Source organism: Taurulus bubalis (genome assembly GCF_910589615.1).
Source record: "Taurulus bubalis genome assembly, chromosome: 11".
In the NCBI taxonomy this organism is placed as follows: domain Eukaryota; kingdom Metazoa; phylum Chordata; class Actinopteri; order Perciformes; family Cottidae; genus Taurulus; species Taurulus bubalis.
In genome coordinates this window covers 11,607,685-11,728,426 of record NC_136599.1, presented here as the reverse complement: position 1 = coordinate 11,728,426, position 120,742 = coordinate 11,607,685, and the positions used below count along the sequence as shown (strand labels likewise).

At 40.3% G+C, this 120,742-nt stretch overlaps 2 protein-coding genes across 2 annotated transcripts; both read left to right on the top strand.

Annotated features, from left to right (window-relative positions):
* Positions 1-2,603: 2,603 nt before the first annotated feature.
* sox18 (SRY-box transcription factor 18) lies at positions 2,604-6,719 on the top strand (the record flags this gene model as incomplete). Its single annotated transcript, XM_079226544.1, has 2 exons — positions 2,604-3,009; positions 5,395-6,719. 2 exons carry the CDS (start codon positions 2,604-2,606, stop codon positions 6,717-6,719), a joined length of 1,731 nt encoding a protein of 576 aa, XP_079082670.1.
* Positions 6,720-51,133: 44,414 nt separating this feature from the next.
* Positions 51,134-111,941, top strand: xkr7b (XK, Kell blood group complex subunit-related family, member 7b; the record flags this gene model as incomplete). Its single annotated transcript, XM_079226743.1, has 4 exons — positions 51,134-51,753; positions 105,465-105,664; positions 110,230-110,449; positions 111,134-111,941. The coding sequence occupies 4 exons, from the start codon at positions 51,134-51,136 to the stop codon at positions 111,939-111,941; spliced, it is 1,848 nt and encodes a 615-aa protein (XP_079082869.1).
* Positions 111,942-120,742: the final 8,801 nt, after the last annotated feature.

The window sequence follows — 120,742 nt, the reverse complement described above, 5'->3', positions numbered from 1 at the left end:
CTAAAAGCAGAAGTTGAGATTCTCAGCTGCTCAACTATGAACTTAAATGTGTATTGTTTAGCCGTACATATACACACACCTTGACACATTTACTATTCTTACAAACAATTACATAAAAATGCAGCAGGAACACAGACACACACACACACACACACACACACACACACACACACACACACACACACACACACACACACACACACAAGGAGCCTGGGACAGCAGTGATAAGTGGGAGTAGTTCCTGGTTGGTAGAGCAGGAGGCTCTGAGACGCCGCAGCAGTCTCCCCTGGAGCTGGGCGTGGGGAGGAAAGTCTGTGTGTGTGTGTGTGTGTGTGTGTGTGTGTGTGTGTGTGTGTGTGTGTGTGTGTGTGTGTGTGTGTGTGTGTGGTGTGCAGGGGGTCATTATATTGTGGTGGAGGGAGGGGTTTGGGGGGCATGTCCTTGGCAGACAGGCAAACACACCACAATATTCATCTTAAGGTTGTTTAGTTGAGGGAAGAGGTTGAAAATAGCGTACACCATTAAAGCAACGTTTTACTTTCATATTCACTTAGTAGACAGTAGTTGTATCAGTTGTATCAAGTGTGGCAACAACACAGTCAATTCCACAAGCTGTCCAAATCCAATAAACCTTTCATTAATTTTCTCACATCTCAACACATGCCTATTTACAGATTATGTAAACCAGCAAATAAAAAGCTCTCCGTATCGACTTTTTCTTCTTCTCCCTAAACATTAAAAGAGTGACTTTGAACAATAATCTAACTGTGATAGCGATTTTTGTAACTTTTTTAGAGACTGGGTTTAGGCCACACAACTACTTTGTTCCGGGTTTGGGCTAATAAGGTAAGTTTTCTGACATAACTTCTTTTCCGTAGCCAACGTTGTTTATGTGTCATAAGATAAAAGTGACACGACGTGTGTTTGTTTGAGCCGACTCTCCGCCCTGTTCTCCTCCCGACTACTCGGTTGATCTTTAGACTCTGTTGCCTGACTTCATGAGAAGATGCTCTGAGCGTCTCATTTATTGCAGATGGGTTTACATTTGGTTATTGAAAGCCCGGTGCGTCTCGTGCAGATGCTCAGAGTTCATGATGCTTTGGTATCAGATGCCAAAGGCTCTAACAAAATGTCGGTATTTGGCGCCTTGGGAGTGACACTGAGCTGCTTCATTAATGCAGGTCTGGTCCATGGCACACCTTAAGTTCTTATTGCGAATCGAAGAAAAGTGATAACTGAAACAAGATAATGCTTGAATCCTTCAAATTATTGATCTAATATCGATATCAATTGTTTTTGCCATTTAACAATTTTAAAATGAATCAACCAATTGTTGTTGTTGTTGTTGTTCCCAATTCGTCTTCTTCTTCTTCTTCTTCTTCTTCTTCTTCTTCTTCTTCTTCTCTCTCTCTCTCTCTCTCTCTCTCTCTCTCTCTCTCCCTCTTTCTCTCTCTCTTAGTTGTTGTTAAACTCAGCCACTAATCGCTTTGGTTGGGACTGTGGTTTACTATGTTACCGCTGCCCTGCCCTCAAGCATACACACACACATACTCACACACACATATACTATCTGTGTGCATTTGCATGTTTTGTCTCTCATTTGTGTGCAAATGTATATATAAATGTGTCATCTTGGTCTTATTTGATGCGTGCGCTTGTTTCAAGCATGTGTGTTAGAGAGTGTATCTGCCGATGTGTATGCAGGTGTGTGTGTGTGTGTGTGTGTGTGTGTGTGTGTGTGTGTGTGTGTGTGTGTGTGTGTGTGTGTTATAGTTTTTCATGCATGTGGGCCTTGAATGAGTGTGTGAGAAGCTTCATTCTCAGTTGGGCCGAAACAATGGAACCTCTATGATTACATCTCCCTGTACAGGCGGACAGGGTGTGTGTGTGTGTGTGTGTGTGTGTGTGTGTGTGTGTGTGTGTGTGTGTGTGTGTGTGTGTGTGTGTGTGTGTGTGTGTGTGTGTGTGTTTTGAAGCTTCATGGGGGAGAAAAGGGTGGTGGTCGTGGCGGAGGAAAGAGGGGGAGGCAACGCTTGAACCTGCCCCCCTCCCTTCCTTGCTATCCCACACACACTGGTCTCTTCCTCTTGTGCCCGCCTGGCCTCTCATTGGTTAAGTCCCCTGGCTATATATTTATGTGATTGGTCAGGGCGGGGTATATATACTCAGCATGGGTCGGTTAAATCTGGCCACAAGTTTACACACTTTCAAACAGGGCAGACAGACAGAGAGACAGCGAGTCGGACGGAGGAGAATCGAGCTTTGGACAAACCACTGCACCACACACTCTAAACAAGAACTGTTGTCTTTTGAGAGGGAAAAAAACGAGTGAAGAAAAGAGAGGCAGACTCATTGTGGCTCCTTTCCAGGGGGAATATCCTGCACCACAACTTGTTTGTTTTCTCTTTTCCGACTCCTCTCAGATCTCGATGCTTTACTTTGGGATTTGTGCTCCAAACCCATCAAATTCCTCTCTTGATCTTTCTCGTTGTCATTTGAAACATTTTGAGCAAAATCTTTTTTTCCAGAACTTTGCTACCCAAAAAACTGAGACAGACGTTTGCTCACTTGGACTAAAAGTTGAATCCAAGCCCTGTTCTGGAATGAATCTAGCCAAGACCAGCTTGTCTAGAGAGACTCTTCTGCATGCCAGCCGGATGGCTCTTGGGGGCCCCTGGGCGTCGGGGACCCCGAGCCCTGCTTCTGATTCCGAGCTGGGTTTTGAGCAGAACGCCTCCGGGGACTGCAGTTCTCCTGATGACTTTGGAAGCGGGAACATGAGGAGAACAGAACCGAGGCTTTCTCTGACACCTAGTTCAGGGGGACAGAGTCCAGACCTGACGCAGGCAGGAGTTGTTTCGCCAGACACAGCTGACGGGAAGGCTGTGGGGGGTGAGCAGAGGATCCGCAGGCCGATGAACGCCTTCATGGTCTGGGCCAAAGACGAGAGGAAACGACTGGCCGTGCAAAACCCTGACCTGCACAACGCTGTGCTCAGCAAGATGCTAGGTAAGACGGGGAACACAAACCCCAATCAGGCCAAAATGAAACTGTAATTGAAACTTTATGAAGGGCACCAAAACGTTCCAGTGAAACCAGACTGGTAAAATCTAGTTAGTGTTGGCAACTTTTTTTAAAGTTCAATAGAGAGAATTATGAGAATCATCTGATTATGATTAATTCATTTCTTGGCATTTATTTGAACTTTTTTTGGGGCATGAAATTGACCACATCAGGAGGCAGTTTCCTAAAAGCATCTCAAGATAGTCTTTCTACGATCAAAGTTGTTGGTTTGGGGAAACTGCACCCTGACCAGTTGCCTAAACTAACAATTCAACCTACAGTTTTGACTTCCAGTATGTATGTAATTGCAAGTCAATATTTGAGCAGTTTTTCTTTTCCTAGTATTTATAGCTCAGTTTGAAAACCCCACCCTTTGAGTCATTTTACTCTCAATACCAATATATAAAGAGCACTATTTAATAATGATGGTCAAAGTGTCTGACTGACAAATATACACATTTATGATTACACAAAATTAATATTGCATTTTTCTTTTGACAAAACTGTCAAAACTCATCCATCATTTAAATATGACTTAATAGTGATACAGATTTGAATGTTTAGTATATTAAGAGAGCAAATCAAAAGTTTAATATGTTTAACTAGATCTCCACATTGGAGTGGAAAACTCAAACCACTCCTCCAGCATTAATTTGTTATGTATCAAACTCCATTCTTTAGTCAAAATATGGAATCAACCGCTGATCTCCACTGAAACTAAAAACTTTTATGACCACTTTTTAACTGCGCACTAGGTGAGGATTTGATGAAAATAAGGGATTAAATGAAAATAAATAAATACTCCACTCTAAAATCTTTACTTACAGGTAGTATAATTGAGAATCAATGTAAGAGGAAGCAGCCACAGTCAGGGGTTACAGTGCATTATTGATGTTGCCATTGTGTCAGGACTTTCGCAATCTAACTAACTTATTTTAATGCATTTTCATTTTGTTATAAAGTGAGCAAAATAGACTGAATCATTTTTTATTTCCATTTGAAAAGGTTTTGGCATTGAACCTTTTAACTAGTATACTGCAATTCTTCATGTTGATGTCAGGAATAGCACAACACATTACGAAGATTGCATTTAGCAGTTTTTACCGACTTGCTTTTCTCTTACTATAGAGCGCAACATGCTCTTTTTTTCATATTACCTGCCCTCAAATTCATACAATGTCTTATATTCACACTTATCAGTGAAATTAAAGTCTGCTGAGTTCATTTGCAGCTTGAGATTTTAGAGCATCTGAGATTCAAAGCAGAAAGTGTCTGGAGGGAAGCATGTGTCTCAAACCCCTCGGCTGCTGGAAAGAGAAACAAACTGGGAACATCAGCATTGAACCTCTAAGCTGTTAGTACATCAGATAGATGGCGATTCACGCCAGTTGAGGTGTCAAGAATAGTGACAATAATAACCACCTCACAATTAAGCTGTTTGGAACATCTTATCGACTTTAATGTTGCAAAGGCTGATGTCATTCTGAGAGATTTGTTTACATTTTCATCACTGCTGTTGATTTAAATTAGACCCGACACCATCTCCAGGACGCACTAGCATTTATTACAAATACGTTTAGGCTTAATTCTAACACAACATAATGTGAATGCCAACAACAATAATATTTTAAGAATAGTAATACACATGTTTCCCTCTTATTATATTAGTAGGCCAAACAACTGGTAATTAAGAAAATAATCAATATTAAAATATTTTTTACTCACAGGCCTAGAATCTGCCGTTTGACCAATTTAGTGCCCGAGGCAAGATGCTAACTGATGCCCATTGCATCGCATCCAATTCCAGCACCAATCATTTGGGTTCATACACTGACACAGAAACTGCTTAACATTATGTCTTTAAGGTTCTTAATGGTCAATAGGTTCTAGGTTATTCCTCAAACATCGGAATAGTTTTTACAACTATTCCTCATGGAATTAAGTTTGGAGCAACTGATGTTAACTTTAGCTATTTATTACTTTCAACCAAAGTAAGCAAGTATAGCACTCTGCTACAAGGGTAACTACATTGCAATATAACTATTCTCAAAATCTTGAGGCGTAGGTATGTTGTTGTGGGATTTTTTGGGCAATGTTTCAAAAATAATAGTGTTAAAAGATTGTATTAGTAAAAATAATCTCATCTCGTCCCAAGCATTCGCCAATAGTGACGGCTCTGCTGATGAAGATGATGTTAATAAGGACTTTGATTTAGATAATGATAATCAGTGAGATTAATTGCAGTTCTTTTCTTGAGAAACTCATTTATCTGCTCAAGGTGCTAAAATGATGAAAATAGTGGTTATTATTTGTATTTTTTTTTTACCTCAGGTCAGGCATGGAAGGCCCTGAGTGCAACAGACAAGCGACCGTTTGTGGAGGAAGCAGAACGTCTCCGTGTCCAGCACCTCCAGGATCACCCGAACTACAAGTACAGGCCTCGCCGTAAAAAGACCACCAAAAAACTCAAGCGGGTTGAACCGGGTCTTCTGCTGCACAGTTTAGCCCAGGTAGGGGCACCAAGCCTCGGAATAGGACCTGGTATCGGCCCCTTGGGTGCAGAAGGTGTCTCTGGAGGTTCTGCTTATGGGCATCATCATCACTCCCACCACCTGCTGCATTCTCTTGGGCACTTCAGGGACTTCCAGGTGTCGGGACACCTAGACCTGGAGAGCTATGGCCTGCCCACTCCAGAGATGTCCCCTCTGGATGTTCTGGAAGACGGAGCTGGGGAATCTGTGTTTTTCCCCCAACATATGCAAGAGGAGACAGGGATGGGTGGCTGGAGTGGTTATCACCAGCACCTTCACCATCAAAACCAACATTACAGCCACAATTACAACAACCACAGTCACCACAACTCCATAAATGGTGCAGCAACACACAGTCAGGCTCCAGGAATGAGTGGCAGTTTAAGGACCAGTTTGAGTCCAAGTAGAGATTCCAGAGTTGATCCTAGAATGAGTTCTGGTGAGTCAAATATAACCTTGAGTATGAACTCTAGGTTAAATAACATCTCTAGTCACCACATTGCCCTACGAAGTACTATAAAGTGCCCACCAGCTCTTTCCGACTCTTCCTCCCCTGTTCTCTACTCCCAGCCCTCCATCAGCCTTCCTGAGCTAGTAAAATCCCACCAAATGCCACTTCAGCCCACTGCTCCTGTCAGCTACTTCAGTCAAATGTATGGGAACAGCGCTCCAAATGCAGCACATTACATGCCTTCTCACCTGGGGCAGCTGTCACCTCCCCCTGAAACGTCTCCTTCCTGCCCTTCCTCTTCTATCCCCACATCAACCTTTCCTCCTCCTTTGCACTTAGAGTCTTCAAATCCTGAGTCCTCTTGCAATTTGGGGTCTTCTTCTGCTGAGTTTTGGTCGGAGGTGGACAGGCATGAATTTGACCAGTATGTGAATGTTGGAAGGAGTAGAGAGGAGGTCTACGGACATGACGGGGGCTGTGGTGGTGGGTCCAAAGTCCTGAGTGGGCGCAGTAGCAGTGATGTAGGTAGTAGCATGAATAGCAGTTTAATTAACAGGGATGTCAGTAGCATTTTGAGTGGTGCTGGTGGATGTGAGGAAGGGAACAGCCCTCTTATATCTGCTCTTTCTGATGCCAGCAGTGCTGTCTATTACAGTGCCTGTATTACTGGATAAATACTCCATGATCTCATCCCTTAGATGTAACTCACACTTTGGTTTGTTTCATTTTAACCATTGTTACATGATCGGGAGAAGGCATTTGCGAAGGTATAGTTTGAGCTCATATTCTTAGTCATTGCCATGCCTTGCTTATTACTCATGGATTCCAACTGTAAATGTTAAATGTTTTTTTCTAAATAGATATGGGAAGTGAGAAGTGTTTATATTTTAATTTGCTTACTGAAAAAAGCAAATGTATAAAATGCTTAGTTTTAAATTAATGCATTCATGAACATGATCTTGAACAATTGACTGCCTAGCTAAGCAGCTTTCCGTGATAGCTACAGGCTAGTGTGGCTAGATTAGACTTGCTAGCATGGCTAATTTATGACCCATGGGATTGTTTGCAGGATTTGTGGGAAATGCACAAATGACTAGCTCATGGCACCTTTAAGGCAGAAGGTTTTGGCTTTAGCTGAGCAATCGCAAAATCAGCTACTGTCAGTATAGCTAGCATAGCAGATGGAACTCCATTTCTGTTGCATTACTCCAAGCGTGATGCCTTTTATCAAGAGATTGCCTTTGGATCCAAATGAATTGTAAAGAAAAGAAACAGGCTAAACTAGTGCATTGTCCAGAGGTTATATTTTCACTTTAGCCACTCAAGTAGCTTCTTAGAAAAAGAAAAATACTGTAAATGTTGGGCAGATAAAATAAAGGACAGCTGGAGAGCACCTTAAATTAGCATTGCGTTTTTACTTATCAAAGATGCTAGGTCTCTGTGTTAGCACATTTATGACCTACATGTTTTTCTGGCGGCTACATCTAGGGGTTGTAGGATATCAACAAGCGCTTGCCTTAGTTGAGGTGCCTACCTGCTCGATCCTGCTCCACATGTTTTGTTTCTCTGCACTATGAAAAATCCACAACTACAACAAATTGGAATTATAAATATCATCTCATCTCATTTTTGACATCTCATCTCAGGATCAAGCAAATACTCATCTCCACTGAACTTCATACATTTAATTTTGTTTATTAAATGGGGACTTGAAAGACAAAGAAGGAGAAACTCTGTAGATAGACGAGAAAAAGAATGGATGGCAGAGGCTCGATCCAGCCGACACAAACCTCTGTGTTGTCGGGAAAGCCTTGGCCACAGACCCAGAGTAGACCACTGATGTCTCCCACAAACTATCAGGATGTTTTACAAGCCGTGTTTTTTCTGACCATGATACATGCCTTTCCTTTTCTGTCTGAGGGCCTCATGTCAAACTTCATGCCAAAATCTGGATGTTTTAAATTGCTTTGCTTTCTGGCAAACACAGACGTGTTGTTGATTAACAGGTCATCATGTTCAACCAGAAAGCCTCTGTGGTATAACAAGCCTATCACTTGTTGAAACAAAAATGTATTTTTCAAAAGAGTAATTTAGTTTTACAAATAACAAAATATTGGCTTCTACAAATGAAGCGCCATTGGAGCATGTCCTATTTGATATATGAGAACAGCTACACTTCTATCATATCTGGTCTGCATATTTGTAGCTTCATACAAAGCAACATAAATAATGATGAGCTGTATTACAACTCTAATTACACATTTAAACATTTAAACATTCAAGGATGATTTTTGTTTAAAAGTAGCCTTTTAATATATATATATATATATCATAGATGCTGTCTATTGGCATGTAAAGGATAAATTGAGACTATGAAATGGTCTCTTTGCACTGGGTTTCATGTAATAGCGGTATAGAAGCAACACTACTTATTAAAAATCAAATGCCCATAATTTTGAATATGTTTTTGTACAGAAAGGACTGTGTGTATTTTGTTGTGTTGTATATTTTGTTTTATACTTTTCATTTCTTAAAGGAATAGCTCAATATTTTATGAAATTATTTACTCTTTTGCTGAGAGTTAGATCACTGGAGCTTGGGGGGTATTTAGCATAGTTTAGCAGAAAGACAGGAATCAGCTTTTTTTTTACTTCCAAATTACAAAGATTTCCCATCAGGTCTAATACATACTAATTCATTTTCTGCATCTTGTTTGTTTAATCTGAACACAAATAGTTACACCATGTTACTCCCAGTAGAACTGTAACTTCTAGGTTGTTCTGCCCAATTTGTGTACTAATTAACATTTAAGGTGTTAATTAAAAATTGTGACTCATCCAGGCCGGCTGTCTAAACAAGGCTTCTGGTTCCAGTTCCCTACTAGTGCCACAGACATGACCGTGATAATGATATTCACACTCTCAGCAAGAAAATATTGAACCATTCATTTAAAAAAATGTGAATATAAAAGCATTGGAGTAGTGAATTTTCACTTGCCATCCAAAATGTTGTTTATTGTGAGTGTATAAACAATGCCTTCAAAATAAAATCTTGAATTGTAAAGGTCTCTTGTGGCTCTATATGATTCTTTAATGGGTTACATGTTACACTTTGATCCATCAGTTACACCAGCAAGAAAGAAATGTTCCCTCCCACGCCAATGTTATGCCCTTTATAAGATGAAAATGAAAATTTGTTTGTCGACATTTGTGTATCTATCCTGTAATATGTGTGTTTACAGTGGGAGCAAATAACAGAAGTCTCTTTAAGGATGTATCCTGCATCTGTTCTGCATTAGTCCAGCAGACAATACTTTTTTTGTACATGAAACAGTAGAACAAAATCGTCTATCTTGTATAGTGAAACCAGTTATATTTACCACACCGTTCCTTGTGGCCACCATTGGTTGAAAACAGAGCAATAGTAGATTTTTCCTAGCATTTTCTCTGGCGGATGGAGCCGCAGAGAACCAGTTCAAACAAAATATTCAACAAATACTTCTACATCTGCATTTGACATTCTTTTCTGTTGACACCAGCAGAGTCTTGTTTCCATTTTAATTTACTGTGGCACACAAAGAACATCAGAGAGACAGGCGTTTTTTGGAGTACAATAACTCTGAGGCTTTTGGTAATAATTATCTAAAGAAAAAAACAAAAAGAAACACCCAAGATTTGGGGATTAAAAGAAAAGGACATTTTCTCAGCAGTCGTATAAAGACAAATTAAAACCAGGACTTTCCCAGTGACTGCGATGCTTCTAAATCTGTCTGACAGGGAGGATTTTTTAATTTACTTCATAAAATGGTTTTGTTTGTGTCTTTAAATTCTGTTTAATAAATCAATGTTACAAAATGAACTGACTTGAAACAATTTCGGCTGAATAAAATAAAATCCACATTTTGTTATGTTTTTGATCCAAAAAGAGTTTAATCTCAACATCTGAGAGCTGGCCATAAAAACAAATACATATTATTATTACATAATAGGAGTTAGTTTATTATAGATTGTGGCACACGTTACAGAATATGACGCAGTGAGGGAACATGTGGTAATTAAATAAAGAATCATTAATCATTCATAAATAACAACATTTGGTTCGGTTTAGGTTATTGCAAATACATCTTCTTAAAATTGGCAGATTAGGTGATTTCTAAACTGTTAGATTGGATGAATAGGAAATACTGATAGTAGTCTTGTTGTGAGTGAAGGCTTGAACATGGGGGATTATTTCCTATGTGCCAAATTACCTCCTGTTTACTGTCAGAGCTCCAATTTTGCAACATTGGTGGAGATCCAAGAGCTTCAAAATAAAGCAGGCTGAACTTTGAGGATATGTGCATAATCCGGTACACAATGTATCCAGAATAAGTTAATTCTATGTTCAATAAGTATACAGTATATATATATACTTAAACTGATATGAATTGGTTTAATTCTGGGTCCCGCCACTACCCCAAAGCTGGTCCGAGAGCTGCTGAACAGCCGTCATTGGAGGAGATCTGCAGCCCCAAAAGATTGTGGTTTGGGTCAAAATAAGTACATTTGTTGCATACAATGAGTATGCTTGTTACGTAACTCACTTACGCAGCATTAGATAAGTGCATAAGTTACAAAACAGAAGTAAGGTTAAAGTCAATGTTGACTTGGTTTTACTTCAGCTGACTGTCTACTTTTTCATTCCTGTTCATGTCTGTTGCTCTGACCATCTAATAATGCTTCAGATAGGTTTACATTGGAGTTGAAGTCCCGTTGCGACTCGTAAAGACGCTAAGGTCAGATGACGAGAGGCACTGGCCAAGCATCGGTATTTGATGAGGGAGTAAGAACGGCTTGTGGTAGCTTTGCTAGGTTTTTGCTAGACTTCTAGGAGCGCTTAAAATTCTATACTTTGTCTTTCTCATTCACGCTTGTTACACTTTTTCTGTGGCGTCGTCCAGAACAAACAAAGTAATTGCAGTGTACACATGTTGTATTTCTCAATGTCCACTGTGAAAGCTGTTGATGTCAGTTCTCATGTCTCCTGGTCTCCTGATGGAAACGAGGAAGACAAGAAGAAGGAAGGGTGGGAGTAGGAGAAAAAGAGGAGAATCCAGGGGGGAGACAGAAAGACAATCACCTCAGTGTTTGGGCAGTGCGGTAATCCTCTGTGATCTGCTCTGATTCTGTCCTCTCCAGCCTCAGATCCGACGCTAAACGAGTTTGGCTCGGCGGGACAGTTTTCCCCTCAACTAACCGCTGACAGACGCAAAAGAAAGCATTTGTAACAAGTAAAATCTGTTGTCTCTGTTTTCTTCCTTTTTTGTGTGTCAGTTTTCGGCCTTGTATCCTTCTCAGCCCCTCAGTCACTTATAATGTCCTCTTCTTTTTCTTCTGTCTCCCATGAGTTTAATTCCTGCCTCTTGTTTTGTTCTGTCTTTGTAATCTTCTCCATCTCTTTCTGCCACCTTTGTTTTTGTCATCCCTTCTTACTCTCTCTGTCCTTTCATCTCACCTTTTTCCTATTCTCGCCATAACATTATTTTTCCACTTTCTTCTTCTTCCCCATCATTGTGATACGTTCCCTTTCCTCAATGTTTATATTTCTCCTACTTTTTTGGTTACTCTTTGTTGTTCTCTTTCACCCCATCTTTCTCTCTGTTATCAACCTCTTTTTTTCTACCGCTCCTCTTTTATCGTCACTTTTTGCACGCTTTATATTCCATTTTTCATCAATTGCTCTTTTATCTATTCACCTCATCTAAGCTCGGAATTTCCTCCCAAAATAGAATTTATAAGAACTGAGTTTGTGGGTTTTCATGAATGGTTGCACACCCTTGCGGAACATTCTTGTGGGTGGAAGATATTAGGACAAACTTTCATTTTAGAACATTTTGGCCTCCATAAATATGTGTTTGACCAATAAAATCCTTTGTTCCAACTGATTGCTACCAGTCTACATTATAATTATGTGTTATTATGTGCTTTTTTTTAAACAAGGAGATTGTTTATTTTCGGCGTGATGGGCATTTGTGTACTAGGTATTGGACAATCGGACCAGTAGACTTTTTTCAGTCAAGTAAGAAAATGTTTCCACTATTAGTGTGTCTGATTCTAGACGATGGGTAGTTCCTTTCTCAACACCCAATAATGTACAACAAACATAGCAACAACTATCTCAACAAACCACATAAAGGGCAATATATGGCTTGAGATTGCCGAGCAGGTGGATGGAGGAGGATGGATTGGTCAAACAACCACAGGACGTACAACCAGCATTACATTTTGCGATTCATTCACAATTATTACAATCGTGAAGTTTGTGGCATGTTTTACATACTTTTGTTTACATTTTACTTTATTTACGAGAGTATTTCAAGTCCAACCATGAGGTTTTTCCTAAATCTAACTAAGTGACGTTGTTGCCTAAACGTAACTGTGGCCGTGAGCGATGCGGAAAGCCGTCACACTAAGTTCACCCCGTGGTGTATAATTTATAATGCCATGTTAAAATCTTAAAATGCCTTCTAATGACACGCAGAAAGGTCAGTAAATGTCGGGCCTTTTATACGCCTTCTCATGAGATCGGGTTGGTATCTTTCTGTCCTCCTCATATTTTCTTCTGATCTTCCTCTCATTTTCACCATGCGTCTTATATTTGACCACATTTACTCTGTTTCACCCCATTCAACCCCTTTTCACCTCAGTCCCCTGCTCACTCTCGCACAAGCTGTCTGGCACTTTTTTAGTCTGAATTACAACTTTTTTTAATAACATTTCCATACGATTCAATTATCTTTTGTTTGGAGAAGAGAAGGTTGTACGCGATTTAACTGGGCTGTAAAAACTAAACTGTGGATTGCGTGTGATGTGGAGAGTGTATGTGTCATTTTTTCTACTCAGTGTGTGTGTGAGGGATTTTAACAGTGTGTGTGTGTGTGTGTGTGTGTGTGTGTGTGTGTGTGTGTGTGTGTGTGTGTGTGTGTGTGTGTGTTACTGAGGTAATGACAGGAATGTGAGCAACGAGAAGGAAACTCTTGTGGAAGTTTGGGATGTTCGGAAAGGGTGTGTGTGTGTGTGTGTGTGTGTGTGTGTGTGTGTGTGTGTGTGTGTGTGTGTGAGTGTGTGTGTGTGTGTGTGTGTGTGTGTGTGTGTGTGTGTGTGTGTGTGTGTGTGTGTGTGTGTGTGTGTGTGTGGAGAGAGAGAGAGAGGAAAAGGTGTATATTTTTGTGGGAACACCTCAGCCCGCTGCTCATTACCCTGACTGGAAAAGATAACACAAGGCTGGATTCCCCTTCTACAGCTGCAAATGAACACACACAAGTGAGCTTCCAATGTGTGTATAGTGTGTATGTATGTGTGTGTGTGTGTGTGTGTGTGTGTGTGTGTGTGTGTGTGTGTGTGTGTGTGTGTGTGTGTGTGTGTGTGTGTGTGTGCATTGGTTATTCTTTTGCCATTTTGTGATATAAGGCTGAGAAAAGAGATTGATCTTGAGGCCCTGTGTTCTTAAGGAAAGTCCCCGCGTTAAGATCTGGTTTTGTGCTTTTATGTTTCATTTTAGTTATTGTGCTTAATCATATGACCAGAAAGCACACCTAGGACCAGGTAGTATCTTAAATCAAAACTATACATGTTGCTCAGAGAGTGGGAGGAATGGGAGGGTAATATGGCCCCAGTGTCTAATTTTTGCCTTGAGGCCCCTTAGAAAGTTAATCTTCCCACATCTCCGTAGAGAATGAGTACATGATTGGTGATTTGATTGTTCACAGTGTGAAGGCAGAGTGAGTGACACCCAGAGACAGACATTTAAAATGCATATGGAGATATACACTTGGCAAAATAAATGGGGAGAGAATGGAATTTGTACATCCATGTGAGAGAGAGAGAGAGAGAGAGAGAGAGAGAGAGAGAGAGAGAGAGAGAGAGAGAGAGAGAGAGAGAGAGAGAGAGAGAGAGAGAGAGAGAGAGAGAGAGAGAGAGAGCTGGCTCTTTCCGTCTCTTTTTGTCTCTGTGGTGTTTTATTGGCCACATGTGGTTAGGATGTCAAATCAGTCACCACAACTACACACTGACTGACTCTGTGTGTGTGTGTGTGTGTGTGTGTGTGTGTGTGTGTGTGTGTGTGTGTGTGTGTGTGTGTGTGTGTGTGTGTGTGTGTCTGCGGTCGTCCATGTGTGCGTGATTTCATAGACTGATGTGAGATGACAGCTGGTTTACACTGAACATGTGTTTGTTTGTGAGTTTCTGCAACTTACAACTTATTTGTGTGTACCGTGTGTGTTTCTGTTATGTGTATGTGTGTCCAGTATTTGCATGCATGTGTGACTGTGTGTAATTATACTGTGCGTGTGTGTGTAAATTTACCAAAACTTTCTATTTTATGTCCATATGGTTTTGAATTTCCAGTCTGACCATGAAATAATGATGTGTGTGCGTGTGTGTGTGTGTGTGTGTGTGTGTGTGTGTGTGTGTGTGTGTGTGTGTGTGTGTGTGTGTGTGTGTGTGTGTATGTCCTACAAGCTGTCGCATATGAAAAAGGAATTGATGACGGATACAGCCGAGACTCAAAGTCTTTCCTTGGGATTTTGTGTGCCGATATGTGACTTGTCTCTGGATGTCTTTTGATATATACATATTTTTTGTATCTTTAAATATATATATACATACACATCTGTATCCATCTGACCATCTGTTTATGGGTGATATTTGAAAGAATGATTGAACTATTTTGATGAAGGCTCTTGAATGATGAAATCATTTGGTAATCTTCATATTAATATAAAACAGAAGATCCTTTGGTTGCAGAGTTGTGAGTCTCCCAGCCTGCCTAATGGCTCTGGGTGGACTAGATGATGTCATGGGGGGGTTCTCTCTCTCCCTCCCTGCCGCAGGATATCAGCCTCCCCTCCATAGCCCCACTGCTTCCTGTTTCCTGTCTCTGTAGGAAGTAGCTCTGTGTTCACTTCCTGTCAGAGGGGCTGTTGGGGACAGGAAATTGAGAGGACTTTTAACAGCATGTAATAATGTTGACCGTAGCAGGTCACAGAAAGACTCTTTGTCTTATTAAATAATACATAAATAACTTTTCGTAGGAACTGTAAAGCATGAAAGTGGTTCCTAAGGTTTGAAAAATAACCTTTCAAGTAATAGAAGTGCAGAACATAAAACCAAAACATCAAACATGAGGTCAAGGTAAGTGACTACAATATTATTCCAGCCACTGTGTTGGATTAAAATGTTCCCGTTTGGGATCGACTGTAACCTGGTGACAGTTGGTCTATTTCCACAGCTCTCAGGAAAAAGAGAATGACCCCTGACCCTGCCTTTACTTTTAATAGACAACAGGGCCTGACACTCACTGAACTTCCCTCCTCCCCATGTATCTTTCTCTCCACCTCCCTCTCATATCTTCTTCTTTGATTGTCTTGTCTTCTCTCTCTGTGTCACTTAATCCTTCGGTCTGTCCTCGTCCTTTCTTCCACTTTTGATGGCAATAGTTATAGATAGATAGACGGCAGGGTCCGGACCCGGGATGAGTGACAATTGTTCTTATCTTAACATGACCATGACCAATTTCTGATCAATTAATTAGAATGGAGTGTTGCTTTTTGGTTATATGTTGCAGATTCCGCCAATCCAATTAATACAGCAATATATTCACTGAGTGAGTGAGTAAGCTTTCTGAAAATTAATAAAATCAAGTATCGTTCCAGCCTCATCCAATGAGCACGTTCGTGAGAGTGGCACCAACTCCATTCAAGCCAACATTCAAACTACAGGCAGGCAGTCACAGATTTTTTTAACCGAAAGAGGGCGACTGTGGTGCAGTGGTGAGAAGGTTAGCAGCTTCAATCTGAGGATCGGCGGTTCGATCCCCGGCTCCCATGTCGATGTGTGCTCGGGAAAGACACTAAACCCCAATAACTCCCATATTGCTCCCGTAGCTGTGTCTATTGTGTGTGGATTTGTTGTAAGTCGCTTTGGATAAAAGTGAGCTAAATGTAATGTAACAAATTATTATTCTAGGTAAGAGAGAGCGAGCGTCCCGCTCTCACTAATTAGCATCTGTTCTTTTTGCATGAGATCACCTTTCTTGTTTTTTTGCGTCAGCTTGGTGAATCTGCTACGCTTTGAACATGTGAGTAAGACCATTTATGGTGGGAGGAGGTGGATGGATCAAACTAACAGAGAACTTGCAACCAGCAGACCAGTAGAGGTCCTCCTTAAACCCTCCTCTTCTTTCTTCACCCTTCCTTCCCCATCTCCCCCTTTCTCCCTCCCCCTCTTGTCAGCTGGAGCCAAGGTGTGGGTGTTAAACCTCTGAGGTCTGCTGGTTTGGTGGCCTTGGCTTTGAAGGGCGTGTGGTTTGTGGGTTCAGATCCCGGTCAGGTCTGACCGCCAACCTTGACTAGTGGAACCCATCCTTCACCATGGAAAAAGTCAAAGCAGTCAATCAGGGAGCCAGAATCTGAGTCAGCGGGAATCCAGAGAAACAGTTCAGTTGTATTTTATTCTAGTTCATCATTTATCTGTGTCATGGATCCATTTCAACTGTTTTGCTCATTATTTAATCTCTTCTTCAGAATTTGTTAATGTAATTTGGAAAGTGTGACAGAATGTGATGTAGAGAAAATGTGACAATGAGGCAAGCAAAAAAAACACATAACAAATTAAGAAAGAAGCATGAATAATAAAGTAAAAAAACATGAATGCTGGCATGAAATAAACATGTCAAAAGTGAAGAAATATTAAAAGAGACGTATTGATAATATAGATTGAAAAGAGACAGCCTAAAAGTTTATAAATATATTGAATGTAGAAATTATAATAAGTGAGAAGATGTGAAATGGACCAAACATTGGGAGATGCAAAGATACTAAATAGAATGTCAAAGTTGAAATATGTTGTTTAAGGTTAGATTGAGATTTATTAAATGTGTTTTTTACAATGTTTGGAAGCACTGTTATTAATTAACTACATTTTACAGTAGAGTTGTTTTGTGTCGCTGTTTTCGAATCAAATAGCTTCTCAGTAGTTTAACTCTTTTATTGATCAATGTTTGTACATTTTATAATTTTGTGCTCATATCCCTCTTGCTCCTCTTCTTTCTCATATTTCCTTTAGTTGTATTTCACTTTTTTGAATATTCTATTGCCCTCCCTTTCTCCCCGTAGTCCTCTTGTGTCCTATCCTTACATTTCCAAGCATATCACAACACAAAAAAAAGAAAAGCACGGGAAAAGCGACACAAACAGAGACAAACACGATCCAAATGAAAGACAACAGTCTCTGTGAGTATATACTGTTTGAGGACTTTTTTTTTTAGATATCAGTCTCTCTGTGGTCTCAAACATCCATATTTAAACCAGAAAAGTACCCGTGCTATTTGGGGTTGAGTGGATCCAAAACATTCTGTTATAATTCAGTCTATTTATCTTTCTGGCTCCCCTGGTCTCCCTAAACCTACATGCATGTCTAAACACTGGGTTTATGAGAGCAGTGCTGATGTGGAAATCTTCTAAAATTAAATGGAATTTCAGCCCTCTTTTATATATTTGTCTGTTGTTGGTTTTGTCCGCTGCGTTGTCACTATAACAGGCACTGACGCCGCGTGGGAGTGTGTGTGTGTGTGTGCGTGTGTGTGTGTGTGTGTGTGTTTGTGTGGCGTGGTGACCCAGCATGACGCCGTAGTAAGCATCGCACATGGCTGCCAGCAGACAGAGAGAAAAGCAGTGTGGGAAATTGCAAGAAAAAGACAAAAAGAGGGAGGGTGAGGGTGAAAAAAGAGAGGAGGAAAGGAAGATACAAAAATGAAGAAGAGGACAAATAAAAAGCAATGAAAACAGGGAGATGCAAAGAACAAGAATCACTGATGTTGAGAAAAAAAGGCTTTGAAGCTATGCATTTTTATAAATGTTGACATTGCAGATGAATGGGGTAAAAATATTTAACTCATAGACATCACCATGAAACTTCCCTCGTTCATTACTTACATTACAACTATTACAAATGTACAAGAACATTTGCTAATGAGGCGTTATCTAATGCTAACTTTTATTAAATGTAGGGGAAATCTACAGCCCAAACTCTCAAAATGTATCAATGCATGAAAAAAAAAGGTTTTGGGCTGCATTATGTCGCCTACAGTTTTCGGTTTGATTGATGCCTGTTGGTGCATGTATTGTATTCCCTGCACTTCCTGTTAGAGAAAATCTAAACATAACAATCAACACTAGTACATACATATGTGATAGAGTTAGGCGACAGTGTGGACTGTAAATAAGACAGGGTCACAAACAAGAAGTATAAAAAATCCCTCCGTCAACCTTTTAATGTTTTACTTCTGTCATTTTTCCCCTTCTCAGGTTTCTCCCTCACTATGTTTCCCAACATATCATTGGTCTCAGTGTGTGTGTGTGTGTGTGTGTGTGTGTGTGTGTGTGTGTGTGTGTGTGTGTGTGTGTGTGTGTGTGTGTGTGTGTGTGTGTCTGGAGCCATGGGATGAAATGTGTGGTAACCCACTGGTGTGACCAGGGACACAAGGGCACCTCGCTCTGTCTGCCTCCCTCTCTCTCTCTCTCTTTCTCTCTCTCTCTCTCTCTCTCTCTCTCTCTCTCTCTCTCTCTCTCTCGCTCATGTTCTGCTGCCTCGACCTTCTCCATATGTGATCTGTAATATCGACGAAGGTCATGTGTAATCTGAAACCTGCAAAAACTGCTGTGTCCGAAATCTGGAAAGAAATTACCTGTAAGAAAATATGTCAAACATTTGACACTGGACACTAGATTATATTATTTCAACATCTACAAGTCATCAGCAGCTCCTGCATACACTTTTCCACATGTTCCCAGTTGGTATCAGGATTCGAACAAACAACCTTCCAAGAACAAGCATCCCTTCCTGAGCTCCCAAACTCTCAGACCCCATCTGAACCTCTTACTCGCCATGTCTGAAGCCAGGACAACCACCAGCCCCAAAAGCTGGAATCCTATCTCCTCCCAAGAGATATGTGGCTCCAAGAAGGTTCCACGTTTCTGGACAGTGACATTTTATCATATGACTGATTTCTGCTGCGGCAGCCAAGGCCAGTAAAGTAAGTAAGTAAGTACAATAATGTAAATGGGTGAAAAGGCAATTGTGTCACCCAGATCCTATCAGTGTTTGCAAACTATAATCGTCATTCTGTTTCCCGAGTGTTATTTTTGTCTGCTCTGCAAGAATGACACATCAGGTGTTGGGCTTTATACATTACATTGACTTGACTCAATACTAAGTAAAAAAGAAAATCTGAATAAAAAAAGAAACCAAATCTTCAGTCATCAGTATTACATTCCTTATAACTTGACAAATGAAATGAGGAAAAATAAACCCAATATTCTAATTCTAGGAGCCTTGTATAGATATTTTTAAACAAAAGACTAAGGATCAAAACATGTGATGAGCATTGAAAAACAAAGATCCATCTGTAAGCTAAAGATCGTCTTGCAATGGGATCACCTCAACTGCCATGCCGCTTACTTCTGGTGCCTTTAGTCAGGCCACACCCATATTTGATCTTGGCCTTCATTTATATCTAAACTAGAGCCTACAGTGTCCTTACATGGAGACTGTTTTAATTGTGAGATTTACTGTCACAATAAACAACAATGATGAACCAGAGTTGAAATAGAAAAAAAGAGAAGTATCAAAATGTACACATATTTTACACAGCTTTCGCAGAAAAATCACTTGAGTTTCTTTGGCTATGAGTCCCAAACTCATATTTTGTGTTAATGTGTGTGTTCATATTGTAGATGATGTAATTTCCTGTTTTCCTCTGAGCTGTCATGTCCCCATACAGTTACACACACACACACACACACACACACACGCACACACACCCACACACACACACACACACACACACACACACGCAGTAGGAGGAAGCAGCAGTAAGCAGCAGTGACGTCAGGTTGATGTGAGATCCGGATGTGAGCCGGATGAGAAGACAAGTCATGGATAAGGTCAAGGTGTCCCTCACACACACACACACACACACACACACACACACACACACACACACACACACACACACACACACACACACACACACACACACACACACACAAACATACACACACACACCATGGATGCTGGAACAGAGCTGAGTATGGTGCTGCAGATCCAGCTTCCCTCCAGAGGAAAGAGAAGGAAAAGGAAGAATGAGGGAAGGAAGAAAGACATTTTTTTTCATCTTTGTTGAACAATCATAGTCTAATTGTCTTGCTATTTCCAGAGTCCTGGCTAAAATGGCAGCACATTATACACATAAAAACTATATAAAATATATAACGTTTTCCATTTTCTTGACATGATAATGTTCTGGGCTGAACAGCCAATCAGAGTGATGTATCTCACTGAAGGGCTTCACCGCTGACTCAACTCAATCCACCATTTAGGCAGTGCTGCTTTAGTTAGATAGGCGTTTTGTTTTGCTTGTATTTGCTTTGGCTTTTGCCAAATGGCTGTTAACTTAAGTTAGACCAGTAGAGATTGTTTGATGCCATTTGCTTTCATTTTCTTTATGTGCCAGCCTCAGTTTATTATTTTTGCGATTGTGAAGTTTGTGAAGTTATCTGTCAGATTTCTCATAAAGTTTGTCATGACTGGCGTTACGTGTGCCCCAGGTGCTGCACTCATGAATGCACAGAGTTGTGAAGTGCAGCAACCTTCCTGACATTAGGTCTGACGTGAAAATCGTTAACTTTGTTTTGAAGGCGCACAGACTCTCAACCAAATCAGCGATAGACTTTTCCCGCCCCTGAACTTCCAGATTCAAAGTGTTCAAGTGTCCAAAAATGTCACAAAGAAAGTGGATTCTGCCATAAACTGTTCATCCAACATGCGCTCCAAGAAGTGTGCTGCCCGTTTGTGTTTACACGTGCGAAGGAAAGACAAAATCTCCTGGCGGAGTTCACAGAAACGTTCCAAAACCTTTCCTTTGCTGAGCCACCTGACATCACTATGAACCAGCAAGTCAGTGTGCTCTGCAGATGCAACAGCAAGGAACATACGGAAGAGGCGATGTTGAAGGCTGGAGGTTGAGCGGATGAAATTCACAATGTTCATAACGGTGTCCATGTTGTTCTTCAGATCGCCGCTGAGCTTTGCGCACAGTACAGCCTGATGAATGATGCAGTGTAAAAACTGCATATGCGGGGCTATGGCTGCCAACCTGACCACCAGCCCTTTCACTCTACCAGTCATAGCAGGAGCTCCATCCGTAACCAACAAGCAGACTTTTTGTAAATCCAGTTCATGCTTATTAAAAAACGTGACAATCTTTTGAAAAATCACTTCACCTGTAGTGTGTCCCTCTTGCGGAACGAGCCCCTGAAGTTCCTCCCGAACACGCACTCCATCATAAAACCTCACATATATGCACAGCTGGGCCATGTCGGTACAGTCAGTCGATTCATCCACAGCAATAGACTTAAACTCTGCTTTTCGAAGGTTTTCCAAAAGCTTCCCTTCGACATCCGTTGCCAGTACCTCCAGTCTGCGGAGAATTGATGTGTCCGAGAGAGGCACTTTTTTATTGGATGAAGTGACGCTTGCCTTCACTTTTTCGTCAACAATCATTTCATCAATAACTGCAAGCATGCAGTCTTTAACAGTCTCCGACTCGGTGAAGGGCCTCTTCTGTCTGGCTAGTGTCCAGGCTACGCGTAGAGATGCTATCATGGCTCTCTCTTGTTCCGTGCAAAAGCGACTAAGGGCACACTGACCTCGTTGAAAACATGCTAACAGTCTGTTTACTTTCCTCCTCAGTTCATCAGAGCCCTCGGAAAAACTGTTCGCTCTTCACATTGTATTCTTTCATCACAGCAATGGATTCGCTGTACAATAAACACATTGGTTTGTTGCTCATTAAATAACATATCAACATAACTCACTTGTTGTCTTACGTCACTTGCTCTGACTGAATGTAAAATGTATCAAGTGGTCGAACAATGGCAACATTTATTCTGGGTAAAGGGCTGGAGTAAAACCATTACGTTCCCTCACATAATAGTATCTTTAACACAGACAGTGTTGTGTCCCAAAACCAAATCCAGTTGTCTGTGTGCCTATACTTAACAGAATCTTAACCATGATGTCAAATCATTAATTTGATTAATTTTTCAACCGTGATTTGTAACAATGTGTCATTCTGGAAGGCAGTTACAAACAGCACTGCTTGTTGTTTAATTTCTAGGAGTCGTTAGACATTTTCTTTATAATATCTGCAAGTGTTGTCTATGAAGTCAAATACAGGTCTTAAACTTTGTTTTACAAGACCTAAACAAGTAATTAATCACCCTTTACAACTTGTATGCCAACTTATATACAAGCAGTAAAGTAGATTTGTAGATATAAATACATTTGTGTTTCAAATAAACTTTATAAAATGTCAAATCAAATGGTGTATCTTGCTGTGTAATTCCTGGCACACAAAACAATTTATTTGTATCTTCTCACTTCAATGTTTTGCCATCTGCTGTGCAGTGTTTTTGTCCACCGACATATAACAATAATAATCCGAGGTATCATCTGTTGCCTCTTTGCTGGTCTGCACTGCCAAATAATGTGCAGACCAGCAGACTGTCTACTGTTGAATGGATTCCAAGCAATCCGTTACCAGGAAAATAAATACCGGATTCACAGCATGCTGCTTTAAGTAAGTAATGTTAATCTTTGGGCTGTAGGAGGATATCTAGTCTGTCCTTGAGTCTGACTTGAGTTCTTGAGACTCAAGTCATTAATCAGTTGCAAATCAAAAACTATAGTTTTGAGCGCTGAACACGTCAGTGTGCACTCATGTCTGACTCAAGTCCAAGTGAGGCTTGAGTCCACTACTCTGATTGTTAGTGTAACATCAGCAGCACCTATAAAACAGTTACAAAGAGTAAAAGTAAATGAAACCGCGATGTCCATAATGTTTGAAGCCACAAGAGACAAAAAAAACCACAAGGAAGAGGCTTCAGCCTTTCTTTAGATTGTAGATCATCTCCAGTGATGTTTAACATGTCATCCCTCACAACCAGATGACTTAAACACTATTTTGTTTGGACAGCAGACAGTAAGAAATAAAGTCTAAGTAATTAAAGTTATTTCAACTTTTCAGGTTTGGTCCCATTTGAATCCCTGTGTTTGGAGCCATAAGAGCTTCTAGAAAGATCCAGTTTTGTATTGCTACTTTGCTGAAGCCAAGACGTCCAACCAAACCACAGACTTGTGACCTGGAGACTTGGCAGTGGTATGTTTTTATATTTTAAAACTGTACAGCATGTGAGACTATGGATGGACTCATTTAGGGCTCTTGTGCAATCATACAGTTATAAAATACAACACATCACACTTAGTATATCACTTAGTACATAATAGTATATCAACCGTTGTCCCTGGTATTTTCACAACCTCAAACAAGATATAATAAGCAATACTTAGGAGTTAAACCACTAATTAACACAGTCAATATTTACTTTTCCGACAGAGATTCAGCTTCAATTCGCATAACATATCCATTAAAGGGATAGTTAAGATGTTTTGAAGTGGGGTTGTATGAGATACTTGTCAATGTATTCCTGGCGATTGACAGGCCCCCAGTTTAGAGGAAAAACAGGAGAACCAGCAAGCAGGAAATACATTTGAGTACCTAAATAAAAGGCCAACCTGTATAAATCAATATCAGTTTAAGTGTTTGCTATAGAAAGAATGTTTTCATAGCATCACCTTGTAATCAGACAGACCTTTTTGACGGGAAACTGACTCCACTGGAGTTGGAGTCTGACGGCTTATAAGAGAGAATAAGTGGCTACAACAGCTTCACTTCCCTGTTGGAAAAGGCTGTCTAATGGTAAAGCAATGAAAATATTCTGAATTTTGTATGCACTTTTTTATTTATGCATTTTCATCTGGCATTTTTTTAGGTGGCTTAAATATATGTTGCTGTTGCCTTGTCCACAGCAGTACATTGCTTTGCTCTTGTGCCTGTTTCTCCAAACTAGGGGCATGCTGACCACCATATAGTGTTGGTAATACACTGATTACTAGCTGACAACCCCACTTCTAAAATCCAAACTATTCCATTATGCTGTTTTAGGCATATAGTGCTGAGTACTGCAGATGAGTCTACAGTCAACTTAATATTGTAAGGCTTTGTGATAGACTTAGGGTGCTTTTAACTAAATAATAATGGCAGCATGCTAACATACTCACACTTACAATGCTAACACACTGAGGTTGAGCAGGCTTAATATGTCCATTATGTATCTAACATAAGCTTACAATGGCCTTTGGAAAGTAAAGCGATCAACCAGAGTTATTCGGTGTGGCTTAGCCAGCAAGGAGCCCTGCTGGCAAGCACACTGTATGTTCTCCTGCGGGCTTCATAATAATAATCATAGTCCCACAAAACTTTGGCAAGTATCTCCTCCAGCGGCGTTGCCAGCACATGCGTCCAAATACATCGAAACGTGCGGCTTGCATCGGGAATTGTGTGCTATGGCTTTTCTAAGAGATTCGACCGGCCATTTCCCCCGAAAAACGGCGAGAAATTGTTCCATTCACTTGAATGGGGTTTTGCCGTGATATATTGCAACTTCTTACGGCAGTAGTCGCAACACCATAAAAATTTCTTCAGAAATTTTTCTAGTATTCTATAGTATTGCCAAAATTGTCCCCTATGCTTTAATACCCCACGGCAGGGCACCCAGAACAATAATCTCAGTGATGTACTGTGTATATTTGAAAATCAAGACTTTATTTGATGTAACCTAAAGTTACAAATGAGTGCAGCATTGCTTTTGTTCTCTGCAGACCCTAAAAAGCAAACCTTTTAAATGTCTTGCATTAAAAAAAAACTTTTTAGGAATTTTAGATTTTCTTAAATTCTAAATTACAACAATGAATCATATATAAATATAATTGTTTTTTCTTATTACATTTTCGTCCATATCAGTATTTTCACAATGCTGACGCATCTGGAATGTGGGAAGAAAAGTTATGTAAATCTGAAAAAGTAAATCACTTACTCTTTCAGTGAAATAATAATTCACACAACCTTCTGTTATTTAAATTGTGTGAGGAAACCAGAGAAAACTCACAAAATAGAAGCTATATATAATAAAAGTCTTGTAAATGAGTCTGATATCTGAAACAGTAAATCACTTGTCAATTTGTCTTTTTGAGATGAATTAAATTACTTACTCTTTAAGTGACATGCTAATTTACATAACCTTCTATTAACATGTTGCGAGAAAACCAGGAAAAACTCACAAAATATATAAATAAAACAAAGTTTTGTAAATTAGTCTGACATCTGAAACAGTAAAGCACTTACTCTTTCAGTGACAGACTAATTTACATAACTGTCTCTTATTTATTACCTGGACCCCTGGGAGGAAATGTGTTAATTAATCTGACATCTGAAACAGTAAATCACTTACTCTTTCAGTGTCATAATAATTCACATAACCTTCTGTTAATAAAATTGTGAGGAAACCCGAGAAAACTCACAACATATATAAATAAAATGTTTTTTGTAAATTGGCCTGACATCTGAAACAGTAAATCACTTACTCTTTCAGTGACAGACTAATTTACATAACCTTCTCTTATTTATAACCTGGACCACCCAGAGAAAAAGGATCAGCCAAATCCTCCGGGGGGGAGACGGCCTTCACCTTATCGGCAGCTTGCACATGATAGCTGAAGTCCATGTGGTCAATCGGGTGGAACGTTGTCACAAAATTATGTCGGGGGACTTGCCCCGGTGTCAATCTCATCTCTGCACCTAACCCTTTCTTTTTAACACGAAAGGGTTTGTGTGATGTTGGAGGATCACAGTTGTGGTACCCTCTGGGGTCTGTGTCCTCGTATCTGGAGTGTGTAGTGGATTCCATGTCAATTTGTAAATCCCTTAGAGCATTGTCGTCTTCATTGGAAATCATATCGGAGGGCTTGGGCGGGTGAGTATCTCATCTCAGCATCTGGAGAGAGCAACCATTCAAGAATATGTGAAAACGACATTGTGTCTTCACATTCAATAAAGTCTGTTGGACTTGAGTGGGACTTTATTGCTTCTTTCAAGCCTCCGACTGTGTCAAAACACCACTTTTCAAATTTACACACTTGGCAACTTTGCCAAAGCATCCTTCTCCAATGAACTCCAACACAAGATACTCTGTCAACTTGTTGCAGAGAACGTCTTCCTTTTTAACTTGAAAGGGTACAAGCGCTGAGGAAGTCATGTCAACTAGCAAATGTTTCCAAAAGGAATCCAAGTTGAGGAGAGTAACTGGTTGAGAGGTTGTTGTGGGAGAACATAGAGAAATTTAAAACTTTAACAAAAGTCTGGAGTTTATTTGCCCAATTGAGCATTTTTTGATAGCTAGCACAGTTTTCATGTAATTATTGTTCAAGTTTAAGAAATTTTTCTGACCATTTCAGAGTTTACAATTGGTGTGTATGGCGCAGGTTAGAGTGGTGATGTCATCGTTAGAGCATGGAGGAGCTTCCGACTCTTGCAAAACAAATATTTGTATTTTTCCATTCACTCCGCAATTTTTCTCTTCAGGCATAATTTATACATATAAATGTAGGAAATCATGTTTTTTGTCGTAAACTTGGATCAATTTAATCCACAGATTCACACATTTGTTTGAATCCGCCTGATTGTGGGAGGAAGTCCACCTCGCTCCTCCATTAAGCCCCATGTTAAATCTGACCACAATTTTCTCCCATGAAGCAAACGTGGGCACTTTCTGAACTGAAATTACGCTCTCATTTATAAATCTCTACAAATATTTAAGTACACGGAAATGTTCACAAAAGTCTTGTGCTTCTCCTGATCCTGTTATTGTTGTGATAGGAGTTACGGTTTTCTGTCAATACTATAGTTTGTATCCATTAGTCAGCCACTCAGTGACACAGGTGCTTCAAATTAGCTAATCAGGGCAGTCTCACACACACATTCTGATATATGCAGGCATAGAGAGACATATACATATACTTATTTTAGATACATAGGGAGACATACAAGTCTTAAGATCTGGTTTGCCCTTCACCCTGGTGCCCCGGTCACCATGGTAACCAGTGACTTGTGTCTATTAAGCAATAGCTGCTCTCAAGTACATCACGAATACAGAAATGACTCCTCAATAACCTCAACAACACATCTCTCTACCGGTAATATATATATATATATATATATATATATATATATATATATATATATATATATATATATATATATATATATATATATACATATATATATATATATATATATATATATATATATATATATATATATATTGCAACTTATTACGGCAGTAGTCGTCACACCATCAAAACAATGTGAAATGTTCTAGTTATTATTATCAATGCGTTCCAAATTTCAAAGCAATCCATCAAATACATATTTCATATCAGGGTCTGCTAAGCCTTCTCTGCTGGTCTAAACAGAATCACAAAGTTGTAGCTATTTTATAATATTTTAATAATTATTAAAAGTTATATATATTTTGTAATTGTAGTTGATATAGCCTCATGGTGGCACTCGAGGAAAGGTCAGGTGACCATGTTCTTCATCCTCTGGAGACAATGGATGTCTCAACAAAATGTCATGGAAAACCAACCAGTTGTCATTGAGATATTTCAGTATAGACAATTGGAACCATTCCCACCCCGAGAGCCCAATATTAACCTCCTTATTTCTAAGATTTCCTTCACCTTTTTTTTTTTTTTTGCTTTTGCTTTTGATATTGTTTCATGTTAATTAGCATTTCAATATATTCATGAAATATGCCAAAGTGTCCCTCTCGTGTTTTTTTATTTGACTCATTCTGTCCCTGTCTTACTTTTCCAGGCCTCTGCAATGCCATTCTTAGCCCTCCACCAGATGCCCTCGCAATTCCCAACCTGTCCCAGTCAGCTGATTCCTTCACCGAGCTGTTTCCACATCCCCTCATCAGCTCTGCAGTGAATAAATGGCCCGTTTCCACACTTCCCTGTTTGATTGTCAATGTTTCTTTAAGCCTTTGTTTTCCAGGCCCTCTAGTCCCGAACCCCATCCCTGTAATCTTCACCTGAACCTTTACTGGTATCTTTACCTGCCTTTCTGTCTGATGGACTTCTCACCGGATCTATGAACTGATACCACGTAGGGTAAGTTTGCCTTTGTCTATCACTGTCTTTTCTGAATCAGGTCTGTGTCTACATGTGATTTTTGCTTTTGGGTTAAAGCCTGTTGTTTTTCTGAGCCAGGGAAAAATGTCCATGAGACTTTAGGCTCATCTTCCAGCACGGTGATACTGAAAGAGGGGCTTTTCAGAAAAAGAACAGCAAACTTCAGAGGGAAATTGTACTTGAGAACACCGTTTGATTTGTAGCAGTGCAAACAGATCAATGTTTCTAAGATATTACTTTTGTCTCTAAACGCTGATAGATTTTCTGCTTTCTGAAAGAATTTTGTTCACTCACTTTCACACACGTCTTCCAGTGTGAAAACCCCATAATGACAGCAAGCGGTTCTTTAGTTCTCATCCAAACCAAACAGAGCATGATGACTGTGTCTGACTCATCTTCAGCTGGATGGACATAATTAACTTTGACAACACTGAAGCTGAGGTTTATTTATACATCAAAGTGACAGTTACAAAATAAAAAGGCTCAAAGTAAAACAACAAAGGAAAAATCCCATTAAGGGACAAAAAAACTGAAGTTCAGGTAAAGACACACTAACATTCTGCTTGTCTATGCTGTATTGTGAAAACAATCCTGGGATTGTTCTGTCAGTGTCAGAGGTCAGATATTGTTGACATAGTCGATGGGATGGGGTGAGCACAATAGAGAAAGGAGAAGGAAATGGAGAAAATGGTTGAGTGAGATTTCAGACCTCCTGTTCTCAGCTCTAAACATCCGACTGGGAAAGCCCCCTGTGCTTTATGACAGGTGTTGTACTTGCTTCACACAATAATACTAATAAGTGAACACATGTTAATTACCACAATTTCCTTTTAGTCCTGCATCATAAATATTTTCTTCTCATGGAGGTCACTCCAAACCAACCCACTCGGATTCTAATAATAAAGTGTGTGATTTTCAACTAACTCCAATGTCAACCCACCCACGTCATTAATAGATGGCCCACTGGAATTTTAAGGTTCTGGGTTTGGGGTTATGCATTTAGTTGCGAGGGGTCAGGAAGGCATTATTTCCTCAGTAAAAAGTTGTTTGTGTGTAAAATGTTTTTAGATAAATATAAAACGTAAATTAAATGAATCACTGTTTGTGAATGTCCTTGCAAATATGAAATGCCAGAATACATTTTATGTTCAAATGAGCAGATTTTAGGTTTAAAAGAGAAGGAAATGCACTTCTACACTCGCCCTGTCAGCAGAGAAACTTAACTAAAAACAGCCCTTGATTTGCCTTAATAAAAACAATGTAAAATACACCAACACAACTATTGATTTATAATAATCATAATACATAACATACTTTTTACAAGGCGATGGGCCTCCATTACTCATAAATCATGTTCATCTGGAGTATCTAAACAAACAAAACAAACATAGAGTTATTGGATCTAACCCAGATTGCATCAACCGCAATGAATACTGGACCTGATATTTATGTGCCTAATTTACAGTGGCACTGGTTACAACAAGCCTGGACCCCCTTGCACGCCCTAATTGCATTATATCCTTGTGCAACAGCTCAGGATCCATGCTAACCACATAGACAGTGAACGCACAAGAGCCACACAACGTTAACAGTTAAAACATGCCATTTCTTTACTGCAAAGAGCTCACAACAATCCAATTGATGCATCCGTGCCTGTTAGTATGAATGACGTGTGTGTGTGTGTGTGTGTGTGTGTGTGTGTGTGTGTGTGTGTGTGTGTGTGTGTGTGTGTGTGTGTGTGTGTGTGTGTGTGTGTGTGTGTGTGCTGGTTTGTTTCGGTTGTAAGTACAAGGAATAGCCAGCAGATGGCAGCAGAACATCTGTCTCATCGAGCCGACACTCACAGTCTGAACACAGAAGTAAAAAGGATAGACAAGACACATAACACAGTGTCCTTCCAGTCTTTTTATTTCTAAATTCACTTGTAAGGGACAACAAAGTTGCCGTGTTAGAGGACTGCAATGCACTTGTGTTATTGTGAAATGCCTTGGTTCAAATGACATCATCCTCCCTCAGAAAAATGCAATGCAGACAAAAGGTGTGAACAAAGCATATGTATCACTGGGTTCCAAAGCTCTTGCAAGATACTCTTCAACCTCGGCAGGGTGTAAAATAATGTTCTAAAGCATGTGTTTTGTCTCTGGATTACGTGGATAATGGGGTGACTTTGAATGCTCAGATTTTTTTACTCAGTATTGGTGTGTTCGCAAAGGCACCGTTTGTATTAATTACAGATTCCTTTCAGAGTTTGAGATCTTTTAATACGGTGGTATTTTGAGCAGGTGTGAGCTGCAGTATCAGCAGAAACATGTTTGCTCTACCTGCTCGGTTTCTGTGTCAGACGTTACCTCACCAATCTGCTGTGATGTCATCCCTTCTCTCTCTCTCTCCCTGATGCCTCGCTCAATCTGTCGTCATTTTCCCTCTCTGTTTGGCTTCGTCTCTATACCTCACCTCTGCTTCTCCTTTCTCCATCTTGCTCTCTTTTTGTCCTCATTCTGTCTGTATCTCTCACCCGATGGTCACAGTGCAGTGCCGGGCATTTTAAGATATGTGATAGCAAGCCTGCATACAGCATTTTCACACAAACACATTCTGCATGTACATGTCAATTCATATTGAAATACATACACAAAATGCTACTTGAAGTCATCTCTACATTCAGAGTGAATATGGCAAAGTTAGGAAGACATAAAGGGACGCAAACAGCAAGGACATCGTTGTCTTTGATCTTTGAAAGACAGCTCCTGGGAACTGCTGAAGATGCAACAACTAACAGTCTTCTCCAATGAGTGTGAAGTGTTCCTAATGGGATCCTCTGGGGAGAACACTGCATATGCTATATGTAAACCCTTTGGCACTTAACATGACATGCAGATGAGCAGTGTGCTGTGAAATAAGCCTGGTACAGTAGCTGTGATTCTGATTGACAGAAATGTTGGTCCACTTTAAAACATATGCCAGAGACAATAAATGGAAATAAAGGAATAAAATTGGTTCAAATTAAAAATATATTTGAGTAAATACGACAAAATACAAGTGAATGTTGCTGAGAAGGAAAGTTTCTTGTTTGTATAAATTGTTCTCTGATGCACACTAATATCTTTCTAGTAAGACCAATTTAAATCCATAGACAGATTGTACATATTATCAGTACAGGTTTTAGGAGCTACATGAACTCTCAGACAATTAATGTATATTTCTATATATGTATATGTGTGTGTATGTAGGTACATACTGAATGAGTGCCGTAAAGGCTAGTTGCAGTGGTTAAAATAAAAAGAGCTTTATTCAAATGAAATAATTCTCAGTTATCTATTGGTTTTAGGTCCGGTCCGAATATAATGGCATCTGGGTCGGGAACCGGACCGCAGCCCACCTAGTGACCTTTGGGCTTTAGGATATGTAGTTAATACTTTGAAACACTGTAGCAAAGTTCTGTGAAAATAAACTTAGTATAGTGACAATGTTTGACTAATAACATCTTGGGAAATTCAGAAACAGCAGTGACCCTCTATCGCAGCAAAGATGGAGCCAAAATAGCACACCTGACATTACCACATTCAATGCAAATAAAAGAAGGTGCACTGCAAATACTTAAATCGGTGCACTGTAAATACTTATTCGGGAAAGAAAAAAAACATCTCTCTTCTTTATTGATTGTGGACTCGGGCTTATGCTCTCCCTGAATCGCCCATATCATTATGCTTTGCTCCCGGATTATTGGTTTTTATGGCATAAGACTCCAAGGGGAGACGTGTTTAGCTTATTGCTTTGGCGGCATGAAGCAGAGCTGGCTTATTGCTGGAGTCTGAAGGTCCGAGCTGTTTCAGCAGCAGAGGTACACAGATATCGGTATTGTTGTAGACACCAGGGTAACCAGTGTGAGGTACAACAGACAGTACCAGTCGCCAAGGAAACTCAAAACACTGAAAGATTGCAGTCAGTAGTATGCACAGACTGCATTAGGATCAGGGGGCGCGTGAAAGCTAAATGCACATCACAATTTCATAAAGCTAAAGATGACAGTTTGAAATGTCTTGTTTTGTGTCAAAATATAATAATTCATAATGATATAAAACAGAGAAAGGAAATGGACTTATTGATAATGTCACAACATTTGCCATTGTGTCTTTCCCTTCAGGCACATCTTCCTTCTTTCTGTGACGTGTCCAACAGCTGCCCTCAGACCTTTCCAGCTTGCTTCTGTTTAGTTTTCTTTCCATGCCAGAAAGCTTCTGTATCTTCTTCTTTAGTTAATAAATCACTTAACTTTTCCTGCCTTACTGGACTACCTTAATTTGGGTTCCACCCTTCTTGCCTTAAGACAAGCCCCCAGTCCCCCCAAAAATATACTTTAAAGCCAGTGTCTGGCCTTGAAGTAAATTTGGCCAAACTGCTGTTTGGAATTCCAACTTTTGGGGCCGTCAAATGAAGCAGGGTGAAAGGGAACGCTAATGAGCTTGCTCTATGGGTCCATCGATGTGGAAGAGATTACCAGAAGATCTGGGTAATTTTATCATTTAGGTTCTTTTAGCTGTGCCATTTTGTCTTTATGCATGAGTAACTTTCATTGGAATGAACGTATCCAGCTCTTTATGTCCTGCCCTGCAACACTTATGGAGAGCCATTGGGCTAGAATTGCATTGCCTGTGTCTCAAAGATAATCTTTTGAATATTGTTTTAATTTAAAGCATTATCAATGCTTTCATGTGGGTTTTGTGGCCTCTGTTATTGTCTTTATGTGTGATACCCTTAGGATGGTAAGGTAGTTCAACCACAAAGGCAGTCTGCTCAGTAGGAATGAGAATTTTAAAGTGCATCCTAAATGCTACAGGGTACTAGTGAAGAGATCTGAGTATGGAAGTGATGTGAGACTGTCTATTTGACCTAGTGAGTTGTCTCAAGGCAGCATTCTGGATTGCCTGCAGAAGACCAAGAGCAGACAGACTAAAGAGAAAAGTGGGTTACAGTAGTCAATGCAAAAAGAGATAAATACATGTTGAAGCATCTCTACTTCAAGTATTGATATAACAGATTTTCAGATTACATTAGTTTACTAATATGTCTTCGGTGGAAATACGATTTAGTCAACTGCTTAACATGGGTGTCATGATCATGGATTTATCAAATATTAGCCCTACGCAGGTTGGAGTGGGCAGAAGATGAAAGTGGCCCAATACCTGAACATTGAGCAGTAAAAATGTCCTGCCGTCAAGTCTTTAAGAGAGTCTAGGAGCCTAAAGCCTCACTAAAAGCCTCACTACGTTTGAACAAAAAGTGGATTTGAATATCATCAGAATTTTCTTGATATACAATATTTGATCTGTTTATGATCCCTTATTCATCAGCTCACTCTCTTTGGTCGAACATGTTCCATTCTCTGTCTGTTCCACTCACCCGCCATACAAATCATGGTTATTGAGATTTGGTTTCTTTCTAACCAAAGCTGGTCTGCACTTGTATGTATGTATTGTGTATTTGATTGTGTGTTGTTTCACTATGTATTGGGTTTTTAGTTTTACACTTCTTAGAAACACTTGGTCCGTGTGGTCACATCATCTTTGATGACATCTTTGATGTATGTTGCAATGCCCTTGTTTAGCACTTTGAGATTTGTGTTTATAAAAATGACTGTATGCATACATCTTACATTGTTACTTTTATTTATTGTTTTTTAGCATCATTTCAGAAATAATGTCTCACTAACACGCCTGAAAACTTATATCATATGGCCGTTTGCCGTTCACTCTCAGTGCTCTCATTAGCCTCGTTTCCAGCAGAGACAGGCCTCAGTTTTCAGCAACAAAAGAAAAGAAATAACACTGTTTCCTTCCTGCCAAAGACCAGACTGCAGACGGACAAAGTTGTGAAGAATGTGGAACATCTAAAGTCAGGTGTTTTTTTCAGGAGTTGCAGCTTGTTGTGCTTGCCACAAATGAGCAAAAACAAGGAGTGCTATTTTAACTATGAGGTGTTTCATCATTTTGTGTTTTTATGCTTCACATGTCAAAATTTAATTTAATAGATGATCTTTCTTCATTGCATTTGTATGAATGGTTGGTAAAGTCAGCATTAATGGGCATGCTGCAAAGTGTATTCTGATTCATAATTTAATGCAAGTAAATCCATCTGAAGGAGATTTTGCACAGTATCATTATCAAAACAAATATAATCACATGAGAGCGTTACATCTAATTTAGTATGTTATTCTACTAGCTGTAGTCTCAAACCAACCAGCATTTTTTAATTGATTTAAGATTCTGTGATTATAATGATAATCATCCACTCAGCATGTGATTACGCTAAACTTTGGAAGCCTCATAATGCCTCTTTCCTTTTTTTCCTTTTGCCTTTTTCCTTTGTCAAAATACAATTGTCTTTTCACGCCCCGATTTCACCTCACTTTCATTCCCCCTCTCACTTTTTTCCCCCTTAAATTTTCCCTCACTCCATTTGCCTCCTCTGTCTCAAGCCCCTCCATCAGTGATTACACATAACCCTGAAGTAATTAAACTAAGAACACAAACGGGGATGCAGGTCATAAATAAACAACTGTAAGTGATATTAAACCATCGGAGAGAGCGTTGGCAAAGAGAAACACATCGTCAGGAGTTTTTCAATGAACTCAGCTGACTTTCCACAGATTGTCTCTGTGGCAAACGTCAGTGTTAGAAAGCCTTGGTCATATAAAGCTGAGGATTATCAAGCCTTAGATGATATAGAGTACTTTGCATCATTACTATCTTACTGGTTTTATGCTTAATATTTTCAAGAAGAACATACATATAACCACATGCATGACTTACATATGCCAACTTCTAAAAGACAAAAAAAGGGAGCTTTAAAATTGACCTTTCTGTAAGATCTAGATTAACAGCATTATCATTTATTCAGACACATACAAAAAACATGAACTTATTATGCCTGCTAACCAGTAATATGTTGCTGTAAGTTAATTGCAGACCAATCTAAGTCGCAAAGGCAGAAGATATGTGATTATAGCAATGTTTTAAAGGATTACTTTGCCAATTTTCACCTAACTTTGTACCTTTCTTTTGCACATACTACCCATATTGCAACGGTACGAAGCCGGTTGAAAATATGCAAACAATCCTTTTAAGGAGAGGTAGGATTGAATGGTTGGGTCAACCAAGCATGTGACTAATAGTTAAGACCAAGCTTGAAAATGCACCCATGACGAGTTTTCGGACAACACTTGAAGCTGTGGGCCTGTTCATAATTGAGGGGCGGGTTTATAGTATTACTTCAGGTCATCAGTACTGGGTCATGTCACGAAACTCAAATAAAGCCAAAACAAAGCATGGCTACAGATACCACTATTGATAAATGGGAACTGTGTTTTTGTGAATAATGGAGTGATTTTGTGTCAGGTGCACCAATGGTATTATGTCATGGAGCAGGTTAGTCTCACCCAGCAAAATTAATCACTGCGTCATAAATCGCAGGTAATCCACAACATTATTTTGTATGTTATCTACTTAATCATAAATGAACAAATGGCAATCTTTCAGGTGGGAGGCCACTTTTCTTTCTTCACGTGAAATGAGAAGTCAATGTTTATTTATTTGTCGCATAACTAGTGTACTTCAGTATTGGCACATTTCCTAAATCTAACTATGTAGTTTTGTTACCTAAAATAAGTATTTCACAACCTTTTCCTAAAGCTATCTAAGCAGTTGTGTTGCCTAAAACCAAAATGAGTTGTTTCCTGTGAAGACAAAGGTTTTGTTTTTTTCAAACAGCCTATGTAAAGGTGGAAATTGACACGTGTGAAAATGCACGAAAATATCCGTAAGATATCATACCAACTGTTGTATGTGGATATGTTGCCTAACCTTTGAAAAAGACTTTACTCTGATATAATCATTTTATTTGTCATTTTAGTAGAGTATTGTTCCAAATTGTGGATTTGAACCTAGACAGCTGATGAGAAAATTTCCAAAGAAAAAAAAATCTATTACCAAAAATAGCAAAGCATATGTGACAGTAAAAATAGCCTTCCACTCGCCCAGTTTTCCATCATCTTCCTCTTCTCTCTCATCCTTCTATTAGAGGGTCCATTAAAATCATAATGAGACTGTTGCCGTTTTTGGAGACTGAGATTGGGAGAACAATTCATCCTATTCGCTGAAAGCTAAATAATTGAAAGGATGAGGGAGTTTTGGGAAGGAGGTGTTGGTTGGTGTTTGGGCTTCAGATGTTCAGATGTACAGTTCTATATCTTGAGAGAGGACAATTAGAGTCATTCAAAACAGACACTCATGTCAAAATCACAATCTCTTAGCTCAAGTGTGCCAACACTTTCTCATAAAGTTTTGCAGATGGTTTCGGAAAATAATGATATAAAGATGATGTTCCCAAGGGTGTAAATCTAATTTCTGAATTATCACGGAAATAGCTCAGATCATGACAGATAGACTTCCCTAAGGTTATTGTAATTTTACTTGAGTTGAAATAGATTGTGGTCACTGTCCAGTACTGGATGAACCAGTTATCTTATAATATGGACAGACAATCCTAGAAACAGCTACAGTTCTTCAGAGGGACCAAAGAAAAAAGAAAGAAACCTGCTTTGAGAAAAAAAACAGATACAAGTTTAAGAGGGTGAAACTAGCAGAGGAGGTGGTCCATCTCCTCCATTATACTTTTCTTTATTGTGTCTTTGACACATATCAGGTGTGAAGTGGATGTGAGTTGCAGTGGGATTCACCATAGCCAGGTTTTCAGACTGATTACACTGAAAGATGATGTACATTTTAACATCCTTGCTTTAAGACTGTAGCGTCAATGGCAGCATCTTTCTACCTAAATAAGCTTGCTCAGTCTCAAGCTTCCCCAGGGAAGACAAACTAATACAGTGTTATAGACCATATAAAGGTACATGAGTCTGAAACCAAGTAGCTCCTCTTCTTTAACCGCGAGCAGTCATCAACCTGTTAAAGTGTCCATGCATCAATCAGGCGGAACAGCACAAGTTTGAATGCGATTTGCTCTCAGACTTCTTCTCTTTCTCTGTTTAAGTCACTGAAACTAAACACTTGGTAACCTGGCAAAGATATGCTAACAGTGACTGAACCCGAACCATAACCATCTAATTTAACTCTATATCATCTTTGGAATGGTGTGATCTCTAGAGTAGCACGCGTTCCACGTCTAGCCGGGGTCTTTTATTAGGTGTTGTTCTTTTGGAAAACAGAACAAGACCTCCATGCTGGCCTCAGTCTTGCACAATTGATTTTATGCAACTGTGTGTTGTGTTTAGAGCTGACACTGTTGCATTCGGTCTTGTCTCATCATTCCCTCTCTTTTCATACATCTCATTTCATTTTAAGGAGTACATGAAGTGCTGTTGATAAAGGAGCGGGACCTAAATTATTTATAGTGCAGCACAACAGAGTGTAATATGGGATCAGTGCTGTGAGCAGTGGTGGCTCTCAATCACAGAGCACCCGGTGGAATATCAATCAGCCCTCAGACAGTGAGTGATGGATTTACTGAGAGTTTAGACTGTTTAGACAGACAAGCCAGGGCCAGATTTATGGAGCAATGTGACAAAAAGTTGCAAAGAAGGAATATACTAGAATTTTACCCTCTTTCACTTCAGTTGAATTTGTGAAGCATCAACATCAGAAGACTGGCGTTTGTGGACAAATGAGATTTGTAACGAAATGGGTAAGAGCACACTATTTATCCCCATTTCTATCTCTTACAAATGCAGAGGGATGGGAAAATGATACTGAAGCTCCGGAGCTTGTTTTTCACTTTTGTGAAGTGCATTGTTTCAATAAAATGTGTCGGAGCTTGTGTCAAATTACAATACAAAGAATAATGTTTTTTTTTACTGTTGTGGACACTATTTCCACAAACATAGCCAATCAGGAAGAAACATTGTTTTAATTCATGAAATTAAGGAAGATTAGAACTTCTTCAACTCACACATGTATTATAATATTGAGGTTCTGTGTTTACAGTCTGCAAAGTAAAACTGGCAGTAGTTGGATTAGAGGGGAAGCAATTTTTGTCTCCAGCTAATTGTCAACAGCATCTGATCCGGTTCTAAATACACCCTCAGACAGAAAACAGCTGCATTGGTGTGGGCGTGCTGTTCCAGGTGCCAGTGAGATGATGAATAAATCCAGGTCGTCCGGTTTGAGCAACAGTCGAAAACTTAACACCAGGCAAAAAAAACAATCAGAGGTTTATTATACATAATTACATAATTCAACGAAAACTTGCAAAGTCATCAGACAAGAAGCCATGTGAGCCAATCAGATATGTGCAATCACACATTCCCAGTAGATTCCTTTGAAACATGAACAGCGAACTTCTGTTTACCTGCAGATGGCCACGATGGAGGACAATATAATTGTTGTTGCGGTACCTTGAGTTGTAATCTTCCCGAGAAGGAAACCGCTCTGAAGTGTTTTGGTGGCCGATAAGCCCTCAAATCTACGGAGCTGTGTGTCAATCCGGCTTCTGTGGATTGTATTTCATCATCTCACCGGTACCTGAAGAAGCATGTTCACAGAAATGCAGCCACTTGCATTTTTAAACTTACTTTTGGTCTGATTGCCCAGAAAATACACATATTCAAAACCTAGTCGAATACGAGCCATATCTGGCTTAAGTCAGCCACAATGTAGCAAACTCAACGGAGATAATTACTAGCTCATTTGGTTTTTATACTGTTCTTCTTTGGGAGAATACAAATGTCAGCACAAAAGACCTGCAATCTGGCATGCAGTCTGTCACTGTAGAGTATTGAGTAGAGTAGCTGCTGTGTATTTTAATGTTGCATGAACATGTTTAGTTACAGATCAATTTAGATTTATATAGCTCTTATTTTCCAACTGCTCTGTTTCACTTAAAAACAAATACTTTTCTTTAATAAGTCTACACACCCGTATCCTTTCCCTTATGTCATTTGGCATGCACAAGGTATATAGGCATAAATGCCTGCGTGCTAGAAAATGTAAAAAGAAATCCAAAATTCCCTAAGTGTGTTGTAAACATAGCAGTTGTTTTGTTTGTGTGGATGGTTGCGGCTCTGCTTCTCAGTCCTCTCAGCCCTCCAGTGAGTCTCAGGAAGAACAAAATCCGAATGAAGGGTTAAGTAATTACTACTCTTTATATAAACGTTATAATGGGATTAATAACACATACTCACAAACACACACACACACCCCCAACACACCCCTCTAGACTCCCATGCAGCCGTACTATTCTCTAAAAAATCTCTTTCTCTCTCTCCCTCTGCATGTCTCTCTACCTCGCTCGATCCTCTGTGTTCATTATTTATTTCAGGCTGTCTTTATGAATCAATTGTTGAGACAGTGAGCTCTCGAGGGCCAGTCAGCTGGACAATATACTGTGTGTGTGTGTGTGTGTGTGTGTGTGTGTGTGTGCGTGCGTGTGTGCGTGTGTGCGTGCTTGCGTGCGTATGTGCATGTGTGCACGTGTGTGTCTGTGTGTGTGTACACTTGTACCCAACAATATGTGTAGTTTGTACAGTAGGTGATTGTACTTGAACGTTTCTTCTCTTTTTTCTGTGCGTGTATGTATGTTTGTGTGTGTGTGTGCGTGTGTGTGTGCATGCTTGCGTGTCTGTGTGTGCGTGTGTGTGTGCGTGCGTGTGCGTGCGTGTATGTGCGTGCGCGTGCGTGTGTGAGTGCGCACTGTGAACAGCATGTGACTAAACAACAGAAAGTGAACATGGCAGCTGCCATGCTGCACAAACTCTCCTCAGATGAACCACATGCACACACACACACACACACACACACACACACACACACACACACACACACACGCACACGCACACACTCAGTTAGGCTGCTATACTTATGAGGACCTTCTTTTGCATAATACAGCGCTATCCCCCGTACACTCAACATTAACCAAAACCTAATTCCAGCAAGGGCCCTTATTAATCAATAAATATATCAACCCCAAAAATTATTGAACAATTAGAAGAATTGATTTACTGGTTTCAGACATTTTCTATTTAAAATCCCAAAGAGAAATAATAATTAATTGGACTGTAATTCAATAATATGAGTTAACTTTGGCTTCGTGAAAATTTTATTTAATAGATTTTTTTACAATTTGTGAACATTTTGTCAACAACATATATATATATATATATATATATATATATATATATATATATATATATATATGTATATATATATATATATATATTATGATTAATATGAAAATAAATAAGTAAACCAGATGAATAGAACATGTATTACACATTTATTGTCTTTTCAAAACAAAATGAGTAATTAAAAGAAACTATGATGGGTATTTTTTAAAGCAATTAATTTGCACATCAAACATTGTTTGATCTGCTTATTGAGTTATTTCACATGGAAAGTGAATATTGCGCTCCGAAAACAGCAGCATAACTGTTTTGGGAACCTTTTCGACTTCGTTCTAACACCTCACCTGGTCATCCTGGACCCACCTTGTAGCAGCTTGTATCTGGTGAGGGCAGACGCTGAACACGCTGGAGAGATCACATCTCGTCCGACCTGTAAAACATTACTGGGGAGAGGGACGTCTGGAATACCCCTTAACGTGTCCCTGGACCAGCTGAAGGTAATTTGCATTGCTACCGGTTTGAATAGTTTAGATGCTGAATATGTTCATGTTGTTTATACATCGCCGAGTGTGTAAAGGTCTTTAATCTTCAAAGAGCTTTGAATAACTGAGGACTGGACCAAATGCCTTTCTAAAACTGAACTTCAAAACAAACTAAAACATGTCCTCACAAAGATGGAAATACATCAATGCACACCGACCCAAGCATTCAGAGGCTTGTAGCAACACTATCTTGTGAGGACATTGCTGTTCTGCACAGTCAGATTGCCTCACCCAGCATGTCTAACCTTAACATTAACACTGTGCTACTGGCCTTTCTGTTCTCCTCTCATCTCCAGCCGAGTATAATGAGCAGTGAAAGACTGCAGTTGTCATTTTACACATAAAACAACAGAAACAGGAACAGGAACCGGAGAGAGACGTCTCTTCTGTAGACATCTCCCCAGTTCTGGTGGTTAATCTGGTCATTGCTTTCATGAAAAATAACTTTCTGGTGAAACAGCCCTGCCAAAATATCTTGCTTTCTTTTATTCCCATTGGATGTGTTCTGAGAAGAACAACTTTAATTGTTTATCATTTTTTAGATGCGTTTAAAAAGAAAATGGCAAGAGAAGCAAGTTACTTAGTAATGGTTTGCTCAAACCAGTTTATTTTAAATTATCAGGATCATAGGGCTTAAGGAACGGACCAGGTGGAATGTAGACATGCTCCAGTTTAGCTAAACTCATTCTAAACTGAAGCTAAACTATTATTAAGTTTGGAGGAAAATAATGTAAAATTATACAGAAAACATCTAAAAGTATGTCAAGTAGACAATATTTCTGTCTCTGTCCAGCCAGACACAAATATCTGTGATAACTAGAAGAGTCTGCTAGCAAGTGTGAGCAGAGGAGCGGCGCTGATTTAAAGACTCATTTAAGTTGGAGCGTAGCTTTATCTCCTGCTTCAATTTACCATCGTAAAAGAACCACTTTCTCACTGCAGTCAAAAAAACTGCTTGCTCTCCCACTCAGAGCGTATACTTAGGAAATACCTGTATTAAAGAGGAAGTCTAACAGCACTTAAACAAAATGTACACGTTAAATGAGACATTTTATTTCATAAGAAAAAACTAGATAATTTAATCTGATGAATCACTTTCTTCAAATTAATGTCATCTGAAAATATGATGACAGGCAATAAAAGCTTCTCACCTCAATAGAAGCATCAAATATCTAATTTAAATAAGACTCAGCTTGTTTCTTTTTTTGGAGCGAGACAGTGATTTGAGCGAGGAGCGATATTGATATTGAGCAGAGCGGCTATAAGTCAGGGAGTGGAGAAAACATCTCAGAGAGCAAGTTGTGAAGATTCTCATATCTTCACTCTGCTTAATTACCCTCTCTCCAAAGATGTATTACTTTTTTGTGAATATTCATGGTCCCCAGAAGATGAATTCTTCTGTTTTGGTGACCTCAAATGTTAATAAAACCTTTAATTATACCTCTTGGTTCTTCATAAGGAATTAAAAAAGAAGAAGCAATGATTTGATTACAACACAAATTGAATGTGCAAGTATTATTTTCTGCCACAATCTTGAGAAAAACATTTACTTCAACACTTTAATATTGTGGTGTTTAATCACCATAGCAGCTTTTAGAGAGGCTTAAGACTCATAATTCACACTAAAATCTTGAAATACATACATGTTGGAATGACTTTCAAACAATACAAGCTAACGATCATGAAAACTGAAATAAGAATCTCTCATATCAGAAATACATTTGCTGTAATTAAAACCAGATGTTTTACAATTGTAGTCAACAAGTACCACCGGGGAACTCGTCTCAAAGGCTTCTTTTGCATTTTGATAATGCAAGTCTTAAACAAAAGGCTTATTGAATACTTCAGGTTTTATTTTTGCTCAAATGGATTATTCAGTTTGTTTAATTAACAGTGGCAGCAGGTGGTGAACACCAATTGGGATTGAGCACATTCCTGAAATCCATCTGTGTTCCCAGTACTAAGAGAAAACAATCACAGAATTGTCTGTCTGTCTGTCTGTAGTACGTGTGTGTGTGTGTGTGTGTGTGTGTGTCCAATCTATATATCCTACCTATCCTATATCCTGTCTCTCTATCTATCTATCTATCTATCTATCTATCTATCTATCTATCTTCTGCATCTCATCTCATCTGTCCTATGTTATATAACCATCTCACAGATCTTCTCACTGCTGTTTGCTGTGTTGATTTATCCACCTCCAGCCCTCTGCTGTGAGGAATCATAATTAAGTTAAAAATGTAACAACAGTCTCTACTGCGTGTCCGTGTGCATGAGTGTGCTTGTCTAATTGCAATCCTGCAGCTTCCATGTTCATATTTACAATTGTACTCCCCTTTAAATTGAAATATATACAGTACATCGTTGCATATGCTTTACACCAAGCGGGAACCTCCGTAGAAGAGAAATGAAGCAAACACAAAGTACCAAAATCTGCAGTTCTTTGAATGGCCACATGACGCTGGCTCCAGAAGGGAGTCAATAAACTGAGCTTTAAAACGGCTTCTCAGAAACGTATGGGTGGCATCATGAAGAGTGTACATACATCATGTACAGTCTTTGGTTTACACATATCCTTGGCTGTTATCTTTTTTTTATATACTTGATATTTTATTGAGGTATTTTTACAGTTTAACAGGAAATACAACCTTCAAAAGTAAGAAAGAATATAAGAAATGAGCCACGATCTGACCAAATAGGGCCAGAAAGAAAGAAAACAAAAATAAAAAAAGTTTACATACAGATATATAGCAAAAATAGAGTTCTATTCACAGGGTTTCTTAAACTTAGTTTTAAACAGGAGATGATGTATATATATATATATATATATATATATATATATATATATATATATATATATATATATATATATATATATATATATACATCATCTCCTGTTATTTATTCTGGTAGATCACCCAAATAAAGTGATTTGCATGTAAATGTAATCTGCTGCCCCAGAATATGTTGCATAATTGTCCAAGTGCTCTCCCAGAATATTTGTATTTTAGGGCAGCTCCAGAAGATATGATGGTGGTTCGCTGTCCCCTTCCCACAATTTCTCCAGCATTTATGGTTTGTTGTAGTTAAGTAGGACTTAATTTTAGGGGTAATAAAGAAAGGTTCTTCCAGCTGAATTCACGCCAGTACATAGAACAGGAAGTAGAGAACACGGTTTCACACAAATTTTATCATTGCTGACTGGGTATTTCATCTTCTAGTTCTTTCTCCCATCTCTCCTTGATGTATGTTGTGGTAGCTCCTCTGCTCTTTGTAATTCCCTGGTAAACCTTTGAAATGACTGATTCAGAGCTACTAGTGTATGCATGTACTGCTAATTGTATTATTTCATTATGTTCTATGGTTACTTTCAAATTAAATTTTCCTTCAATGTCTGAAAATTTGCAATGTGTTTTTCTCCATTATTGTGCAGAAAGCTGCAATACCTTGGTTTGTCCTTGGCTGTTATCTACAGGAATGTGTGCACTCTTAATACAGGTTTGAAAAGTGTTTCTGTTTGCTTTCTTTCACTTTGCACGACAATATAACACATTTCAAGAGTTTTCGTTTGATTCAGGAATTATATTTGATTGTCCCCACAAACTTTTTTTGTCAACATGCAACAAAACATTTGTAGACATCTGCTTACTGCAGAAAAGTTAACTTCCAATTCCTCTTGCCCAAAATCAACATGAGACCATTCTTCAGAACATCTTAAAACATTGATCACATTCACTCCCCCTGGATGAGCTCCATACGTTGACCTTGTGAACTACAGGTGTCAATCTGAGTGTGGTGTGGCCAGTGTTGGTACATTGAGAAGGTAACTTCTGTCCCGTCAACACTCAGGAAACTAAAGCCTGTCTACCTGTCTACTTGACATTTGGCAAATAGGTAACTGAACATGACTTGATTTTTGCAAAAAAAAAGAGAGGAGACCAAAAAAAACAACACTCAATTTTACTTGGGTTTAGCAAAAAAAAAAAAACTTACTGCATGTGTTTGTTAGACCAATTTAATAACCTAAAAGCTATAAGAAGGAGCCTGCAGCCTGCTTAGCCTGGATGTTCACTGATGAGGAGGCAGAACAGTCTGCGGGATGGATTTATCAGGGTGAAGGGGCCGTAATGAACTAAGCTTGCTGATGGGGCCGAGCGAATGGACAGCTCTCCATTCAGCAGTTTATATTCCGTTCACATGCAGCTGTCATCTGGAGCCCACATAACTACACAAGAGTTTGGCTGCTGGGGAAACAAAGACTGATTGGTTATCACTTCATTAAATATTTGATAAGTAAATGTGGACATTAATTCAATGTTCATTCACATTCCGTTAAAATGTGATTGCTTATCTAAATCAATTAAAGAAATATCCCTGACAGCGGCATCATTGTGTGTAATATATTGTTTAGTTTAACAGTTTGGATCTATGAGCCACATGGTGAAAAACAAAACAAAAAACTAGCCACTTTAAAAGGCCAGTTAATGTTGATAATGTTTAATTTAGTAGAACCGTGGAGCCCGAATGGACCCAAGAGTAACCGTAGTGTCTTTATTATCCAGGTAAATATCAGGAAATCTACATTTGCCCTGATTATTAGGGTTATTTGTCTCTGTCTAGAGATATGATTTGCTCTGATTTGATCACATTTAAAAGGTTCCTACAGACCCTTCATACATTTAAACACTTCAAGATGATAATGGGATTTTTAGCCATTCCTGCTTAGAAATACAAAGTGAAGCAGTTTGTGAGAAAGCTGACATTGTGGGATACTAAGAGCCCTCTCAGATCCGTGCAGGCTCCATGTGATTTTCCATGCTATGAATTACTTTAAAGAACTGACTTTTATGGACTTGCTTTCCTATAACGACTCTGTGGGAGTTTCTTTTTCCTCATAATCCTCTGACTGGTGCTGAAAGTGAAAGATTCAGGATCTTCGTTTTTTTTATTTGACTACAGAAAGTCATATTGGCTAATCAGCATTTGTGCTAAATTAATTAATGAATTTGTGTCCTCCATCTGCTTTTGGTTCAATCATTAGTTCAGTGTTTTTAACAAGCCAACTTTCAGGTTTCTGTCTGAATTTTCCAATTCCTTTTAGCTTTCTGTTGAGCTGTGTTTACGATTTACATTTCTCATGCTTTCTTCTCCATCAAAATATAAAGATTTAATTGAAGAATTCTTCTCGCTTAATCTTTTGGGCTTCCTTCTCAACGTCCTGGCATTATATGTGTGATATGTATTTACGTATCTTTCAGTTTGTAGTTTCCTTAAAATAAAGGTCAGTGACTGTATTGTAAAAACACTTTTATTTACAATGTTTTTCACAACATTTATTTATTGTTCCTGTGGAGGTTAAAAGCACTTACTGATATGTGCTTTGGACAAAGTGTCCAATTAGCCTTGTTCCCTAAAAATTAAGTTCCCATGCAACACAATTGCATTGTTAATTGGGTTTTCAGGAAAATGTTTTAAAAAAAACACAGGACTTTCACCCAGGAAACCAAAAGTCAGCATTGATTCATGTTAATTCATATCCTTAGACTTAAATATCATAACAAGAATAATTATTTTGAGTCAAAATTACTATTTTTTGTTTTGTTTTGTTACAATGTTAGCCATGTGTTTAAACCTGCAACAGTAATCCATGACAACGTATTGCAGTTTAGTTAATAATAATAATAATAATTTATGGACAAAAAAAAGGTTTTAAAAATAAATGTATTTGAGACTTTCCTGCTTTATTGGCATAAATAAGACATATATATATATATATATATATATATATATATATATATATATATATATATATATATATATATATATATATATATATATATATATTATAATAACAATACTAATGTTGGCCACTCCACATGAGGGACATTTGTCTGCAGCATCCTGGGAGCTTAACAGACTCCAACTGTATGGATGCACAAAGTTGCGCATTCATTATGCAACTCCCATCTTTTCTGTCACTCTCCACTGGAAGTTACCGAGCATTTAACAAAAATGAAAATCATTATTTTAGAAATAGTAGTGGACTGGTGCAGATGTTTTGAGAGTCGCTCTGCAGCTCGGAGTCGGTGTGTACTCACCAAAGTGTATCACAGCAGCCACAGCACTGATCTGAGACCTCTAATTAGCTCCCTGTGCTCTCAAACTCATAATGACCCTCATTTGTCAGGGAATGTGCAGCTTGTGAGCGATACAACAGAGTGTGTGTTGAGGTGAAGCAGAAGGAGGAGAACTGCGACTCCCGAGGGAACGCAGTGGATGTGCACTCCCTGGTCTGATGGGGGAGCTCTAATTAAAGGCCAACATTTAATTTAAACATGATATCTCCAACACAACAGGTGTAAGTGAGGAATTGTGATGCAATTTACCTCTGAGGTTTGATGGTTGAGCACATTACAGTAATTAAACAGATCAGTGTAAAGATATAAATAAATGAGTTGTTCTGCCGATACATTACTCTTATTCTACAAAATAGGCTGCAAATGTTTTTTCATTTAAAAAAAATGTTTTTCCTTTCAACATGGAAGTTTATTTTTAAGAGACACTTTGTAAAAAGCCTTAACTGACCCTAAAACATTCAAAACTGGCACTAGAGCGTATTGAACATATTTTGATAATGATATAATATTGCTTTAGGTTATAGAGACATTTATTGTTTTTGTATTTTTCTAGTCTTACTCTACATGTTTAGCTTGAGTGGCTCCAGTGGTATTCATCCCCTATAACCCTGAAAACTTCTACAATTGCGGTAAGAATGTGACATAATTTTCTACCCAACGAAGAAACTCTGCTCTGTTTTTCTAAAGTGCGTCAGAGTTGGAGCTGTGATGATCTGGGGTGTTTAATTAGCTCCCCTCTGTCTCAAGATCTTAATGGGTAATGTTTATTAAAAAAAATATTCAGACAAATCTGTGTATTTTTGATATATAATGTCAAACAAACAAACAAACAAATTTGCAGCTTTGAATTAAACAGCACTGAGCAGTTATAATTCATTGAGGGGCGTAATTTTAGTCTTTATTTTTAGTGTTGTTCAGACCGTTTCAATGTCTGAAATATGTGGGTGTACAGATTTGATAAATTGCTGATATCGAAAGAGATTGTTTGAAATTGAGGCTTAACTCTTTTCAAAATGTCAGCTTCATCCTTATTCTGAGAGCACAAACCTCCTCCTAACTATTAAAGTTAAAACTGTAGCCTATCACTCAAATCTCAGATGATGTCAAATTTAAAATTCAGTCCATGAATGACATTTTCAGGACAAGATCGGACAGGATATGCAGAGTTATAAAGTTCCTGTAACACGGCCTCTTGTCGTTATTCCGGGGCCTATCAGGGCTCTTCATGCAGCCTCACCCATTTGCCAAATCTTGTTAATGTCCACACCAGAGCCAAACCGGGCCAGCACCCAAAACACACTGTTGTGTGATTGCTGCTGAGGTGGTTCACGAGTGTGGCGATAGCTTCCGATTAACAAACTGGGCTTCGTATCTTGTCACACAGATATTTGGGATTGAGCACTGTTCAGATAAGCCCTGCTTTGCACCAATGTAGAAACACAGTGACTGATTGGTTTATTGAAGGCATTGAAGCAGAGCCGTAATTCACCAAAGAGTTGTATTGCCTATTCTGCTCAGAGTTTATGGAATCTTTTCAATTAGTTCGGTCACTGCTGTAAACAGACCGGTTGTTGGGTCTCTTGTCAGCTTTATGCATCGCTGCCTCGTTACAATCAGAGAGATTTAGGGACTGATACAACAATGGAGTCAGACTGTTAGGTTAGAAAGCTGCTGGTCTGGGACCAGTTGAGGAAGAGGAGACCATACTAAGGAATACATTTCCCTCTAGAGTTCAATGTTAAGTGTGGTATTCTATTCTTGTCTTAATTATTAATCCCATGAAAAGACCAAACGACAATGAAGAAATCCAACTAATGTGTATGGTGTATAAGCTGCTATTGCTGTCTATAGAAGTGATTAAAAAGACATTAATGAGACACAGTGTTGCACTCTGGGTAACATGTTCCTTCATTACTAAGAACAAACAAACTGTGGTTTATTTAGACACAATCCAATAAACACTGTTCTGCTGCTGGAAATAATAACCAACAAAAGCACTATTTCTACAATGTCACCTTTCTTCTTTTTAACTACATTGTCAAGCTGTTTTAGCAATTTACTACTTTTTTAATCCAATTGTATTAATGAAATATTTATTTTTAGATTTATTTATTTTGAATGTATTTTTGGGGACCTGGTTGTTAAGTCATAACAACGTCCCTAGTTTCCATAATTGTTCCGCTGTCTGTAATGAATTCGCAAAAGTTACTACAGAGTACTTTTTCTTTAGTAATTACGTAGGGAAGTTGAAAAGTTGAAAGAGACAGACAAAAATGCTGTTGGTTTTGATCCCATAATGAGCTAGTGAGAAACTTTCAGAGACTGAAAATTGCAAGTAGAAAATCAAACGGTTTTGGTCTGGATATGAATGATTATATCGGTCATTTAGCCCAAAATAGGCCTTACAGATTACTTTGTCTGCTTTGTTCAAAATGTACTCTATGGCTGGCCTCTCTTGTGCTCAGGGACGGTTTTGGGCATGGGCGAACTTTTCATGTCACGTGGGGGGCGGCACGACAACTTAAAAATGTTTTTCCGCGGACCGGCCTTCACAGTGTGGGCGAAAAATATGACGTAATAAATATGACTAATACAACCGGCATAAAGACAATTATAAAGTGCATAAAGATACATCTCAACATTACACTGCATTAGTGGAGCCCTGAGCTTGTTTCTCTGCTACGAGCCGGTCCCGTCTCGGGGTGACGGGAGAAAAAGACCGAGCCCCGACGTCTGTTGTTTATGTCCAGTCTACTGACTCTACTCCGTAACTTAAACCTTTATGTGCTTCACAAAGACAGGATGTTGAAATGGAGGCACGGTTTCAGAGTTTTTTTGGCGATCTCAGTAACTCTGCCTTGATTTTAATCCAGAACACTGAGTTGTAACAGACTTTTAAATTTCACTTTTGGGGTAATATATCACGTAACCTCTTGACATGTATCAACAGGTTACGTTTGAGGCTACGCACAGATGTATCCGGTCTTTTTTCAAAATAAAACATTTTTCCGACTTTTTTTTAATACATACACTTTGTTAGTAAGAGCACCTGACCCCCTTGGGCCCCGGGGGCGACCCGTTAGGCAATCCATCTGTTTGCCGGATGACATGTAGCTTCAATGTTTTTTTAAAGACTTTTCATCCGGAGGTAATGCAGCACCATTACTGACATTTTCCAATATGTATTGTGATAGATTATCTCTCTATATGTACTAAAAAGCATCAGCATGCAGACAGAAGCTAAATTAGTGATATCTACAAGTATGCTGTAAATGCAGAGAGAAGAACCCAGGGAGGGACACCACTGTGGTATCCCGCTTTAACCTTTCTGTTCCACTGAGGCAGCAGCTGGTTTTACTGGAGAGCTTATCCGAATTTATACTGTCAGAATGTGAAGCCGGAAAAAATCCTAAGCAAACCCTTTCTGGTGATAAATTAAACCAAAAAAAAACGTTGCTGTGAGTTACTTTCAAAAAGACTGCTGAGTGCTTTGTCTCGCAATCTCCCATCGATTAGAGGAGGGTCTTAAGTCAATGCACAGCACGTTTATTGTCTGGAGGGAGATTCATCCTGCAGGAGCAGCACAGTGCACATCGGACAGGATGTTCATAACATTCTTACTAAACATAACGAGTCCCCTCAGTGACGGTGCCAAGTCAGAAACTGATACTCCGTCTTATTAACCGCTTTATGAGTATTAACAACCGTGTTAATACTCATGTGCAGCAGAGTGCTGCTGCTGCTGCAGAGACAGCGCAATGTAACTGGGAGAGATGTTAATGACAGCAACGCAAACTAAAAACCCTGCAGGTCATACATGTTTGCAAAACGCTGAATGTCCTGAAAACATCGCCCGGTGCCAGGGTGTTAAACGCGCTGTTAGTAATGATGCCTTGCAATTAATTGGCTGATGATGAGGCTAGTTATGATGTAATCTCTCTCACTCTCTCTCTCTCCCCTGCACACAGCCAGCCCCCTCCTCTCTCTCTCTCTCTCTCTCTCTCTCTCTCTCTCTCTCTCTCTCTCTCTCTCTCTCTCTCTAACGTATCCCCACCTCTTTCTCTGTCTTTCTCTCCTATCCTAACCAACATGGCCGCTAAGTCGGATGGAGCAGCGGTGTCTGTGGAAGATGACAACACGCCCAGGAGCCTCTCGGAGCCGGGGAACCCCGCCGCCCGGCCCCGCTTCAGCGCCGCCGGCGGGAAACCCTACACCCTGCTGGACTGCTGCTGGGTGCTCTGCGCCCTGCTCGTCTTTTTCTCCGACGGCGCGACCGACCTGTGGCTGGCCGCCGACTACTACCTGAGAGGTGACTACTGGTGGTTCGGCTTGACGCTCGTCTTCGTCGTGGTGCCCTCCGCTGTCGTCCAGGTATTGAGTTTCAGGTGGTTCGTGTATGACTACTCGGATTTGAGCTGCGGGGATGGAGCAGCGAGCGGCAACGGCAGCGGCACCGGCGCGGCGGCGGCGGAGGCAGGCGCGGCATGCGGAGCCGCCACGGTGGGCGACCACACTTTAAGCTCCAAGGACAGCATCCAACGCGGTGGGAGCGCGGCGGCGGGCAACGCCGCGAATGCCACCCCGGTTTGCACGTCCTCTGCCCTGCCTGCGACGGCGGGGACGGTCGGAGCCCCCCGGAGGTGCTGCACCGTCTGCATGTGGGTCTTTCAAACCGTGCTTCACGTCCTGCAGCTGGGGCAAGTCTGGAGGTAGGACCGCTGGGATTTGGGGGTCGGGGTGGAAAGGAGGAGTGTATATATGCTGGTGTGTGCTTAATATGTGCGCAGTGCACATGTGAGCATTGCATTGTGCATAGTGTTGAAGCTATGTGTGTGCGCGTGCATGCCCGTTCACGTGCATGTTTGTATATGCTTATCCTCCTAAATATTGCCTGTCCTTCTCACCCAACTGCACAAATGTGCAGAAATTGACCAGGAAAGAGTGATATTATTTACGCCACAATGTGGAATTTGTAGCATTCATTCACACAACAGCGATAGTAAATATGTGAATTATTGGCTTTTTTGCCCATCACCTTTCTTGTCCGGATTGTGACAGAATCTGGAGGGTTGCTTACAGACACTTGAGCTCTAATACAGCTCCTTCCTCTGGTACCTCTGTCCCTCATGGTCCGGACAAGCTGACAGGAATATCATCAAAGCTCTCAGCTTCTTGTCCTCTGGCTGCTCGTCGTGTTAGTGAAACTGAATCTTTTCTTCCTCCACACACAGTGTGATTGATCAAATGTAAAATGAGAGGAGGCATTTGCAAAATCTTTAAGGCAGCATTCCACCCACAACGCATCCGGTGAACGGTGTGTATATTCCCCAATAGATATGTGGTTTGCTTTGATTAAAGTTCTCCTGAGCCACGTTCACTGGATGTGAGACAAGTGTTGACTATTTCAAACACTGTAAAACATAATTAACATCACAATACCTCAGGTTCACACACACATCCTGAACTTGTCAGTACATCACACGTGTGGTACATTACAGTATGAAACCACAGTAAATTAAGTCTATACCAATCAAAATATTGCTAATTTTACTCCACTACATTTATTTGACAGCTGTAGTTACTATTTACTTATCATAACATAAAAAGCACATGATCAGCTTTTAAAATACAATGTATTGGTAAATATTATAGCAGTGGTTCCCAACATTTTGGGCTTGGGACAAAGAGAGTATATAATGTATTTTGTCAGTCACAAGTAAATTTTCTGTAGAACAAACACATTTACCATGATACATGTAATTGATAATACTTCTGCATTTAAAATCTTACTTCAGTAAAAGCACAGGAGTATCTTACTCCTTCAACCATTGTAATGAAAGTCTATTTTTCTGTACATTTGTGCATAAAACTGCACTTCTACAAAAAAGATGTATGTCAATGATGCACCATAGGGCAATAGGCTAAAGGCATCTCCTGCAATTGTAATATTTAAGAATTGTGGGTAAACTGACAGCAGAGCAGCTTGTCTAGTCTTCTTCAAGAGCAACCATTGATTGCTCGCAAGCCAAACCAACGGAAAAAAGAAAGACAGAAATGTAACCTACTCCAGAAGCTTTCAAAAAAACACAGTCACCACCTTAAAATCCATGTTCTACCCAGCTGCATCATTATTTTTTTATTGAATTTGATATTTCCCAGCACCAGTTCAACAGGAATCTTTTATGTTCTGCTTGTTTGTGTTCTGTCGATGTGTAAAGCTGGTGTAGTACGTTGTGTGTTACGTTATGTTAACCTTTTGGTAAACAGAACATGATGTAAAACATTTTCATGACAATCTGTCGGTACCGTTTGAACTTTACTTTTTGCTGTTTCAACCTCCTTTAACAAGAAGGTTAAAGGTCCAACTCAGTAAGCAGTGCAAAAATGGTTAAGTGCCTTGCTCAAAGAATAGTAGGATAAAGGATAAAACCACTGTGTTTGCAACTTTAATGGTTTTTACCCCTCAGAGAATTGAAATCCCTTCTTAGTGTCAGTGAATGAGCAGACCATCCTGCTGGAGTGTCCTTGAGCTTACTGCTCCAGGGCTGCAGGTGACCTCTGACCTCTGTGATGGTGGAAGAAGAGAGGAAAACACATTTTAAGGGATGTTACCTTAACTAATTCAGAAATGGAGCATGTGGGAATTCACACAAGCATAATTACATGCAGATTTGGTAATGAGCTGCGTTAATGAACAACAATAAGATGCTGAGAGGTGGAGAATGAGCATGAGTTGGTTTTAATGTGATAGTTGCAGCCAGGAGAGTTGCACATTGCTCAGTATGACGGGGATTTGAGTTTGACTCCACTTAGAAATTTAATGAGCTGAGATTTATTCAGCACCTGTGGAAATGGCTCGCAAGTTTCACCTGCAGCCAAACATTCCAATTTCAGATTTGTTTTCCTCCCCTGTGATTGAAGTCTCATCTTTTAATCAATGTGAACTGCTAAATATCCCGTTTTCTCAATTTACATCTGGACCACATGATTTGCTCAATAAAATCCAATCTTGCAGTGTAAAACCTACAAATGTAGGTTTTACACTGCAAGATTGTATGTTAATGCTCAATATGGAATTTGTTGGCTTATGTCAATCACCGGAGAAAAGAAAAATGGTTGAAAGAAAGATAACTTGACTGGTATTTGGCGTAAATTCAATCAACCCAGTTGGCAATGGAATACATTGAGCGTCAACGTTTCTGAACAAAGAAATGCATAATGACTAGTCAACTTTGTGAAACAAAACCTCCTGGTGAAGGTTAGAAAATGTTAGGTAAAACAACGTTACTGTAGCTAAAACAATTTTAGGTAAAAAAACGTAATGTTAGATCAAAAAAACGTTAGGTAAAACAATGTTAGGTAAAACAATGTTACGTAAAACAATGTTGCGTAAAACAACGTACTATTAGATAAACAATGTTACGTAATACAATGTTACGTAATACAATGTTACGTAAAACAATGTTACGTAAAACAATGTTACGTTAAACAATGTTACGTAAAACAATGTTACGTAAAACAATGTTATGTAAAACAACGTTACGTAAAACGCGTAAAACAACGTTACGTAAAACAACGTTACGTAAAACAACGTTACGTAAAACAACGTTACGTAAAACAACATTTTCCCTGCTGTCTGGAATCGTTACATTGGATTAGAGTTTGACAGTAAAATAAAATGTATTTATCAAAACTCATGAGTGGTATTTTGGATGCGTTTACTGTGATTTTCTATCTCTTTTCTCTGTACCTGGCTGCTTACAATCCCATTGTATTTTGTGGAGACTTTCCTCACAATGAACAACACAGCTTTAGTCGACTCGTGTTCATGTTTTCCTGACGAGCACTTTTGTTGCCAAAGTTTTTTCCCCTTGTGTCTGCACTGTAAATTAGATTTAGTTAAAAGCATCAGATGCATCTTTAATCTATATTGAACCTTTATTCATTCAAAGTTGATTAGCAACATCTTGTGTTTTTGTCTCCCTGTTGCATATCCTGCTCGCTAAACATGTTTTAATATTCAGCCTGTTTAAAGTGAACCCTGATCTCATGGGTTCAAACACCTCTGTACAAATCTTATAGGATTTTGAAACATATTTTGACTTATTCTGATATCAGTGTAAAACTACACTGAAATGAAATTAGCTTCCACCAAGCATCCACTGAGGTGATGTTTTTTTGGGGGGTATTCAAACCACTGGATTTACAAAAAAAAATCCTGTTTTGTTGACTTTTATCCATTTATGTTTGTTTTGCATCTCTCTGTCATTCATTAAAGTAAATCCATGTAAACAATGATAAAGAAACAGAGCAGCTGTAGATTACAATCCCTGTCCTGCAGCAGTGTGAGGTCAGAGGGTTTTTCAATGGTATATAACATTTACAACAAAACTAAGTGTTTTAAATCAATCAATCTCGGGGGGAAAAAGTCCTTCTCAAAGGAGATACACAGACCAGTGTCCGCAGCCACGGCAGCCGGGCAGAGTCCGTAATGCATTGTAGTATGAAGACAGGTTGAGCTTTAAATCAAGGTCGACTCACCTTTCCTCGACAGGAGACTCTCGTTCTGCTGTTGATATCGTTTCCTCCATCTACATTTGAAATCAACACCTGAAAAACAGCAAGGTCACATCTCTTTATCTGGTAGGTTGTTGAAATGCATTCTGGGAATTGTAGCGAATCTCTAACTGAAGCTGATGAAGCACTTTGAGAGAATGTGGATCACTCAAGAAGTGATTTTTGCACGTAATCACCAGTTATCTTGATACAGTTGTGTGTCCTTTACTGTAAAATGATTAATATATGTTATATTTTAAAGACTTTAAACTGATAGCAAGTACACTGTTTTCACTTTAGCTACTTCTCTGATGGGATTTTTTGGGATGTGGCGGGGACAGTGATTTTACAATTTTAAAGGTTTAGGCAACAACACCACAAATATTGAAATTAGTTGAAAGCCCAGTGTGTCGCATACAGAAGCTAAATTGTTTGTTGATACCTGACTTTGAGTTGTACTGACCAAGCTGCAGTATTTTAGTATGCATTAAGGTACGCCTTGTTAAAACTAATGCAGTCTGATACATGCGTTCTGCAATAAATCCTTCCTGCATGAAGATTATGATTAGTCTTTCTTGAAACCGTTCCAAAGAGAACTGTATGATCCTTTTGGAGGAAGCAGATTGCGATGGTGTTCCACTTGGTTGCATTAAACAGACAGGTGACATTCCCATCATCCTCATTTGTTAAAAAGAAAAAACGCAATTCAGACATTAATCCCTTTTTCCTGTTTTAAAGTGTGTCTGTCTTCAAACAGACAGACACACAGAAAGACTGGTTGTGAGACAGCTGAGCATGGACAGGCGGACAGACCAGCAAAGAGCATCAGCTACTCCTGGAGTTCAATAGTCGGACAACGTTGCAGTTTTTAAGACAATCCAATTGGTCCCCGCTTGTGCCTGACCAGATCAATCAATCCCAGAAATAATTGTATCAGTTCCAAATGGTCACTCAGCTCAGGTGGTCTGCCCGGTAGCTGTGTCCGTTCGGCCGCGGCTAATAATCAGTCCGAGTGGATAACTGGCAGCCTCAATTTAGCTGAATCATTCAAATCTTGGTGTGTGTGTGTGTGTGTGTGTGTGTGTGTGTGTGTGTGTGTGTGTGTGTGTGTGTGTGTGTGTGTGTGTGTGTGTGACAGAGAGTTCAAGGAAGGGTCGCTTCACTGTTCATTCACAAATTAAGTGACTCTTAGTGGTTATTGCTCTTCATTTTATTTCATGGCCTGTCACTCAGAGACTCTTTAAATCAGGGGCGTCAAACATACGGCCCGCCAGGGGATCCAGAGGATCCCGTCCGGCCTGTGGGATAATTGTTAAAATTGCAGAAAAAAAAGAGAAAAAATGAAAAAGAAAAGCTGAGCAAGGGCTCGAACCAAAGAAAGACGGGCATGCTAACCATTGACACAGTCACAATCATTCGGACCACTGACATTACTACACATATTGCTCAACTGCGAGGGAATCTGCAGAGGCGAGCCCAGGCAGATAAACAGTGGGCTGATGTCTGCATTTTTGGTCTTTATGTTTCTAGTTTAATGTAGAAAGACCTTAAAATAGGGTTTATCATCCAAAAACCTTCACCAATGATTTAAACATAGAGAAATATTGTGTTTATGTATGTGTTAATATGCTGTGATTTTACTGGTCCGGCCCACTTGAGATAAAAATGGGCAGCATGTGACCCCTTAACTAAAATGAGTTTGACACCCCTGCTTTAAATGATGGGTACCTATTGGCAACCATGTTCGATAAATGACAATAAAAGTTCAAATGTTAGCAGGTCTTCCTGTCAGATATTTTACAACATGTAAAGAATAACAAAATGTAATCAAAGAGTCTCATGATACACGTGAATCTCTAATTTCATCCGTGAGAAAAGATTCAGTTGTATAATGTTGTGTTGATGCGCAAGTTTGTGTCACTTCTCATGTATTTGTCTTGAGATGTCTGCAGACATGTTTGATTATAGTTATGGTTATTATTGTACTGTGTCCCGATTGATCCTTCCTAAGTCCATCCCACCAATAGTTTCTGTTGCTATAGGTCCGACAAACTTGACAAAAAGAAACATGGGGACAGTCAGTGTCAGCGTCAGGCAATATAGCATCAAAAGCCAACCGCCAAGGCTTGGAGTTTACCTGCTCGGAGGTTAGACGTAAATAAATCTAAATAAATAGAACTACAAGTTATATCAGGGAGACATATCAAACACTCTTCCTGTGAAGCAGCAGAATGTGATTCAGAGAATCGATGTACTATCTTTCCCTTAGGCTAACTGGCGCTGTTAGCTGAAAGCTAATTGGCTGGCATTTGTTATTGGCTGTGATGCCTTTTAAGCTACAAGCTGTTTTTTGTTGATGCTTGAGTTGTAACTTTCCTCCCTTGTGGTGGACAGCAGCAGGTGAAGGAACACGCTGAATTTCAAAAAGCATCTCTTTGAGAATTTAAAGTCCTGGGACTTTAAATTCACATAGGTTTATGTAAAATTCAATAGGGTTATTGATTATGAATAAAAAATATGGCTGGAGGGAAGTTTTGATGATCCCCACAGCTTTCTGTCTGCCTGTCTTGTCTGTTTGTATCCCTCTCTCTCTCTCTCTCTCTCTCTCTCTCTCTCTCTCTCTCTCTTCTCTCTCTCTCTCTCTCTCTCTCTCTCTCTCTCTTTCTGCATGTCTCACTATCCGTCTGTCTTTCTCTCAGCCTGTATCTCCGACTGACGTCTATCTGTATGCTCTTCTGTCTGTCGGTCTGTCAGATTGTACTGAATAATTCACTACAGACCTTGAGGGAGCTGTCAATCATTTCCAATGTGCCTGTATGAGTGTGAAGGAATGTAGCGTTTCCTGCTAGCTTCCCCTGTCATCCAATCTGTCTCGGTCACTTGCTCTCTCTGTCTCTGTTTACAGTCGACGTCTCTCTGCTTTTGCTGTTATATGTTAACCTAATAGCAACACAGGTTGGGTCGGGTGGCATCGCAGGGTGCAGGGATGTCGCATTTAAAAGTCTGAAAAGTCTGACAACGTGCTTCTCATCCCCCTTCACCATCCTCATGTTTGTGCATCTGTGTTGTGTGCTGTATGTAGGACAGCTCAGATAGGTTTGCAGGTGCTCAGTTATGCGCGTTATTAGCATGTGCTCTGCAAGTGGCCACACACACTCTGATGTATGTGACTAATGAATTCACTGACACAAAATAATGCACATATAATACACTCTCATTTGAATAAAATCTTATATGTAACGTTGGTCTTGTAGCCAGCGAACATCTTGTCGGTTCTAAAATCAAACCTGCAGTCTGTTGTTCCAGCAGCAGCTCTCAATTCTATAGAGATTTGTTAATTCTCGTTTCATAATATATCATCAGTTATTTGTTTTGTGATTGTTTCATGCAACTCCCTGTAACCACTGTCATCAATGGTGTGACCAAACAGGCTATTACTGTGGAATTAAACACAAACTCATTAAGGCTAAGTAGCAGGGTGAGAAGCTAAAACTAATCTCGGGAAAAAATGTGTTTTTCCAACGTGTTCCAATGTTTCGACTGTTTTTACCAGTTCAGTCTGTATTGCAATCAGGCAGAATTGTGTGCAAAGTCAAACCAATATAGCTGATTGTGCACTTGTGTGTTGTCCCTTTAAAGCATTCTTAAAAAAGTATTTAGATTGTCAACTTGGGATATTCTTTTGGAAGAATCAGAATGTACAAATCAACCCAGTCATCACCAAATGTTGGCATTGTACATTTCTGCAAACAATGGGATATGTTGAATGGCAATATTTTTTAAACCAAAAATGTGTTTCATAAATAAGTTCCATATTGGCCTGGTCCTGTGGTTAACGTAGTGAAATGGTTTGGTTCAGGACAAAAATAAGTACTTGTTTCAGGTTAGAAAAAAGATTATGGTTTGTGTAATGTGACAATGTTACATAACAGCAGTAACAACTTAACTAGCTTAAATGAATAAAAAACACTCTTAGTAAACTTTGGTTCCAAACATTAATCATTAGCATTAATTAGTCGACTTTGACTTTCAATCTCACACAGGACATGAACAGCTGTCTCCTTGGTGAAAGCCCTTTGTTTGTTTTACGCATTGCACCACCCCTGCAACCCGCCTTCAGTGGAGATTTTCGCTTGTTGCACTGATTATTATACCAATTAACTTTCACTCTTTATAGTACATTACTTGCTCTGACTGAATGCAATATTGTAGACATTCAACATTCAACAATTTCCAAGCAAATGGGCTGCAGAAAACCTTTTTTAGATTGACGTGACGTGACACAAATGCTCCAAAGGTAGAACGCATAATCTATCTGGAACAACAGAGTGTTCAGGAGGCTCAAACTCTGCAGAGGATGTTTATACACTGAACAGTGAAGCCCTCGCTGCTTCCCCCGAGCCTCAGCGCTGCAGTAATGACCCAGTTTCTCCTCAGGGATCAAGGAAGTTCATCTTGTTTTACAGCCCTTTGCTCCAAATTAACTGCTCAGTCAGAGTATCTCTATTTCACCATTTTAATTATTTCATCATTATTAGCAGATGGATGGACAAAAGAAGACTGCATTTTAATATTTGTTTTCTGGTGAATGGATGGTTTTATGTGTTGGGTTAAACCAGACAGAGCTTCCCTCCTGTGGCGTGAGTCTTTGCTGATCATTGTTTGCTGGTCTTTGCAAAATTGGATATTGGATATTTCTCCACCTGATGATTTGTGTCCAATGTCAACATTTTTCAACAATTATTTTTTTGTATTAAAAGACCACAAAACCACAGAAACAATCAAAATATGATGAATCACATCAAAATAAATGCCTTTGTCCACAGTGCAATCTAAAGTCTCAGGGGCCGCTGTACCTGCACCAATAAGACACTTTGCGGCCGAGCAACTAGCGTCTCAGTGCTTCTGTATTATTGGTTTGTATTCAGATTAAGTAATATGCAGACATTTGGTGCAAAATTGGCCTTAAGCATTGGAAAAAACGTCCAATTCATAAAGATCCGTACTGATAGATGAACACGGTTCAGTTTCAGCATTGGGGTAAGGTAGTTACGATGGGTCCCAATGCGCGCTTTTATGACGGGCCCTCGTTACTTACTGACACTTTTTTGTTTGAAAGGCATGACTGCGTGCGTGGTTTTCAAATGTGCTGAGCTTGTCAATCTTGACAGATATTGCAACAAAGCTAACTATCTTATATCATATTGTCTCATCACATGATAAATTAAAGACTTGACATTGGACAGCATCAACATACATATTATCATATATATATATATATATATATATATATATATATATATATATATATATATATTGTCATCATTCCGTATATGACAAAAATCCAAATAAAAGTATTTTTTAATGGTTTATGTAGAATACGCATACAACTTGGTTGTAGATTGTTACTGACTATTTTACCAAAAACTGTGACATGGGTTTTCCTTTTCAAGGGATTATTTGGCAAATAGTACAATATTTAAATGAACGTGGTCTTCTCTGAACACAATCAGGTGTAATATTGAGGTGGGAATCTCATTCACTCATAAGAGTGACACATTGTTGGAGGGCCCCTCAACCTATAAGGGGTGTCACGCCCAGAGTTTATGGGGGAAAATATCTTTTGTGAATCTGACGGGGCAGATAACAGTTGCAAGTGATTTACAATTCATATCAACTGGCGCAATCCATTATTGGCAGCCTGAGTGCAATAATAACTCTTGTATGGATGAGAGGGCAGACGTATGCGGCACATGACGACCATCCTCTGAATAAACCAATAAAGTCAGTTAATCACTAATATCTCATTAGCCAATCCATACCACTAATTGTAGCAGCTAAATGGCGGCAAATTACACATCAGTAAAGTACTGATGTATAAAGATCAGTCGAGGCCTGGTTTCAGTCTATGACAACAGAAAACCGATGGTGGGATGGATATAGATTCATAGATATCTATAGATGGTGTAATCTGGGACAGAACATGGACTCGGGCCTGGACAGGGTTTGTTAGTTTATCTCTGTGTGCGCTTCACTGATGCATGTTATTAGCATGTACCCTGCAGGTGTTCACACACACAGACACACAGATTTCTCTTTTGGTCTCTCTTGCTTTCGTTCATACAAACACATTCAGACACGTTCTCCTCGAGTGTGTGAACTTTATGTTCCAAGCCCAGAGGAGCAGTTGTATCGCTGTGGATTCTAGTTTTCTCTCTGAGCTCTCTGAACTCACACTCTCTGATCTGTCTCTCTGGATTTTCCTCTGTGCGACTCTCTCTCTCTCTCTCTCTCTCTCTCTCTCTCTCTCTCTCTCTCTCTGTGTGTGTGTGTGTGTTTTAGAGGAAAATCCTCCAAATGAGAGGACCTTTTTGTCTTTCCAAACTATAACACAGGGACCATTTTTGGACTTTGGAGTTTGTTTATATTTTGGGGAGTCGAGAACATGAGACACTTGATAAAACATGTGGAGACACTGTTGCTATGCATCTATAAACATGGAAGTCATACAACTCCTCTGAATTCTATTAAAGACAATGTGCATATTTCCCCCTTTTTTCTTGCTTTTTCGTGTTTTAGTGCCTCCAGCTGCACCTCTTTGTCCCATCTTAGAACCACGCACCCTGGAAACTGAAAGTGTTGAGGCATTGATGTCATACCAAGTTACCATGACTACTTCAGACCTGTGAGATTACTTTCAATTCTGTTTTAACATTCAAGTTCTAATTTCGTCTGAAAAATACTTTCTTTTATTTCTAATAAATCCAATTTAGAGCTTATAAAAACCACATCAGAACAGGCAAGAAAAAAATCTGACATTATCATTTTCATGGAGATGTTATGGAAGTCGTTTCAGCAAACAGTTGTCTAATTACACATCGAGCCGTTACAGAGCAACATTAGTCACAATGGAGTCACGCTTCGTATTACCTGCTGAATGTTAATCCAATATTTACTCTCTTTTAGCTCTGGTTTGGTCTCCATGTGCTCCTGAGATCTGCCTCTTTGTTCCACTTTCTTCACCACATAGTTTCTATTTTTTCTGTCTGGTGTTTTGTGCTAAGCAGGTCATGTACTGTGTTTTATCTGAGTTTTAAAAAATGTTTTTACTAACCTTCATCCAACCAACATATTTTACATACAATGGCAACCAACTACTGTAAGAAACAACCACCCTTTTTCAAAGCAATGTTTGGTAATATTCTTCAAAGGCATTTTTGTCTATTTTTGGGAAATTTCTGTTACACGTTGGAATTTAATTAAAATGCAATGATTAAAAATAAAAATCCGGGACCAGTACTGCCGACTTGGTGACTTCCCTGCTAGATTTAGTGACTTTTGGAGCTAGTGCTGCAGGCGACTTTCATAGGAAAATAGTTGGGAAGACTGGGCTAAATTGTTCAGTTAACAAGAAATTGCTGTTTTTTCAACATTGCTACCCTAGATTTAGTTTGCACATGGTGTAAAATTAAAATAGACAGAGCCCAATCTGCATCTGTGTTTGATATCTGACTTGGTATTGGAAGATAATTTAGATCAGTGGTTCCTATCCCCAGGTGGAGAACCACTGATTTCAATTAAGAACCCATGACACACATTGTATCTCTCTATTGTATTTCAGCTAACTGCATACTCTAGGCTGCAATTGGGTGCTTCTGACTAAAGTCCCCCAATTCATTGATATTTGAAATTATTGAGATTATTGAGTGAAAAAATACTCATTAAAACAGAAACAGAAAACAATGAAATAGATGATAGAATATAGTGCCTGTGAGATATGACAAACCGCAAACCTCTGGAGTCTACAGGGAACGGTTGGTCGGATGAGGGTTATTAATACAACAGGATGTTATTTGCCAGTATTACCTAAAAAATGAGAAAACATTTTCTAAAAATAAGTTGGTGGTACATCTCTGTGAATGTATGCCTTCAAGCAACACCTTTCACACCACAGTCATTTGATCCTTTGTTAACAAAACAAATACTGCTGAATTGAATCTTAATGCCATGTTTTCCATCTATTTTCAAAACTGCAGCCAGACCGACGTTATAGAAAAGAAAAAAAGAAAACATCTTTTAGACACACATATTTGACACCAGCAATACAACTATCGATTCAGGTTCAACATAAACAGTTCCAGTTAATTTCAGTGCTGCTAATTCACTGTCCAACCTAGACAAGTACCATCTCAATATCATAATGAGCCTCAAAGCAGCAACTCTAAATCATGGTTAAAACCATTCTGTGGCATTTTCCGGCTGAGAAAAAACGTACTTTCGCCTCACTGTGGAACCCTAGACAGCATACACACGTTCCCCAAATAAAACATGAGAGGAATTACAGGCTGCAAGATTCAACAGTCTTTTGCAGCCTATGATTCTGTCTCAAATGTTTGACCTGTCATTTCGAGCACATTTCAACACAACCTTAGACCTTAGATGTATAACATGGTGATTTCATTTTACACACCTGTGTAAGAGTTGAGGATAAATAACAGAATTAATTTTCATCAGTCCTTTGAGGAAATTAATCTGTTGTTGTATTTCGCTGAAGATGGAGTGTCCACAGATGTTTTTATTGTAGCTAATCTGAATGTAATAGATTATGTTCCTTTAAGTGAAAAAAAGGTCAACCCTCCAAGTGCAAATCAGGGGAGAGATATGATCATTGTTGCCAAAGATAGTCCGTACATGACCTTATATATTTAGCCAAGATAGAAGCATGGCTCTGAAAATGGCATTATTTTTTAGTCCACCACTTTTGGAAAGGCTCAAATATCTCAACAACAATTGCGTGGCTCGACAACTTGGAGGCTGAAGTTTCCCCTGTTTAAATCTCCAAGCATTCTAGGTGCAAACCGGGACAAACTAATGGTTTGTGTTACAGTGGACCTCTCAGCAAGGCAGCCTACACATGTTTAGGGCTCTAAAAAAATAAACTGTCATAACATTTGTGCAGAAAAAGATACATTTTAGACTTTGTTTACTGTAACTACCAAATAATGGGACATAACCTCACATCAACAACAAGTAGGAACTCCGTCTTAACGAACTGGTCCCTGCATGGTTTAGACCAGAGCAAACAAACTATATGTGTAAAAACACCATTAGAGAGTCTGTTAACCTCTGTAAACCAATCAAGTAACATGCTGACACCACATTTCTGCAGTTAGTGTTCATGATGGTGGAGAATGTGATGGGATGTGATTATGTTTGGAGTCTCACTCCTAACTAAAATTCTGACGGTTGGTCAGTGCCGCTTGGTGTGCTGCGCTTGACTAAGTTCAATGTAAACCCACACGTGTCATTATCGTCCAGGAGACCGCTGTTTGTGTTCCACTCTGAAATAAAAGTAAACATTGACATGTCAGTCTAGTGACTCATTTGTCGTTAGTCAGTCAAGGTAACTCGGCGTAGACGGAAGTTTATTTTGAAAAGACACTATGCACGTAACGAGTGGAAGCTGACACGTCCAAAACGGATGCTAGAGGGGCACCTAGAGCGTCATAGTTTAAAGCTTAGTGCGCTGACTAAGTGTATTCTGTGAGTTAGCAGTGAGAATGGGTGCATCCCAAGTCTCTAAATTGCATCCCCGTTTCCCTCACTTGCGTCCCTTCCTTGCGTCTTAGTCCCTCCCACCAGGGATGCATATAGAGACGCAAGGAAACCATGCGAGGAGAGAAGATACGAGGAAATATGTTTTAAGAGACATGAGACGTCCTTTTACTCTGAAGCGTCACGTGAAGCGACGTCGGTTTCTGATGACAGCGGTCGACTGACACCTGATCACAGCTGAAACAGAGTTTTGTCCGGAGAGTTTTTAGCGAACATTCCAATAAAAATGCACTTAAAATATTGATAAAAATGATCGTATGTTTTCAGTTGATTTAATGGTGTTAAACTACTACTTATATTAATAAAGACAAAGTTATCATGAGTGTCAGAGTGGAGATGTTTTCTCTGTCGTCTGTTGCCGTTTAATAAACTGCATTGAGTATTTTTATATTGTGTTCTGTGTCCTGCTTATACGATCGATTTCTACCGGCGGAATGCGTCTTATTTATTTATTTATTATTTACGTCGGTATGTTTTGAAATTCTGATTGTGACATCATTATAAAATAACCCACAATATAAATATAGTTCTCTTCATTATGTGTTGTAAAAAGTGTTTCCTCTCTCCAAGCGCTCTGATTTTAATGACATACATAATAAAAGTTATTGAGGGAAACAACAGATCAAATCTTTTTTTAGAAGTTGTTTATGGTCCTTTTGTTGTTCAGACCTACAATGAACATATTTTAACCAGATGGTGAATAAGAAAAAATATATAATATATAACTTGAGTTTAATCTGTGATCGTCTCTGGTATGAAATTCCAGCGATCAGTCCGCTCAGCTGCAGCGTCCAATCACATAACAGATGAACAGTGAGGGGGCGTGTCCAGCGTTAAAACACTTCCTGAAAGCCTGCTCTTGGGGCTCCTCGATCATGGCTCCTTTGAGCCGAATGAGAGCTTTGGACGGCCGTCAAGATGGCGGCGCAGAACCACTTCCAGTTCAATCAAGGAGCGAGAAAACGACAATCTAGAGACTTAGGAAGTACCCAATGTGTCAACAGATTGGTCTCTTCAGTTGAAGGAAATTATTTGACAGCCATATCTGAAGTTATCTGAATATTGGGTCTGCGGAGTATTTTTCCCCCCAATGCCACGTGGTATTTTTATATATATGTAGGATGACATTTGAACCTAAGTCTGAGGTCGTCAAGAATATTTTACACACCTGTGTGCAGTTTCTGATCACTACCCAACACGTGGGTGTGTTTTTAAACCTATGACTGCTGCACATTACATGAGTCTGAAATGCACTGCTTCTTTCAGTGTTCATAACAGATCCTTGATTATATTTTAAGTGTGCGATCTCACAAACACTTGAGTTACAAACTTGAGTTGTTCTGAGTGTATAGCCAGCACCTAACTATGATATGCATGTTGCTTCTCTCTTTATCAGACCTATTTGAATCGATGGACAAACTAGAAGCGTTAGCAGCGACTTTTTTTAACATAAAACATACTGCTGTATATCAATAACTGGATAAGCTGCTTCCGGCAGCAAACTGTAGGTAAACCTAAGTACTGCTATTTCAGCCTGCAGTCATTGTAAACTGTACGTTGTTGTGCTTGTGTCGGTAATTTACACTTGCATCTCATCAGCCTTCTCCTGTTTGTAGTGAGAAATGAGGCTCTGAAGGAACAGGGCTGATAGATCAATAACCAGCCTGCTCACAGTTCAAAGCCTTGGCAGAGTTCCACTCCTCTCCGGACTCGACTCGTTGGGCCCTGTTGTGCTCTCCATTCGGCGAGAGCACAACTATAAAGGAAAGTATAGTTCTTACAGGCTTTTTCTCCAGGAGATGAAATGCATAAATAAGCTTATGGAAAACCGCCACAATTTATACATTACACCTTCATTGTGGTTGAATTAGTCCTGATATTATTTTCACAGAACTCCAGTATTTGGACTGGTGATGTCCTTTTCTACTTATCATATTTGCTGTCAAAATCGAATACTAAGAAGTCTATTTAAAGAAAAAAATGTGATAACTTTGAAACACCTTTGTTTTTTATTATGAAAGAAAACATTCATTATAGTTCATCATTCAGAGTCTCTGAAGTTAACGTGATCAGGTGTGTAAAGTCTGTCAGCTCGGTCAAACAAGGACACAAGATGTCTTACTTTATTTAAAAAAAAGTATTGTCAATTGTTGTCATCTCTTTTAATTGTTGGAGCTTTTATTTTGGAACAAAGTTTTTGAAACCCTCTTCAGAGGAAATTCAAGCATCAGGGTTTGACTTCTGAGCTCTTAGAAGTTTACTACTTACTACTAAAGACTTTTAAAGACTTTTTGCTTCATGGTTTGTTTCTTCTTTATGAATAATATCATTGAGCAGTTTAACTGTGCAGCTACAATGTTGCCACCAAGAAGAGGTTTTTACAGTTACCATTGATTACCAATTGATTGAGTACATACTGCGACCATCTCAATCCTCATCGAATGACCATCGAGTTCACAATGCTGCAAAAGCATTAGTTTGTGCACATCAAATTTGAAGATCCACATAGAAATGAAATGTCTCCACCACAAGTGGTCCCCGTTAAATGGCAACACAACACAGACTCAGTGCACAAACTATGAAGCTAAGTACCTCTCTGGCGTCAGTTTTGGACGCGTCAGGGTCCGCACGTTAGCTTCTACTTGTTGCATGCCTTGTGTCTGTAAAAAAAAGTCTATGTATGTTCACAGGAAACATATGGGGTCTGCACGTGGCATGCATACAGTGTCTTTTCATAATAAACTTCCAACATGTTCTCGTAGATTTCAGTTTTACTGACAATAAATGTAATTAGCTAGGTTCAGAAAAATACATTTTGAATATTGTCCAATGGTCACCAAATATGGGAAACCTAAGTATTTGATAGCACAATGAAAAAAGGAGAGATGGCACACTATATGGCCAGACATATGTGGCCACATACTTCTTTTCTACTTTTTATCATGGGGCAGTTATTCATTGTTTGAGCGAGACCTCACTGAAGGATATTCTTAATGATACAACATATAAGGATCTTTTAATCTGGTGGAAAGCCTGAAACCAGAAGAGTGATGGTTAATAATGACTTATAAATACCTTTAAATACTGCAGTGATATTCAAGATGGGATTGAAGTGTTGCAGATCCACAACTTTTCTATCATTAACAAGTGTGGAGCATTGTGTAGCCTCAGTGGGGGTTTCGCTCTCTGCTATCTAGTTTCTATTGTTTTGGCTCTCAGAAAACAAGTTCCACCTCCCCTTCTGTCAGTCAAACCAGCTAAAGATTGCAAATCTTGACATGCAGACAATCACTTCAAATCTGACATTTTCTTTCTGTCTTGTTTTCTCGCTCGCTCTGCATGTCCATCTGTCTCTCTCTCTTTCACCTCTCCCTCCCTCACTCCTCCCTCCCAACTTGTCTCTCTTTGTTTCCTCCTGTTTTGTTTTCCGGGTGAAAGAAAGAGAGGAGACTTGTCTGCAATTGACAGACACAATACTTCTTTCAAGGCGTCTCTTGAGAGAATGCCCGTGTTTGTGATTTCAGACTTCCTTTCATTTAAAAGAGAACGAGAGAAGTAAAAGAATGAGTGTGCGAATGTGTAGCTTGTAGATGATCGGGAATAAAAAGAGACAATGCTCATAATCAATAGTGGAAATTACTGTGAAAGAATGAAAAGCGCAAGATAAAGTATGAATATAGAAAAGGCGAAGAGAGAGAGCTGTGACTTAAAAGTCCTATAAAAACAATGTTTCATTACTAGTGCAGATAGACACATGGAGGAGTTAAAGAAAGAAAAAGAAGGATTGAGACTAAAGGCAAGGAGTAATGAGACAAGAGGAGAATATTCCTTAACTGAGCGCTTAACCTCTTTTTGACTTGTCCCGATGCATATTCATCTCTCTCTTTCTCTCTCTGGGATAGAGGGTAGGATGGATACGACGATAAAAAGAAGACATTACGTAGGAGAGAATATCAGGTAGGGAATAAAAAGGAGCCACATAGACAGATGGGTTGATGGCTGTGTTGAAGTGAAGTCCCTTTACTGAGAGTCCATGGTGTTCAGTCTCCAAACCTCCATTAGTCAGTCCAGTTCTCTTCCGGCTGCATGTGAGTGAGTGTATATGCACATCCTCTCTTCATACAACGGTTCGCATGATATCTTACGAAAATGTATTTTGTTGTTTTAAAATGTTCTAGGAAATTTCCAGCAACGAGAGCATTTGGTGCACCTCACGCTCCTTGGTCAGTTGCACTAAGCTTCATACTACGAGCCTCTTTGTCCCCCTCCAGCATCATTCAACTTTGTTTTTAGTTTCGCACAAGCGCATACACGTGCTAAATGAGCTTGGGAGTGGGGGTCAGACGCCAAGGACCACTGACCAAGCTGCGTTATTACGGGTTGCTACAGAAGTGACATTATTTAAGTACGGAAGTGTGACAAATAAGTCAATGTTGACTTCTGATTTCACAAAGGACACGAACTGCGGTCTTCTACACAGGAAAAACAGTAATTTTTCCTGAGTTACTATTATTTTCCTCTAAAGAAGTACTATTTCATAATTTTGGAGCATAATTACTAGCCGTAGCCAGTAGAGTAGGAGCAAATATTCAGAATAAAATCTATTGAAGTAAAACAGCGTGACCACGCCCACCACGGTTCCTTCTACGCTGGAACGAGCTGACGGTTTATGGGACGGAACAGAGCTGACGGGAGTTGAAACCAGTTCTATATAGAATTATATTTTAAGTTGAATCCAATTTTATATGGAATTCAATATATAGCTACAAACAGTTTATAAGAACAGCCCAATATACACCAGTGTTTTGTTGTGATCTAAACTTCCACGTTCACATTTAGTCATAAGTTCTGCTCGGGTATTTACAAGTCATATACATTCAAACTGCGTAGTGCGAGTGACAGGTCGTTAAACAGGTCATAATCCCCAACACCTATTCTATATTTCTGTGAAAACCGTATGGATCACAGGTCAATTACTAACGTCATGTCTCGAGCTTCAAGTGCAATGGGGGCTGAAAAATAACCATGTCAGTTTTGAATCATATTTCACTTGCTATGAATAGCTATTCTATTACAAGAGAGGATATTGAAATCAAACGAATGTCAACAAATGATCTGCCAGATAAATTAATTAACGAGATTTCCACAATATATAAATTGAAAATGTAATCAAGACAGAATTATGTTTCCCCCAAAACATATTTGCCGTTGCAAGTTAGTAGCACGAGTGCGGCGCCCAATAGGCCGATTGCTTGGCCTACAGTATTGCTGCTTGCGACTTTTAGGAGAGCTGTTGTCCCAAAAAACGTGTTAACACATGACACTGAGCACCCTTGGGTCCTCAGCAACACAGCTTCTATGACATAACTGCATCCGCGAGCAATATTGTACTCGTCATTTGTAAGTAAATGCTCAGACAAACATCGGTAAAGAGTGAGCTGTATTCGGCTTGCCTTTCGGCGGTGTGGAACAAGGCATGAAATTAAAATAATTTTAAAAAGTGAAAATTAATATTTCTATATACACAATTATAATACGGGTAGATCAAATCAAGCATTCTGATTGGTTGAGAGTTAGTCACGAGGTGTAGTTTATTCAGCCATAAAGTACTGTACAGCCTGTTTACATTTAGAGCGTTCCATATCAGTGTGCACTTAAAAACAACAGGTAGATTTAAATTGCGCGACCGTTAGTTGTCATTTCAAGCTTGACAGTTACCAAACATGTTTGTGTAAACTTTGATATTGTAACGTCCGCAGTAACGACCCGCAGACGTTGGTTTCCTTAATTTACAGGTGTATTGCTTGAGTGTTCACAGTATTGCAACGGGGCTCTTCGCTAACAGTAATGTTAGCTCAAACGGAACAGCTAACAAGCTCACTTAGCATCCCCCACACTAGCTTAACGAACGACAACACAACGTCACTGAGGAATGAAAAGGGTTTGACCACAAAATCGTGATAGTTTCTAGTGAGAGATAATTACGTCGGTCATTTCCCGACGCGAGGCAAGTTCTCTAAACATCATGGAGGAGAAAAATGACGGAGAAAAGACAGAAGCAGCGAGAGCACTTCTTTACATCGGTGGCTACGTGTCATCCTCCACCTGCTTTCAACAATAACAGTCAGTAAATCGCAGATTTACTGACCAGGCAGTCCGTTTTATAGTCCCGTATGTGCGTCCCGTACGTGTATGGCGGTTGCATAGCAACCGCCATAGACGTACGGGACTATTTTCTCTGTTGCTGAAATGCGATACACAAGGTTTGGTGGCTACAACTATTTTGTGCTGAAAGGGAGCTTACTATTACTATTAATAAAGTCGCAGGTACCCGTATTATAAAAGCAATAAAGTACTCGAGGCAGTACTGTGTCTACAATAATGTACTGTTCAAGGGTTTGCCGGCCCTCCGCTGCGCGTCGGGCCTAACAACTCCCTTGAACAGTACATTATTGCACGACACAGTACTGCCTATCGTACCTTATTGCTTAATTAAAACATACATTTCTGGAGCTTTTTTGTAAACAATGATGCCAAAAATGCGTGATTGATCTGTGCAGCCCATTTTAGAGTATCCCTGCTCATGGGCTGCTCTCACGTGTTGTTTTGGTATGCTTATGAGTAATTATTGTGTGTGGATTTGGTGTCTGGTGAGACTGGAGCAAACCTTCTGCCTTTGCATTCGGTTCAGCAGCTTCTGTCTCATCAATGCTGTCCAATAAAGCTAATAAAGTCCACCCTCTTATCTATCAGCATGCAGTTAAGACTTTACGGCCCTTCCGGATCACGCACCTTTCATGTCCACCACAAAAACAAGATTTTGGAATAGAATAGATGTAGGAAAAAAGTCTCCCCTAGTAATGTTTCCACCCAAATTGGATAGAAACAGCCCCGTATTTCCCCCTAATAAAACCTAAGTTCTCTCTTTCTCATCCTGAACCTATCTGTGCTTCAGACAGTTTTTTGAGAAACATATCAACAATCTGAACATGGAATAATCTTACTTTTGAACTTGAAGGAGCTAAATCCATAATCTTTACATTACATTTGTACAGATATTGATGGTTCCTAGAAGATGAATCATTGTTACTTTGCTGGTCTTGTTCCACCAACAGGTCAAAGTATTTCATTAACTAGTAAAATACTGTATCTCAATATTTACCAGTGAGCGTTCACCGCTGGCTAGCCCACCGCCGCCGCGCTGCACTACAGTAACAGCGCTAATATTGTCCCAAACCGTCGGCCACCCTCTGGTTCACGCCCAGGTTAGCCCTGTTGGCTCTGTCAAATGTTTACACTGTTGATGCGTTCAACACTGTCAGATGCTCGCTGCCGGCTCAGCCGTCACCATATTGACAGCCCTGTGGAGGCAATCGCTCAATTACGCTGATATGCTCGGAATTTGAAATCTTGCACCTTTTAATTTTAATATATCAGCTACATGGGCTGATCAACTACATATGTAGCCTGAATGATATTACTAATTGTAAATAATTGTGTTACAATTTTAAAACTACTGAGACAGTTGCAAACTAGACAAATTGCCAAGACATAATCACCTGTAACATGAATCTGTAACAGCTCATTTGATGAACTAGCAGGATCTTGTTTTTGTTTAGTTTTTGTTTCCTTCATATGAGTTGTTGACTTGATGTTGGTTTCATAACGAGCTGGCACAATCAGGTCAGCAGTTCATTCTACTTTTGCAGTTCCCACTGAATTGAAGCTGTATGTCGAACCGATGGATTTGTTGCATGTTTCTGATTGGCTGCTATGTGTGCACAGGTGTGTGCTCAACTCAAGTGAAGTAGTTAGTCAATAAAATTAAAACATATGATTATTAATGTAATAATGACCAACACACACTAAATTAAAAGCGCAAGTCTCACACATATAATGCAAACAATTTGTTTTGTCACTCTTGTCTTTGTTCCTCTCTTCTTATATCCTTTGATCAGATATGTTTTGCCCTTTTTACTTCACTTCTCTTTTCTTTTTTAATTTCTCTCCTTCCCCTTCCCTCTCTCTTCTGGGGCAAAAAACAATGAACAATATGTTTGAGCTTCCTTGCTCTGCTCACCTCTCCTTCGCCCTCCTGTTACATCAATATTTCATATCTGCTCTTTTTTTGTTGTTGTCTTGATTTGTTTTGGTCTCGTTGTCATGTCTTCTCTTGTTCTGTCTGCAGAGAAGTTTGCACAGAAATAAGGTGTGTGTGTGTGTGTGTGTGTGTGTGTGTGTGTGTGTGTGTGTGTGTGTGTGTGTGTGTGTGTGTGTGTGTGTGCATGTGCGTGTGTGTGTGTGTTTATACGTTATATGCAGTGGTCAGTCCATTATTTACACGTACACACATAACAACCCAATTATTTAAAGTACACCTGAATGCATACCTGCCCACTGATCCATGCAGTAATATGGAATTCACAAACACACATTCTCAGGATAATATAAACCTGCTGACCTGTAACATTGAGAGTCTCATAAATACAGACTACAAACACACAATCCAATAATCCCCAAAATTAAATTGGAACACAAACAGAGACAGGTGCTTGATGAATTAAAGGCTCACTTCTTCATTCAAACTGCAAACAAACAAACAGAACAGTGTCCATCCTGAAAAACTCTAAAAGACGTCAATGTGCAAAAGCAAGAAATAAATACAGTGAATACAAAGAAAAACAATCAAATGAATCACATTTTTAAGAAAATAGGAAAATGTGAAATAATAAAACAAAGAACAGAATATAATATCAACATTATATATCCAACATCCAACATCTCTGCAACTGGGGTATTATCTCAATCTTGAGACAATAGCTACAATAAAATGTGAAGCAAGAGTTGAATGATAACAAAGCTTTAATCCCTCAGTTCTGAGTTAAGAGCGAAAATAAGATTTCTAGATAATCGACTTGAAAACACAAAGCACTTACAGAGTCTGTTAATGTCAAGTCAGGGCGGCCAACTGTCACGCACTGACCGTGACTCATGATGTCATCCTTGGGGAAAAACTGCCCCCACCTTTTGCGTAGTATTTTAGCACAGTAGGTTTGAAACAGTGGCAATTATATTTAAGCACTTGGTATGGTTAGACAATTCGTGATTTGGCTTAATATTTGTATTATTTGTAACATAACCTAAGCTGTGGATGTAATGAGTCTTACAATATTAAAACCTCTTAGCGCAAGTGGAGCGCAAGTGGAGCCTAGATTTCTGAAACTGCTAAAATGACTGTGACTTTGACAGTTCCAAATTTGAAGTAGTTTCACTGCACATTACTGTTCGGGGAAAGTCATTTCAAATGATATTGTAACACATTGGAAAATCTCAAAATGAATTAATCAAGTTTAGCTGAAAATTTCAGAATTACCCAGATTATGCCTACGTTTAAAAAAAAGGAAAATAACATTCACACAGAAAATGTCATGATTTTTAAACTCTGAGGCTTTCTCTTCAAAGTTTTGCTGAAATGTTCATTTGCTATAAGTAATTTGACTATCTCACTCCAAAGTGTGCGACCTAACTTTTTTGTCATTAAGTCACTGTTAATTAATTAAGTTACAAACAATCATTTATCATTTATTAGGTCATATTGTTTAATCTCTACAGCTATGGTGTAGATAGTATAGAATATTTGAGTACCCCGAGCTAGGAAAACCAAGAAAACAACCAATGTTCCTGTCATTGAAAACAAATGGAAAATTAAAGCTCAGAGTGGTTGTGATTAGTTAAAGACGCTTAAGTTAATAATTCTAGCATTCTGTACTTTAACTTTGAATTATACATATATTATACAGTCTAGATTCGTCACTCGGCAAATAATTAGGCTACTATTTGTGTTATTGGAGTTTTGGTTATTTAGTTATTGGTGTTCAGGCATCAAAGGTTAATATAAACAAAAACATAATGATCAGTCCCCCATTTAGGAAAAAAAGTTGTCTTACTTTAGCTGCACCCTGACTTTACCTTGACAGAGCGGATTTGCATTTTCTTTCAAAAACTAATCTTGAAAACATTTTCTGACTTCCTTTGTCATAAAATGTCATTACATGTTCTGCCTCATAATCAAAGTCCCCGGCTGTGTAACACCTGCAGCTTTCATGAGTTGAAAGTGTTACATTCTTTGAACGTCAGTATCCAAAATGGGAGGCATTAGGCAAAACGTCTTGTATTTTATTGCTGCAATAGCTGTTGGTATAATTGAAGCCTGCTGGGAAGGCACAATGAAAGGGAAACAAAGGTCTTTACAATTTTCTATTTTTCTCCCTCTGTTCTCTTTTTATATCAGAACTACAGTAAAACTGGTGCTGACAATGCAGCCAGCAGGGAGTCCAGCCTGACTGTGTCCCCCTGTGGGCAGAGCAATTAAGATAGGAAGCGGGGGATGACGGTGAAGATGAGGAGGTGAGGGACAGACAGATGAAGGGAAGAGAAGGAGACGAAGAGAAGGAGACAACAGAAGGGAGCAAAGGGGGAAAATGAAGAAAAGAGAAAATAAAACGAGAGTGAGGTCCTAGAAAGGCGGACAGATAAAGAGATGATTGGAGCATAGACAATAAACTGTCCCAATTTCCCATAATCCCTTGCAGTTGTGAGTAAGTGCCCATAGAGCGATACGAGCCAGGAAGGCTTTGGTCTCTCCGCTGCAGGTCACAATGTTCCCATTTCTTCTTTTTCTCTGTTCACTCAGAGCAGAGATAACAGAGCAGCAGGCAGCCTGAGCCTGCAGCCTATACTGAGGGCGACAGCAGCACAAAGGTCAAGGTCAGGGGTTCAAATCCTCAGAGCGGCGCTGGGAAGAAGAATGAGTAACACTGGGCTCCTGCCCAGAAGAATAGATAATTAAAACGATGTTGAACTTTGGGTTGCTGTGAACATGAGATCAGTCCAAATAGTGTCAGTTGGGGTTATTAGTGAGACACACACTCTTTGTTCAGAGAATCAGTTCTTAAAGACGTACTATTTGTACATGACTTAGGAAAAACGTGGCTCCTTCTAACAAAAACAAAAAAGTGAGTCCTATGATTATTTATGGTAAAGCGGTTAGAAAATAGGCAGAAAGAACAGGACATTTTCTTTTGCAAATCACATTTATATATTGGCTAAGAGTGTGAGTCTGTAGGAGCTGCACAGTGCAGTTTTTCATGCTGGCAGCGATCTGTAGCCTAAATGTTTAAATTGTTAGGGATTTAACCCCTTTATAAAGAGACGCCAACCAAATCAGAAGCTGCATGTTATGAAGACAAAACCTTTCATTGCTGTTCTCCTTTGAAAGACTGACAGCATTAAGAACACGTCATTTTCATAACATTTTACTCCTGAAAAGTAAGTAAGGGAAGCAAGGACATGAACCTTAGCGAGTCTAGTTTCCTAAAAAGTACCTTCCCATACAACAAAATGTCATTGTCAATTATATTTTGTGGGTAAAACATTATCTTCCCTATTTGCACTTTGACGTATCACAGGACTTTCACCCAGGAAAGCTGTTCACGTCTCATATGGAACCAAAAGTCAATGTTGACTTAAATTTACATCTGTGACCAACCTTTTCATTTTAAGCCAAACCATTATGTTTATCTAAACATATCAAAGTAGTCATGTTGCGTTTTTCTTTTGTTTCAATATAGTACATATGTTTAAAACTGCGACCGTAATCCAGGAGGATGTATTGAGGAGTATTGAGAATGCAGTTCAGTTGTAACTGGGTTGACTGTAACACAACCTCCGAGCTAACAGGGTAACATGCTAACTTGTAAAAAATTCTCAACCCAAGGTCAATTTAGTTTATGTTTTGTATGTTGCCCTATATGTTGTAGATGTTGTCCTATTGTCATAGAAAATGTAGACAATCAAATTTCGCACCCCACCTGCGTTGTCCCTGGCTAGAAGTTGAATTCAATTCAGTTTATTTTGTATAGCCCAAAATCACAAATTACAAATTTGCCTTGGAGGATTTTACAATCTGTACACACACGACATCCCTGTCCCAGGACCTCACATCGGAGGTTCCATCACGTCGATCGAGTAGTGCCCGCTCACGGCAGGTTGACTCGGAGCTTGTGCCCGTTTGGAACGGGTCTAGCGCTCGGCTCCCCCGTATTGCTGCGAGGGGGAGTGGCCATTTGTGGCTGTCCTGAACCAGTGCCTCTTTGGAGGGTGCCAATTGCTTGGCTCTCTGACCTAGACATGCTGCAGGGAAGTGAAGAAAAGTGTAGCTGTAACATTTGTATATCCACAATCCAGCTGCAGAAGTGAACTGCAGTCAATGAGCCGCGGCCTGTAAAGCCTTGCTGTGGAAAACATGCTCAAGTCCACAGACCCATGTAGCGCCGTCCCCTTTCTACACAGAGTGCAGTTTCCTAGTTTATTCAAAGTGTATTCATATTAAATGTGTCACATGTCCAAATAGAACCAAATCCGACAAAGCACACAAAGTGTGAAGTAGCTTGAATAAGACAGAGATTCCTTCCTATATTATTGAGATGTGGGCGTTACTGATTTAGTTCTTGCTCTTAAGTTCCAGGCACGGTCTAAGAAGTTAATTGGCTGATGTTATGTGAGCAGAGTGACTTGAGTTGAAGCCTTGAGAAGAGTCCAGGGAAACCCCTTTGATTCTGACCTGAGGCATTATTAAAGCCAGTATTGTCATGTTTGCTCTGAAGCCATCTTCCCCGGCAGAAACACAGCCTGACATTTACATCTCCCTCATCAAGCCCAGCCGCCTGCTCGCTGACGAGAGGAACAGAGAAAGAGAGAAAGAGGGAGAAGACAACAGGATGAAGATGAAGACAGTGAATAACAGGGAAAAGAGAGAAAGACACTTACTGAGACTGGAAAATATAAAGAAAGAGAGACTGACAGTGGGGTGGAACAAAAAGAGAGATTGAGAAAGAGATGCATCCAGAATACAAAGCAGGAGATCAAACAGAAAGATGAATAAAAAGACAGCAAAGAACAAGACGGGAAACGAGTGCACGTTATTCACAGAATGAAAAAAAAGGAGGAAGTGATGAAAAACCACTGAAAAGAAAGGTGGAATGATGAAGTGAGAAAGAATGAGCAGGAAGATGGACTATCAAAAGACGGGGTTGGAATATAAAAAACAGAGACGTAAATAAAATATATGGTTGATAGAGTTATTGAGAGTCTGTCTCTATAAACTGTATATGAGCATATGCCTATGTACTATGATATTGACTCTGAACAAAGAACACACACACACACACACACACACACACAGTGACATTTTCAGTAAAGATGGGACTCCTGGCTACAGATTATCTACTGTCAGCAGTATCACACTCTGTGACACACACACACACACACACACACACACACACACACACACACACAATTCTCCCTGAAGCAATAACAGCGGTGGAGCATCCACATCTGCTCTGTTGAATGCAGGCGACAACCTCCGGTTTTGCCGAGTGAAGCCGATGCTGAAGCGTCTTAAAACCTGCATTACCTCTCCTGACCAGCAGGGAGCAACTCCTCTTTTTGCAAAAATAAGTCCAATTGTCTGGGAGTCTATGAGAAAATGACCCTACTTCTCACTTGATTTATTACCTCAGTAAACATTGGAAACATGCGTTTTATGGTTGCAATTGCTATGTTCAAGTCTTCTTTAACACAGCATGATGTTTATTTAGTCAATTATGGTCCCGTTTAGAGTCACACAGACCATAAAGTGGAGTATGCTTTAGGGCGTTTACAGCGTCTCTACGTTCATTGGATGCAAAAAAGCCAAGATGGTGACGGCTGTATTCCAAGATGGCAACGGCGAAACTGACGAACTCGAGGATTCATAACAGCAGTCCACAAACCAATGGGTGACATCCCAATGACTAGATTGTGGTTTGGGATGAAAAATCTCTGAAGTGGCATTACTTAAGTACGTCAATTCTGTAACAAATTAATCAACATTTATCTCTGATTTCACTCTGGACATAAACATAAATCTGTTTTTTAGACCGATCCATCCTCCTCCTACATGCAAATTTTGTCACAGTTTATGGTTTGGCACTTGTCCTGGCTCACAATTATGTGGGTTACACGTGAATAATTGTCCTTTACTTTTCATAGCTATACCTAAGAACACCGTATGAGAACAGCCTGTAATGTTGCTTTGTGTCTGCTGGACATGTGTCAATGCTGTGTTGTTTTTTAGTTCAAACAAATGAATTAAATAAACAGGCAAAATATTTTAATGTCTCTTTTTTTGGCCACTAAGGGGCATACTGTATAATCACAAAAACAAGCTATCAGACACACAGCTGACACATTAACACCGTGTATAGTGAATATGGTGAATATGGTGAATATGTTCGGCAGTGGCCTGTTTGCACACCCAGCAAACACTGAGCAAACACTGAGCAAACACTGAGCAACATGAAGTTTATTCTGAACCACAGTGAATGAGCATGTTTAAATTTCAACACATGGTCAACTTTCTTGTTTTTGAAATCAGCTGCCTGCTGATTTATAGATTGAGCTCCATCCATCCATTATCAGCCGCTTATCCGGGGTCGGGTCGCGGTGGCAGCAGGTTCAGCAGGCCGACCCAGGCTTCCCTCTCACCCGCAACACTTTCCAGCTCATTCTGGGGGATCCCGAGGCGTTCCAAGGCCAGCCGGGAGATATAATCCCTCCAGCGTGTCCTCGGTCTTCCCCGGGGTCTCCAACCAGTTGGACGTGCCTGGAAAACCTCTAATGGGAGGCGTCCAGGAGGCATCCTGACTAGATGCCCGAACCACCTCAGCTGACTCCTTTCGACACGAAGGAGCAGCGACTCGACTCCAAGCTCCCTCCTGATGTCCGAGCTCCTTACCCTACCTCTAAGGGTGAGCCCGGCCACCCTGCGGAGGAAGCTCATTTCGGCGCTTGTATCCGAGATCTCGTTCTTTCGGTCACGACCCAGAGTTCGTGACCATAGGTGAGGGTTGGAACATAGACCGACCAGTAAATGGAGAGCTTCGCCTTCCGGCTCAGCTCCCTCTTCACCAGGACGGACCGGTACAGCGCCTGTTTTATTGCTGCAGCCGCACCGATCCGTCTGTCGATCTCCCGCTCCACCTTACCCTCACTCGTGAACAAGACCCCGAGATACTTGAACTCCTTCGCTTGGGGTAGGCAGTTTGTCCCCACCTGGAGGGAGCAATCCACCGGTTTCCGGCAGAGCACCATGGCCTCAGATTTGGAGGCGCTAACTCTCATCCCTGCCGCTTCACACTCGGCTGCAAAACGCCCCAGTGAATGCTGGAGGTCACAGTCCGAGGAGGCAAACAGGACCACATCATCCGCGAACAGCAGAGAGGCGATCCCGAGACTCCCGAACCGGATCCTCTCCGCCCCCTGGCTGCGCCTAGATATCCTGTCTATGAAGGTCACGAACAGGGCCGGTGATAAAGGGCAGCCCTGGCGGAGGCCAACACCCACCGGGAACGTGTCTGACTTATTACCGAGGATACGAACACAGCTCCTACTGCAGGCGTACAAAGCCCGGATAGCCCGTGCCAACGGGTCCGGCACCCCATACTCCCGCAGCACCCCCCACAAAAACCCCCGAGGGACCCGGTCGAAAGCCCTCTCCAAGTCCACAAAGCACATGTAGACTGGTTGGGCAAACTCCCAGGACCCCTCCAGTAGTCTTGCAAGGGTAAAGAGCTGGTCCACTGTTCCACGACCGGGACGGAATCCGCACTGCTCGTCTTGAATCTGAGGTTCGACAAGCGGTCGGAGCCTCCTTTCCAGCACCCTGGCATAAGCTTTTCCCGGGAGGCTGAGCAGTGTGATGCCACGATAGTTTGAGCACACTCTCCGGTCCCCCTTCTTGAAGATGGGAACCACCACCCCGGTCTGCCAGTCCATGGGCACTGTTCCCGACCCCCATGCGACACTGAAAAGGCGTGTCAACCAAGACAGCCCAACAATGTCCAGCGCTTTCAGCATCTCAGGGCGGATCTCATCCACCCCTGGCGCCTTGCCACCAAGGAGCTTTTTGACTACCTTAGCGACCTCTGCCAGGGATATGGGAGAAACCACCCCAAAGACTTCCGGCGCTGCCCCCTCTCCGGGGGACATGTTAGCCGGGTTTAGGAGTTCCTCAAAGTGCTCTTTCCGGGTCAGCAGTTCCCCCCCCCCCCCCCCCCCCCCTGCTGAGAACAGCCTGGGGTAGGCCCTGCTTTCCCTTCCTGAGCCGTCGGATGGTTTGCCAGAACTTCCTTGAGGCCAACCGAAAGTCCTTCTCCATGGCCTCCCCGAACTCCTCCCATGCCCGAGTTTTAGCATCCGCGACCATCGCAGCTGCAGCCCTTCTGGCCTGCCGGTACCCGTCAGCTGCTTCAGGAGACCCCTGGGCCAGCCAGGCCCGAAAGTCCTCCTTCAGTTTGACGGCTTCCCTCACCCCCGGTGTCCACCACCGGGTTCTCGGGTTGCCGCCACGACAAGCACCGATGACCTTCCGGCCAGAGCTCCGAGCAGCCGCGTCCACAATAGAGGCTTTGAACATGGTCCACTCGTGTTCCATGTCCCCAGCCTCCCTCAGGATTTGTGAGAAGTTCTTCCGGAGGTGGGAGTTGAAGACCTCCCGGACAGGATCCTCCGCCAGACGTTCCCAGTTCACCCTCACTACACGTTTGGGCTTGCCAGGTCTTTCTAGCCGACTCCCCCGCCATCTGATCCAACTCACCACCAGGTGGTGATCAGTTGACAGCTCTGCTCCTCTCTTCACCCGAGTGTCCAAGACATACGGCCGCAGATCAGATGATACGACTACAAAGTCGATCATTGATCTCCGGCCTAAGGTGTTCTGGTACCAGGTACACTTATGAGCCACCTTATGCTCGAACATGGTGTTTGTTATGGACAAACTGTGGCTAGCACAGAAGTCTAACAACAAAACACCATTCGGGTTCAGATCGGGCAAGCCGTTCCTCCCAATCACGCCCCGCCAGGTTTCTCTGTCATTGCCCACGTGAGCGTTGAAGTCTCCCAGGAGAACGATGGAGTCGGCAGGCGGCGCCCTTTCCAGGACCCCTCCCACCGACTCCAAGAAGGCCGGATACTCCGAACTGCTGTTCGGTGCATATGCACAAACAACAGTCAGAGCTTTACTCCCTGCAACCCGTAGGCGCAGGGAGGCGACCCTCTTGTTCTCCGGGGAAAACTCCAACATAGCGGCGCTCAGCCGGGGGCTCGTGAGTATCCCCACTCCCGCCCGGCGCCTCTCACCCTGGGCAACTCCAGAAAAGGACAAAGTCCAACCCTTCTCCAGTAGCTTGGTTCCAGAGCCCACGCTGTGCGTGGAGGTGAGCCCAACTATATCTAGCTGGTACCGCTCCACCTCCTCCACCAGCTCCGGCTCTTTCCCCGCTAGCGAGGTGACGTTCCACGTCCCTAGAGCTAGTCTATGCCGCCGGCGATCGGCTCGCCCAGGTCTCCTGCCTGGCCCGCCGCCCGGTCTGCATAGCACCCGACCCCGATAATTCTCCCCGCGGGTGGTGGGTCCACGGGGTGACTGCTGCTCCATGTTGTTTCTTCGGGCTGAGCCCGACCGGGCCCCATGGGCGAAAGCCCGGCCACCAGACGCTCGCCGACGAGCTCCCCTCCTGGGTCTGGCTCCGGGAGGGTGCCCCGGTTTCCCTTGTCCGGGCGAGGTAGCTATAGACCGTGGGCTGCTATTCATCAGGGTTTTTTGAACCGCTCTTAGTCTCGGCTCTCCCCCGAGACCTGTTTGCCTTGGGAGACCCTACCAGGGGCTGACACCCCGGACAACTCCCGGATAGCTCCCAGGATCACTGAGCCACTCAAACTCCTCCACCACGTTAAGGTGGCGATTCATAGGAGGAGTAGATTGAGCTAAAAGAGGCAAAAGAGTTCCACAGAGATGCAAAGAGGGTGACAATTCTCTGGGGTTCTTTACAACAAGAGACCTTGACATTGATGTAGTCGTTTGATTTATTGCTCCAATCAAAAACATATTGATATTTGGAGCTATTAACCACTCTGCTACCACTCTGTAAGATCAACATTATTCCATGTTGCCACATTATATAACCACATTAATTCAGATTTAACTGTAGCTTTAGTTAAGAGACGCAGCTCCACACACACACACACACACACACACACACACACACACACACAAACACACACACACACACACACCAACCCGCCCATCAAACTGTCAGCCTTCACAAAAAATTCAACCCACTTCGCTGTGTTAGAAATGTCTGCAGAGAACTCTGAACAAACAGGACGCCTCAGATATACAAATGCACACACTCACAAACACATCAGGGAGTTGAGTCATAGGAGGGGAGGAGTGACTGTCAGAAAGATGGATGGATGAAACAATGAAAATCAATTAACTATGTGTGTGTGTGTGTGCACAAGAGAGAGACATATTACATCCAGTGTGTATGACAGATGAAAAATTGCAAAGTGAAGCAGTATGTGTGTGTGTGTGTGTGTGTGTGTGTGTGTGTGTGTGTGTGTGTGTGTGTGTGTGTGTGTGTGTGTGTGTGCGTGTGTGCGTGCGTGTGTGTGTGTGCGTGTGTGTGTGTGTGAGTGTGTGTGCGTGTGTGTGTGTGTGAGTGTGTGTGTGTGTGCGAGAGAGGCAGAGAATGAAATGCTTTGGGTGTGTCTCGCTCCTAACGAGTTTTTCTTTTTAATTACCTTCGCTTGACCACAGTTTGTTTCCCAGGAACAGAGCCAGAACTTCTTACACACACACACACACACACACACACACACACACACACACACACACACACAGACTCACACTGATAGAGGATCCACATTTTTGTTGTTGGAGTGTGAATTTCCTGATTTATTTAACACAAAGTCCTCTATCCATCGCCTTTAATATCGTCCACCAGTTTATCGTCTGTGAAACTTTGTGGTTTATTGTATCAGCTCATCTTCTTTCTCACTGTTTGCATCATCCTGTTTGTAGCTCTCAGTCTTCCTCTCTTGGGATATTTAGGATGTTGTCAGCCAGGTGTAAGTCGAACCCCGCAGAAACACCTCGTAGCCAGGGCAACACACATCTGTCTCTTGACTAAAAAGACGAGCAATGTGATGAGGAAGGCTCAGAAAGGTCGTCCAGAACCACCAGAAGATTATTTGAAATGGCTGCAAGTCTCCAGCGGTATTTGCTTTGAATGTAAAGTAATCTAATTTAAGGAGTATTTCACTCTAAATATGTCTCCTCAGTATCAAATACTCAGATGAAGCAAAAACTAATTTGTTTGAAGGTTTTGTTCAGGTGGCTACATATTTGTTGCTGGTTGGCCAGATTTCACAAGGTTCAACATCAACCGCTTGATAGCTGAGGCCAATAGAGTGGCTGCTAGTTCAGATCATAGCTAAACAATTAGTTTTCTTACCAAGTAATCATCCGTAGGGGGACATGTGACACATTCAATAGGAATGTCTGCCCCTTGTTAAGATACATACACCCTCTCTAACCTCTATAGCAGAGAGAGTGCAGGGCAGAGGGGTTGTTTCATGGAAGATGGTCTAATCTGCCGGAATCATTGACTATTTTTTGACAACTATAACAAAAGAAAAAGTTTCGGTTAATTACTTGAGATGAAATCAGACCCACTTGTTTTCTCATTGTTTTGTCTTTTCTTTTGATCATGCATCTTGCATTCAGAGCTTTAAATCGGCCTCTTACACAACAAATACATTGTTTGGAGTTTTGGAATCAATAAGTGCTTTTGGGCTTCTTTTCTCGATGTAAAATGGGTTTCCTGTAAAGTCAATTTCAGCATTTCTTACTCTTTGTCCCCCTTTTCAGTCATCCTCTCTCTCTCTTTCTCTCTCTCTCTCTCTCTCTCTCCCTCTCTCTCTGTGATGACTTGCATTGTGATTATTTAGAACAGAACAGTTGTGCATTTACAAAAACAAATGTAACATTTGCATGCATATATACTTACTATACAAACTCAAACACACACACACACACACACAGATAGAGTCTCTTCCTGGTCTATTCATGATGCGTATTCCTCATTAGTGTCATTCAGGGTTATTATAGTGATATGAATGGACTGGCAGCTGCTGCAGCGATAAGGACTCTTTTCGGCTCGTTCACTCACCCGTGTGTGTGTGTGCATTTTTGTGTTTGTGTGTGATGAAGGGAGTACGGAGGAGTTTGAGAGTATTTTTTTGGCGCAAGTGGGTGGATTGAGAGAAAAAGAAGAGGGGAAAAAAGGTGAGGAAAATGTGTGTGAATGTGCTAAGAAGAATTCAGGGTGTGTGACTTTCTGTGTAAAAATGGAGAGCGAGAACAATGCAGGCAGAGTTCATGCATATGGTTCGTTATCACGTGTTCTCTCGTATTCCTCTGCCTCTGTCTCTTCTACAGAGTTGTCTCTTTTTTTCACCGGTTTCTCTCCACAATCTTTCCCCTTCATTTTGCCTTTCAAATTAGAACCCACCTCCTCCACGCTCCATTCCTTCCCTCAGACACGTGCCCCATTTCCAATCTCCCCTCCCTTCCTCCCTCTTTTCTGTCGCGCCTTCATCAATCCTTTTATCTCTCTTCTTGTAAAAATCTGATTCAGTATTTTTTGGAGGGGGAAGAGACGGCATTCACCTCCAGCTGTGATCTGGCCGGTTTTCAGATGCAGCACAGACGCCATCGTGGTTTTGAAGAAGCTGCAGCTTGGAAACTTTATCAGAAAGTGAAAGGCTGTAGCTAGAAGATGGAAGGAAAGTGCTCATGGTTCATGCCAACTGATGTCCTTGTCTGAGTTCTTCCTCTTTGGCTGTCAAACTATTCATGACAACGATAACATTGTATTTATCTAAATAATTGCTTGGATCTGGAAACAAAGCAGAACTACAACAAAGTTCTTGAGGGTAAGAAAACATAAATACAGGTTGTAAACAAGCCAGCAGTTTATCCAGAATATCTAAACCACTTTATTTGGAGGTATAACTCTCTCACCACCTCCTCTTCCTCCTCCTCACTCAAAGCTCTGCTCCTTTTTCCAGACAGATGCCCCATTTCCCACATCTCCCCTTCAAAAACTTGCTTTTACCAAATCAGAATTATCAACGAAACTTTAAAACTTTTCACCAAGGAAATAACACATACTTCCTCTTACCAATGACAAATTGACTTCATATCCAACAAATTGCTATTACATTGCTCAATTCAACACACTGAGGGGTTTGGCTGCTACAGCCGTGACAGCTTATGGTGGCTAATGATAGCAAACCCTGCTGTGGGATAGACATTACTGACATTTGCTGACTTCATGACTTTTCCCACTTTAATATGTAGCATTTGATCTAAATGCTACAGGCTTTATTGCATAATTGTTAACTGTTGCAGCAAAAAACTGTGTAGCAAAAGTTACATTGCGTCTCTTGAAACAATATGAGTGCGTTACATTTTTCAAACATGATGAGCTGCCTTCCCTTGTAATCCTTTCAGTGATTTATCAGAGCAAATTGAACAGAGTCTAATCCAGTCTGATTCCTTCTGGTGTGGTTTTTAATTCCTCTAACATTGTTGCTGGTTGTTCTCTGATGTGTATTTGTACGACTGGAGTGTAGCGTTGATATCACACATGATCACGAAAACCACCACAAATGCCGTAAATCAGTGAGGAAATGGTCAAATAGGGACCAAACAGTGAGAAACAATTAATTTATAATCTATCTAGTCCAGTGGTGGAGGAAGTATTCAGAACTCAGCCCAGAAGAAAAGTCGTCAAAAGTAGTCATGGTGCATTTCAGAATAATAAATATAACATTATTAGCAACTGGTAAAGGTGGGGCTTATTTTAGTAATTACAATGTATACACCTGGGTAATTTAATCTATAATAATACATGACAATTAAGTTATTGATTAGAATGTGTGTTAATGGTCTGAATCTGCAGAGGAAGTAACTAAAGCTGTCAGATAAGTTTAGTGGAGTAAAAGGTATAACTTTAAACTCTTAAAGGGAGCAATATAAGGAGATAATCAATATAAAACAAAAGTGGACAGACAAACAAACACAACTGGACCAAAGTACACGACTTGAGTAATTCTACTTAGTTTATTTTAACTACTAATCAAGTCCATCTCACTTTAAAGGTCCCCTTGCCCCATGTATTTGCACAATGTACAATTCATTCACCAGGTCATCCAGATGTAGACATTTTGTTCTTCTCATTTTCTCCTGCATCTGTTTCTGCTGCGGTAAAGGTACATGCAGCAATATGTGTTATAAGAATGCATAAGGTTGCCTAGCAACACAACCTTAATCGTAGTGTACCTCGTCGTTCAAATTTGATCTCATGGGAAGATGTATGAACAGCACGTCCTTTTTAAGACATATTATAAAACATTTGACTTTGCATTTTAAGCTCTGGTTGATCAATATGTCAACGTTTGATTATTGGTTTCACACAGGTCACATCACCTGACTCTCGGTACACTGAATATCTAATATTGCAGCGGCCTGAAATGACACATGAATGAATATTGATAACATGCAAAATTACTTTGCAAATTGTCATGTTATTCATACGCCATTTGGTGAGTCGTCCAGCGTTGCTGTTCCATTTCTCTTTTCGGACTGACAAGATCAAAAATCAGTGTATGCCAATGTAACTTATACGTGTTGGTGCAACTGAGTCTAAATCTGGAACTTAGATTTGTGTTTTCACCAAACCTTAATGAACATGATGACAGCAATAATGGATGAAAAGTGATTGCTACGTTTACGACACATTTGAGACACACATTTCTGTAATAGAGCTAAGAGACAGAAACCTGATAAGTTGATTGAACTGCACCCGTCGCTAAAGTGACACCTTATTTTCACGCATCGACACAAACATGAACAAACGTTCAGACTGAAGCAGAACAAGAGAGGAGATGAGCAGAGATAACCAGCAGGCTGTTTATGCTGTAATGGCTTCTCATATCACTGGACTGTGTTTAGCTCTGGAGCTGACAGAGATGATTATTGTGTGTGTGTGTGTGTGTGTGTGTGTGTGTGTGTGTGTGTGTGTGTGTGTGTGTGTGCGTGTGCGTGTGAGAGAGAGAGATTTGTTTGTAAAGAAGTGGTTGACGTAAAGATAAATAAAAACTATGTTTGATTAAAAGATGTTTCACAAATCTGCAGTTCCTGATCTCAGTGTGTCTTCACTGTGAATTATGAGAATCAATCTCTCTTTGTCAGTTGGCGTAGCTGCTGCTTCTTTTTTTAACAACCAAATCACTCCGAAGCCACCAGAACGCCTCCACTAATCCTGGCCGGACATTTCACGAGTTTGTTTCCAAAATGAAATCAGCACCTGCTCGAAAAAACAAAAACTAAAGAAACAGCTTCTTTTAACACCTCATGCAGTTACATGTAAAAAGGTGTAAGAAACGTCGGGTTGATTTTTGTAATATTTGCTTTATTTATGGAACTTCAAAACACACTGAATCAAAACTTAATTCCATTTTAAAAGGAGAGAACTTCTCACATGGCCCCACACAAATTGTTATTAAAAGACAGACACACCACATGTGACATAACATTTCATTGTGTAATCTTAGAAAGCAATATTACAACAGGACTTACTCATTTAATTCAAATTCAAACAATGGCATGAAACCCCCTAAATACAAAAATAACAAACGCATAATCATACATGTCAAACTTGAGACCTCCAAAATACAGCTAAAATTCTTTATCATTAGTCAATTTATCGGGTCTTAGATTGCTTTACTCGATTGGTAATTCTTTCATGATAAATTACTTATTTAGAAGAAACTGTAGTGTGATTCTTTGTGGAGAAACTCAGTTTGAGATAAATAAAATTATCGATTGGTGTAAGATAATTGCAGATACTGCAACATGATTTGTATCTATCTTGTTACTTTATCGTCAGGCGAGAGTACAGCATAGTTTGTCCCTCTGGTGTGAACTTGTAGGAATCTCTTAAAACAACAGCTATTTTCAGTCATTCATAAATGTTTTGCCCATACTTGAGTATTTCCTTCTCTTCGTACTCTCCATTTCTCTCTTCGTCTCTGACGGCCCTTTCACTGTGATAACAGCAGCGTCTCCTCATCCTCATACAATGGTTTGTATGATATCCAATGTAAAGGTACTTTCTGATGAAAGTCCATTTCATCTCGTTTCATGCACACAATCTTTTCAAAATAAACTACCGTCTTCACAGGAAACTCAGTTAGGTTTAGAAAAAGATAGGGAAATACTTAAGTGCTGTCCCTTTCATATTTACACCAGTTCAAGCCCTTACAGCCTCTCACACTCAACCATGTACCAGGTGACGTCAGTAAATCCCTGAGGGTTCAGGGTTTGAGGGCTTAGGGATGACATTGGGATTGGGGCTATGTCTTTGGTAACCAAACCACTTAGTTAGGTTTTGGAAAAAAAACACCGTTGTTTGAGTTAAAGTAACAATTTAAGTGCCATAACTAATTAAAAAAAGTCAGGTGACATTGACTTCTCGTTCCACATGGGAAGAGACAGAGAGCAGCAGTTTCCTCGATGAAAGATCGGTGTTTGTTGGACCATCCACTTCCTCCCTTGCCGCCCTATGTGGCACAATAGGAATATAGATATGAATGAAAATACTTTCCAATGTCGATCAATTGAGGAAGAAAACTGTTTTATGAGATTTCCTAGCTTTTTTATATTAGTTTTCTTCCAAAAAAATAAAAAGGTTCAGGTTTTGGCGATGAGGATTTATTTGAGGTGAATGTAAATGAGAAACAGATCTCCATGTTTGCTGAAATGTGGGTCAGTATCCATGGCGACTGTTTTATGGGGGAGGGGATTGACATTTTGTGATGCTTAAAGAATTATACACTGAACTGTGGGTGTGAGTTGGGCTGTGTGTGTGTGTGTGTGTGTGTGTGTGTGTGTGTGTGTGTGTGTGTGTGTGTGTGTGTGTGTGTGTGTGTGTGTGTGTGTGTGTGTGTGTGCGCGCGCGACTGTATGTATTTGCTGTATGCTGATTTTCAAGCATCTCCAATGTTACACCAGTGACGTATTTCAACAAAGGAGGAAATCGAGTGCTATATAACAAAATGAAAATATGCCAAGAAGACTGTTTGAGGCAGGAAATATGACTACTGCCTGAATACAGTCTTCCTGAGTGTATACTTAGATATTTAACACATCACCCATCTGCTTTCAAACAGCCTCCCTCCGGTGCTGCTGAGCTCTTGGCTTCAGAACGATGAATTCCTCTTCTTCGCTTCTTTATGACCTCATTCAAGACTCATACCAGCGTTTCTAAGTTTAATCTCTTTTACTACATGTCATTTAAAAAGTCTGCTTCAGGCTGGTTGTGTGATTGCGACTGACACCTGTTGTTGTGGTGCAGTGCGTTCATGGGCTGTGGGACAAAGAATATCCTTTGAGAAAAATCCGAGGCTACCAAATTGATATATCGTTTCCCAGAAAGACTGTTTTTTAAAATTCTGTTTCAGAGGCAGTGACATAACCATCAATTAAATGTCCTTCTAAATGTATTTGTTGTTGCTCATGAGCGGAATGTAAATGTGAAAAAATAGTCACATTTCACAAAAATCATATAGTATTATACTGAGCTTTTTAAAATTATTAAACTACTGCATGTATTCGCAACTTGTTTTGAATGATTGCTGATTGAATGATTCCTGTTTGAGCACGAGTGATGCAAATCATCTACACCAAAGAAAAAGTGAACATTCATTTTAGTTCAGTTTTATTCCAGCATTTTCAAAGCTTGCACTGATTGGCCTGAGGGGGGCGACACAATCAACGGTTTAATTGCCATTATGTCGGGCAGTTTATCTGAAACGTATGAATCTCCTCGTTCTCACTTCCTTCCGGCTTTTTTAAAGCTTCTCTGATTGGCCTGAGGGGGGAGCGGCGTTTATGTACTCATTACTGATTGGCCGAGGGGGTGCCTGCATCACTCGCAGAGGGATGAAATGTTTATTCCGACACGCATAATAAAAAAATATGCATCGCAACCACAAAACATACACACACTTCCTTTGGCGCACACAGACACTCTGTCTTTGTTCTTCTCCTTGGATTTCTCCCCCTCAATCCGTCGTTCAAATACACAACTTAAAATAACACTCTCTCTCTCTCTTTCTTTTTATTTCTCTCTCTCTCTCTCACACACACACAGACACACACAGCTCAGTTGAGTGGCTATGTGGGACAGCAGCTTGGGGATAGACAACTGAACACTTTGAGTGGCACGTGGATATATATATAGCATGTGTCAGACAGCAGGTGATGGGTGCTGACTTAATAGCAGCTGCAGATTTAGCGTACTGTATATTTGTGTGCCTGTCTTTACGTGTGTGTGTGTGTGTGTGTGTGTGTGTGTGTGTGTGTGTGTGTGTGTGTGTGTGTGTGTGTGTGTGTGTGTGTGTGTGTGTGTGTGTGTGTGGTGTCTAGGACTTTCTGTCCAATATAGCTTTTCCCAACACGCTGCTACCATGGTTACGCAGGGATATAAGGTGCCATAGAGACACACAGAAAGCCGTTTGAGCATGCGCTGCCGATCACCTGGTTGTCGCTCTCTCTCCCACCGCACACACAGACACACACACAAACACACACACACACACATACACATACAGATGACGGTGTGAACAACCCACCATTTGTATTTTCTTCTTCTGTCAGACCACTAGAAGTTGCTCCAAGTAAACATGAAAGGAAAGTGAATTATAAAAATACCCAAATCTTTAAAAAGATATAGAAAATCGGTACATTATTTTTTACAAAGCAAGTGTTTTTTTTTTATCAGGCCTACGGAATACAGTGAAATTAAATAGCTATTAGGTTTTTGTGTTGGGCTCAAAAGGTGTGTTTTCAATCACTTACACCTGAGCCATAGCTTTTAATGTTAGGGAGTAGTCATTATTAATGTTTGCAACATCTCTGTCTTATTTTAACAACATTGTAAAACAAAAATCTGTCATTAATGAATTGATGAATCAATCTAGATTCAGGTCACTTGTTGCATTGTGATCTAACTTTACATAATATCTATTACTGCAATGATTATTTGGCTAGCATTTCATACCAGGAAGCAAAGAAGCAGATAAAAAAAAAAATTCAATACCTGCAGCTTCATGACATTCCTGCTGTCTGGCACCTTGCAGATGTACAATGTTTCGCTCATTAGTGCCCGTTTTTTTACTTTTTATGTGCCAATGCAGGAGTGACAGTAAAAAAAATCTGAAAATTAAACTCAACCTGAAAAGCCTTTTAATCATTTCAACTCCCACAATGTCGATATACAATGTCTTGACACGGTGCATAAACTCCAGCTCTCTGCTCCTGCAATTAAAAATCCACCGTGACACCAACGTGTATGCTAATGCGATGATGGTTTTAGATCACTGAAACATGTTCTGCCATCACAAACATCTCAATACAACCAGCACTCAACCAGCAAGAGGCACCAGAGTTTTGGAGCTGAGTTATAAAACATTTATACAAATGATCAGTGTGCGTTGCGTGTTTGGCCTGTTTTGAGGAAATTGGGCCACGGAAAAATTGGGATAGAGCAAAGAAAATAGAGGATTATATAATCACAACAGTTTCACACACGTATAAAGGTTTTGGTTATGAGCATCGTGGTTTAAGATATTTCCTTAAGACGTCCGATAAAAACAAGCCTTTTTATGTGAAGTCATTTGTCTTTCATGCTTTCTTATACACTATCTTAATTTAATGTTTTTTATGTTCTAATCTTTTTTAATTCATTTGGGTCTCTGTGAGATTATTTTAATTGATTTTGTTCCATTTCTGTTCTTTTCATGTAAGTGAGTTTGTACAAGCAGCTTTTAGATGAATGTGATTAAAAAGCAAAAGGACAGTTTTTAATAAACCTCGTCTCGCTGCAGACGAAGGTAGGACGAGTGGGAAGGGAACAGCAGTTATTTCATCAGTTGAAAACTGGGAATGATGTTGAAATGTTTTTGGTCTGACCCTTAGCTGCAGGAGGCCGAGCAGAAACTCAGCCTCCTACGGTGATTAAATGTTGTGAAAGTAATGACCTTCAAAATCTGTAGAGGAGAGGAGAGGAGGAGTGGTACCCTTTTCCACCTGAAGCAAAGTGTTGAAAGATGAAAGAAAGGAAGGAAATATGGAAACTGAAGAAAGGAAGGTAGGGGGCGAGGTGAGGAAGGAATGGCAGGGGAAGAAAGAAAGTGAGGCAGAAAAAGAGATGGTAAGGAAGGATGGTGAAGAAGGAAAGGTGGGGGAGAAGGAAGGAGAAGAAGAAAGAAAAAATGGATAAGACATGAGAAATAAGAAAGAAGGGAAGGGAAGATTGAAAGAATCAAAGAGGAAGAAACAAAAGAATCAGACTGAATTGTCATTCAGCCTCACATCATGTCCATGTGAGCTGCTTTACGTCATGGTTACAGGAAGTAGAGGGGCCCCGCAGCAAAAGGCCCCCACTTTACCACCCTGTCCCCGTTTCTTTTGAGATCGCAAATCCCTGCATCCCAGCAAATGCTTCTGTATTGCAAAAATACGTTTTAATTATTCCCGTCCACCCCGGGCATATCTAGACCGGGTATGTTAGAGGTATTTTTTTCTTGCGCATCTAAAGACATACTTTCATTTTAATCTGTTCGACTGTCTGCATGGCCGTGTCTCACAGGCATAAATAACTGAGACCTGCAGTGTTTATTAACGTCCATGTTTGTTCAATGAGTACGTAAACAGGAGGTTGATGGCTAATAAAAACACAGAATAATATATTTAATCCACATTTGGCAACCCGCGAAGCAGAATGCACTCTAGTGATGCGCAACTTTATGCATTACAGGAGCACAGTTAAATGGACCCGTACTTGTATAGCGCCTTTCTGGTCTTCCGACCACTCAAAGGGCTTCAACACTACATGACATCATTCAACCATTCACACACTGATGAGAGAAGCTACCATGCAAGGTACCACATCAGATTATCAACCATTCATACACCGTAGGCGCAGCTACAGGAGCAATTTAGGGTTAAGTGTCTTGCTCAAGGACACATCGACGTGGGGTAGCAGAGCCAGGGATCGAACCGCCGATCCTCTGATAGAAGGACGACCCTGCTCACCACTGAGCCACAGTCGCCCCTCTGGACTGAGTGCTCTTCAGGGACTCAGAAGCCTCTCTTTCTCCAGCACCCTGCAGTGGGCTAAATAACCAGACCTGACCTGTTTGAATAGCCAAAAAGAAAAGAGAGAGAGAGAGGAATTTATACAACGATAAATGAGAGGAGAGCAAAACAGAGAGAAGGGAAAGAAAGATGCAGCGACAAACAATAAGCAAAGAGGGAGAGAAATAGGAATTTGACTCGGAGCATCCATCTCTCTTTCACTGCCCCATTATCGTTTATTTCTCTCCGTGTAATAAATATCTTTCCCTCTCCATCCATCCTGCTTTCTCTCTGTCTCTGATCGTTCCATAAACAGTGATTGATCAGCGCAGGCAGCAGCTCACCGATCATCTCCTCCTTCATTCCTCTTTTCTCTTTCCCTCCATTACCTTTTCTTCTCTCCCTTCATTACCTTTTTCTTCATGCCATAAATCTCCTCACCTTTCCTCTCCTTCTCTCTTTTCTGTTCCTCTTCACCTCCTTTCACCTCTCTTTATCACTTCTTCACGTCTTTCTTCACCTGGCTTCTTTTTGTCCTTCCCTTTTTTTCTTGCCTCTTCATCCTATTTTTCCTTCCCTTATGTCTCCTCCCTCCTGTCCTCTCTTCAGGCTCTTCTTCAACTTGTCATCTCCTCGGTTTTGCCTTTGAGTTCCTGGTTTCCTTCTTCCTTTTGATATCCTTTCAATTTTTCCTTTCCTGTCTTTTTCCTTTTCTATTTGGATTTCAAATTGTTTTCTTTGCTTCACTTTGTAGTTTTTTTACTTCAACCTCTTTTTTTCTTTATCTTTCCTTTGGCTTAATTCCTCCTCCATTCCATTTCTATTTCATAAATGTAATTTTCTTAACTCTATTCTCCTTCCTTGATCTCTTTCTCTTGCATTTCTCTTTTTTAATTCCCATCTTTATTTCCTTTCCTTCCCTCCTCACTCTTTTTCCTCTGTCCTGTCCTTTCACCTATTGTTTTTATCCTCTCTCCTTCCTTATTCTTTTTTCTCTTTTATTTCTTCCTCTTTCCTCTTCTTATTCTCCTTTTTGCTTGGTTAGGCTTAGGAAAAGATTGTGATTTGGTTTAAAATAACTATATAGAATAAGAACGCTAGTCAAACAACTGGCCGTTAGTTAAGTGATGCAACCAAATAAGACGTTGACTCAGTTTCACACAGGACGTGAACAGCGATCTCCTGGGTGATATTCAATTAAAATTGGAATCCAATCATGACAGAAGTTATTTCATTTTTCCCTATTCCATAACCTACATAATCCATCACAATTTAACTTCTTGCAGTGGATTCATTGACTGAAATAAAGGGCTCACATGGACAAAAAGGGGATTGGCGGTAAGCACTGTTTCTCTATTTCAACAGGAAAAATGTCATGTCTCAAGCTCATACCAATGAGGAGTAATGACGCTGTAAAGACACTGAAACACAAACACTGGGATCAAGATGACAATAATAGATTACTGGATCGTATTAGAATTGAGATTACGTTTCCCTTTAACCTGTATATCTCCCTCTGCTCCACTCGGCTCCTGTTACTTCCTCCTCCTTGTACCCCCCCCTCCGGTCCTCTCCTTCATTTTCTCCTTGAAGTCGTCACACAGCAGAACGACGGCTCTGAATTTTGTACAACTCCTGAATGACGGATATGAGAGAGGGAGAGACAGAGAGCAGCGGAGAGATAAAAGATCAAACTTGAGCCCTTGAGTCAAGTGATAACAACACCCACTTCACACACACACACACACACACACACACACACACACACGCACTTTCCAATTAAACACTTCAGCACTCGACGTGATCTTATCTGATCAGCAGCTCGGCAGCTTTGGCAGCAGCGATCAATGCTCGTTTGCCTCCGTTGTACACACACACACACACACACACACACACACACACACACTCGCACACCGACATGCACACACATCATGTCCTCTCTTCCTGTCTATCCTCGCTCTCTCTACATCATTTGTTCACTTTTTCCTCCTTCTCATCATCTCTGTCTCCTTCAGCATTTTTACATATTTTAACCCCTCTTTTCCTTTTCTTCTTCTGTCCTCCCATCATACTCGCACATAATCTTATAACCTCGTTTTTTCTTCATTTCTTCTCCACTCTGCTTTTCTTCTTGTTGTCTTTCTCTCTTTTCTCCCCTCACACTCTCCCATAATCTCACATCCTCCTCTCTCTGTGCAGGGTTTCTCAGCATGGCAGTCTAAGTAGGTCGGTGTTGACAGCTGAGCTCTACACAGACAGAGAGGCGACATTATTTCTGCTCTGTGTGGGCTTCCACACAAACACTCACTCACTGTTAGTGGCTCAACCTCTTTGCACTCGGCATAGAGATCTATGGGCAGATCTAAATCGCCCAAACCCAGAGGACCCTATGAGCTGGATATCAGGTCCACGCTTTGTAGTTCTCCTCGGCTCCACGTCAGTCTGAACTCTACAGGTCCTGACATCTATGCCACATTTAGCTGGGACTCAACAGGACCTGTCGAGGCCTCTGAGAAGTTGACTTTACGAGAGGTTGGGAAAACTGTGGCTGACACCCTGCAGCGCAATAATAAATTACACTTAAACATTTAGAATAACAGATAAAAAGCACCAGTAACGATGGAGCTTATCAATACTTAATACTGAGTTTTGGAACTGATCCCTATTCAGGTAAAGCAAAATTGTGAAAGACCAGCTCCCTGTGTAGATATAAAAGGCTCTTTCTAAGCTAACACAAAAACAATGATTAGTTTCAGGTCACTATCCACTAATGAAATAGTTATGAATATTATATTCCATTTCTGCCAAATTAATCCCCCTAAATGTAACACACTGTTCCTTTAAACATCAACTGCACTCTGCTGGAACCAGATACATATTCTTTAATATGGAAAGTAAAAGGCACAATTTGTTTTGTCAGAACACTGCTTTTAGTATTGTATGTGTGTGTGTGTGTGTGTGTGTGTGTGTGTGTGTGTGTGTGTGTGTGTGTGTGTGTGTGTGTGTGTGTGTGTGTTTGTGTGTGTGTGTGTGTGTGATTATATTTCCCCCATGTGTAAATGTGCTTGTATTGAATTATAGTTAGGCTGTGTGTATCGTGTGTGTGTGTGTGTGTGTGTGTGTGCGTGTGTGTGTGTGTGTGTGTGTGTGCGTGTGTGTGTGTGTGTGTGTGTGTGTGTGTGTGTGTGTGTGTGTGTGTGTGTGTGTGTGTGCGTGTGTGTGTGTGTGTGTGTGTGTGTATGTGTGTGTATGTGTGTGCGTGCATGTGCTGTAGGGTGGAACAGAGCCCAGGGCAGTCCTGTGTGTATTCAGTGTGTTTAATTTTGAGATTTTTGACAGCTGCATTATTCACAGACTAGCAGAAGGTTGACTGTTCTAACCTCCATCCACCCACTGCAGGGGGCTTGTCATCCCTGCTGGCGTGGAGTGGAGGGGCTGCGCCATGATGCTGACACAGTAACGTATGCCGGTGTGGCTTCATATCACCGGTGCATTTGTAAATATTTAACATCTTTAAGCTGCTATGAGTAGCAGTTTACAGGTAGAAAAAAAAACACATGAAAGTGAGGCTGCAAGCCCGTCCTATTCCCACACATTTTACATTTGCCTAATTTGTCCCAATTACATTTGTTGTTGCCGTCGTTGTTGTTGTTATGCTCATGTCACTTGTGGCCGCAAGACATATACTGTCGGAAATATGAGGTGAAACTTAAAGCTGGGGTAGGCGGTGTATATGACTTTTCAGCATACAAGTTATAATCAAAAATTAATATGCTTTTCATGACAATCTCTAACAAATGCCCATAAGGATATTTGTTAGAGAGGCATATAACTGTGGGGTGGTATTTTTAGTTTATTATCATTATTTGAAAGTCTGGCCCTCACATCGTCTGCATAGAAATATCCTGGCCCTTGGACAAATGTAGTTGCTGACCCCTTCTGTATTGTGTAGCGTCAGCTCAGCAGCAGCCTCGCTGCAGCAGACTGAACATGGCACCACATAACCCAGAGCGAGCTCTGGAGGAAGGAAGGAATTCAAAGAAAAAATGCCACATCCTCCAGTCGCCAAATGCACCGTAACATTTATATGTATATATATATATATATATATATATATATATATATCTATATATATATATATATATATATATGTAGATATATATATATATATGTAGATATATATTCTTTAGTTATTACACAACAGCTTCCAATGTGAGAACCAGTCTGATTCATAAGAGACATTTGATCATGGAGTGTGTATTTGTTTGTGTACACACACACAGAGACAAGCACACATAGAGCGGCAATAAATACCACTGATTGCTGGCGTGATAATGAACAGGTTGAGAGTCTCTTCAGACAAGTAATGAAGGTTAAAGAACTCTCTCTCTCTCTCCTTTCAGTCTCTCTCTTTCTCCTGTTAACGACTGAGAGATTCACCGGATGTGGTAGAAATTTGCTGCGGATGTGCCTAACTAATAGATCAGTGGCTTGTTAAAAGCCTGGTGCTGGTACCAATTTATCACCGTGGAGACTGACGAGGGGGAGGGTCAGAACTCTTGAGTCGAGTCTTTGATCAAATGCAGGAACGAGTTATTAATAAACACCTCTCTCTCTCTCTCTCTCTCTCTCTCTTTCCTCCCCCTGCACTCCTTCTTCTCTCGTCAATGGAGGATTTACAGTAATGGCCTATCAGTAATGTCACTGCGGTTAAGATGTAGTTATAACATCAGAAACCATACAGAGATGCCATTAGTCTTGTGAGCAGTATAAATAACAATAATCATTGTGAAATAATTGAGTGATTTAACATCATAACAGCCTGCTGGTCCAACTATCCACTTCAGTTATCATCATAGTTTGTATTATATTCTCGTTTGTTCCGAAAGGTAAACAAGTCATTAATTATTCCTGACTCTAATATCTGTTTCCTGACCTTTGTTTACTTCCTCTCTCCGTGTCTTGCATATGCTGATCAATTACAAGTCAATGAGCCGTAATGATGAGAAATCTGCGGACAGTGAATTGATGCCTCAACAGTGCCAATAATGATTATAATCATGATCGTAATCATAAACACGAAAATGCTCATCATTCAAATGCTCAGAATATGTGCTAACGACAACAACAACAACCAGTTAATTGGACTTTGTGGTACTTTTGGTCCAGTTTGTGCCAACATCTCTTTCCCAAACCATGATCAATAATCTGCTGCGATAACAGCTTTGGCTATTATGGGAATGCTTTTAACTGCAGGGATTTGCTCCCAAAATGCCAAATATGCATAGAAGGACGAGGTGACCATATATAGTTTATATATGGATGCTGCCATATACAGTGTTTCAATAAAGCCTTGATTTTGTTATTTCTATTACACTACAAGCATTACATTAAGCACTTTTAAAGCATTCAAGTTATTGATTTATTTTGTCAGTAGCCGTAGAAGAAGTGTGATAATGTACAGCAAATGTACAACATTTAAGAGTGAGCCAAAAAGGGTGTTTTGTTTGAAATCATTTCAATTTGTAAAGTCGCCATGAGACAAACGTATTGAAGTGAAAAGTAAAAGAAAATTGGCAGAAATGTAGATGTTTAGAAGACGGTTCCAGAAAATAAAATACGAGTACAAGTACCTCAATACAGTACTTAAAATTCCACCACTGCTTTTCTGAAACTACACTGAAAATAGTTCAATATTGAGCACACGATGATCCCACAGCTTCCTGATTGGACCGTGCTGATGTTAAAAGAGCTGGTGGTGGTTTCAGTTCAATTACAAATCTTGCCTCCATTTCCTTTTTGCTGCTGATCGCTGCATTTCTGTTGACCTGTAAAATTAATTTAAAGGAGATTCAAATGAAGTGTGTGTAACAGTTTCATTTCTTCTGTGTGTGAGTCTCTTTGGGTTCATTCTTGGTTCACCATCACACTTGGCAGAAATTCTCCAAAGACTCTACTCTAACTCTTTTCACAAATGTTTAGGGTCTCAGAGGTCCAACTGTGGCCTTGTAGATAGTCGCCTTGAGTGTTGGCCAGAGGAAAGGAAAGGGAGGAGGAGAGAGTAGGAATGGGGAAGCAGAAAGAGGAGTGACGGAAGTAAGAGTAGAGAGGAGGAGACGATTTGTATAGATTGGAAGCTGGAGGATGAGAGAACGCCGAGGGAAGAACAATATATTTGTTGGGGAGCGAGAGAGAAAGAGAGACTATAGCTGCATGACATTTGGATAGAGAGATACAAAATAAGAGATTAAAAGGAAAGGAAAGGAGTCAGAAAAATAATAGCATTATGATTAATTCCCAGAGAAAACATACAAAAAAAGGTAGAGGATGAAAGAGAAAGGCCTCCTCAACAAGAGAAATAAGTAAGAAATATGACAAGGGATTGTTAGGAAAAGTCTAAACCAGACTTATACTGTGTCTCAATTCAAATAATGTTGTTAGTTATCTTATACACCTCCATGTAGTACACTGTGTACACTATGTGCTTACTTTCGCAGTGCATGAATTTCGACGGGGTAGTGTTGTCTCATATCAAACAGGTCTGCTGTAACTTACTGGGAATGATGGCCACAACATTTGAACGCTTCTTCTTCTTCTTCTCCTTCTTCTTCTTCTTCTTCTTCTTCTTCTTCTTCTTCTTCTTCTTCTTCTTCTTCTTCTTCTTCTTCTTCTTCTTCTTCTTCCTTTAAATCTAAATTGCAACCAGACGGAGCTTTACCGCAAACATTTGACCGCAATTTACGCCCGCCAAAATATTTGCCTGCTTGCATTTGAATAGTGCAGTCAGTGTTCACTAGAGTCACTGGAGCAAAACACAACCGCGACAGCTTCCTCACCATTTTCACAAGATGGTGGTCCCTACACATCCATTACGTAGCCAAGATGGCGAGGGTGAGTGTCCAGGATGCCCAGTGTTCCCCACTCTTTTTGACTGTTGTGTACTGTATTGTTGCCTTACTTGTCAGTGGGAATGCAATTAAGTGGTACGCATCAATTTGTTGTTGAGCTATTTCAGTTTTGACCAAAGTAACTGACCCACTGAGCTATCAACACTGCCGTGCCGAACCAAAAAAAAAGAAGCAGCAGAGGAACAGAAAGGGAGAAATAATAAAGAGACAGAAATACAAGAGTGAAAGTCAAAAAGAACAGATACAGTGGCGGAGATTAAGACAGAGACAGAGACACATAGGGATTGAATGGAGGAGTGCCAGTAGTGCATGGACAGCAAATTATTTGCAGAGATACAGATTTTCAGGCTGCCTCGTTGGCCTTCCTGTATGTGTGTGTGTGTGTGTGTGTGTGTGTGTGTGTGTGTGTGTGTGTGTGTGTGTGTGTGTGTGTGTGTGTGTGTGTGTGTGTGTGTGTGTGTGTGTGTGTGTGAGAATGTACATGGGAGGCATATAATGTGTGTGTATGTGTATTAGGTGTGTAAGACAGTTTGCATGTCATACACATACACACGTGTGTGTGTGTGTGTGTGTGTGTGTGTGTGTGTGTGTGTGTGCGTGCACTTCTAGGTTATTTTTATCCCTCTATTTAAAATCTGCTTGAAATGCAGAAGCGCAGGAAGTGAGTGTCGTCTCACTTTTCCTCCAGCGAGCTTCATCTCTCCTCATCCGTCCCGCTGCACTTCTACTGTCTGCCATTCCTTTCACTCCCATGATGCCTCACTCTTTCCTCCAATACACACCAACACCAGATACATTTCAGCTACATTTGTTTTACTCCTCCATCTAACATGTGTCCTTGAAATCAAGCAACATCTACTTGACGAACCCTCCATCACAGATTCTTACCTCAGAGTGGTTTTAAGTCATTTTATTTTTCCTCCAATGTTACAAATGTGCCTTGAAAGAAGAAGCCTGGTAGCTGGCCGCAGGTAGAAATGTTGGGAAACAGTGAGTGCAGTGAGAATAGTTCTGCAAAAAAAGCTAAAACATTACCACTTTTTTCACGCAAAAATGAAGCAGATTATGTTCAACAATGTTTTGGTTTTAGGGACCTTATATGGAGCTAAATTCAGGACAATAGTGTTGATCAATTAAAAAAACAATTGGAACCTCAAAAAATAAGATTGAAAATATAAAATATCCTAGTAAAAAATGAAGAAAAAAAACAGAACTGAATCAAAATTATATTTAACCCAAAACAACTTTTCATACACTTATTTTTATTTTGAATACATTGTTGAATTTTTCAAAGTTCAAGACCAGAATTTTGAATTTGAATTTTTCAAGTTCAAATCTTTTTTTTAAATGATCAAAACTATTGTCCTTGATTTGGCTCTTAACCTCTTGGACCTGGGCCCTATTCTTCGTAGCTGGTTTACTGAGTTAGCTAGATAATTTTCAGAATAAGATGACGTAAGTCAGGCTTTTCGGTTCTTCGAAGCAAGTTTAGAAAAATCACCATAGCAACACATCGAAATCCCTTAACCTGCTCCAGAGCAGGTTTAGTGAAATTCACTGGATAAGATGGCCACTCCCACCGGACAAAAAAGGCAGCTCCCTTCCTCATTGATGAAGGAGCGATATTAGTTATATTAGTTTTATAGGGAGAGAGTTCTTCCAGATCGCCAAGATCCGTTCTCACATCATCATGACTTCCTGTACGCGGCGCTATAGATTCTACCGACAAGAATAATTTATTTACGAGAGCTTCTCGAGCCGCGGACATTGATCACTACAAGCGCAGCCGATTGCCCGTCTCACAGTATGCAGACTATCAGAAATGTATGGATGTGTTGAAAGCACTCATAATTATATGACAATGTTATTAGTACACCATACATATAATTATTGTGCACATATTCAAACTCCTAATTATATGGTCATCTACACATACATTTATATACACATATATGATACATACGCGCATACAGTACATATATCCTCATAAGTATATATAAATTCGCCAGCAGGTACATTTAAATAAATATAATCTGATTGATTTAGGTGATGAGGCACTTAAAATTAGCCAGTACATTTCCCCAACACTCACGGATTAAACTTGATATTTTGCGATGCTTATGTGACTCTAGCCCGACCAGCGGAGGCGGCGTTATGCTGCATTCACAAACAGGAAGTGTTGCGAATATTCACTACGCTTTGGATGTGAACGCACAATTAGACGTTGCCATAATTATGGACTTAAATTCATCATATGTAGTCATGATCATCTTCTGCTCCTCCACGGAGAGAAGAGACGCTCTTTCTCAGAGTTTTTTTGCCATTGTAGCGTTTGAAGATTATGCAATCTGTGTTCGACTCCTCCCCCTTCTGAAGAGGAGCGGGCACGCGCATTTATCCAGATGATTGACGTCTGGTTCGAATGAACGAGACTGTTTGAGGGCGGGTCAACCTTTGAAGAACCCGAGAAAGCCTGATGTCAATCATCCCGCTGGATAAGATGGATAATAGGACATTTGATCGACTTTGTTGAACCACGTACGAAGAATAACCCCCAGTCATGTAACCAAATCCACAGCACAGTTTGTGTTTACTTTTTGTTCACCAGCAGCGTAAAACCATGTCTGCCTTATAATAACCTGTTATCCAAAAGGTTATCTTGTGTTTTTCTGTACCACTCCTGTTACTGACAGCTCTTTAATGCAGAGCCTGTGCTGCACCGACAGGTTAAAATAAAACCTCCAACAAACAAACCCATCTCAGATCTTTGAAAGGTGCTGCATGCCTCGTCCTCTCCTCACATCAAATTTATCTCCAAAATACAAGGGATGCTCTGCAGCGTGCGGTATAGTTGACCCGCTGCAACCTGGCGGCCGATATTGTCGCTGACACAAAGGAAACAGCAAAACAAAAGCACCACCGAGTTAAACCGTGACAGCTGAGAGCAAAGGTCTTTCCCAGGAGATTCGCACATCACTCGCAGGTGTTTTTATCTCCCAGGAGAACAGTGTGGTGAGGCTTCACATTTCTCCTGGAATATGTCATTTGTATTTTTATACTGTTAAAGCCTTGTACCCGTTTGTGTTTGAATTCAGACTGCCGCTCGAACATATGCAAGAAGAATATGTTCTTTAGCATCAGTGATGCAATGCCACTACCTTCTTCATACAAACACATCAGAGTGAACAAAAAGCCTCGTTGACTGCTATGCTGTTGTTTTTCACTTTTTCATAAGTGATTACTCCCCATATGCATACAGTAAAGAGCTCAACAGTGAGTTCCTGGAAGTTCTCTATAATGTGTTTGAGGCGAGAAATAATCCAGGCAGTTACTGAATTTTTCTTCATTTTAGATAACGATTAGTTGGTTTCAGATTATCGGTTAATCAGGAGTTTTCAAGGGAGTCGAGTCGCCATTCACAATGGTTTATAGTTCCTTCACTCTTAATAATTATTTTAATAAATTTTCATTTTATTTTATGCCGGAAAATCATTTGTTTCCATTTCTTTTAAAGGGATATTTCACCCAAATTACAGACAGTTTGGGTTTTGGATTGATCTTTACACTAAAGGATTAAATATTGAATCATTAATTTGAAAGTCTCAAATACATTACACCTATATATTAAACATCAATGTATATTGTCTAATGATGCTTTTGTATAATACTAAAATACCAATTTCCATCTGCACAACAACCTAAATTATTTGATACCCTCCCGTTGCAATTATCAATTACCTTGCTGAGGCGAGATGTGTTTCATATCAAACAATGTATTCTTTATTTCAGTGGCAGTACAGCACTCAGGTGACAAGGCATTACAATCCCCATTTTGTGGCTGTAGCAGGACCTTCATTCTGCTGCTGACACTGTTAAAAATGTTAGACTTTCCTTTATGAATCTCCAAAAGCTGGACTTCAGTATAAGGACATATAGGGCTTGACGTGTAGCCTTTTATGGTATTATTATAGGATGGATAATATACAATTCTCATTTCCAAACAGGCCCACCAAAACAAAGTCAGAGAAATAATACGAAAAACATTGCATTAGGTCAAATGTACAGATTCTACTTTGTTCTATTAGAAGTCCCTGAAATGTCATGTACAATGATGTTCTGAAAGAAGTGGAGATGCAGGGCTGATAGAGAAGCACCAAGCATCACTATTCTCAACCTCTCTCGCCCTCAGGTACATCCACGCTCTCTACCTTGGTGCCCAGAGCCGTTGGCACAGCAACGAGCCCCGGCGCCACTTCCACTGGCGACTGATGTTTGAGAGCGCTGACATCACCATGCTGCGCCTCCTGGAGGCCTTCCTGAAGTCGGCTCCGCAGCTCGTCCTCCAGCTGAGCATCATGATCCACGGAAACATCGTCCTCCCACTGCAAGGTGAGTCAGATGCGCTTCCTGCTTCGCTGTGAAAAGTGTGACACGTCAGTGTCACTGACAGATTGCCTTTCAATGATGTGAGGAAATGGCACTCACCAAGTTAAATACTGACTTTTTTGTGACACAGCTAGATCGCCAAGCAGGAAGGCAGGTTATTTAAACAATTTTTCCACAGATTTGATTACAATGGTTTTATTACTGGTGAAAACTTTGAAAATACGATAGAAAACTATGAACATTCAGTATAGACCCCAGTAGTATCCTGATCAACTTTCTATTCAATTTTATTTTATTGGATCAATTGTAATTTCTGTTTTTTCCAAAGGCTTCTCCAGAGAGAGAAAGAGCATGATTACATGAAGTGTGTGTGTGTGTGTGTGTGTGTGTGTGGGTGTGGGTGTGTGTGTGTGGGTGTGTGGGTGTGTGTGTGTGTGTGTGTGTGTGGGGGTGTGGGTGTGTGTGGGTGTGGGTGTGTGTGGGTGTGGGTGTGTGTGGGTGTGTGTGTAGGGCAGATATCAGTTGAAGAGTTTATGCTTTATTCATGCACCTTTTACAAGAAGCAGAATGGCCTTTGATGAATAAAAGAAAACTCTCTATCTCTCTCTTTCTTTCTCTCTCTCTCTTTCTCTCTCTCTCTCTGACACTCACACTGTACACACTCAGCATTTACTCATACCTGGCGGCACCGTAGTGAAGTATTATACACGTATTAGAATAGTACATAAAACACGGGACACATATGAAAGTTTAAATGCACAAGACCCAGAGAAAAGCTTACAAACTGAGTGATATGCATAACTTATTAGGTCCACACTCATATCCTATGAGGGGACACGAACAGTGGCTGACCGCAACATCTCAGTGTAGCCACGGTACAAAATACAGGGGAGCCACGGCGAGCTTGGCTCCTCTTAATAAGACATGAGGTCCTTTTGAAGACATGATCTGTGAAAACTTGTCGGTCTCTAAACTACTAACAATATGCTATTGTTGCCATGCATTTACATTTGTCTGTATCTTCATCATCATGGATCATGCATAAAGTTAGGCTATTATCGATGTATGATTCGTTAAGGAGGGTAATGCATCAATATTTCACGTTAATATGCTATCATTGCCATCACCAGCAAAGCATGGGGACGCAATATCAAAAATGGTATATGTTGTGTAATCAGCAGTATTGAGATATGTCAAAAAGAAGAGACATGGGCAATACAAAATAAAAAAAGAGCTTCTCCAAAACCCATGGTATTCTGTAGTTCACATAATGAGCATAACGGCATGCATGGCATGAGCAGTTACTTAGGCCGTGGTTACACTTGTCAGGATGCATCAATTGTCCAGTCTGTGCGCGCTGGATCAGCCAGACTAAAAGCAGAGGTGGCCTGGCTCGTGTTGAGTTCAAATCTCAGTGAGGTGTGGACAGCATGTGGGCAAAATCAGGACAATTTATCAAACGCAGGTCTCTCATCATCTTCTCCCTCCACACGGGAGTTCCCAGTAACCCATCTGCTATGATGCTGTTCAGCGTGCTAACGTTAACACAACTGTTTGTCAGGTCTGAATATATTTCTTCAGCGTTTCGATCTGTCTGCATAAGCAACAGTGGCAGGCTAAATTACCTGAACTCCTGCTGAAATTCTGATCACTCTCCATCTGACATTTGAAAATGAGTTTGGATCATGATCACTTACCTCAAATTTAAACGTATTTCTAATTGAAACCCTAAAAACTTGTTTTAAATACAAATATAAACATACATATTAATGGTTTAAAATGTGGGAATTTCCATTATGCAATACCTGCTGCTTGGTGCTGATATGGCTCATTGATCAGCCAACCAATCAAATTAATGTTTGTTACAAATCTCAAACATTTGCTGATAATATTTTCTCCAAATGTTTGGGATGTGCTGGATATTCAGAGCATAACAAACTGCATCTGTCTCTTTCCACTAATAATCCCCTCTGCTTCATTTCTTCTGTAGCTGCTTTATTTCCTTAAGCTGCATTCAAGGAAATGAGTCATGTCATTGGTCTGACTTGAGGGTTGAGGTCAAATTCCAAGAGTGTTTTGATGAAAGGAAAAATGATATCACGTAAAGGTTGATGCTAAAAACATCCGCAGAAACTTCTCAACTGCTGCAGAACACCCTTAAGAATGAACCACTAATAACATGAAACCAATAAACACTCTAAAAACATACAGTAAGAAATACATGTACACTTCAGACAAACTGAGATGAAAACAAAAGTGGAATAATTTGGCCTTTAAAGGTGCCGTCCTGATATAAAGACAGAGTGAATCCCATAAATAAAGAACACAAGTTGTCTTTGTGTTTTGTTAAAGCAACAATTTGTTTTGTTGGAACAATTATTATTTATGCTTTATGGTTATGAACACATAAAAAAATCACATAAGTGAGCATTCAAGGTGTTTCAACTACAACAAACCAAAAAACTAGATTAGAAGAAAAACATGGCAATCTGCACATCATTTGAGTACAATGAAAACGTAATAAATAAGTGATTTTTAAGAGGAACACTTTTAAGGAGAAAAGTTTATGATTAAAAAACTTTTTCCTATTGAAACTGTTTAGCAGATTGTCCCTTTAATCAGGGATGGAGAGATTAATTGGGAACAACTGGAAGACTCCCAGAGTGTCGAGCTGGTTGTTGGGCCACAGTGCCAATGACAGGCTTGGTAAAAACAATGATTTCATAAATTGATCATGTTGTATGTAGGCTGTCGCTTTACACCAAAAACACAACGAGCAGCAGCAAAGCGCTGGTAAAGCAAATCGGCCTGCGGCGAGCTTCCATGCAATATCTGTTGAAAGCTGCAGCGGCTGCTCCGAGCTCAGCGAGCTGCAGGCGTTTTGATTCTGCAGCAAAATGTGGCCCAACTAAGGTTGGGGATGGTTTAGTTTGTTGCGGCAAAGTGCAGCCAGAGAATTCCCGCAGCTCATTAATATGCAGTCCTCTGACTCCTGTGACATGTTGACTATGTTACAAATATTTTCTTCCCGGGCGAAACACATGGACAAGCCTATATTGCATATATTGAATATGCCCTGTGTAATATGTTGTGAACTTCAGTAGGCGGGTCTGAGACATGAAACTTTTGAAAGTGAGTCCTTGCCTTTAACAGTGACCTGATGGACCTAAAAACTGCAGTAATCTTCAAAGCAAAAACTTGTTTTCAACAGCAGTAATCTTAGTTTTTAAAATATCTAACTAAAATATCAGTAAGTTTCTACATGAGAGGAATATTCAAGTTCTCCCCAATCTCCTCATAAAAAAAACTATGATCAAAATTACATTAAAATGCAAAGTCGGCGCAGCGCGTTCTCTGCTCAAATTTTAATGCCTTCTCGGTGTGATTCATGGCTAATTTGAGACAAGACTGCATGATTAACACACATGAATGTTTAATGTGTTTAAACTGCACTCTGAGCGGCTCGCGGTGCGCCTCACAGTTACGTGTGCAGGCTAATGATCATTTTACTTCAATTGAAACTGTGAATGAGCTGGGAAGCAAAACATTTAAAGGTGCTATTTAGACTTTTAGCATCAATTGAGACATTACGCCATCTGTTGGTCGCCCCGACAAACAACAGAAATGTTTCCCATGGTGTTATTTTCACTGGCAATTGTTTTGTTTGTTCTGGTCCAGGAAAATATATCTTATTAACAGATACCGGACCAAATATTCCACATGCCACTAAATTTGATTCAGGATCCCCAGAAATGGATTCCTTATGGACATAAAAAACTGACAAGCAGTCAGTAAAACACAGACAAGGTCATATTACACATTAAAACAATTAATTTCAATGTTTGTGGCTTAAATTCTCTCGGTCCCTTTGTTGAGTTGAGAGTATTAATTGTACTTGGGATAAAGGACTTCTTACATGTTGTGATCAATATGTCGTCAATGGACTGTACAGTTAGAAAATAGACTTATCAATGCTCTTTGACGGCCACAATGTGTTGTGTTGTTACTGTTTTTAAACTGCCTCAAATATTTGACAAAGAAAAATCAACTCAATTCAAGGTCGTCTTCGTGTTTTTATTTTAGTTTTTCAAAGCTTCCAAACACATTTTGCAGAGTTCAGTCTGTTGTCGTGGTTGTCATGCTCTGATGGTTAAAAGTGGACCTTTAGTTAAGATTTTTTTCCTTTAATGCTCTTCCTTTAAAATACTTTCTTAATTCTAATTAAATCATTTTACTAAGCGCAAATAAGTTAATATACAGTACATTAATACGGATATATCTAGAATAAGCTGGGGGGGGAATTATAATTTACAAAAAGAGTTAGAAGCCTGTCAATCAATTTCACATTGGAGACACTTGTGCACACTCAATATCAATGTTTTACAGTTAGTTTAATTAATTCGAAAATATTTGTATTTCATGTAAGTGTGTATTTGTTATAATTAGCTCGCTAGTACGTTTCTTTCTTTATTTCCCAAATGTTTTTTAATTTGTGCCTCTTTCTTCCCTGCTCTTATTTTTCTCCCCTCTCTCTCTCTCTCTCTCTCTCTCTTCATCTGTCTTTCCAGGTCTCTCTGCCTCGGCCTCCCTGGTCTCCCTGGCCTGGATGATCGCCTCCTACCAGAAGGTTCTCCGAGACTCCCGCGACGACAAGCTGCCCATGTCCTACAAGGCTGTGATCACCCAGATGCTGTGGCACTTCTTCACCATCGGGGCGAGGACCGTGGCCTTTGCCCTCTTCGCCTCCGTCTTCCAGCTCTACTTCGGCATTTTCATCGTCAGCCACTGGTGCGCCATGTGACCTGATGCAAAAGAGTCTAGACCCACAATGAGAAACTTAGTATAGTGTAGTACAAAATTAAGAATAATGATGAGGTTTTTTTTATAGTTATCAGGAGAAAACTCACGGTCCTTTCTCTCAATTAGAACTAGAAAAATATGTATTGTTCGAGTGTTTAGTACAAGTTTGCTGTTATTACCCAACCATTGACTGGCCCATTGACATCAAATGAATATTGTATCAGTGATCTTGTATCTCAATGGCAGGTACACCAAAAGAATTAGAAGATAAATGATTATGTTTCCAAAATTAGATTAGGAAGATAGTCATACAATATAGCTGCTGAAATACATAGTTGTTTACAGTATTGTACAGGAAAACAGCTTGATTAATTTAATTGTACTCAAACGCTGCACATACATTTAACATAAGCCCATTTTTAACATAAGCCCATTGATGTTGGTTGATTTATAATGTTCCTCCCCATTTATTGTGATTATTATTATATTGTTATTTAAAGTCAATGACAACTTGTTTGTGGTGTCTTGAACATAATTCTCAGCTAAATAGTACCCCAAGTAGAGACCGTTCATTTAACCATACTTACAGTGCAAAACACCAATTTACCCCCCATCCCAAAATTAAACAGACTCATAGTGCTGTTATTAAGGTTATTGTTTATTGTATTTCAGGTGTGTCATGACCTTCTGGATCATCCAAGGTGAAACTGACTTCTGCATGTCCAAATGGGAGGAGATCATCTATAACATGGTGGTGGGCATCATCTACATCTTCTGCTGGTTCAATGTCAAAGAAGGCCCCAGCCGCTTACGTATGACCGTCTACTATTCTGTGACGCTGGTTGAGAATGTGGCCTTGACCGCCGCCTGGTACACCTACCGTGGCCCAACGACCTCCGACTCCTCCGCCCTGGTGGTGGTGTGCCTGGTGGCCTGCAGCTTTGCCCTGGGAACCTTCTTCATGTTGGTGTACTACTGCTGGCTGCACCCTGATGGGCCCGTTCTGGGCTCACAGTGGGGAGGTTGTGTGGACGAGGGTGCGGTGAGTGCGGGAGGGGTAGCGGGAGTGATTGACGCTTGCCTCACCCCATCCCAAGGGTCCCAAACAGACATGGTCATTACCAGCCCTCCAAGGACTCTCCCCAGGACTAAAGACACAGGGGAGCCGGTTCCCGGAGAGCGAGACAAGGACAGGGACAGGGACAGTTGCCTGCCTATCTTCCAGGTGCGTCCCTCCCCGTCATCTTCTCCCGCACTCCTTCACAGGACCTCCTCCTCATCTCGTGCACAGGAGGGACCTGTGATCCGGATCGACCTCCCAAGGAAGCGATACCCAGCCTGGGATGCACACTTTATTGATCGGCGCCTTCGCAAAACCATTCTGCTTCTGGAGACCTCATCAGCCGTCAGCCCGAGGATACAGTACAGGAGTAGCATGATGGGCAGCAAAGAGGTTTTAGAATATGAGACAACCGTCTAAGCCAACAGGGGCTCTTCAACTTCAAGGTGCAGTCTGAAACCAAGGCTCAGCCAGAGATCAGTTCTCATCCCAGGACTACCTATGCCAGGAGAAGCATGGAAAGGAGACAGAGTTTCAGGCAACTCTTTTCTTTTTTTTTGAAAAAGAGGTTGTCAAACTTGATTGTAAAATGTGAAGCGCAATCTGGGACCAAAGCTCTCCCCTTAGGGCGCAGCCCGGGAGTACGTAGCATGAATGAGCCGTGGGAAGTAAAAGGAGTAACACTGAACTGAGATAATCTTCGTCTTTTCTAAAAGTTTGGAGATGAGGAATGTGATCTCTCATCCTGGGACCAAGGAGTGTTAGATTTAGTTTCATCCTGCATGGTTTGAGCAAGAAGTAAAAGGATTTAAGGGCAATGAAGTTGCGGAGTTTGAGATAATTGAGAAACAGTCCGCTGCATGAACTTGAGCCTTGGACCCCGAGATTCAGAAGAGATTTACCCGGGAACTTTTAGAGACATGCAGTCATTTGGGTTGGTAGCAAATTAGACAAGAATGGGAACTCACTATCTAATCAATATTGCTTCAGTGATTTGCGACATCTCGGTTAAAACTAAGTTAAATTTGGTTGATAACTAATAGTTATTTTTAGAAATCTGGATTCTATATAAAAGGTTTAATATTATGTTTCACGGCCTTTAAAATGTGTTTATGTAGTGATGTCCAGTGATGCAGGACATAACTACAGAGTAAAATAAACCAAAAAATGTAACAAAACAATGACTCATGATATCTCAACCACATTTAGCCTGATTTTAATCAAGACATCTAGATTAAAATCACCAATGCATTGCCAATTGAGTACTCTGTCATATATAAAGAAATGCAATCACTTTGCAGAGAATCCATACAGTGAATAGGAATCAATTTGGTTTAGCAAGTACAGAGATTATAACATGTTTCATTTGCTGTACCCTCATGCTTCAAACGGTTGCATGTCCCTCACAAACTTTGGTTACCGTCCTTTCAACACGCCGTTGTATCTCAAGAGAAATATTGTCTCATTCATTTGGGCTTAAGTCTAATAACAACACAAGGACCCATCGTACGTAGGCTCAAGTGGTTCTAAAATGTAAGCCTGAGACAAAAGTGATAACAGCCAGCCATCCATATGTGGTACAAAAACAGCCATTGCAAAAGTTCCACTGATTACATCCCAGCTGCTCTGTTACCCCCAACTTGAGGACTTAATGGGAAAAAAATCAGTCAGATCACGATGTAAGGATGTAAGGTGGATGACTTCTGCAATGGCTACCCCCATATGGAAGGCTCTAAGTCGCCACAAACAGGCCTGTGATGTACAGTTGAATAAATACAGATGTCAAATATAAGCTATTATAATAAGCTCTAGTTGATGAATGACTTTTGGATGAAGAAGCTTCATTTACTCTTAAGAGTCTAAATGTTGTCCACTTTTCTTGGAATACATAAGATGTAGGGGGTATAAAGGGGGTCATTAACAACCTCATTATGCTATGAAAACATTTTCCAGTGTTTGATCTTTGGCGAGAACAGTAGCTGATGAAAAAGTCTCTTAATCACATCAACAGACCTTATTAAGGAATCCTGCAACAGTTTGTTGGAATGTGAAACACTAGAACAAATCCAGTGAGCGGTTAATACAAGTAACAATATACACGCAAAAGAAATTGATAATAAAAACTCAGAGTTGCAAAAATACAAGGATTGTTTTTGCAGGCTAGCAAGTTATTAAAAACTGCTGTTTATTGTGACAAGGGGTTGGACTTTTTGAAAGAAGATGTTTACAAAATGAAACCATGTACAGGCCTTCAAAGTAGATAGAGTCAGGTTTGTACTGGTAAGTGACATCATCAGTCGACTGACAGGAAAAATGAAATAGTCAGATGAGAACTCCTCTTTGCTCCTTTTAAACTGCCGCCCGGAAGAAGAAAAAAGGAGCCACCACTTTAAGGGCCGAGGTTTAAAGGCAGAAGCTCCCAGGTGTGAATGTGTCAAATCAATTAGAAGCAGCTAGATGCTGAGAACGTCCAGCATGGTCAGCAACAGTACCTAAAGAAAGAACAATTAAAAAAGAAAAAAAACACACACACTAGTATCAAAGCTAACTTCTGTTCTCTCTCATATGACACAATAGATCTCTCTTCGGCAGTCTCTTTGAAGTTCTTTGAAAATACTTTTTTTTCTTTAAAAGCCTTAGGTTAGTCTGTGCATATAAGGTGACTTGTGATTTGTTATGAAGAGGGAGTTCTTCAAGTCCATACAAGAAACATTTATACCAATGTTGTGATTGTTTTAGATAAAGCCAACACAAGATGTTTGCATTTTTAGCAAAGCACTCAAAAGCATTTCTCTTATTAATACCATTGCATTCCCTACGTGACTCTGATGCATCTCAAAAAGCCTGTTCATCAAACCACCGTTGATGGTGCATTTGAGATACTGTGTAGTGATGGAGGCTACCAGCTCATGATACAGTTTAACTTCATTTATTTTTCCTTAGATGCCATACCAAGATCTTTACATTAAAACCCAACAAGCATTTAGAGAATGTGATCGTTCAGGGGGTCACCAATTTATGGCTGACTGACGCAAGCACAAAAAAATCAAAATATTATGGCACAGTAGAAACTCATATTAAACGACTATAAACTTGTGTCAAAGATGTTAGATTCTAGTTTTTACAAAGCAGGACAAACCTCTGCTTCAGATCAATATATAAGATCATCTCAACTTTAATGTTATCCCTCAAAGCTGGTGCAGGCCGTTGTATTAAGACAAACATGTTTACTATCAAATGTTTATAGTGTAAAAACTTAAAACATCTACTTAACAAATGTTTCATTCAGAGAAAGCTGTTCAAAATGGATGAACCTCTTCACCATATCCACCCTGACAGACAGTAAGAACAAAACATTGACTGTTGATTGGAGTAATGTGCACTTTACTTTTTTGGATAGTGAAGGAATTCCAAAGCATTGGGTAGACGCGTGGCCATCATGTACACACACATGCATTATTAAAAGCAAGTATGTAAGCGCTCAGATCCCCAAGAGGTTTTTGATTGTATTTCCAATTAGACAGCGAGGGCAAAAATGTCCATATAAGCTCTCTTCCATCCTCTGCGGGAAAACAATGTCTGTGGTGGGTCAAAATGGATAAATCAGGAATACAAATTAAAAAACTATATAGCTAATAACTTGGTATTCTCTTATTATCCTGACAGTGTTGTGTCCTACCTGTACTAGTGGATGTTGGTACAGTGGTGGCAGTCACTGCGATGTTAATGGTGCTGAAAACAACAAATCCATGTCATGTCAGGCATGACAATGTACAGATGATGCTTACGGCAACCACCCAATCGTGGGCCAAGAGGCAGGGCCTTGCTTTCTCTGATTGGATAATGAAGCCATTTGTGGTTGAAGCAAAATACAAGTAAACATTGGTGCACTGGTTATATGCCGACTTGAACAAAAAAATGTGTTAAAAAAGAAAGCAAGTTCAAAAACTCAAATCATCTTTTATTAATTGATGCAAGTATTTATGTTTATTTATTTTTGTATTTGTTTTATATATATTATCTATTGTTTACTCACTCAGTGGCCATGTCTTTGGTATGACTCTTATATTAAGATGTAAAAACTGAAAATAGATTTCTTTTTTTTTTACTCATTCTATATATCTGTATATATTAGAGTGGCGCTATACTAGGATGTGTATGAGTGTGTGTGCTTTGGTTTGTATGTATGTATTGTATGTAAAGTATGTATGTAAGGATGTGCTCTAAGTTCTTTTGATAATGCTGCTTAAACATCCTCTGAGTGAATGAGCAGAAAAATAAACCAGTGGTGAAAATATCTATGACGCTGTTAAAAAAGAGCTCAACAAGATGTGCTGATAACTGTAGATGGGAATAATACTGTAGTAAACATGGCTGAACAGCCAGCGAAATACACTGCTGTCTTTGTTTTCTGTTACCGCGTTAGATATGGAAAGTCAATATGAAGTCATATATTGTACTTGATGTTAAGGGTACTTCCACTTAGCTTAAATATTTGCACTTGTGAAGCTTTGTGAGGGGAACCATTGAGCGGTTTACTTCACTTCATGTGTAATGACTCAGCTGGTTGCATTTTTACATACAATGAGGTACGAAGCACTGATTTATGTTTACATCCTGATTCCTGCATGTAGTTAGTTTGAGGCGACAAAAGGAATAAGATTAGAAAAATATTGTTATATTGGTTAAATGTCAATTAAGTTAAAACATTTTTTACAGATTTTATTCACATTTTCAGTATTTAAGACCATGATCGTTCCCTAATCTTAACCACATGTTAGTTCTGAGCAAATAAAGTGCCTAAACATAACAATAAAATAGTGAAATAATTTAGTTTTTGTTCTATGACCGGATATTGTGTTGCAAGGCAAACAAACAATTTGCAGTATGAACATTTTGTGACTTGCCGAACTAACATTTTCTTATTATGTAGATAAAAAGAAGGTCTGCGTTACATTTTATTCTTTATTTCAATATATATTATTTGCACACAACTTCATGAAAACCAGATAATGAAAAAATAAGAAACGTGACAGGAGAGGTCAAGAAGTCACAGACCTCCCCTCAACATGAGGAGAAAAAGAAAAAAATGAAAAAAAAAGAACTACACCAACATAATTTAGACAGACAAATGACAATAAGAAGAACACAAAATAAAAACTAACCAATCAGTAGGTAGTAGCTAGTGTATGTTTCCTTCAAAATGTTTCTGTTATAAATTGGTATTTTACAATGTACTCATATTTCAAGAAGAATTCACGGAATTGTATTGTTTTCTGAAGAGAATTTGCCACTTGATTGTTTGATTAGTAGGATGAAAGCATTGTAGTATGAACACATTTTCCGGGTGTCTCACCCAATCCCCTTCAGCTGTAGTGATTGTGATCACAGGTTTTTGGGAACAGTTCATACAAGAACGTCAGTTATTTATCAAATGGATCTAAATACTACATTACCCATGAGCCTTCAAAAGCTCTGTATTCCATAACACATTGCACCACTGTTGCAACATTTATTTATTTTTTATGACTTGTTATCCAACAAGTTCCACAAAACCTGTAACGTAAGTCTGCCATTAGCTCCACTGGGACTCATTCTGATTGGCTGTTTCTTACTGGCCGTGTTTTTTCTGTGACGGCACTGCGGACGTCCCAGGTGTGATACCGGAGTGAGGCGGAGCTGAAACCGAAGCTGGAGCTCCACCAACGCCTTCTGCTGAATCTTCCCGCCTTGTTTCTTGTGTTTCCTCTAGAATCTCCTCTGTCTTTCCTCTCGAGGCGACAACACAAAATCTCTCCCTCAAACCAACATTCTTTGATCTCTTTCTCACATCACCATCCCTCCATCCTGAGGAGATGTTGTTTATTTGCCTGCGTCTCTGGAGATCCAGCAACCAAACAACAATCCCTCCTCCTCCTCCCTTTTTTTCTCTTCACGTCTTTTTCCTTTTCCTTTTCTTTTCATTTGTCTGTTTTCAGTCGGTTTCTTCTTCTTCTTCTCTGGGCAGATTATTCCTCCCTTTATTTGTCCTTTTGGTCTTCAAGCACTCCTTCCTTTTTTCCTCTATATTTCTCTTCTTTTTCTCAAGTTCAATAAGCCCGTTCTTACTCACTTGGTCAGTGCCCCTCGGTGTCTGATACCGATGCACCAAGGCACCCTTTGAGTCCTTTGAGACACGCCGGGCTTTCAGCTGACTAATGGAAACCCATGCGCTTCATTAATCCACGGTCAGAGTTACTGAAGTAGTATAAAGAGCAAGAAAGTTCACTTGCACAGGAAATCAGGATGGATGACGTTCAACACAGCCTTTCACCCAGGAGACTGCTGTTTGAGTCCCTGTAAAACCTCATTGACTTACATTAAGTTAGATAAGTACATCACAAATATACTTATTTTAACTAAAACCGCGATCAAGGTTTGTGATGTAAATCTAATAAAAGGTAAGTAAACATGTTGGAAGCAACTGTATGTGTCACAATAAAAAATAATATAGTGACAGTATGCATGTAACAAGCAGAAACTGTATGTTTTTGTATGTTGTTTAATTGTCAAAAGACACTTTGCGGTTAATGAGACAACGTAGGGCCACGGATCAAGCAGCGGTATTTGATGAGTTGGGAGTGAGAATGTGTTGGTCCAAATCCTAATTTCCTCCCTTGCTCCCTTCTTTCCACCCTTCCCTTCTTTCCTTAATCCCTCTTTTACCTGAGTTCCTCTTCATCCTCTTTCCTTCCTCACCGATCAGCTTTTTTGTTCTCCTTCTTTGTTCTTTATCTGCCATTCCAATCAACCCTCCTCTACTTTTAACGTTTCTTCCTCGTCTTTAAGCTGCATCTTCCTTATTTTCTACCATTCCTCTCACTATCTTTTTCCCTCCGCTCCCTCCTCTTCCTCTTCCACTGTTGTCTCCTCCTTGTTTTTTGCGTCAGACCTCATGTGTGATTTTGTGGGGTTTTAAGGATTCTGCTTATTGCACACACGCACACACACAGATGTACATTCATACATTCACACATAATACATCCAATACACACTCCCACACACATTTGCAAAGACACATATTTTTCAGAGATATAGAGTTGATCCAGCACCAAAACGCATCAAGGTCTGACGTTCTTTGAAGTTTATACAAGCATGAATGAGTGTGTGTGCGTGTGTGTGTGTGTGTGTGTGTGTGTGTGTGTGTGTGTGTGTGTGTGTGTGTGTGTGTGTGTGTGTGTGTGTGTCTGTGTGTGTGTGTGTGTGTGTGTGTGTGTGTGTATGTGTGTGTGTGTGTAGCCACATGCTTTACACTGATATACGGTAGCCTTGATAAGTAGAGATAGCAAAGAGAAGCCTGTAATAAACTTGAAAAGCAGATATAACCCTTTGGATGAAGGCAGCTCTCTGCGATGCTCAGCAGGTGTTGAAATGCCACGAACTAAAAGCAATATCCAATTGAAATCAGTGTTAGCGTTAGCACGCTAACTAGCTTTCACACAAGTTAAATGCGAATTTGACTCGTTGCACAAGATAAGCAATTTCGTGGAAATTGATAGTGTGTTTCCTAGCAACTGTTGCCATGGGAGCATGCCCCTTTGAGGTTCTAGGCTTAGACACTGTTTTTAAAAAATATGTCCAAAAGATTGTTTGATCCCAATTTAAAAAAATGTTTAGGCACGAAAAGGAGTTCCTTGTAAAAGCCAGAGTAGTGATTTTACACTCGTGCCATATAGCGCCACGAGGGGGAGCCTCTTTTTGTTGTGATGTGTTGAGAGTTGAGCATGCGGTGTCGGTGCCGCTGCTAAACTGCAACCGACGTACACAAGAGATAGCTGCGTTGGTGCCAACATGTTCTCCTAATCATCAGAAGCAGAATCAGCTTTATTGCCCATGTGTGTTTACACATACATGGAATTTGACTATAGTTTCACATCATTCTCATCGTACATCAGTGGCGGGCCTTCTAAGCCTTTTCTGCTGGCCTAAAAATAATCACAAAGTTGGGGGGGGCGGGGAGAGGGGCACCTCTTCTGACGGTGATCTCCGGTCTGAACTTACGCTAGAGCTTCATGTGTTTTCATGTGTAGAGAAAACGTGTAGAGACGCCTCCAACCTCGAGGCGTCCGACCGAGAGGCGCTGCGTAATTGTGCGTTGCTCGGCGGGGGAGTCTGCTGGTGGCTTTGTGGGTCGATGCACGCTCCCCGTGTGACCTCCCTCCATGCTCGTGGTGTTGCCGTGTGGTGGAGTGGGTGTCTGCTGTCCACACATGGTGAACTGTATGAATGCGCCATGTATTGAATGGGTCGGTCTGTGACAGTAACTCCCGGGATACTTTTTCCCCCCAGTCCGTCCTAAACGGCACTCACTGAAGGCTGAAGTCGAAAACGCACGGCCCGCCACTGTCATACATATATACATAATATATCAAATAAACAAGATAAATATAAAAAAGACATTAAAGACAACAGTGTCAGAGTTAAGTAGTGAAGATGGAGGTGTCTGATTAATTGTCCTTCACTGGTGAACATATTGCGTGGTCATTCTTAGGAACCGTAAATTAAAATGAAAATAATCAGTGTTGAAATCTTTGTTCTATTGTCTCTCACCTCACTCAGCTAATCGGCGATCCCGTAGTTCCTGCCACGCTGCTCACTCTCTCCACCGACACAAACCACGTTACAAACTGCATTTCTCTTTGGACTGATCTGATTTATTTTCATTCTTGGGTGGCAGTACTGTTTACCGTTCAAATATTTTTCTCCAGAATAACAATATTGAAATGACACGTTTTAATTGTATTTGATCTGTCACTAACAGTTGGCGGAAGATCTCAGTTCAACGCAGAACTTTTGATTCATTCTCTGTTCATTTTGACCAAGTTAAGTCTGTGGCCAAGTGAGTGAGAGAGAGAGAGAGAGAAAGAGAGAGAGAGAGAGAGAGATAGAGAGAAAGAGAGAGAGAGAGAAAGAGAGAGAGAGAGAGAGAGAGAGAGAGAGAGAGAGGACAAGAAAAAAACACTCCAAAGATAAATGCCCCATCTTTGCCTCCCGTTGCCATGGTAACTGGGCGATCGTTAAGCCGTTAGCCCTCCGGTCACCATGGAACGGTTACCCTGACAATAGGTGTGTGTGTGTGTGTGTGTGTGTGTGTGTGTGTGTGTGTGTGTTTGTGTGTGTGTGTGTGTGTGTGTGTGTGTGTGTGTGTGTGTGTGTGTGTGTGTGTGTGTGTGTGTGTGTGC